General features: G+C 40.5%; 3 protein-coding genes, 1 long non-coding RNA gene and 2 other non-coding genes across 9 annotated transcripts; 5 read left to right on the top strand and 1 right to left on the bottom strand.

Moving 5' to 3' along the window:
* Positions 1 to 728: 728 nt before the first annotated feature.
* On the top strand, positions 729 to 4,677 carry rpl3 (ribosomal protein L3). Its single transcript, XM_085155778.1, has 9 exons — positions 729 to 830; positions 1,361 to 1,553; positions 2,290 to 2,458; positions 2,814 to 2,949; positions 3,153 to 3,339; positions 3,426 to 3,688; positions 3,770 to 3,865; positions 3,997 to 4,116; positions 4,540 to 4,677. Exons 1-9 carry the CDS (start codon positions 828 to 830, stop codon positions 4,582 to 4,584), a joined length of 1,212 nt encoding a protein of 403 aa, XP_085011904.1. The 5' UTR covers positions 729 to 827; the 3' UTR covers positions 4,585 to 4,677.
* On the top strand, positions 2,990 to 3,081 carry LOC146519591 (small nucleolar RNA U83B). The gene has a single exon (XR_014873949.1). It is a non-coding gene; the product is annotated as a small nucleolar RNA U83B (small nucleolar RNA).
* Positions 4,338 to 4,470, top strand: LOC146519592 (small nucleolar RNA SNORA54). The gene has a single exon (XR_014873954.1). It is a non-coding gene; the product is annotated as a small nucleolar RNA SNORA54 (small nucleolar RNA).
* Positions 4,678 to 17,760: 13,083 nt separating the features above from the next.
* Positions 17,761 to 105,317, bottom strand: cacng2a (calcium channel, voltage-dependent, gamma subunit 2a). The gene is made up of 4 exons (XM_085155783.1): positions 102,160 to 105,317; positions 53,554 to 53,637; positions 28,541 to 28,681; positions 17,761 to 22,217 (listed from the first exon to the last, which is right to left on the bottom strand). The coding sequence occupies exons 1-4, from the start codon at positions 102,383 to 102,385 to the stop codon at positions 21,682 to 21,684; spliced, it is 987 nt and encodes a 328-aa protein (XP_085011909.1). The 5' UTR covers positions 102,386 to 105,317; the 3' UTR covers positions 17,761 to 21,681.
* Positions 105,318 to 119,556: 14,239 nt separating this feature from the next.
* Positions 119,557 to 130,767, top strand: apol (apolipoprotein L). 4 transcript variants are annotated; one of them, XM_085157444.1, is made up of 5 exons: positions 119,557 to 119,654; positions 125,430 to 125,496; positions 127,200 to 127,790; positions 127,883 to 128,002; positions 128,995 to 130,767. In XM_085157444.1, exons 2-5 carry the CDS (start codon positions 125,483 to 125,485, stop codon positions 129,980 to 129,982), a joined length of 1,713 nt encoding a protein of 570 aa, XP_085013570.1. In that variant the 5' UTR covers positions 119,557 to 119,654; positions 125,430 to 125,482; the 3' UTR covers positions 129,983 to 130,767. The 4 variants fall into 4 exon arrangements, with proteins under 4 accessions (XP_085013570.1, XP_085013568.1, XP_085013569.1 ...); XM_085157442.1 differs by lacking the exon at positions 119,557 to 119,654 and adding an exon at positions 123,490 to 123,917; XM_085157443.1 differs by lacking the exon at positions 119,557 to 119,654 and adding an exon at positions 124,574 to 125,243.
* A 3,515-nt stretch (positions 130,768 to 134,282) lies between these two features.
* On the top strand, positions 134,283 to 137,550 carry LOC146519595 (uncharacterized). The gene is made up of 2 exons (XR_014873772.1): positions 134,283 to 136,278; positions 136,595 to 137,550. It is a non-coding gene; the product is annotated as an uncharacterized LOC146519595 (long non-coding RNA).
* Positions 137,551 to 142,421: the final 4,871 nt, after the last annotated feature.

The raw sequence follows: 142,421 nt of genomic DNA on the forward strand, positions 1-142,421 counted from the left end.
ACATTTTATTAGTGCCACCATCTCCAAACCATCACAGCAGCTCTCACAACCATCTAGTAAACCTTCGCTTACACTTTTGTTTGACTGCTCCACCCACTCCAGCAATGGTAAACTTCATCTCCATTCCTCAGGCATTCCTCAGGCACCTCCGTCTGTCTTCTTTCTCTCATTTTCTTCATTTATCAGCTCGTCCGAAATACTCTTTCCATCTTTTCAAGACACTCCTCACTTTTTAGTGCGTTTCCATCTCCTTAGCCTATCCTGCCGTGCAGCTTTCCCAACTTGATCTTTCCTGTCAGCCTTCCTGTTTTCTCTTAGCCAGTCAGTAGAAGTCCTTTTAATCTTCCTTAGTTTCCACCCTCACATCCAACTCGCTATAAGCCTTTTCCTCTGCCGCCTCTCTCTATTTGTATGCAAATAGCCTCCCAGTAGTTCTGTTTACTTTCTGCATTTTACTATCCGCCTTAGAATATTTTCTTGAACTTCCTCATTAAACCACAAATTTTACCTCACCACATTAGCAGCAAACATATGGACTAAATGCTTATTTCTACTTGTATAAATATTAATAAGTCCTAATGCTGGTAAATAGCAGAATAATGACCAGTATAACATAAAAGATTGTTCATACTGTGTATGAGCGTAACGCAAAATTTGTGAAAGCAAACAGCGGCCTCTAGTGGTTTATTTATTTACTACAGATACTCGTTACCAACCAGGGGTGGAGCTTCTTGGAGGATTTTCACGCTGACTCTCGCGATATTTGCTCTGCTATATACAGGCAGTTTGCCCGTCACCGGGCCTCTTTCAATCGGATCGGAGACGAGATGGTGAGCAATCCTCTTCTGCTGCTTGTACTCTGAGCATCAATCCATTTTCTATCTGATGCATCCCATCTATTTGACACGTATAAGAAACGCAGTTTGATTTTAGTGTATATTTTATGACAGTCTTGTGTAGATTTCACTATTATTTTCATCCCAAATATAGGATTTCGGTATGCGTGTTGAGCGACTCTGGGGCCAAAATGGCTGCTTTAATTAGGCCGCTCTCCACGTTTTAAAGTATTTATTTTGCCTATTATAGCCTCAGTCTCCAGTAACTTATTTTATTACAGTTTTGGATAAAATGGATTGTCTTAAAGCTAGGGTTCCTATTGTGTGGATTCGGTTTTGACAGCCGCACGCTGCGAAGTGCTAAAAGCGGTTAGCTAAGCTAGCATGTTGAATCTAGCGTGGTAAATGAGAGTCCACGCTGGTTTAGGTGGAAAATTTACCTTACAGTTGCTAGGAACCGTGTGTATAACGGACATTTATTGGATACACAAGATAATTTTTTTTTTCTTCTTCACTCTTGGCAGTCCCACCGTAAGTTTTCGGCTCCGCGACACGGATCCCTGGGCTTTCTGCCCCGCAAGAGGAGCCGTCGTCACCGCGGTAAGGTCAAGAGCTTCCCCAAGGATGACCCCAGCAAGCCCGTTCACCTGACTGCCTTCCTGGGCTACAAAGCCGGCATGACTCACATCGTCCGGGAGGTGGACAGACCTGGCTCAAGTAAGTGCAACTGGACTGTAAATTTAATACAGCAAAACCCTCAAATTTAAAAAGAAGTCATAGTTGGTGATCGGACCTTTTTCACAGCAGCAACTTTAGCTTCTGTCTGCAAGAGAAGCAAGTGTAATAAATGCATGACGATGCATCTTAACTTCATCATTGTTGCTGATGGTGGTAAAGTTAATGAAAGCTACCAATCGCCTCCTTTTTCAGTGTTCAAGTTTTGGAATTATTTCCTGAAAGTTTGACAGCCAGAGAAAAAATAAGTGACTGCCATTAATGGTAGAGTAAGCACTATTTGGCAGGTTCTGTTGAAATGTCACTGTAATAATACTTTTAACAAAGAAAATGCAGTTAATGATAGTAATGGCGTAGATGGTCATTTATATCTATGGGGAAGTGAGTATTTAATACATTTCTAGGGGAACTTGCAATATACAGATTACTTTCAAACTAAAAACCTGAGTAAGTTTATTCGACCATCATTCTCATTTTAGTTTTATTTTTTATTTTTTTGTAAAACGAGCCTAGTCTGCAGTGAAAAAGGTCTAGGGTTAGTTATGGTGTTCTGCCTGTGATGAGTCCCTCGACGGGCGGACAGAATGGGTCTATAGCCCCTTGCTGAATGTCGAGCACTGAGCGCAGTTTCTACCATGAGTAAACAAATCTAATGAGTTGAAGAAGTTACTGGTTATATCAATTATTAGTCAAAATTAATCGACGCTTTCTCTTACAGAGGTGAACAAGAAGGAAGTGGTTGAGGCAGTGACCATTGTGGAGACTCCTCCCATGATCGTGGTTGGTGTCGTGGGTTATGTCAACACACCCCGTGGTCTGCGCTCCTTCAAGACAGTCTTCGCTGAGCACATGAGTGATGAGTGCAAGCGTCGCTTCTACAAGAACTGGTGAGTCTTGGGGACAAAATGAAACTCATCCCGTTGCAATGAAAGTGCTTGAAGCAGATGTTAGTTGCTGGTGGAAATGTTAGGAACTGCATTTTCACTGAGCGAGTCTAACATCACGGTGGCCCTCTGTGGCAGCTCCGCTCAGGTGCCCCGTGCCCTGATGAGCTCCGGGCTCCTCTGGCCAGTGGAAAGTGCTTCTTAGAAACTGCGCCATGAGCTGAAATCCTCACTAGCTGATACAGCCCTTCTGTCCACACGGAGGGAGGGCATGCAGCTATGCACTGCGTTCTTCCGCTGCCCCTCATGGGGGTTATGAAGGACCTGTGCCAACCTATGTGTTGCTTCATGCTCTCAGGTACAAGTCCAAGAAGAAGGCTTTCACTAAATACTGCAAGAAATGGCAGGATGAGGAGGGCAAGAAGCAGCTGGAGAAAGACTTTGCTGCCATGAAGAAATACTGCCAGGTCATCCGTGTCATTTGCCACACACAGGTTGGTTTGTTCCCTCGATTTTCTGTTGATTTTCTTGAATGTCTGTCAGTGAAGAGACCACGGAACTCGCGTCAGGCATGGCGCCCGAAACTTATGAGGATATCTTCCATGCTGCCTTCCTTCTGAGACTACATAGCTAAAATTATGCAGTGCTCAAAAGCACACCGATATTTTCTGTCCTAACCAGGCTTTGTTCTTTGCAGATGCGTATGCTGCCCCTGAGGCAGAAGAAAGCTCATCTCATGGAGGTGCAGGTGAACGGAGGTACCATCTCTGATAAGGTGGACTGGGCCCGTGAGAAGCTGGAGCAGGCTGTGGTTGTCAACAGTGTTTTCACCCAGGACGAGATGATCGACATCATTGGTGTCACTAAGGGTCACGGATACAAGGGTAAGAAACTTGAGCCTCTTTCACAGCATCAGCTGCTGGTTGAACCTGAATTTATCGTGACGCTGACCGAATGTCTCGACTCTTAGGTGTCACCAGCCGTTGGCACACAAAGAAGCTGCCTCGCAAAACCCATCGTGGTCTACGTAAGGTGGCCTGTATCGGTGCCTGGCATCCTGCCCGTGTGGCCTTCTCCGTGGCCCGTGCTGGTCAGAAGGGTTACCACCACCGCACAGAGATCAACAAGAAGGTCTACAAGATTGGTCAGGGCTACCACCAGAAGGACGGAAAGGTGGTGAAGAACAACGCCTCCACGGAGTACGATCTGTCCAACAAGAGCATCAACCCCATGGTAGGATCTTTGACACATCTGTACTTTCTGTGTCAGCACTCCAGCCTGGAAGCTGTGATTGACCTTGTGTTTTAATTACAGGGTGGATTTGTCCATTACGGAGAAGTGAGGAATGACTTTGTCATGTTGAAGGGCTGCGTTGTGGGGACCAAGAAGAGGGTGCTGACTCTGCGCAAGGTGAGACTAAAGTGAAGCAATTAGTTGTGGTAATTGACCAGTTTCATACTGGGATGATTTTTCTTTTCTTAGACAAAGTTAGGTAAGCAACCTCCGGGATATAAAGACTCTATTCTTCTCTCTCCCTCCAGTCTCTGCTGGTGCAGACAAGCCGTCGTGCCCTGGAGAAGATCGACCTCAAGTTTATCGACACCACCTCCAAGTTCGGTCATGGTCGCTTCCAGACCGTGGAGGAAAAGAAAGTTTTCATGGTAAGACTTTGTTCTAAAATGGCTAGTTTCAGACGGGTTAAGCAGACGACAGGCCCAGGATAAGACGTGTGAGGATGATTTTGATCTGAGTCATGCAAAGCTACTCTAGAATTAATGAATAAAGTGGTGAAGCTGGAAATGAGTCCAATAAGTTCCCCTTTAAAGACTGTGACTCCTGAAAGTAAAAGCTTCGTAACACGGCAGTTCGTTTTTGAGTTGTCCTGCACTGTCCGTAACCTGGTTCAGTCTTCAGTATGAACTCTGGGTTCCATTCCAGTGCCACAGTGAGCTCCAGTGAGGCAGGGGAGCAGTGCCTCTCTGTGCTGGCTCCCTGTTCACTCTCTGGGAACACGTCTGCTTCGAGCCAACAGGAAGACCATTAAGTATTGTCACATGATTGATGGTTCTGTCTCTCTTCCACAGGGACCCCTCAAGAAAGACCGCATTGCCAAGGAAGAGACTGCTTAAAGTCCCGGACTACAAACAATGTCTCTGCTACTCTGACTGTCACCATCTTCACTGTTCTGCAGAGTTGTTCAATAAAAACAAAAGATCAAATAACAGCCTTGTCTTTTTTTAATTAACATACATTAAGCTACAAAAAGAGCTTGTATTACAAGTAGGAACTCTTTATTCAACTATGTTGCTACCTTGATGTCAACAGGTGCTGAAATTCTATTTCGAGGCCTGAAATTTGCACTTTATCAGCTGCCATGTTTGCAGCCAGACCTGGTCATTTTGGACATGAAGGAAGAGCTGACAGGGTTCAGCTAACAGGTGTTCTGTCAAAGGCTTAAGGTAAACTAAACAGGCTAAATCTCTCAGCAAGTCTCAAATAATTAAAATTCAAATGATGGTTGAGATGTGCAGGTGAATGAAGTTGGCCATGCACATTTACTAACTGGTCACTTCGAGTCTACTTGTACTGAGTTGTGCTTGCGTTTTCTATCAGAAGTGCTTTAAAATAATTGGAACAAAGAACTGAGATGGTCCTGATAAGATATCACTTACTGCAGATCCAGGATGCAAATCTCATGTTGCACCACCTCCCATTGGATTGAGATGTGACTGGAGGCCATAACAGTGCAGTGAACTCGTTTTCAGGTCCAAGAAATAATTTCTTGGAACACATACACTGATCTAAAAGCAGGCTGTGATGTTCAGTTGCTACTAAGGGCTGAAAATGCACCCAACATCATTCCACCACCAGCAGCCTGAACTGCTTATACGAGGTGTATGAGATGTCTTCTTTGAGTGCTGACATCAAAGTATATTCACCCAGATATGTTCTGGTTTTCAGACCATTCTCTGTAAACCCTGGAGATGGTTGTGCAAGAAAATCCCAGAAGATTTGCAGTTTCTAAATCAGAGCAGGAAGTCTGGCACCAACAACTGTGCCACATTCAAAGACATTTAAATCACCTTTCTTCCCCACACTTGATTTGAACTTGAGCAGGTGATCTTGACCATGTGTTTATGTCTAAATGCACCAAGTTACTACCATGTGATTGGTCAATAAAATACATTAATTAATTGCATTAATGAGCAGTTGAACCTAATAAAGTGGCCAGTGAGTGAAGGATTAAAGCAGCCCGACACAGTGATGAACAGGAAAAAGAACACTGGCATCCCCACTAATAATGTCGTGTACAAATATTCACCAAACTCAGTAGTTTGGTGGGTACAGAGAGAGTACTGCAAGGCCAACGCAGACATTAGCGTAGCCCTGGTTCCATCACTGCACAAGCTGATCACAAAAAAAAGCAGTGAGGAAAAAAAGATGTTATGATACTTATTTTATTCAACAAGATAATCTGATAATATGATTTTTGTGACACATAAATGCAATGGCAAGAAGAAAAATGATAAACTATGGTTAGAAATAAACTACACAATGATCGCTGACTTCAAGGTCACCGTCTCCATGGTGTGATGACGCTGAATGTCCCTGAAAACTTTTTTAGTGTCATTGTCTTGTTATGAAACTCCTTCTCTGGCACAGCTTTGGAATAGCTTCACAATTCACAGGTGAAGTATTTACTTCCACACCTCGTGTTGTGGAACAAAACGTGAACATTTCTAAAGCTTGTGTTAGGAATAGACCTTATTCAAAGCAAAGCAAACAAAAAAAACCTCTTAACTTCAAGGTGAAGAAGCCTGAAAGTGCAAAAAATCTCATAAAGCAGAATGAAAATGAACAGAGTATACATGATTACACTGCAGGGAATGAGTGAATACACATACAGTGAGTTACGTACAGTTTAATGTGCCCACTGAGCTTCTTAAGTGCGTCCCGTCTCTGCAGCTGAAAAGGTCGGCGTCAGCTGTGATGAGAGCAGCCACCTATGCAGAACTGATGGATGGAAAGACAGAGTTTCGCTAACATGGCATGTTTTAACAGGCTATATGTGTCCTTGAGCTGTAATGCTTGCATTCAGCTGACATCAGAACTTGAGCAGTCGCTGTACGGTAATTAAGCCCCAGCATCATCCAGTCCGACTCATCACTGCCAAAAAACGGAAAAAACCTCTTCAGCAGGTAATGAGGAAGACCCTGAGAGGGTTCTACAGGCCAATTAGACGTAAAACGCCTCTCTGAGACATCCCTGCATAATATTAAGCACTTTTAGCAAAAATGTGGATCTACTGTGAAGACTTTCAAGGTCCCTCCCACGTCCTATTAACCTGAACGCCCAAAGAGTTGACGTACAATCGTTCTGTGTTCAGCCGCATTTCAAGAATTCGACATTTTCTCTACCAAAGCAGTTCCACATCCTCCAAAGGACACTTGTGATGAAGTGTTTCTGATGTAGATGTAGAAGCAGCAGGAGGAGGAAGCCTGGTGAAGCCCCGTGTCACTGTGGCCAGAGGACAATCATGGAGATGGGCCCGCTCTTACATAATCACCTCCAGGGGCTCTGACCTCTGCCCTGCTGCAGCACAAGCAGAGCTGCAGATCAAAGCAGTGGCGGAGCTCGGCTTTACGTAACCCCGCCCCCCCCCCACAGCCTCCCCGTTAAATGTGACGCTGAAAGGGCCAGAATTATAATGCCGTTAATTGCTCCCTGTATCCCATTCAGATGAGTCCAGGTGTCCCAGCAGGCACTAACTTTATGACCCCGTGCATCTGCTCAAACAGCATCTCTGTGCACTTTTCATAACGCCCTCCCTGCACCATTTCACTCTATTAGTCCAGTCCTACATCATCGCAAACGAGCTCTCTTTAGAGCTGAGGATGAAGAAAGCAGGTAGGAAAGGATTTAGAAAGCAGACCCTCCTACAGACGAACAACACACCAGACTGAAAGAAATAAACATATTTGTCGTACTTGCAGTTGTTTGTGGTCAGGTCGCATTATGGACGTTGCTTTTGTGCCGTGTTTGTTAGTTTGTGCTTGTTCTTCTTCTCTCTTACTTTATGTCTCAGTTGTCTTGCAAAGTTTTATGGTTATGATTAGGTCCTTTGCAAAAAAAGGTATATTTTCCTTATAATTTGGGATCAGTTTTTGGTTACTTTGCACCACTTTCTCATTTTGTTTCCACGTTCTGTCATATTGTTATTCTGTTTCACTTTTTACTTGCTGTTGGAATCAGTTGGCCTCTGTTTTGCATCTCTGTGGTGATTTTTTTTTGCCTATTTGTTATAACTGTTTGTGTTTTGTGGTAATTTTTGTATCTCTTCTTAGTCATTTTGCATCAAGCTGGGTTTATTTTCTATCTGTGCGGTCTTTGATTGCTTTGTATCCTTTAATGGTAATTATACATCTGTGCCTGTTTGTGTCTCAGTAATTTTATGCTATTTCATTGTCATTTTATTGCCTATGTGGACACTCTGTATCAATGTTTTAGCAATTGTGTGTATTTTGTGTCTTTTACATTAATTCTGCATACATTATTATCATAAAAAATCTGGTTATTTTGTATCAATTTCTGTTTCTTTTTCCTCTGTTTGTTGTTTTTGCTTTTTTGTTGTTGTTGTTGTTGTTGGTTTTTTGTATCTGTATAATCATCTTTTTGTGCTTATGTTTGTTTGTTGTGGCTGTTTTTGTTGATTATCTTCCCATAAAAAGTTATTACCTTCTGGTTTAGTCTTCCATCACCTGAAACGAGCTTGCATCAGAGCTGGGGATGAATGAAGCCAGTGCTGTTTGTGGCTCTTTTATGTGAGTCTTTGTGTGTATGCATGTGTGCGTGAGCTACCATGCAGTGGAACCTCCAGTCCAGTCTTGTGGTAGCAGCTGTTCTTAGTGGGACAGCAGCCAGGTAACCAGGGTGCACGCTGGGACAGCGGAGAGGAGGGCCAAGCATTTGATTTATGTGAGTGTGTGAGAGTGTGCGCAGTTGCTTGCACATATAAGTAGGTGTGTGCAACTGTGTGTTGTTGTGCCTGCTGGCATCATCAACGTCCGGCTGGCAGAGAGTCAGAGGCAGGCCGTCCTGCAGCGTCGGGGAAATGGCTGGGTGGCGCCGTGGCGTGGCGTCTGACAGGAGGACAGACTGTCGGAGGGGACGACCACACACTCAGGACCATTATTACACACGGAGGAGGCCACAGGCAACAACTGGTCCAACAGTGACTCTCACACTGCTTTACCCCTCTAAGACCCCTTTTTCAACAGATACATGATCAACAGTTTTTTGTATTTATTAATCTCGTGAAAGCCTTTAAAAACTGTTACGTTCGTCCTTTTCTTACTCTCAGCTCCTACACAAATATTTTTTGCCAACTTTGGAAAATCTTAAACATCTTAATCAGGGCTTTCTGCATTTGTTTTGCTGTATCTGCATACAGATGAAAGGTAGAAGGGCTCTTCAAGGAAAAGGCGATGCGTCTCACTTCAGTGATCAGGATTTTGTAATGTGTGAAAGCTAACCTGATGGACGCCATGTAGATTGTTTCATCAGTAATGATCAAATCTAAATAAAGCCATGAAGCACTTTTACAAAACAAATTCTCTCTACCAAACTCTACTTTTGACTATTAATGTTTAAACTTCTAAAGAATTATCACCAAAATGACCAAACATTTAAAATTTCCAGTTTTTGCTTTTATACTTTTATGTTTTTTATCTCTCCATTATAAAGTTATGGAGAGCCTTTTCCAATGTTTTTTAACCTCCAATCAAAAATACAACACAAATAAAAAGAGTATTTTGTAGCAGCGTGTTCCTTGGCTGTGTAGCTTTCACAGGGCCTAAGGATGTGTTTTTGTGGCTCCTCTCCTGGCTAAATTTCCAACATGAAGGTTAGAAAATGTATTTGGCATGTGACAAACAGCAGTAATGTCACAGTGTGTGGAGATAAAGGGTGAGGACCAAGCTGTCGGTTGCAGGAGGACATCCTGAACTCCAAAGCCCAGATATACTGTATATTCACTAAGAACCCTAAACCCCAACTCCTAGTTATTTCTGACACAGAATCAGTCAGGACCTCATCTTTTCCATTTCTTGTGTGGTAAAACTTACATTAAAATGCACATGCATGGATGTAGCACAGATGTGATAAAGCAGTTATTTCAATTTTGACACAGTATCGATAAATCATTCTGCATTATCGTCAGCAGTGTTGGTCAAGTTACTTGAAAAAAGTAATCAGTAACTAATTACTGATTACTTCCCCAAAAAAGCAATCCCGTTACTTTACTGATTACTTATTTTCAAAAGTAATTAATTACTTAGTTACCTTTTAAAAACACAATTTACAACCTGAATAGGTGATAAAGTGATAGATCTTTCAGCCCAATTCTACTTTTTCTGCATCATCCATCATACAAAATGTAATCAAATGGAAAAGTCTCTTTTTAAAACTTGTTTTATTAGTTTTAATCTTTTAACTTCATGCATCAAGCAAAAATTTAATTATATGCAACATTCACTGACTGGAAGAATTTTTTGTGTGTGTTTACACTCACTCTTTCAAATAGATGCAAGTGAAACACAGCAGGAAATAAATAACATCAAAGACTAGCGGTCCTGTTGCTCTATTTTCACCTGTAAAGCAGGAGTGGGGTAGGCGGAGGTTTACCCTGGTGCAGGTGTGCCGCAGCTGTCAGCGGAAGAATCCGCGAGTTTCTCTGTGAGTTTCCCATTACGTCATAGCGCACTCCGCGCTTGCTTGGAAGTTTAGGGTTTTTTTTCGCTGTAAAAAGAAGTTTTCTTCCCACGCACAATGGACACTAATGTTTTTGTCACTTTTTATGGAATCAAACTCAAAGTAAGGTCAGTACTTCCACGCTTTAAACGCTGCACGCTCATACTCTCTCCCGCACTAGATATATTATCCACTGTTGATCTGCACACAGCTGTTGTCATGAATGTAGCACTTGTTTACGTCACTGTCATGAGACGTTCTCGGAAAAAAATCACAGTTTTAGTAACGCAGTGTTCCTACGGGAAAGTAACGGTATTTACGTTTTTGCAATAGTGATCCCTTACTTTACTCGTTACTTGAAAAAAGTAATCGGATTACTAACACGTTACTGCCCATCAGTATGCGATTATCCTGATGCTCTCAATCACATTTTACACTTCATTGTGTTATGAACATCTGAACCATCACACAGCAACAGGCAGGACATGAGTCACACTACAAAATTCATCTGCCATCAGAAACCAAAAAAGAAAAACAGTTAAGAAATGGATCACATCATTATGCACAAATGTCCGCAGTTCATTTGTGCTCGTTGTTTTTTTTTTATACTCAAAAGGTCCTCATGAGTCACATATGTGGGACGGCCTCTCCAGAAAGTGGAGCAACTTGTTATTCATTCATAACCAAAGACCCAGTTCCTCAAAAGCATAAGAAGGTAATGGTTGACACAACAAACAGGCAAAACTTTCAAATTATTTATTTCACAGTCTGGTAGAATTTCCATTTTTCCCAGTGCGTTCCAAACCTTGCAGTCTCAAGTTTCAGGGAGAAGGTCAGTTACTCCATTTCACAGATTAACTAGTAATTAACTAGTATTAACTAGAGTGTTTTTGTGTATCTGAAGCCTTCTTAGTTGAAGGCTATAAGTGGCTGTCTTGTTGTTGTTTTTTTAAATTCAGTCAGTTCATGCTCCAAATAAATAAGACTAAAATCAAAATAAACCTGTAACTGATTATTGATCATCTTCAGTACCCCATCCAACCAGCTAGAAGAAACCACAGGACAATCCCAATGAAATCAAAGACATCCCCACACATTGTTTATCAGTGACAATGTTCAGTTACTTTATTATTTGAGTTATGAAAAACCTTAAAGTATTTTTTTTTCAGTATCATTCCCTCCTTGATGTGGCCGATTGTATCTTAGCATCTTTCTCCTACCTTAACATACAATGTGGAGGGACCTCTAATTTGTAAGGTTATAGGATATTAGACAATATGTCTTTACTTTTCCAGTATTTATTCCTCCAGTCAGTTGAACTGGTATGCAGATGTCAGACAAGTGTGCTGCTACAGTGTTACAGTTTAACTGTGAGCTTCGTCACAGCTGTTGGGACTTTTATTTTACTGTTATGAAGTTTATTTTACAGTATTTTTGGGGGGTCCTTCAGCCTAAATTCAAAGTGCGGAAAAAAGGCATAAACAAGCAGAGAGCATTTTCTCTTCTTCCTCCGAGGCATCAAATGATGTAGACATTTTTGGCTTTTTTGACGCTTAAAACTCTTCAACCATATCGCGTTCAGCGTTGATTAGGACCATAAGGCCTCACAGACAAGTCAGTGGTCTTCTTTTGTCTGTGTCTCTGTAGAGGACAATGAATCTGAGTGCTTCTCTGGGGCCTGCCAGACTGCAGCTCCTGCACCCCTGCACTGTGGCATCAGTATTCCAGGCCCGTTCATGGACACGGCGTTCCCTGAGCTGATGGAGCAGGCAGCAGCTCTGCACTCCTTCTCCCATTGTACCACCAGAGGGCAGAGCACAACACTGCATTTTCTTCACGCGTCCCAGAGCACTTTGTGTGCTGTAGCCTACTTAGTTTCTTCCTCTTTATACCCCCCTCTTTAAAAAAAAAAAAGTCCTCTATTCAAAGTTGGATCTAAAAGCGTTAGATGGTTAGTGAGACAGCAGTGACACAGCCTAGACTGCTCTTTGGTCCATATGATGAAGCTTCTTGCTGCTTGTACGTATCAGCAGTGGGGGTGATGTGAATGTGTCATTTCAGACTATGTTTGCTCCACTGATTTTTTTTTCTTTTCAGCTGGTTGCTTAAAGCTCTCCATTGCTATTCAACTCTACATGACCCAAAAATAACCCGAGGTGAGCGCTGTCAGCAACTCCTCCATGGTCAGCACAACAAACAACACACACATGTACCCGCGCACATGCTTGCTCGTGCAGATCCACTGTTTGCATGAAATGGGAAAAAAATACAAACATTCCCATGCATGGATATCTGCACACACATTTAATTCTCAGAGAGTAAATGTGGGACTTCTACTGTGAGCTTCTCAGCAGTATAACGTTGGCGGCATCTTGGGAGGAACAGCTCCAGTGGGAGCTTGTTCCTCAGGTCCAGAATATTGTCCAGTAAAGTCACACAAAGGTCACCAGTGGGTTTGATGGTTAGGTAACCTTGCAACTTGCCAGAGACATAGAGCCAAGCTCTGGCAAAAAGACAAAACCAGTGTGTTCGATGTTAATATTGCCAACCCAGTCAGGGTGAGGCCTCTTCACCTCCTCCGGAGTCCCTCCCTCCACGTCTTTGATCGTGCAGCTCTGCAGAGACACTTTGATCGCCACAGCAGGAACAAAAGAAAGAGAGGGAGGGGAGAAGAGGAAGCTTAGGGGAAAATGAAGGAGAGCAGAGGGTTAAATGCAGGGGAGCCTGGTGAAATCTGAGGACCTTTCACTGACTTTCAGGATTATTTATTTGCTTTCGTAGACTCAGACTGTACTCTCTGTCTTAATTGTTAAAGCATGGACAAACTTTAGTGATGATTTAGTGCATCTGCAGGGTGAAGCTGTCATTAGTTTTGGTGCTAGAGCGCTCAATACAGGCCCTCTGCTATACAAAGAAAACAAAACTGAGTACTCATCTAGTTACTCTCTGTATGAAACTGAAGAAAAGAGGAGGATGTTTTAACAAATATGTAAACATTGAAAGTCTTCCCAATTGTTCTACTTTACAGTTGTCATTCAGCAAGTGGAAAACTGCACTTCCTCTAATAGTCAACTGTTGTCCAGGGGCCAGAACAGGCGACACTGAGGGAAATTTAAAACTGCTGGCTAAGGGTAAACATAAATTCCATAAAATTATAATTCACGTTGGCAGTAATGACAGCCAGTTACGTCAGTTGTAGGAAACTAAAATTAATACTGAGTCGTTGTGTAACTTTACCAAAACAATGTCAGACTCTTTTCTCTGGTTCCCTCCCCAGTTGTACCAGCAGTGACTTGTTTAGCTTGTTAATCAACTAAAGACCCAGACAGAGTTTTAATTCATTTGAAAGCCCAATGCTTAGCTTTGACCACCCTAGCCAGAAAACTCTCCCCCCCCCCCAAAAAAAGTTTTATTTGTTGTTGTTCTATTGTCCACCTGGGTGTTACTCAGAGCTTCTTCCTGAATCTCAGGATTGTTTTTTTAAAATAAAATAATTATTGTGGGTGACTTTAACATCCGTGTAGATGCTAAAAACGACAGCCTCAACACGGGATTTAATTTATTATTAGACTCAAGTGGCTTCTTTCAAGATGTAAAAGAACCCGCCCACCACTTTAATCACACTCTACAGCTTGTTCTGACCAATAGCATAGAAACTGAACATTTAACAGTATTTGCTGAAAACCCTTTTTTGTCTGATCATTTCCTAATAAAATTTAAATTTACAATAATGGATTACACAGCATTGAAATGGATTTCTTCACAGTAGATGTCTTTCTGAAAGTGATGTAACTAAGTTTAACAATATAATTCACCCGCTGTTATCATCTTCACCACCAACACAGAGCAGAACTGCTACTCCTACAGATGTGAATATCTTGTTAAGATCTTTACTTCTTCACTGCGTACAACTTTAGATACTGTAGCATTCGATACTAATAACACATTTTATTGCAGCATTTAGAGTATGCGGTAGGTATTAAAGGTATTGCGCTGCAGTGGTTTGAATCATATCTTTGTAACAGACTCCAGTTTGTTCATGTAAATGGAGAGTCCTCTTCAAACACAAAGGTTAATTATGGAGTTCCACAGGGTTCAGTGCTAGGACCAATTCTGTTTACATTATACATGCTTCCCTTAGGCACTATAATTAGAAGGCATAGCTTACATTTCCACTGCTATGCAGATGACACCCAGCTCTATCTATCAATGGAGCCAGATAACACACACCAATTAGTTAAACTGCAGGAATGCTTTAAAGACATAAAGACCTGAATGACATCTAATGTTCTGCTTCTAAATTCAGATAAAACTGAAGTTATTGTACTAAAAAAAAATCTTAGAAATGCAGGGTCTAGCCAGATGTTTCCTCTTTACACTGGCCTCTAGTAACACTGTGAGGAATCTTGAAGTCATTTTTGATCAGGATATGTCCTCCAATGCGTATTTATTAAATATGTAGAACTACACAATATGTCCAAAACAACCTTCAGTTAATCCAAAATGCTGCAGCAAGAGTACTTACAGGGACTAGAAATAGAGAGCAGATTTCTCCTATATTGATTTCTTTTCGTTGGGCCTGTAAAATCCAGAATTGAGCCTGGTTCTACTGGAGGTTTCTTCCTGTTAAAAGTGAGTTTTTCCTTTCCACTGTCACCAAAGCACTGGCACATAGGGAGTCATATGATTGTTGGGATTTTCTTTGTATCATTGTATGGTCTTAACCTTACAATATACAGCGCCTTGAGGCAACTGTTGTTGAGATTATGGCGCTATATGAATAAAATTGCCTCTGTGGGCCCACAGCGTGTAGCTGTAGGTGAACTGTGGAGCTATGTGGATGAGGCAAAGTTATGTTTATCCTACATGGACTCTGGGAATTCTTGCTTCTATATGGGTTTTCTATGGGCAAGGGCACTGTTGTCCATGTTAACATGATAGCATCACACAGCTGCTACAGATCCGTGAGCTACAGAGGATGTGAATCTCCTGTTGCACCACATCCTGACGGTGCTCAGTTGGACTGAGATCTGGTGAATGTGGACTTTTCCACTTGGCGTAGTCTTCTGCTGCTTCAAGACCGTTTTATGCATTCAGAAATGCTCTTCTGCATACTTTAGTTGTAACGAGTGGTTATTTGAGTTCCTGTCAGCTTAAAGCAGTTGGACCATTTTTCTCTGACAAAACTCCTCCGGCGTGTCTACTAACCATGCCATGAACATCATCCTGTTATCTTTCTCACTTGTGATTGATTATTATTTGCTTTAACAAGTAGCTGAAGAAGTTTACCTAATAACGTGGCCAATGAGTGTTAACAGTCTTTGGTTTCCAACCGCAATTTATGTATTAGAACTAGCAGGGACTGCCAGCATTTGTGTAAAATAAGACTGAAACCAAGAGCGAAGCCTGAGGACATCTTTCCTTTATAACAATGATTTAAAGGGTGACAACTTAAACTCTCTCCAAATTAGAAATAAGGGCTGAACTTGTCCTTGCCCTTCCAATCTGCCATGCCACAGTTGATGTATTGTTTCACGGACATTTATGGCCCTGTGTCTGCCTACTGTCTGGCAGGTCCAAATCACTGCATAGCGTGACAAGCCAAGACACTGATTTGGAAAAAGTTATGAGAGAGAAGTCAGAGAAGACAGCACGACAAAATGAAGATGATATACTCGGGCAAAGCTGAGAGGGGAAAGTAAAAAAAAGACTTATTCATTCCTAAAACATATTAAAAATGTGACATTCAGACAGCTGCACCGAGGCCAGGTGCTGCTTTGTGAGGAAGCTGTACCTCCTCCCCAGGACGCGCACGCGTGCACACACACACACACACACACACACACACACACACACACACACACACACACACACACACACACACACACACACACACACACACACACACACACACACACACTTACTTTCTCTTTAATGTAATCCAGGCTTGTAAAATGGCTTCTGCTTATGAATTCTGAATAAAGGAGGCTATACATAAAGAAGCCCTATTCATTTAGACTGCTACGTTGACATATTTCCCCCTCAAATTTATGGGGAGCAGCTCGTGTCCATGAACTCAGATAATGGCTTATTAGGATCTCAGCACATTTTTAAAGAGAAACTTTTCTCTGCCCTCTTATTTGATGAATCTGAAAGTGTCCAGAGCTTAGAGGATATCTAAGAGCATAATTTCACAGAGAAGTCAGCGAATCCTTTGATTTATATTTATTTCAGTGGTTTGACTTGTCTCTGCACAAGAAAACACATGCTGAAGAACAATCTGCCTTTTGTCTCACAAATAGATTTGCTTTGTACACCTGCTTCAACAGCGTACAGTTAGCACTTCACACGCTTATACACACTTGCAGCAGTGTTTTAGGCTCTGAAAGCAATGCTTTTAGGCTGGTGGTGTAGAAAGGTTTTGGATGTTCTTTTTGCAGGCAAACCTCCGGTAGAACTGTGTTATTGCAAACCCGTGTTTCTTTCTTGGGGATGCCTCAATGCAGAAAGATGCTGCTGCTGTTTGCGTCGAACATGCTGGCTTCTCTGTGGCTTTTTAGAAAGAAAGGAACAAATGTGCTCACTACTGTATAAAAAAGCTGTGTTTGTAAAGCACAAGAGATAAAACTCCCAGACAGCCTGTTTTGTAAATTTATGGTTCGAGCTACTTTTTGTTAAACAGAGATATTGCCATGCTTTAAACGCGGTAAAGTCAGACATTTGATGGCCGATGGTGATATTTTTTGGATTGCGGCTCCCGGTGGTCGATTACAGCGTGTTATCACAATTTTACAACAGCAGGCTGAGGCCCTGATTTTAGCAGAGCACACAAGGTTTTATGTCTGACAGCTCAGCTTTTATTTTTATGGGTGTATGAAGGCTGATGCCAATATTTTTTAGAAGGAAGATGCCAAATAGCAAATATTTTGTATAGATATTCAGTGTCTGAAAAATAGCCCTCTATCAAACTCCTGGCATTTCATTATTCCATATACTATATAAGGTTAACACCAAAATGGTTCTGTAAAGAAAAGATGGAAAAAATGTCTGTATACCGAGTTAAAACATTTATTTCTGTCCAATGTTGCAATATTTATTTATTTATTTTTTACCAAAATCTTGTATTGATGCTAGATTTTCAATATTCTCATTGGACTTACGGTCTACACTCTGTGGTGGCCAATCCTTGTGTGAAAAATGATGCCCCATGCTCCCTGAACCACACGGTCTCAATTTGAGCCTGATGAATCCTGGCATTGCCATCTTAGAATACGCCTGTGCCGTCAGGGAAGAAAAAAAATCGATTGATGGAAAAGCCTGGTCATTCAGTATATCTAGGTGGTCAGGTGACCTAATTTTCTGGCCACATAACGCTGCTGAAGCGAGACCTGATCAGCTGAAGAAACCTGAGATTAGCGTATGGTAGAAAGGAGTCATGATTGAGAAGTGTTAAATATCCTGTTGCCATCCTAAGCACATTAATCACTCCAGAAATTATCCAGTTACCTATTTAATCCGAGTGACTTTTGTCGTAAGCAGTGTGTGCTTAAAGAGGACTGAATTTCGTCACCAGTGTATCTGATGGCTAACAGTAAACAGAAACAGTTTATAGTTTGTTCAGTGTACCTTCCAACATGCAGAAAAATATAATCTTTCTCTGACAGCTCAAGCTTCAGACCACAAGTTTGACAGGATTTCTGATCCTGGACCTGTTTGTGTCTTTGGCTATAGGCAGATGTGAGATCTTGTAAATGCTGATTGGTTTAAAAAATGGATTTCAACCCTTTACTACAAAGGCCTTCTTTTTACAGCCTTGCGTGTTGAAAAGGCGTAGCCTACATTAGAGAGGAACCTTTTTCCCCATAATTTCACAATATTTTTCACATTTCACCTAATCTTGTTTTGTAATTATAGCATCTGCATCTATTGTAGTTTTCCTCTTTCCTTGTGAAATACTGGATTACCCAAACTCTTAAATAAGTAAACCTTCAAATAAAAAAAAATATGAGAAAATAACTATGTGGATGTTACTCACCTCTGCGCTTGTCCTCCCCTATTTGACATTTTTCTTGGAAGCATTTTACTACAGAGACTTCAGTCCACCACAGTAATAAATAATAATAATAAATCTGATACATTCCAGTTTCTTCCAATAAATCAGGACTCTTCAAAAGTCCCTAAAAGTTAGTCAGAGTTAGAGTTCACCAGGGTTCTGCACAAGGACTGATTCCTCTTTTGTTATATATATTAAAGTTTTAGCTGATATTATTGAAAAAACAAACAAACAAAAGAAAACAAAAACCACTGCATACATTAAATGTGCACTTGTAGTACTCTACGAAGCCAGACAACACAAATAAATTAGTTAAACTATTCTAAATACTGACAAAACTGAAATTATTATATGCTGTCCTAAAAATCTCTGAATCACAACGTCTAATCAGTATTAGACCTTGGGCTCCAATAACACAGTGAGCAACCACAGAGTGATTATATGCCTCTTTTCTTAAATATTGGCTTCCTGTAAATCCAGATCCAAGATCTTTCTCCCCAAAAAGACTGCAGACTTGAAGTTCGTAGAGTCAAAGGAGCTTGCAAAGAAAAGCGCCTGGACTTCTTTAAGTTGCTTGAAGACATTTCACCTCTCATCCGAGAAGCTTCTTCAGTTCTAAGGTCAAATGGTGGGGAGTCCCAGATTTAAACCTAGTGGGAGTATCCCCCCACAGAGGGACAAAAGGACCCCCTGACAAGACTCAGCTGTCCATCTGCATCTAAAGGATAAAGGTCATTCTTTCGAGGATGCCAATGTTCACATTTTGGACCGAGAGGACAGATGGTTTGAAAGAGGAGTGAAAGAAGCATCTATGTCCACTGTGAGCGACCATCTTTGAACAGAGGCGGTGGTTTACGACACCAACTGTCTGCCATCTATAATCCAGTTTTGAGTTCCCTCCCCAGACGCCTTAATGCCCACTCACATCCTGGACCATCTGACCTCAGGAAATCACATAATAAGGTGGGAACAGGTTTAGCAATGAACTCACCCGAAACTCTGGCTGATTGGGACCCACACCCAGTTTCACACCTTGGCTCAGGCGATTAGAGGATCATCAGGGGGTCCTTTTGTCCCTCTGTGGGGGGATACTCCCACTAGGTTTAAATCTGGGACTCCCCACCATTTGACCTTAGAACTGAAGAAGCTTCTCAGATGAGAGGTGAAACGTCTTCAAGCAACTTGAAGAAGTCCAGACGCTTTTATTTGCAAGCTCCTTTGACTACGATGACCGGATGACTGAGAACCTTCACAGATGTAGTTCGTAGAGTTTCTAGTGGGAGGCGGGGCCTTTAGTTACCAGGCTCCTGCCATGGTGCACCAGCTAGAACAGCGGTAGGTCATCTACTTTTAAGATTATGCTTAGAACCCTGAATCAGCCTTTAGTTATGCTGCTATAGGCTCGAGCTGCTGGGGAGACTTCGCATGATGCACTCAGCATTTCTTCTCTGCTTCCCATTTATTCACGTGCCATTACATCATGTCTTTAACTTTTGTTAATCACATGGCATGTCACACATCTCGGCTTCTGCTTCTGCAGGTGGTCACTTCCTGTTAAAAGTGAGTTCTTACTCCTCACAGTTGCCAAGCTCTGCTTGTTGGGAATTGTTATTGTTTTCTCTGTAATATCATGGGGTCTAGCTCATGTTATCAAGCACTTTGAGACATGTGTTTTCCTGAACTTATCTATTTTAGATGAAAGGTTAAAAAGTCACATTCACAATGAAGTCAAAACATTATAAATGCTAAAAACCACAGCTCTGTTTGACAAATACTTTCCTTTCAAGCCTGATTCTGTTTGTATTTCTTTTCTTCTCTAATAAGGACCAACATTTCAGATATCAAAATGTGACAGACAGACAAGTGCGACAAACAAGAAGGTGTTGTAGAGACACGCAGTGAAACGTGATGATTTGTTCCCCCTAGGGTTCGTATTTTATTCATCAGGACTTGATGCATCCAAGTATAGGATCATTCGGTTTTGGCACCTTTAAAGATTTCATTTTCAATTTGAACAACACATTAAAAATCAAACGAAACAAAGAAATGACTAAGGCTGTGTGAGTTTTAAAAATAAAATACATACATACATACATATATTTATATATTTATAAAGAAATCGACCAAACCATTTAAAAAAGCAGTTTTGTTCCATGTAGATTGTTTGGTTCGTCTCACAAAAGCAGTAATGAACTAAATAAATAAATAAAAAACATAAGAAAAATACACATGAAAACATTAATACTTTAGCGCCTTGGCTTTTTCCCCCCCCTTTATAATTATTAACCTTTAAAACTTAAGTTTCTCAAGAGCAGATTTGCTGTAATTTTATAGCATGCATTTAATTTCTGAAATTGTGAGTCACTTAGCTTCTCTTGTACTATTTCATATTTAACTTGTTTTTATTTTTGTGTTTGGCGTCCTCTTCTTTTCCTTGCCCTCTGCTCCTTCCTTTCTTATTTAGCAGAAGTCGTGTTTGGAGTCTTCGCTTTGTGTGACCTTTAACCCCCTTTTGTTGGCTCTTTCTGTTAAAGGGTTTCGACTCCCGCGTTACGACCCCCCCCATATAAAAAAAGAAAGTGAACAGGGACCGAGAAAAAGACGAGAAGGTTCTATTAAAAGATATTATTCTACTGTCTGCGTCTGCCTGTGGTGGCTGCTGTACTGCTGCTACCTGAAGGACCATCTCTTGTTCTCGACCTTCGAATGAAAGGATACTAAAAGAGTCTTTTCTCATATTACCAACAGCACTTGGTTTAGTTAACTCGATTTTTTTGTGTATGTGTGTGTGTTTTTTCTCTTTTTTTGCTTCGGTAAAGTCTGTATCTCTTGATTATTAACGTAATAATTTATTTATAAAAGTAATACATATATATATGTATATATAGTACCTTTGTTAGAGATTACAGATTGGGGTAATTCTTACTGAATCCCAAGCTGTAACAATTCACAGTTTTAATGCAAAAAAAAAAAAAAGAACAAATCAGTCAGTAAATAAAAGAGGTGGCAGGCTGGCTGAGGGGGGAGCTTGACCTGTTGCTCCAACCAAACTTGTGGGGCAATACTGTCAAACCAAAGGGCAATGAAATGATGAAACCAATTCTTTGTCTCATAAATGCCCACCCCTCCCACCCTCCCTGTCAGCGCACCAAACCTCACAAACAACCCCTGCTCAAAAATACCTGACAGAGCTCACTTCCTTGGGACATCCTGTCCCACTCTCAGTCCTCTGCCATTCAATCCAGGAACACAGCAGACTTGTTGAAACTCTCTCAACAATGGTAATGGAAAAGTCATGCAGCTGAACAAAAAGAACAAATGTCTATAAACATGGAAATCCATCTTCTCCTGGGGCGTTCTCCACCCACAGGGGTTTCCGTGTCTCCTGGTCTCCGCCGTGCTGGCCTGGCCTGTGTCGACTCTCTCATACAGGCGTGGTGCGGCGGTTCGCTGTGTTGGTGTGGCTCGAGTCTTTCAAGTCCTTCTGGATGCAGTTGTGGACTTGCAGGAAGTTGTGGTCCCTCTCCGAGTTGTAGGTGGCGGTCGGTGTGCCGGAGGATTTGAGGGTGTCCCGGGGAAGCGTGTACATGGAGATCTCCGTGGATGGCAGCGCGCTGAAGCCCTTGAGGCCCACCGGCGAGGCGTCGCGAGAATGTGACGGGTCTGTGGAGCGGGAGGAGGAGCGCGAGCGGCGTCTGTAGCGGTAGCGGTAGCTGGGGATCCGTGTTATGGCCGAGCCTTGGAGGTAGTCGGCCGCGCGCGCCCCTATTCGCAGCTGTCGATGGCGGTCGATGAACATGTGCACGGCCAAGACGCCCACCATCTCAGCCATGATGAAGGAGAGGGCACCGAAGTAGAAAGACCAGCCGTAAGAGTAGCTGTTCTTCTTCGAGTCACTTTTTGAAGGGTCTCCTGCGTTGGCTGATATGTACACAATGATCCCGATGATGTTGCTCAGGCCTGATGTGTTGGGAGATGTAAGATGGGCACAAAATAAGGGAAGAATTGTCGATTTATTGGGAGAAAAAGATAGAGGAAAAAAGACAAAGAGAAAACAAGACACAAAGTATCAGTCAAGATGAACTCAAGCCTTTAATCCTGGTAACTTACCATTCAGGCTCACACCAAATATGTTTAGAGTGCTGATTCAGGCACTGTACACAGTCTGCTAATCCTGTCCAACTCCTCATCCAACACGGCTGATGTTACAGTCTTAATCTTTGCCCTTTCTGTGGCAAAAAAGGACATTTATGTCTTGTCTAGATTGAAATAAAGCATATATTCTGTGTCTGAACATATATCCAAATATATGATCTCTTTATATATATTTACGTCTCCATCTATATATCTTACTTTGCCTTTTTAGTTTAGTCACACACACAGAAATGTTTGACATGGTATTTCTGGGAAGATGGATTGTAGGGAAAGTGTGTCAGGGACACCATATTTTTAGAGATGAGTCCCAACGGGTGGTTTTTAGCCTAGCAACAGGACCAAGAGAAATGAAAGGAAGGGAAGAGAAGAAGTGACTTGTAGCTGCAGTGAAAGACGTGACCAGCAGCCCGAGAGTTTTCAGCATGGCCTTTTGATGGTGTAGAACATTAAGTTTTAAAAAAGTACTTTATAGCAAATACTGAGAGGAAAAACACCAACATCGTGTCTGTGCAGTAAAAATTAGGGTGCATCTGAGATTTTGTTACCTTTACACAGAGCCAAGCAAGCAGCTTCCCTCATTTACACTCTATGGGAACATATTCAGTTGATCTCATTTTAAAGTACACTGTAAACCCAAAGAATTTAGCAGAACTTGTTGATGAACTTAAATGTTTCAGTTTATCAGAACTCTACTATTTTGTGTACATTTCACATTTACCCTTTTCACTAAAATAAAAGTAAAATGTTTAATAATTACATTGAAAAATATTTAGTAACTAGGACTTAAAGTTTTCATTCATATCTACCATGAGAATAAGTTGACATTGCCTAAAAGGAATGAGTGAAACACAGTCACATTTGTTGTTCACTTTTGTGATCTTTTTTAATTACACAAAACTCAAAGATCTGGACACTGAAAACTCAAAAACATGTCACACAAACTGTACAAAAACCAATTGTGTACTTCTAAATTTAAAAGCACATTTCTTCAGTTCAACAGTATTTTCTTGGCCTCCACTGATGACACACTGCACTGTTATTCAAAAATATCAAATGCTAAAGACGTGTATTTTTCAAATAGCAGATGTGACTAATTACACTGTAAACTGATGAAATGCTACATTTTTAAATGCTTATGTACAACCGTCCTGGTTCTGTTATTTTACAACCTGCTTTGTTAACATTCATATTCAAAATAATGACCGTCAGAAATGTCTTGTAGTTCAGTTATTGCAACAAAAATAATAAAATAAAACAACAAAAACAATACTGTGCTCTGAGACTTTTGAGGCTCTAAGTTGGGGAACAGTTTACCAGATTACAGATTACTCTCAAGGAATACAGTGTTGTTCAGTTCCTTGGTAATAGTTGTAGTAGTAGGTGTAGTGCACAGATCACTCCAAACATGACCAAGAAGTTCATCAGCAGTTCTTGGGAGACCTCCACAAAGTCACTCTAAAGGACTTTCACAGTCTGGTAATGAAGTGGGTTTTTGTCAAAGATTACTATAACGAGGGCCACTGCATCATCTCAGATATGGCTCATTTGATTCGTCCTGAATGAATCAGAGAATGTGATCACAAACTAATTCTCTAATTCACAGGACTATTGTATGACAGATCACCTCTCCAGTTAATCATCATAATCATCTTAATCAGAAAAGTGGTTTATACTTGTTGTCTGTGAAGGTTCTCAGTCATCCAGGTCATCGTAGTCAAAGGAGCTTGCAAAGAAAAGCGTCTGGACTTCTTTAAGTTACTTGAAGACGTTTCGCCTCTCATCCGAGAAGCTTCTTCAGTTCTAAGGTCAAATGGTGGAGAGTCCCAGATTTAAACCTAGTGGGAGAAGCCATCTATGTCCACTGTGAGCGACCATCTTTGAACAGAGGCGGTGGTTTACGACACCAACTCTCTGCCATCTATAATCTAGTTTTGAGTTCCCTCCCCAGACGCCTTAACGCCCAATCACACCCTGGGCCATCTGACCTCAGGAATTCGCATAATAAGGTGGGGCCAGGTTTCACAATGAGCTCACCCGAAACTCTGGCTGATTGGGACCCACACCCAGTTTCACACCTTGGCTCAGGCGATTAGAGGATCATCAGGGGGTCCTTTTGTCCCTCTTTGGGGGGATACTCCCACTAGGTTTAAATCTGGGACTCCCCACCATTTGACCTTAGAACTGAAGAAGCTTCTCGAATGAGAGGTGAAACGTCTTCAAGCAACTTGAAGACGTTTATACTTGTTGTGATGCAGAAGATTCTGCAAATCATTATATTACTTTAAGTCTTTAAGCACCATTCAGCATCCTTTGTTGTGTCGGAGTTATGTTCAAAAGCCATGTATTATTTTAGCTACAACTCTGCATTTTGTAGTTGTTTTGAGAACAAACTACACGTGGGTAGGTAAAAGCAGATGATCTGTGTTCTAGACCGTAATCTGTTCTGAGTCCACTGAACCCTAGTGACAAATAAAGAGGAAAAGCTGAGATGGTCTGGGTACGTGCAGAGGAAGAATATTGGATATAGTGGACAGATGATGTTGAAGGTTGAGCTGTAAGGCTGGAGAAAAGAAAGAGGAAAGCAAAAAATTAAAACAAAGTGAATTCAAGAATAGAATTCAAAGTCTCAGTTTGAGGTTCATTTCAAATCTCTTTTCATTATTAACATTTTACATTTCAGCCAAAACTTTTGCTGTCTTACCTGTATTAGGATCCTTCTATTTGAAAAAAGTAATTGATTGAATAAGACGGCTGTTAGGTTTGGCGTAGAACGTGTTGGGCATGCTCTGTTTGAACCCCTTTGAAGGTTGGTGCTTTGAGTACACCTACATCGGAAAAAAAGTGCAAAACAGCAAAACTACTTAGTCGGTTCCACATTGAATTAAAGTTATGACCTTTGCTATGGTGAGAACAAGAACCTATGCCTCTCATCAAATTGAGTGAAGTAGGTATCACATTTGGATTCTGGTAATATTAGATGTTGTTGAAAGACACTGAAACGAGAATTCTGACTTTCAAAAGGCTGAAGTAACATACCCCTCCCAAAAAGTTTAGCCATCTCTCTACATCAGGAGTGTCCAACTCCAGGCCTCAAGGGCCGGTGTCCTGCAGGTTTTAGATATCACCCTGTGTCAACACACCTGAATCACATAACTAGTTCATTACCAGGCCTCTGGAGAACTTCAAGACATGTTGAGGAGCTCATTTAGCCATTTAAATCAGCTGGACACGTCTAAAACCTGCAGGACACCGGCCCTTGAGGCCTGGAGTTGGACACCCCTGCTCTACATGGTCATATCACGAAAGGTTAACTTCTCTTTGCTTTTACCAGCTTATGTCACTTTTTCTCCAGTTCTGAAATCTTCATTAATTCCATCCCATTAAGTTTGAAAGACTTCATCATAATGTTTATATAGGACAGAGAGCATTGCATCAAAAAAAGGACAAAGACACATTGTCTATAGTAAAAATGTAGCAGTCCGTCTCAGCTACCACGGTGAACTCATCTTATTAGCTGTTAGCTTATTAACTGTTAGCTAACGGTGTCACTGAATGAGAATTGCTTTGCTGACATTTCACTAAAATGGGTTGGAAAAAAGTGCAATCTAAAGAAAAGTAGAATACTTACTGTGATACAAACATTGGTGGTTCAATGAGTCTTCAGTCCCACCCACTCACATTTTAAAATCAAACTACTGCAGACACATGGGCGGACCTCCATATTTGACAGGAAATTACAGCATTAGTGGAGTCTTTATTAGTACAAAACAAACCTAGAGAAAAAGGTCAGATGACTGTTTTTCAAGCTTGCAGTTGATGCAGATTTTTATAATGGCCTAATAACTGAACTGCACTAAATGAATAATTTTTAAGTCCAATTGTTTTTTAAATGTTTAAAATGTTTATGAAAAGAAATAAAAGCGACAAAAAAGGGCAAAAAACAAAACAAAACCCCAAACAAAAACAGTTTGTTAAATTTGTGGATAGTGTTAGTGAAAGAACCTGTGAGCAACTAATAAAAGACAAGGACACTTTAATTCTCGGTCCCTGTTCACTCATTGTCTTTTCCCAGAATCTAAATGAGCCCAGCTGCTATAGCAGACTAAGGACTAAGATCTTTTATATTTGGGGTTCAAACTGACACCAGGAATCAAAACCTTCCAAAGATGTCTGCCATATAATTAAAATAAATTAGTAAAAGTAGCAAGCACTTAATAGCCAAAATAGTCGAAGTTGATCCAAAACAATAAATTCTGAACTAAATCAAATGTAAGAAATTTTCAGATGAACATAAGCTATTTGAGTTAGTAGGACTGTTTTTTAAAAAATAAGTTGACATTTTCTTAATTTATTGAATTACTTTGAACATTTGGTTTACAGTGTAGATGTAGTCTAACCTCCAGCTTCCAACAGTTTAAGGTTTGTCCCTTCTTTAAGCAGATAATCGTAACAGATTATGAATAATACCTGCCTGTTTCAACTGTTATGTGGCATTTAAGGCAAAGTGACCATCAGTTTGCAAAAGCAAACACAATATGTTTGATTGATTTCTTGTATTGTATCAAAATAGTGAATTTGTTGCTCAGTAAAAGCAATTTTACGCGCGTTGTACTTGTCTGCTTTGTAATTTGAGCACATATGCTTGTACCCAAACTAAATGTACATTTCATCTACATGTCAGTGCATTCTGATGTTATTTATTTGCTTTGGGGTGAAAAGATGCCATGTTTTTCATGAAACAGATGAATGATGAATTCAAAAATGGGGTTATTACGGAGCCCCGCAGGGGACATGGGAGAAAAAAAAATTAAGACGGACTTTTGTGAGATCTCGCAAAACTTTTGCGAGATCTCGCAAAAGTTGAATTCCAACAATGGTGGCAGCTACTTAGTTGTAATATTACTCTTTCTGGGTCACAAAATACACTTTTAAGATATTTTGAGGCGTGAATGTAGTTGTGTAAACGTCAGATACCTGCTCGGTTTACAAGACATCACATATTTGCAAAAGTGCTCCGACGTTTTCGGAGATCTGACACCCACTAGCTCGAAGCTAACGGGAGGTCGAGACCTACTACAGCCGGGAGGAACACCGCTTTCCCGGCACATCGTGCCTCGACCTCCTGGTCGGCTTCGAGCTGGCGGCCTCCGAAGAATGCGGCTAAAACTTTTGCGAGATCTCGCAAAACTTTTGCGAGATCCCGAGTTTGTTTTGCGAGATCTCGCAAAAGTTGAATTCCAACAATGGCGGCAGCTACTTAGTTGTAATATTACTCTTTCTGGGTCACAAAATACACTTTTAAGATATTTTGAGGCGTGAATGTAGTTGTGTAAACGTCAGATACCTGCTCGGTTTACAAGACATCACATATTTGCAAAAGTGCTCCGATGTTTTCGGAGATCTGACACCCACTAGCTCGAAGCTAACAGGAGGTCGAGACCTACTACAGCTGGGAGGAACACCGCTTTCCCGGCACATCGTGCCTCAACCTCCCGGTCGGCTTCGAGCTGGCGGCCTCCGAAGAATGCGGCTAAAACTTTTGCGAGATCCCGAGTTTGTTTTGCGAGATCTCGCAAAACTTTTGCGAGATCCCGAGTTTGTTTTGCAGATTTTGCAAAACTTTTGCGAGATCCCGAGTTTGTTTTGCGAGATCTCGCAAAACATTTGCGAGATCCCGAGTTTGTTTTGTGAGATCTCGCAAAAGTCCGTCTTAATTTTTTTTCTCCCATGTCCCCCGCGGGGCTCCGTAGGTTATAAATACAGAGGGTTGACTGATACATTGGGCTGATACTGCCATATCAAACACAGTACTTAAATATATGTTGTCCAGTAAATGCCGGTGCGAATACTTTATGACAGAACATAACATAGAAAAAGAGCAGTGCATTAGTTAGCACTATTGCCTCAAAGAAACCCCTGGGTTCTTATGTACCACCTTTCTGTGTTTGCATTGGTTTCTCCAAGTTCACTAAACATACATATCAAAGGCATGCATGTTAAGTTAACTGATTCTAAATTGGCCTGCTTGACTGTGAGTGTGAATGATTGTCTGCAGCCAGTTCAAAATTAGTGCAGATGGTTTGACAAATTCTCGAGCTTTTGTTTCATTTTGCGGGTGTTTGACTGACCTGCAGACACAAAGAAGATCCCTGCGCTGAGGATGATGTTGTGGCGTGACTTGTAGAACTCACTGGCAGCTATACACAGGCCTCCCATGAAGAGCAGGATGACGCTGAGGATGGGGAAGATGCTGGAGGCTCGCACCGCACCTGGAAATCAGTGGAAGACGGGAGAGGGAAAAAATTGGGGAGAGGGAGGCCAATGGAGAATGGGATGTGATTTGGTGTACACACAGAGGGGAGGACAGCCAAAAGGGCAAAAAAGAAAGTGGGGGAAATGGCAGGGATGAGCATAAATCAGAAGGAGCGACAAACAAAGACAGAAAAGCATATTAAGATCCATTTCAGCATCTGGTCCTTGTTTGTGAGCACATCCTAATCAACACCCCAGCAGGCCTGTGAAAGACTCCATCAACACTGTCTATTGAGTGTGTATCCCCACAGTGAGCCTGTTACCCAACCTTATGTAATCACACTGCTTGACTCTACCTCTCTCTTCCTTTGCACACTTCTCCACACACCACAGAGCAAACCGGTTGCTTCATGTGAAAGGCGGTCCACAAAAGCGCTACGAGACTCTGGCATGTATATGAGCCAGGCCGCAGTGCAGAGGGATACAGCCTCTGTCTTTGAAACAAAACAGTGTCCTTGCAGCTAATTATCATGAGGAAAAAAAATGGAAACGGGATAAGATGTTACTTTTGAGGTCAAACCAGGGTCATAAAAGAGCTGCACTGCACCCTGGGGCGTCAGGTAAAATTAGAGTTTGAGAAGCACACAGTTTCTCTCTAACAGTCACCTCCTGCCATACTTTTGCCTCTCACACTTCAATTTCCCCCATCCCTCCCCCTCTCGCCTGTTTAACATGCACACTTAGACTTTCATCAGGGTGGTTAAATTTTCACCACTTCACCTCATCTCCCCACGTTGCTGCCGCCTCAGCACTTTTCTCAGCTTCTCCCCAAAGTGCTGACACGGGGCTGGGTGGCTCTGTGTGGAGCTTGGCCGCTTGCACCTCCATGGGGACCAGCTGGAAGTCCCAGGGGCCCTTCTGCCTGCCTACCCGCCGCCATTCATCACTTCCCTCCTCACTTGATCTCTATCCTGGATCCGTTTTTCTCCTTCCTGCTGAGCACCGTGAGGCTTCTTGCTGATTGCTGGCTCAGTGGGAAAGCTACCTTGTGCCCTCAGGTGGGCTGGTTGGCATCAGCTAACAGCTGCAATGCCAGTGGTGGCCACAGCTGGCAGGGCGTTCACCCTCCACTGGGCTCTCACTGGTAACTACAGCAAGATAGGTGACTGCTGAGGCTCTGCAAAGAGTGTGCGATGGATGCGGTCATAATAAAAAATGAATAACAATTAGAAAAGAGTTGGCTGCTTGATTTCTTAATCTCACTCAAGACTATCTTCATCAATTAACCCCAAGCAGCAAACTCTACAGCTGATAAATGAAGGCAGCATCAATGTGTCAAAAACTGCAGCTCTGGCATTCAAAAAGGATGTACCTTTGTTTTGATGAAGGCAATTCCAGTACATTATTTGTATGTCACTTTGCACTAATTAGCAGGTATCTGTGTCTGTGCATTGCAACCATACACCCTATGGGTGCAGCAAGCTTTCTACTCTTGGCTGATAAGTTATCCCTTCACCCTCTTATCCCAATATAATTATATCAAACTCTGAAAGGAAAAAGAGATGCGAGTGTCTAAAACTAATAGGTGATAATATAATAGCTATGTCTATCTTTGTGATAATACCCTATAGGGTGTTTTCTGCCATTCAGACCTGAAAACATTGATAAATTCAGTCATGAATTCTTCTAAAGTTTATAGGCAAAGATGACAAAACCCACAAAGTTTTGATATGACACTTGTGACAAAACTGAAATACAGTAAGTCTGTTGGTACTCCAGAGTAAAGCCTAAAAAAACAAAGTAAAAAGGCATGTATTTAAAAACATATATCTCATATCATCCGCAATAATACAGAGCTCCAGTTTGAATAGCTCTTATAGTAGCTCAACAACTTGGAAATTCACTAAGGGCAAACAGAAGTTCTTGTCAAATTGTAACCATGCTGTGATTAGTCTCTTAGTAATTTAATTGGCTGAATAAACTGATATAGGCCATAACTGCTCAGACTGAAAAGTGAAGGCCAGTGAGGAAGTGCCTTAAATCTGCATTATTTCTAATAGCCAGCAGAGGGCGACTCCTGTGAGTGCAGAAAAAACGTCTGTTTGAAATCTAAGGGGAAAAACAATCACTGGTTAACTTAATCTATGACTTTAGCAGACAATTTCCTGATAAGGTTACAGTTTCAACTGTTAGTCTCAAGTTATAGTCAACACAACATAATGTTGATTTTGTGAATAATGGGCCCAACTAAGGCCAAAAAGTATGATAAAGTTTAAAGATGGAACAACTATTGACAAGTTGCTGGATTAAAACAGTACACTGTCTCTTAGTTTCTCAGTCATATCCACCCTTTTTCATTTCAAAACACCAAGGTGGTAATGGCAAAGCTAAGCTTGGTTACATCAGCCAAAAATCAAGAATTGAGGTCTTGTTTACCATAAAGCTGAGATATGGACAAACACAAGAAAGATAACAAGGTGCTGATAGTCTGTTGAGACCATGACAAAGGGTTTTGGTCTAATTCCCTCCTGTATCTCTAAACCAACTGAAACTCACGCTGAGCTCAGTGCATGGTTGGCAGCAGCAGTGCCGGAGTGGGCTACACTGCATAACTATTCAAGCAGTGGTGCAGAAAGTGAAGTGAGCACACAGAGGTTTGGATAGGACATGCATCCTTTCTCTGACATCGGCAACTAAGATTTTCAGCATATAAGGTGTGGAAAGGGTGTAGCCAGGTAACGAGGACCTAACCACAAACTAACAACAAGTAATGATTGCGTGACAATTAGGTAACATGAAAAATCATCAGCAACAAAATTTAAGGATACGTCTTCATCAGGTTTTCACATGAAAAGGCTGTTAAAGTGGCAAAAAGCAGGTAGGGAGCAGGTGAGAAAATAATAAAAATACTTACATTGTAGATCCACATCCTACTGACAGCGCACAGGAGGAGGCACATTGTTCACAGGTTTCATAGACTGAACATTCAGCTTTGGTGTGAAAGGTACCATTGTATGAAAATAGCACCTATTTGGATAACAGCCTATGACTGTATTTTTGGATGTTATGTAAAGTGGTGTAACGGACAGCAGTGTCATCCAACACTGCTGGTCCAGAGCAGATATTTCAACATCTAGTGACCACACTGACCTGAAATTCAGTATGGTGATTTGTGCTCCCCCAGAGGATGAATGCTAATGATTTTTGGTGACCCCATGACCTTTCTGTTCCGTGCATTACGAGGCCAAAACAAAAACAATCCCTAGAGGATTCACACTTTCATGCATTATTTGATATTTTAAATTTTAATGAGTATATGACATTTGGTGGGTTTGTTAATAGATCCAAACAAATATATAGAATTAATTATAATGATCCCAGAGCTGACAAACAATTATTATTATTTTTTTTTATCTCCAACACTGCCAACAGCCTGAAAAAAATTAAATAACGTACGATGTTCATTCTGTTCTGCGCTGTACATGGATGAGACGACAGTTATCAAATAAATTACAATAAAAAAAACTGCTGCTTTTACATTTTACACAGAAAAATCTGTTCAAAAAATGCAGACTGGATTTGTTTAAATAATGTTTGTCTGAATGGCCATCTGGGACAATGAATGCAAGGCCCACACTGTCACACAAATGCTCTTTACTTTAGGATTTATGGATTCACTTGTATATTTTTAAATGATGTAAGAATGCTCTGCCATACTTTTTATTTAGGATGTTACTATTTAACCCTTTAAGACCTACCATAGAACCAAGTCCGCCAGAGCTTACTTTATATTTTTACATGTTGTAGTGCCATTTTCGGGAGCATTTCAAGTTGCTATACATCAATACAACTGTTATAGCCCATATTTTAATAATATGTATGCAATAAATCCATAGTAACTACATTAATTGCAAAAAAGTGCAATAAACTACAAAAAAATTGAAAATCGGTTTTGTTTTGTTTTTACATATATTTCTACTTCGACAAATTTAAGAGGTTTATTCCTCAAAACTTTAAATACAAAAAAGTTGCAAAAAATAGTTTACAACAACAGGAAATTTATTTTGAGTGTCTTCATAGTTTTATTTTTGAGATACAGCAATTTTTATATGCTGCAGGAAAAACGAAAAACAATCCTATGATGCAAATTTGCAAAGAAAACAGCATGTGCATCAAAATAAACTATTTTAAGCAGTGCGATTCGAGTTCCAAGCATCCCAGAAACTATTCAGAAAAGCATAAAGTCAAACATGACGTAACTTCCGGTTTCGGGCAGGAAATGGAGGACATGCGATTGTTCGCGCTGATGTCTGTTTCAATGTGGGAAGTGTTATGAACAGCTGATCGGATCGACAAAGCGTGTTTCTGCAATATTATGTTTTTGTTCCTGCAAGCGCTTTTTATGCAGTTTTTGCAAAGCTATATGTGGAAGGAAACCGTGACCTAGGACAAGCTGATGGCATAAGATTAAGTACAACTCCTCCGGTTTCATATGCAAAAAAAATTATTGCGCTAGCTTACGTGGTTCCGGTTCTACAGGGATTTAAAAATAATTAGCAAAACAGAGCGTGCCTGCTCCAACCGGCTTTAAAGGGTTAAACAACTTGTAATGTACTTAAAAAAAGAAATCATGAGATACTGCATGGAAACAAAAAACTGTTTGACTTTATTTTTTACCTTTTATATTGTAAAAACAATGCTGATAAATTCAATTACAAAAAATAAAAAATCCGATATATTCCATCCATCTATTTCCTGCTGCTCCAGATTTGTCAGGAAGCAGTCTAAGCAAACACAGAGACTTCTGAGGGGACACCGAGGTGTTCCTAAGACAGCTGAGAGATATAATCACTCCAGCATCTCCTGATTCTACCCTCTGGTCTCCTTCCAGAGGCAAACACGCAAAACATAAAATCAGACCCTTAAATTTTAGTTAAAAATTCAAGTTATCTAGCCTACCAAAGACAAGCAAATGATTCTAAAACTAAACATCCCGCCATTAAAGTTACTTTCCATTTGTGGTGTCACATGGGTGCCAGAAATTACAGGAAGAACTCTTTTGGGCATTGAAATCAGAACAATTAAGTGGAAAAATCTATGAGGTGGTATTTGTTCAAATTTCTCTGCTATGAGCAACATGGATCGAAACGATTTAATATGTGAAACCTTAGTGCTTGATCTATAAAGGACCTAGAGAGCATTCATGTTTCTGACATTTCCTTTCAATTCAACCTAGCTGATCAAAACAAAAGACCTGGAGCACCTGGTTTTGGATAATAGGATGAAAATGAGTGAGCTGAAGAGAGTCACGGATCAGTAGCACCTTTATGAAACTGTTTCTGACCTGACATTGTAATGTCTCTGCTCCCTGTCCCACCCACATCCATCATGCCATCATTCAACATCACGATGTACTTATCGTTATATTTAACCTTGCCCGGCCACTGAGCTCCAATCTGTATGATGAAGAAGACTTTAATGCCGTTATTCGCCACCTTCCATTATTCTTTCATGTGTCTGTCTCTGTCTGCTGCACAGTCATCTCGCCATCTTTGTCACACAGCAAACGTCCCACATCTCATTTTTTCTTTGTCTCCCCCCCCCCCCATTTCTCTCTCTCTCTCTCACTTAATTTGCACTCAGTCAAAGCACAAGGCAGTTTGAGAGATAAAGTGTCATCTCGCCCTCCCCCCTCTCTCCCGCTTGTCTCCTTGCTCATCCACAGGGGATTGTGGGGTTTTGAGTAACCAGTGAGGGGGGATGATTAAATATTAAGTTGTCCTGAGAGTTGACCCCGCTCCTGTGTCCCGCTCTAAACGCACCACTCTTCCTAAATGCCTCCCCCTCACTCTCTGCCTCCCTCACCACCTCTCCCGTTAACCCCAAAAGTATTGACCCGGCCATTCACAGCACATTACCTGCGTGAGGGCACGGGGGCTCTTTTTCATCCATCAGCTTCATTTGCAGGGACAAAAGAGGGACAGAGGGCCAACCAAATTTATTGATTGTTGACAGTGGGGCTGTTTAACGGTGCGGGATCTCAAGGTGACACCAAAGTTGAGGAAACCTCAGAGAGGCTCAGTTGCAGACAAACTTAGAGAGGAAAAGGGAGCCGATTTTGACTTTATTTCACTAACCAGCTGATACGCACATTGGTTAGCAACAAAATGTAACTGAGAATTTTGTCCATCTTAGTCCAGAACAACAGCCGACGGCTTTGATTCCTAAAGCTGCTGCTAAGCCTTTACAGATTGTATTTATTAATTTAAATGTCCATCAGTATTTGAATCTAAATGTGAAATTTAATTGCTACAAAATTAACAACTGAATAAATAAACAATTAGTGTTGACAAGCTTATTATGAACATGAAAATTCAAGTCTGATTGGGTACTCAAGCTGTGAAATTCAAGACATGAAACCCAGAAAGGAATGACTGGGATGTTATAAACAAGCATTCAGCCCCGAAGGCAATTGGTTAGATATCTAATATTAGATGTGCTTTTATTAATCCAAAAATAAATGCTTATAAACATGTTATTTTATATATAGTAATGAAGCAACACCTTATGAACCCTTACACAAGCAAACTAATCCTTTCAGTGTATAGTCAACAGCACAATAAGCATTAGCAAATGTAAGCAGACCCTTTATAAGCCTTTAATATTTGAGCCCTTCTTGTCTCTACAGAACGAGTGCCTCAGGTATGAGAGCTTCTGTGAAATCCTGAAAGCAATGAAAGCGATGCTGTGCAGTTCCAAGACGAGAAGCTCCAACTCATTTGCATGGCTTCGAAGGTCAGCTGGCCTGCAGTGCCACTCCGGTCCTCTGCATCCCCTGTGCTAACATCCATGTTTAGCAGTGCACTGAAAAGTGCAGCGACCTTCAGAGTGACCTCCCAGCATGCAGTGAGCCTTCACTGGGATCAGGCTGCGCCAACATGCCCCTGGGTTTGGCTGACCACGCGCTATCTCAGAAAGAAAGGCTGAAGTCCCTGCAGATTTTTCATGCCAGGATGCACTCTGTTCTCCCGTGTAATACTGAGTGTGTCAGTGCTCACTTATCGTTTGTATGAAGCTCACATAGCTGTGTCTCCGAGCAGCTTGTTGCCTGCAGTGAGGGCAGAGGATGGGAATTGTTGGATGAAGACTGGGCAAATAACTATGCCCCCAGGCAGCGAGGCTGCATGTCTGAGAGGCCACCTATTTAAAACCAGTCCTTTCTCAAAACTACATTCTCAGGATTTCACATCTTCACTTTCCATCTTTATAGGATCAGCTGAGCCCCCGTCAGAGTTTTGGATCCTGCCTGGAGGGATGCTTAAGCAGAGAAGCATCCCCGGGGAATGCAGGCAGAGAGACTGACAGGCTGACAGGTACACGGGGAATAGTCACTGCTGTGGATGGGTGAGTGGTGAAAGGACAGGTCTATGATACGCCACCTCTTTGTCCTTCTAATGCATGCTGTCTCTGATATACATACATGATTTCTTACTGATTAGAAATTTGGATCTGCACAAACTGTTTTTTAAATAAATTTTAGTGGATTATTTAAACATGGCTTTAAAAAGTTCCAGATAATGAAAGCCAGCCATCCATCTATAGGCAAGAGGTGGGATACACCCAGGAAAGGTCATCACTCCGTCGCAGGGCTGACACACATCCATCCTTAATTAACAAATGAACCCATAAACAGTTAAACAAAATTTTAGTTAAATAAATCTCACCAGTTTGAAAACTACTACCTTCAAGGCATGGCCTCAAATGACAGTTCAATTCAGCTAAAGCAGTGGTCCCCAACCCCCGGGCCTCGGACCGGTACCGGTCCGTGAGTCGTTTGGTACCGGGCCGCGAGAGTTGAGGCTCAGGTGTGAAATGTATCGTTTTCAGGGTTTTTATCGGTTTTCAGCGTGATTTTGTTATCGTTTTTATCATTAACTCGTTTTTCCTGTGTCTTTTCACGTGTGTTATGAATAAATCTTCTTTTTTTCTGTACTGGTACTAGTTTTATTTTGTTGTATTTATCCGCGACACCTTAAAGGCTGAGGGCAGCACGGTGGCACGGTGGTTAGCACTGTTGCCGCACAGCAAGAAGGTCCTGAGTTCAATTCCAACATCAGGCCGGGGTCTTTCTGTGTGGAGTTTGCATGTTCTCCCCGTGTTTGCGTGGGTTCTCTCCGGGTACTCCGGCTTCCTCCCACCGTCCAAAGACATGCAGCTTGTGGGGATAGGTTAATTGGATAATCCAAAATGCCATTAGGTGTGAATGTGAGTGCGAATGGTTGTCTGTCCCTGTGTGTTGGCCCTGCGACAGACTGGCGACCTGTCCAGGGTGTACCCCGCCTCTCGCCCTATGACAGCTGGGATAGGCTCCAGCGCCCCCCGCGACCCTGAAAAGGATAAGCGAATGGCTGGTTGGTGAAAATATTGTCGGGCATAAACCGGTCCGTGGCGCAAAAAAGGTTGGGGACCGTTGAGTTAGAGGATGAAATGAGGAACTGCACCAAGGCCAAGATAAATGACGATTATTTTAAACTGTGAGTTATGCAAAGTTTACCTACTAGTGTTTAATCAGTTCTCTTTAAAAGTATTTCAGATTGTTTTCTTATTCGTGGTCCACCTTTAGTCTTGTGGCTGATTTCACAGAACTTGAAATGCGGAACATGGTTAAAGGAAGAAACTCATCAGGATCACTTTTTTTACAAGTGTATGACGGGTCATCGGATTTTTTTGGTTTACAGCTTTGTCACTGTGGAAGAATATGTAAAGGTGCTGGATGACTGAGCGTGCATCAGGACAAGTAAAGGTACTGTTACAACGATGTAAAAATAAACAAACCAAAAGAAAGCAAATTAGGAACAAAAACATTATTTAGACAGTTGAATTGTGCATGCATTCCCCCTTGTCAGTGATTGCACTGCAAATACTGATGCACTGTAATACTGTAAGTAGTCTAGGTCAGCACATTCAAACTGACTTTAGTTCATGGGCAGCAAGTTTTAGTGGACAAGACCAGTGAAACTGTTGTACTGTAAGCTATGTACAACAAACAAAGAAACAAGCTTTGTTTTCCATCATAAGGAAGTATAGCTGCATGGAGAAAATGTTCAGATTTAATGAACAAATCTGACTGTCTATATTCAGTCAATCTGCTATTATTACCCCCCCCCCCCCCAGAAAAAAAACCCCCAACAAAAAACAAAAACAAAAGAAAGCTGTTGTCAATCAAATAAATGTGTCTGAATAGCAGGCACTGCATGTCTGTGACAGCAAGATGGCTGTAAAAATGACACATCAGGCTCAGATGAAAAGATAGAACTTGGATCATGACATCATCACAAGTCATGATCCATAAACTACAAGTGCTTTTCTGGATGAAATTACTGTTAAAAAAGTCTTGATGCACACTTAATCATCCAGGTAAGGAAATCCTGAAAAGTTGATTCTGTTGATCAGGGCTTAATTATGTTCTTCTCTTCTGCACACCTGCCACATTAAAGCCAGCGGTGTGCCAGTTCTGGTTTGCAGGCTGTGCATTTGACAATCCTGACCTTGGTGAATGAAGTTTAACTCTTTTACAGAAACCAAGAAAGGTTCATACAAAGGTCTGCTAGCTTTATATGACTGTTTGTGCACATTTAGTGATGCTTATGATCTACACAAGTGCTATACCTTCACAGCAAATAGAAAAGGTCTGATTGATAATTATTATCAAGCAAAGTGGCTTAATTCTGACAGACAGCTGCTAAGAGAGGAGGGTAAAATGAGTGGCAAATCACTGCCAATCTCAACAATCCCATCCAAATGACAGCTTTAACCTCTGTGCTAATATGTAATGACGGCAGTGACCTTCGCGGTGCATTTTGTTTCTGAAGCCCTGACTTCAGAGCACATGAAAGGATACTCTCTGGAGTCCTGTGATTAGCACCGAGGTCACAGTTTTGATTTAGGTTGAGGTCACCGTCACAGAGAGCGGAGCATCTCGACTGTTTTATGTCGTGACATGAGTTTAGGAACTTTTCTGGTGATGAATGCTTCTTGAGTTTGATTTCCAGAAACGTCAGGATGGTAAACCTGTTTTTGATACATTTGGAAAGCTCTGTATGGCACCAGCACAGTACTTTACACTACCTCTCTGTTATACATCCATTTCTTATCTACATTTGATGATGCAGATGCCAGTTTAAAGTATAAATTGTTCTGTAAAGACCAATAAAAGACCAATAAAATTAAAAGTCACTGCTTTTCTCAAACTTTAATTGATTTCTTCTCATACTGCTTGGTGTCTGTTTGCCTTGTGATGATTGGCACTTTTCTATTTACCAACAATATGACTGTTTTTTTCCTTCTTCTTCTGTCAGGAGCTGAAATGAGAAATGCCGCATAAGTTTACTTTCCCCAGATGGACTAAATCCCACCTACTGTGATTTTATTGAGCCGGAACACTGTATATCGCTGCTATTTGGTTTCTCTTATGACAACAGAAAAGTAGGCTAGCAAAGAGAGTATCATTACAGTGTAGTGATAATATATTATTTTTTAAGGCTTGAGTAACACTGTGTGCAGTTTTTTCTTTCTCTGTGCAGACATCCTGGCTTCAGCATGATGGGAATTATGGAAGCGAGTTAGCCCCGCCCATCCCTGCCATCCTGCTATCATGCGTGCCAACCTGCTCGCAGAGACCCAGGGTGAGAGCGGATACTGTGTGTACTGTATTGATTGGCACGGCTGCAGCTCGGGCTGGTGTCCGAGCTCTAGCACTCTTCTGCACTGGCTGACAAACAACTTAATGAGACTCAACACCCATGCACACCCATGGCTGGGCTTCACCAGCAGCTGGTCCTGCTCATGTCACAGTGCTTCCACACTTGCAACCTTTGTCCAAAAGAAAAAAACCCAAAACTACTACCACTGAGGCCTCACAAAGCAAACTGAGAATATAGAGTTCTAGTCAGATTCCTATAAAACTGCAGTATATGTGTACTTTTTTGTTTTGTTTTGTTTTTACCAAAACTTCTTATTCTTAAGAATTCTCCTATTCTAGTAAAATGAGACGTGTTATATTTAAAATTTCAGTGCTCAAGCCAAGGCTTCATCATGGAACTTTATAACCTAGTGGGTGATGTCCCATGTGGCTACATTCTGTCTTACTGTCTACAGATTACATAAAAATGTTCTGGGGAAAGAATGCAACATATTTTAAAATATATTGAAATCTTTTTTGTTTTTTGACAACACACAAAAGACACGTAATCAGGGCCCATTTAATCTTAAAGTCCTCATAGTAACATATCATCCCTATAGAGCACTTCGCTCTCAGACTGCGGGCTTACTTGTGGTTCCTGGGATATTTGGAAGTTGAGTGGGAGGGAGAGCTTCAGCCGCCTCTTCTGTCACTTCTGTGACACTGTCTCTACTTTTAAGATTAGGCTTAAAGCTTTTCTTTTTGATAAAGCACATAGTTAGTGATGCTTTTGTCCTGTCTTCCTCTCCTCACCTCCAACCAGTCGCAGCAGATGGCCCCGCCCCTCCCTGAGCCCAGATCTGCTGGAGGTTTCTTCCTGTTAAGAGGAAGTTTTTCCTTCCCCCTGTCGCCAAGTGTTTGCTCATAGGGGATTATCTAAAGTAAGTCTTTTCTCTGTAATAATTGTAGGGTCTTTACCTTAAAATGTAAAATACCTCCAGGCAACTATAGTTGTGATTCGGTGCTATATAAATAAATTTGAATAAAACTGATAAAAAGATAAAATTAAACAAATCTTAAAAGTTGCTCTATAATTCCTGAGCAACTTGACTACCTGACATGTTGAGGGATGTCTGTAAAATGCTATTGAGTGCTCTGTATGTTCTGAAATGAAGCTAAATGGTGATAAATTAGGCTAAACTAAAAGTACAAATGACTAAACTGCACTTTTTCATTATTTTTATCTCAGTAAAAACTCACATGGGAACATAAACTGTATCTTTTGCCTCAGCTTTTATATATTTTATATATATAACATAACATATATAAATGACTGTAGAGGAGCAAGCCTTCTCTGGTATTAACATCAGGACAAACACTGTACACCAGGAACTTCATGGCATGGGTTTCTATAGCTGAGCAGTTTCTGTACATTTAGATGATCCAGTAGTTTTGTTCATATGCTGTATTGCATTGTATAACATATTCACGTGTCTAAACATGCACACTGTCCTTTTTACAAATGCATCTCCCTGCACCTTCCATCCCTCCCCTCTGTCTTCCCCCCTCTCTCTTTCATTGACAGGGCTGAGAGGAAATTAGCATTGACTCTTAATCAGCCTCCCCCAGCCCTAAATGTGCTGATGTGCAGGATGGGGTCATGCTAATCAGGTGCCTCAGCTCCCAGGCACATTGACTTAATACTACAAACGCTTATTAATCCCCCTCCGCATCTCCCCCCTCCTCTTCCTCAATACCGAGCCCTTGCACCGTCCTCGTCCTGGCCGTGAGGCTCCCCCCCTCCTCATCTACCTCGTTATACAGTGTAAAACGACGTGCGCACAGACAACAGAAATTAGCTTTGGTGGCTAAATATAAAATTTGAGAGAGTGCTTGTACAGCTTTCATCCTGTTTCTGAAAGCTTATCCGTCTTGACAACACGCGTCGCAGGCAGAATGCAATTCAACTTGAAATGACTGAAAAATGGATGCAGGTTCTACTCACTGGCAATTGTAAAGTGGCACAAGAACATTAGAGTTATTCACAATTGATGCTGAAGACCCCTCTTATTTATGTATTGTTCATTTTTCTTTATGTATGTTTTTTATTTAAGTCACTTTAAGCAAAACAACAAAAAATAAACCACTTGTGACTGCATATTAGCAAACATTGGAAGTGAATGACGTCAAAAGGACCATGAAAATACCCAAAGTCTCACAGGACAGTTAGGATACACCCTGAATAGGTTACCAGCCACCAGCAATAACATTTCACATATGGTCTACTTAGAATCACCAATTAACCTATCATGCATGTCTTCGGACTGTGGGAGCAAGCGGGAATGCAGAGAGAACCCACGGAAGCACATGGAGAACATGCAATTCTAAACAGAAAGACCCCAGCTGGCCGACAGATTTCAAGCAAAAGCCACAGCTTGTGTTAGCAGACCCCCCCCCCCCACAACACAGCTAAGCTACAGTTAGTCACATCATTTGAGGATCTTCCACACTTTTAATCTGTTTCAAGTCACAGCTGAAGGATGGTAACGCAAAGATGGACCATAGATAACTGCAATAATTCAGACTGTCAGACAGCTTTAATGAAGTGCTGTGAGACGGTAGAAAGAGGGCCGAGTCCACAACAACAGGAGGCAGCAGACTGTCACATAGGTTACTGGGACTTGAGTCCCATGTGAAACAAATAGCAATGAGAAAGTAGGTTTGAATGATTCAGAGTTTCACATAATCCTTATTTACCTTAAATGGGACTTGATGCTGTTTGTCAGGTCATTCACTCACTGACACGAGCTGTTTTTGCTTTTCCCTTTTAGAGGCCATACAATTTTTAAGTCAGCCTAATCAGAGTCAACTCAATCTGAGATCACCAAGAATATCCTCTCCCATCATACATCATACAGAGCAGAGTAGAAAAAAACTCTCTGAAACCTGAACTTTCTTTTTCATGCTGACCTCAGTACTTGAAATGTTTAACATGGTTTGCATGCACATCCATATATGACAAAAAATACGAAAAAGCATAACATGACTACTTTAATGACAACATTATCCATGCCTTACCACTTTTTGGTACAAAGCTTTTTGTCACAAAATTGGGCCCTGAAGGCATCATTTTTTAAGTGAAGCCCTAATGTGCATGTTATGTGCACAATGGCAGCGGCCCCCACTCTTTTTAGCGCCATGGACCGGTTTATGTCCGACAATATTTTCACGGACCGGCCTTACGGTGTTGCGGATAAATACAACAAAATAAAACCAGTACCGGTACCAAAAAATTGTTTTATTTTTATTCATAACACACGAGAAAAGACCCAGGGACACCGAGTTAATGATAAAAACGATAAAAAACTATAAAACCCCTGAAAACCATGAATTTCACACCTGAGCCTCAACTCTCGGTCCGTGGCCCGGGGGTTAGGGACCGCTGCACTATTGCCTCTAAAATAGCAAAAACTGTTATGAAAAACATTTTTTAATTGCCAAAAAAAAATGGTTTCCCAACCATTTTGCAACATAAGTAAGTAGTGTTGAATTTCCCAAGTTTATATTTTGATGTAAACTCAGGAAATTAATCATGTTTTTGCTCTTTTGACTTATTTTTCAAAGTTTCTATAGAGTTTTGTACATATAAAATTTGGCTAATTTGATTGATAGTTTCTTAAAAAACCTCCTTATCAAGCCTTTTAAAAACATCAGTTTCTTGTATTTTTGTTTTGTGATAGTTGAGATTATCTGTGATGGTGACCTTGGCACACATTTAAAAAAGAAAGCTCTGAACAGGTTTACAGCACATACTAGTATGATAGGGATGCAAAATCTTTTCATGGATACGCTCACGTTTTGTTTTTGAAACACTGATTTGAACCACCAGATGACAAAGATCTGAATACAATCCCGTGATCGTCTCACATTCATCCTGCTGTCATTAAAGCCAAGCAGTTCTCCCACCGAGCACTGCACCGTCACATTAACATACCAACGCGTGCAGGCCGATCCGTGGTAAAAGAGAAATCAGTTCATGTGACAGGCCTGCTCTCACAGCTAAAGTTCCCTTCACAGAACACATTTCAATTACTGTAATTACCCTCCACTCCACTGCTGATGTCCCCACAGATCACACCTCAATGTGTGTGTGATGACGTCTGGCTCGCTGCCAGACCTTAGCATGACCAACAGCACACATGCGGGGAAGGAAACGCCCCGCTGAGCTGCCTCAAAACAGGTTTGAAAGTATACATATATCATGAGCAGTACAAAGCTTGTGTGCTTGCAGCTGCTTTATAAACCCAATATTTTAATCAACATTACAACATATTTTACTTTAAATAGATTTGATGAAAGTTTTCTTACACCATGCATCAAACTGGAATCAAGAACAACATACAGAAGCATGATGTGGCCAAAACTGTGCTAAGAATCTTTTCACATGGAGACAAAAATGGTCCCAAAGATCAAGATTTTATCAAAATGTCAAAGGTTAACTACACAGTGATGTCATAAAGCTTTGCAAAAACACATTTTAATACATTCAATTCAAAGCTATAACTCAAAAACAGAAGGGGACATTGTTACCATGTTTCCTGTGTGATCATATAAAAAAACAGAGATATATGAACCAAACTGTGCTGCTCCTCAGGTTTCCTTAATCCAAGTTGCTTAACTCATCTTTTTCTCAAAGTTTCTACACACAGAAGCTTTTTGTGCGATTACCACAGAAAATTGAATGATGAATAAATTTACTGACTTGTGTTGATCAGAGTGTTAGATACTGTCAGGGTGGAAAATCTATCAGAAGACTTCTAACGCAACCAGGAATGTCCACAATACCTGATTTAAATATGTTCGCTGGCACCTCTGGACTGTTTTCAGTGAGTATACTATTCATAGATCTCTCTGTAGAAATCCCTGATATCTTCTTACACTCGTGCTGAATCTCCTCCAGATAAAAACGAATCTTTCATCTTCATTTAATCTTTCAACCCAACACCTTAAGGCATTCACCATCCGTATGACGATCACTGACAGTCAAACTAAACAATAAATAAAGTGACATCATCCTCAATGGTTACTTTACATAGATGGCTGTCCAGTCCACACCTGCCCCGTTTCAAAAGTCTTGGTGTGGTCTTGGATAATACTCTTCTTCACTGCCAACATCACTAATGCCTCATGTTTAGCTTACTTTAGTCCAACAAGACTCCGCCCCTTACTTTCTCATACCCAAACATCATAGAATTCAAGTAAAAATATCCAATCCCTATATAGAGAAAAAATGTTTATTAAGATACTTATATTGCTCTCTTTTGCATTGAAAGAGCATGCAAGCAATTCTTTTGTACTTTTTGTATAATGGCAGTAAAGATTCTGATTCTTTAAAAAGATTCAAATTTGACAGAACCTCTCCTCATCCAGCGTCACTGGCTCCCCATTCTCCAGCACATCCAATACAAGAGTCTGCTCGTCCCTCTCAAAGCCCTCCATGACTCCATGACAGAGACAACAGGCTAAGGGCCACATAAGAACCTCCTGCTAAACGCAAGTCAAATTGAGTTGAATAAAATCCATCCATCCATCCATCCATTCGCTTCCGCTTATCCTTTTCAGGGTCGCGGGGGGCGCTGGAGCCTATCCCAGCTGTCATAGGGCGAGAGGCAGGGTACACCTTGGACAGGTCGCCAGTCTGTCGCAGGGCCAACACACAGGGACAGACAACCATTCGCACTCACATTCTTACCTTGTGACATTTTGGATTATCCAATTAACCTATCCCCACAAGCTGCATGTCTTTGGACAGTGGGAGGAAGCCAGAGTACCCGGAGGGAACCCACACAAACACGGGGAGAACATGCAAACTCCACACAGAAAGACCCCGGCCTGATGTTGGAATTGAACTCAGGACCTTCTTGCTGTGCGGCAACAGTGCTAAACACCGTGCCACCGTGCTGCCTTGAATAAAATCATTCTAATTATTATCTAAACTACAGAAAAACTAAATGCTTTCAACACAAATTACCTTTTACTTAGAAGCTCATTTCCACAAATTTATCTCATACGGAATTCATGTATTGAACCAGTTTCTTCTTTAGTACCCAGAGGTATTTTTTTCTCGTTTGATTGCATATGGATCAGCTTTCTCTCTGTCTTGCATCACTGCATGAAACATTTTCACTTTGGTTATGTGCTGCACAAAAAGCCCACAAACTGTCAAAACTGACTCTTTTACCGCTCAATGTTTGAAGATAAAAAGAAGGCGCGTATATAATTTTCTACCAAGCGATGGGAAATTTCAGCCTTTTACGACTCACAACTGATGAATAAATGTGTAACACTGATCTGAGAGGGTGCGGGTCTTTTCAAATGTCCCGGTGACAGTGGACCACTGTGGCTCGTCCCGCATACGCTAATCTCATTTTAATGTGAGGACGCACTCCCTCACCTCTGTGTTTTACAAGCTGAGCTTCCTCTATATTCTCCCTTAATAAGATATAAAGTTAGAGGGCTAACATTCACCCGGTCACCCAGGACAAAAATGATTGGCTATTAATTTATTGGCCTGTGTCTAAGCACTGTATGTTTTATGTATTAGGCAACGGATTCCTTATTTGTTGCCTTGGATACTGCAAAAAGTACAGGATGCTCAAGGTCAGTGCGACCAACTAGGAACCTGCTGAAGCAAACACTCAGGCTGGATACTAACTACCACCACCTATTAACATATTTTATACCCATTTGATAGCTCGTTGGGTCCCGTCCCTCCCCTATCTATCTCTACACACACACATACACAGACACTATCAAAACTCATACTAGAGACTCACTGCACTGCTCTGCAAGCTGGTGTGATTGCTACCCCCTGCCTATGCCCTACAAGCCCCTGTGTGTCCTCCCCCAGACCCATTGATTTTATCGGGCGACACCAAAGCCAGTTCAGGCCAGCGTCCAGTCTGCCGCAAGGCCTTAGGGTGACATAGGCCATGAGAAGCCTGACCTTCTGTCATCAATGTCAGCGAATACTTCCAGATCAACGCATGCAAGCAGCAGACTCAAGGCTGGATCTGGACAAACAAAAAATCTGTGATTAAAGTCTCCTCTTAAATGGAAAACATTGCATGTGATATTGTTTTTCATTGACTTCACATGCTGAAACTACTCGACTGTGGGCCACTGTAAATAAATAGTGGGCGCTCACAGCTGTGCCCTCATTGTACACTTATCAGACTACATTAACACAGAAAAAAACAATTGAATTGAATGTAGGGTTGATCTTTGAAGAAACAATACAAGAAAAAAAAACAGAAATACAAATGGTATTATTGTGCTTATGTAAACCTACAATAACTGATTTTTGTAAAATGGTATAAACACAACACTGATTCATAAACTCGTTTTTAAAATGTCTTCTAAGTTAACTGCTGTCATATTTATAACAACCTCATAAACAAATAAACTCAGTCTGACTCTAAGGATCATTTATACTATAAAGACATTGATTTTAGTCACTTTTAATTATTGATATTCTAAAATATGTAAATTAACATGATGAGTAAATTAACATGAGCTAAAAACATGCCAGTATTAACATTTGCATTTAGTCTGCTTTAAAATGATTTTACAATGCTTAATGATTTGCATGTTTTCAATGATTTATAGGTTAATAGATCCAAATAGCTATGACTAAATTACAATCAAAGTACTAACATGGATATGTAACTAGTTAACTAAGTAAGCTAATACTGAAATTCAAAGATATGCATGCAAATAATCTTCCAACCACCTTAAATTTATATTATAAGTAAATAAGTACAATTAAAGACATTTTAAAATTATTAAATGCTTATTGCTTTCTTTAAAAAGTCCTACTTTTACCTGAAATTTGGTCAACTTGTAGATAAGAAGCATGAGGAACAAAAGACCTCAACATCATTGAAGCAGTGTGATATCATATCAGCAGAAAACTCACTAAAAGGCAGCCAACATCCAAGTTTTTTTAATACTCTTCAAGAAGTCTGGAGAACATTTTTTGAAGACTACTTAAAAAAATTACAAGACAGCTTGCCTGAGCGGGATCAGACTGTGTCCTTCAAGCATGTTGTATGAACTCTGCTTTTTGCTTATATGTTATATTTGACTCCATAAATCGCTTCACCTATTGTGGGATGGCTCAAGACTTTTGCACAGCACTGTATATTTATCTGTTCAAATTTTAAACATCACTTGGTTTTGTGATGATTAAATCGAGGTGAGTAAAACATTCCCAAAACTGCTACTGCAGAAAATAACAAAGGTTTGGATCATATAATCAACAGTTTGACTAATTCAAAAGTTGAAGAGAGCTCGAGACACCGGCAACCATAGTCAATTGTCTTCCAGGGGCCAGAGCAGGCGACATTGAAGGAAATTTAAAACTGCTGGCTAAGGGTAAACGTAAAAAACAGTAAAACAGATACAGTAAAAAAAAAATCTACCAGAAATATCGAAGCACAGGCCGAGGGGGCGGAGTGGCAGCAATTTTTCACACCAGCCTATTAATTAATGAAAGACTAAGACAGACTTTTAATTCATTTGAAAGCCTGATGCTTAGCCTCGTCCACCCCAGCTGTAAAACTCAGAAACCAGTCTTACTTGTTATCATCTATCGTCCACCTGGGCCTTACACAGAGTTTCTGTCTGATTTCTCAGACTTTTTATCTGATTTAGTTCTGAGCTCAGATAAAATAAATATTGTGGGTGATTTTAACATCCATGTTGATGCTAAAAATGACAGCCTCAACATGGCATTTAATCTGTTATTAGACTCAATTGGTTTCTCTCAAAATGTAAAAGAACCCACCCACCACTTTAATCACACTCTAGATCTTGTTTTAACATATGGCATAGAAACTGAACATTTAACAGTGTTTCCTGAAAACCCTCTCCTGTCTGATCATTTCCTGATAACATTTACATTCACAATAATTGATTACACAGCAGTGGAGAGTAGACTTTATCACAGTAGATGTCTTTCTGAAAGCGCTGTAACTAAGTTTAAGAATATAATCCACCCACTGTTATCATCTTCAAAGACCTGTACCAACATAGAGCAGAGCAGCTATCTGAACGCTACCCCAACAGAGGTCGATTATCTTGTTAATAATTTCACCTCCTCACTACGTACGACTCTGGATACTGTAGCTCCTGTGAAAACTAAGGTCTCAAATCAGAAGTACCTGACTCCGTGGTATAATTCTCAAACACGTAGCCTAAAGCAGATGACTCGTAACTGCATGTAAATGGAGAGTCCTCTTCACACACTGAGGTTAATTATGGAGTTCCACAGGGTTCAGTGCTAGGACCAATTCTGTTTACACTATACATGCTTCCCTTAGGCAGCATCATTAGAAGACATAGCATACATTTTCACTGCTATGCAGATGACACCCAGCTCTATCTGTCCATGAAGCCAGATAACACACACCAATTAGTTAAACTGCAGGAATGTCTTAAAGACATAAAGACCTGGATGGCCGCTAACTTTCTGCTTCTTAATTCAGATCAAACTGAGGTTATTGTACTCGGCGCTGAAAAGCTTAGAAATATGGTATCTAACCAGATTCTTACTCTGGATGGCATTACCTTGGCTTCCAGTAACACTGTGAGGAACCTTGGAGTCATTTTTGACCAGGATATGTCCTTCAACGCACATATCAAGCAAATATGTAAGACTGCGTTCTTCCATTTGCGCAACATCTCTAAAGTTAGAAATATCCTGTCTCAGAGTGACGCTGAAAAACTAGTTCATGCATTTATTACTTCCAGGCTGGACTACTGCAATTCATTATTATCAGGATGTCCAAAAAACTCACTGAAAAGCCTTCAGTTAATCCAAAATGCTGCAGCAAGAGTCCTGACAGGGACTAGAAAGAGAGCAGATTTCTCCTGTTTTGGCTTCCCTTCATTGGCTTCCTGTTAAATCCAGAATTTAATTCAAAATCCTGCTCCTCACATACAAGGTCTTAAATAATCAGGCCCCATCTTATCTTAATGACCTTGTAGTACCATATCACCCAATTAGAATACTTCGCTCTCGCTCTGCAGGCCTACTTGTTGTTCCTAGAGTATTTAAAAGTAGAATGGGAGGGAGAGCCTTCAGTTTTCAGGCCCCTCTTCTGTGGAACCAGCTTCCAGTTTGGATTCGGGAGACAGACATTATCTCTACTTTTAAGATTAGGCTTAAAACTTTCCTTTTTGCTAAAGCATATAGTTAGGGCTGGACCAGGTGACCCTGAATCCTCCCTTACTTATGCTGCAATAGACGTAGGCTGCTGGGGATTCCCATGATGCATTGAGTTTTTCCTTTCCTGTCACCTTTCTCACTCACTATGTATTAACAGACCTCTCTGTATTGAATCATATCTGTTATTAACCTCTGTCTCTCTTCCACAGCATGTCTTTTATCCTGTCTTCCTTCTCTCACCCCAACCAATCACAGCAGATGGCCCCGCCCCTCCCTGAGCCTGGTTCTGCTGGAGGTTTCTTCCTGTTAAAAGGGAGTTTTTCCTTCCCACTGTCGCCAAAGTGGTTGCTCACAGGGGGTCATATGATTGTTGGGTTTTTCTCTGTAATAATTGTAGGGTCTTTACCTTAAAATGTAAAATACCTCCAGGCAACTATTGTTGTGATTCAGTGCTATATAAATAAATCTGAATTAAACTGATAAAAAGATAAAATTAAACACATCTTAAAAGTTGCTCTATAATTCCTGAGCAACTTGACTACCTGACATGTTGAGGGATGTTGAAGCGCCTTGAGGCGACTTTTGTTGTGATTTGGCGCTATATAAATAAAATTGAATTGAATTGAATAAATACTGCTAAAAATAATATCAAGAGACTAAAATGCCTGCCTGTGACTAACAGTTAATTTCCTGCTCCAGCGTGGATTCACGGGCATCCACATCTCCTCCCCGCACATGATTTTTCCCTCTCATTGCTACACGTTGTTCAGTTTTAGTATTAGCAGATTGCATAACTAGGCGTTTTCTTCCTCTGTTTCTTCTCTCTCAGCTGCTTAGCACCCAGTAGAGCAGCGGATGATGGGAGCTCCAACACGGCATGATCTAAAAACCCAGTGGCGCTTTAGTGTGCCTCAGCTGGCTTATATAACCCCGTGTGGATGCGCAAACTGCCTTGCTATTGGGAGAGCTGGACTCACGGAGCAGACACACACGCGCACACAAACATGCGCACAGAGAACCTACTGACATGTGGCGTGCTCGTATGTATTTGTACATGCGTGGATGTCGGCATGAGGACAGCAGTGCATGTGCGGTGGAGCGGGGGTGTATGTTGAGCACAGTAAAGTCAGATTTGTCTGTTTTATGCTCGGCAGCCACATCACCGAATTTCTCACTCCCTCCTCCTCACTATGCTGTCTGATGACATCACCAGTGTGTCCCCTTGATTTTGGACGCCGTGCTCGCCGGTGATGTCACTTCCGTCGGGCCTTCACCTGAAGTGACATCATTCCTGTTGCATAACTATCCCCTCTCTCCCTCAGCTGTGAGAGCAAAGGCAGCTTTTCTCCATCTTTGGCCACCCAGAGGCACCGTGAAACTCCTCATTATGGAAATGCCAGGTGTGTCCGTGAAAGGGAAAAGCGCCGATGTATAAAAGCATCACTGGGGTTTCACATGAAAGACACGCATACTGCATCCCACATGACCTTATCGTGCATACGGGATAAAAAACAAACAAACATGCAATGCTGCAAATCATTGTGACTGAGATGACATGAGGCACTGTGCAACTCCTGACATGTAAAACTATGAGTGTGAGGTGTGAGGGTGAAGAGATGCAGAGAGAGTGAGAGAGACAACGACCGAGAGAGGCCTGACCTATATAAGAAGGAGGCTGAAATATTTATGGATGTGAGTGTCCTAATTGGCAAGCTACTGGGAGCAATGCGGCCTTCTCCTCCAGTCACAGCCTGGGAAGAGGTTAACGTGCGCGTGCACAGAGCATCAGTGGTCTGAGGGCCAGACCGCTGCTTCTACCCCATGACTGTCATCCTCAGCCTGAGAGATGCCTTGTTATGAGTGTGATCTGCTTTTGCCAGGGCTATGGCATTGTTAGAATCATTACCAGAGCTGTTATCGTAACCGCGGTGCACACGGGCGGGAACAACCGCTCAGAGCGCTGAGTCAAACGCAGCCTAATTGGCCGGGCTTAATCTCCAGCACTGGCACACACCGTTCGGCTGTCTGTCAGGCCTCGATTACAATCCCTGCAGACGAAGACGAGAGGATGGACACTTTCTGACTTACAGTTTCAAATCACTGCAGGCTGCAGGGGGAATGAGGTCAACCAGGGCTCGGGACATTGGCATTTTTATGAAGTATGACAGAGCGTTAAAGCCGGCACCTATGTTTAATTGTGATGAGTGTTAATGAAACGTAAAAATTCAAGATGTCAGTACTTACAGAAAAATATAGTTATATGACCAAGTCATCTACACATCTATTTGTAGCAAACTTTAGAGAGTAGAGTTCAAATATTTTTTTAACTCGGATGAAGCTCACACCCACCTTCTGTATCAAGCTATTAGGCCTCATTTATTAGTAGTGCATATACGCAAATCTGCATGTAAATCAGTGATTTATCAATATTTCTGTACCTGAATTTGTTTGCAGAAATGCGTTAGAAGTTCAAACCATATGTACGAAAAGATGACAAAGGCCTGGCTTTCTTTGGAAATTTAAAAACAAATCTTGAATACTATAAAAATGAATACTACTACTCCTTCTACTACTATTACTATTCAGAATGTTTATTTGTATTGCCATTTGTTCTTTATTAAGAGTTTTCCACAACACTATGAGACACAAAAATATCAGGAATGCAATGAAATTAAAAAACAAAAATGTAAAGATTTGTAAAGAAAACAAAAAAGTAAGAGGGAAGGTCCTACACCTTTCCTTTTACTTTAACCTTTATATTTAAACATAATTCAGTCTTACTTACTTAAAATTATGTTGCCTTTAGTTAAAAAATGACAAATCATTTCTGGATATTATGACTTAAAGTCTCATTTTCGGTCAAATTATCACATACTTTTTGCCCTCAATCTGTCTTATGCTTCTTCTAGTAGTCTGTTAGTGTTTTCTCGTATCAACATTGATGCCAAAATTATGATTTTTTTCTTGAATCGCCGTGAGTGTCTCAGGGGGAATGACATTCAGAACCAAGGGGATGCAGTGGGGCACTTTTGCACACGGAGAAGTTTGAGTAGTGCGAATATTTCCTGCTGTGCAATGAAGAACTGTACCTCCGTATCTACAGTTCATGAGTGACAACTGCACCACACACTTCAGCAGAACAGAAACATGTACAGTCACTATCAGCTATCAGCAGGCCTGGAGCAGTCACAAAGTTACAAGAGTCCATATAAACTTTTCAGTGTGGATATGAGGACTCCAGCCAATGCGTTTCCAAAATCAGTATTACACTCCAAAAAAGTTTCTCTATGAAAGCTGTGTTAACAGATTGCATTACAAAAAGAAGGCAGCTCATAAAAATTTCTTCCCTGTCCTTCCAAAAAAACAAACCAAATTAAATCCACTCAAAGAAAAAAGGATTTAAAGCTTAAGTGTGCTCATAAAAGTATTAACAATTAGTTACTGATTATTATACAGTGTTTCAAAAGAGGGGAAAAATCTCTAAATTGAATTTCTTATCTTTTAAGCAAATACAAAGATTAATGGGACTATTGACCTAGTGATAGTAACAACACCTGTTGTGATTTTTAGGATTAGCAGGCAAATGAGTTCGACAAGCATCTCTGTCTTGCTTGCACAAAGAAAAAGAGAGCAGAAATCAATGGGCTGTGTTTACAGGGTACACAGCCGACTGTAACACTGCACGTTATGTTACACACAGCCAAGCAGTAAAAACAGACGAGCTGCTTGGCAGGGCTCCGCCTGGCCAGCCTCACGCTAAAGGCAGGAAGAGACGGTGCTGACACACGGGCCAAGAGCAGCGACTGGCACCGTGCTCCAGTCTGAGCAAAAAGTGGAAAAGATTTCAAAAAGAAATTTTAGAAGGAGAAGCAAAATTCCTGAAGTGATTTTTTTTTCTCGTGTGGTCACTTCAAAGACAAACAGAAAAAAGTCCCAATTTTTCTGTATGTGAAAGTAAAGACTGAATATATACTCACGTAAGAAGTACTCAGATGGGTCTGCTTCATAATCTGTTTCCTCGGGAAAGTGGTCTATCTGTTTACACATGCCCTTGAAGTTTCCTGTTGAGTGAAAACAGAAAGAGGGTTCAGGAGAGCTCTAAATGAAACACTGCAAAAATCTACAACTGGAGCCAGTTTGATATCAGACAGACACGTCGACCTTTTACACTCCATATCATCAACAGACTATGCATCCTCAGTTCCATAGAGGAGGGAATTTGACTTTCCTCAACCAGTTACTACTGGTGTACCAGACTGAATCTAACACGTGGGCCGTGCCAAAATTACTTGTCTTGTTGTGTTGTATAAGTGAAGTAGATAAAGGTAAAAAACGTTTTGCATGTTCATGTTTTTGTTCTTCAGCTTTTCTCAGTCTGACTTTTAAAAAATATCATTTTCACAGCTCCACAACTTGGAGGACAGGTTAAAAGGTCCTGACCAAGTCATGGTTGGTTTTTTTGGTCTTTACTGTAAGTTAACTGAATATTTTAGGTTTCAAACAGTACATGTACCTCAAGGTGCTTTATACTGTAAGGTAAAGATCCTACAGTAATAAAGAGAAAACCCAACAATCAGACAACCCCCAGTGAACAAGCACTTGGTGACAGTGGGAAGGAAAAACTCCCTTTTAACAGGAAGGAAGCCTCCGGTAGATCCAGGCTTGGGAAGGGGCTGTTATCTGTTGCAACTGGATGGGGTTGAGGGGAGCAACACAGGACAAAAGTCCCACTGTGGAAAAGAGCCAGAGTTTAATACTAACTATTAATTAAACACAAACTGGTTTCTGATCATGCACAACACTTTTGTTCTTTTAATGGTCAACACAGACAGTGTCATAACAGCTCATATGAGTGGACTGATCTCTTTAGAAAGCGCACCTGAGCATCAGGCCTCTCTGGCAGCAGTTGGCAGCTTGTAAACAAGAGCTGTGCAGCTGGTGCGACCTGGAGCTGCTCCAACTGCCGTGCAGAGAGAACCTCATCTCTTTTTGGCTGACACCTCGCCGCTCAGGTATGCTGTCCATCCAGGAAACAGCATCCCTCTCCTCTCCCCTCCCTCCAGCGCTTCCCTGCCTGTCTGCTCCGTGCACAGATCTGGCATTGATGAGGTCACTCAGGGTGACGTGGCGGGGGAGGCGCCCATAAGGCATCCATTATGGTCACCTGCTGCTGCAGCGAGGAGGCAGATGCATGGCCGTTTGATTGGACCAGATTAGTGTTTCATTAACTTCTTCATCTCCTTTCCCTCCAGTGTCCCTCTAATTAGGGGAACAGGTGTTGGTTACCATGGTGCTGAGGAGGTCTTGGCAGCGAGGCATGATGGGCACAGCGGGATGCGGTTATTGCTCCGTGAATGGCCCACATACAGCGGTGGGAAGGGGACCCCCTGGTGACGACCACTCAGATATTAAAGAGAGCGTCACCTGACAAAACAAGCCATCAAAGCGCCCTCGATCGACTCTCTCATCATGACCTGTGGGTTAGCGCCAGCTGTTGTCTGGTACGAGTATTGAATGGAGAAATGTTCATCTGATTGCCTCACTGTCACTTATAAAGTTTGCCTACAGATGTAGCACAAATACTACCATAATTCAGTAAAAATAAAAACGGGCTAATTTTGTAATGAATGAACATGTGCAGGTACTAACAAAGCCATTAAACTACTGGAAAACATGAGAAATAGATGAGCTGATGCAATTTAAAAAGCACAGGTCAGACCTGAATGGTAAAAAACACGTGATATATGCGAGAATCACCAGTTCACACAGATGTTTTCTTTAAGGAAGTCTGGGTACCAGTGTTCAAAATAAAACTCAATAAGAACATTAATACTGCTTTTAAATTGTGTCATATTTAGTCACTCTGCCACGTTTCTGTCATTTCAGCCAAACCTGAAACTATTTTGCACTGTTCCCCCTAAAGAATTTTTATATATAAGCTTTTATATATCAGGTTTTCTCTAAAGCATTATAAAATCATTTAATTTAAATATCTATAAATATAATTTTTATAAATATATATGGAAAATTTGCAGTCAGCCATTTGGCACGCGCCATATTCACCTTCAGATTCCCCTTCAGAGTTCTGAAAGAGGTCTGATTACTAAGAAAAGAAGAGGCTATAAAAAGTTGCTAAAGAATGAGGTGAACTCAAACATTCATGTAGTCCTAATATTTAGTCCTTCTTTGACTAAGAAGTTACAATATAGATACAACTGTAGTGAGGTGAAGAGAGTCTGTAACTGAAACTGAAACTCATTTGATCTTTGTGACATGGTTCCCTGTTAATCAGAAGATCACTAACTGGTCATAAAGGGATTTACATAGTGAACAACAATGCTCAGGTCAAAGTGTGCCAACAAAATATCCCGTATACCATTACATCACCACCAGCACCAGCATCCTGACCCACTGATGCACGGAAGGATGACTTTATGCTGTTTACGCCAAATTCAAAGTACAAATTGAGAGTCGTCTGTCCATTCCTGTTCTCAGCTCTAAACTTTCATTTTTCTATTCTAGGATCTGCAGGATTTCTGAATATGGTCACCTATGTGCATCTATGTGCAAGAGGGGGGAAGACGAAAAGAGAGAAAAGCAGGCAGAAAGACAATTAATGGGAAGGAGGAGGAGAGATAAATATAGAAAGGGCAGGTAACAGAGAGGTTTTGAAGGACAGCGAGGGAAGACGGAGCAGGAGGTGGAATACATCAAGTCTGAGTGTCAGTGTAATTGCTGAGCCATGAATAGGGTCTCCAGAGTTTAACGGTCCTCCACAGTTTTGCACTTGATGCTCTGATATATGATGTGAAGCTCCTCTTTGGATGGCGGACCAAATTCCCAGTCAGCTGCTGGGTGATTTCTTTTCACTAAAGATAACTGAAGCTGAAGGAAAATAATCCACCAAAGCTTCTGTAGCTTCTGTAGCGAGCATGCTAGTTTCAGTAGTGAGTTGGTGACTACTGCAGGTGTAACCCCACCACCTTCTGCAACTACTACCCCCAGTCAGTACCTCTTCAACATACCTGCTTAAATAAGCTTTAAATAAGTTGCATTTCTAGGAGAAGAGAGGCGAGGGGGGGGACACACACTTGTGCCTCCTCTCAGAGCATATTTCACTGAAAGATGACTTGTGTTTACATACGACTACATTACACACTCCCAGTGGAGCTGTCTGAGCAAACTAGCAGCAGCAGCAGCAACCCACAGAGCACCATGTGTGTGTCTTAACAGCGTTATCAAGTGGGTGTAAGATTTGGTTTGCAGCTGGCTGGCCTATCCACAGTTGTGTGATTTGTAATACCAGCTGTGGAGAGTGGCCTATTGGGGGAACCACTTCAATTAGCGTGCTGAAAGATTTATGTGACACTTAACCGCTCCAAACGGTCCTTTTCTTGTAAGACATGTAAACTCAGCAGGCTGGTAAATGTTTTATAATGGCATTTTCATTTCAGAGGCCTCCCCACGTGAGTGTGAATGCAGGGGCACAACACGGAGCGATCCGTTTGGCCATTAGGAGCTTTGGCAGGGGGACTGCTGGTGAATGGGAAGGTATTACTGAAGACTCAGGTGTTCAGTGGGTCAAAACACTTATCACTTTGAAGAGAAACACCTGTGTGCACTGAGCAGCTCTTGTACTTTCAGCACAGTATGCCGAGTAACCGAAGAGCTCTGTGTTTAAAACCACAAGGCGGCTGGAAATTAATTTTTTTCCACCATGAGCCAGGACGAAAAACATTTTTTTAAAAGATCCTAAATTCTTTAACAATGCAATGAAGTTAAATGGTGTTTCCTGCACAATTCATGTTGGTGTTATTTGAAAAATTACAAAATAGAGTATTCTTAATTGAAACGTCACACATATTGCTTCAACAGTTCTTCTACACAGAGAGAGAAAAATACAGTAAATTGCAGGTGATCTTGAAATAACTTCAGAAATACCTTGGCAATATTTTTCAGACAAAGCTTGTGTTTAGATTAATTGGTGCACAAACTGCAGTGTGTTGATTACAATTTAGCACATCCTGAACGTAGTCAGTGCACCGCACTGCTAGCAGCTTTAAGAGGCATCCTCTCAAGAAGAGACCGCAGTGATTTAGTATTCAAAAACAAAAAAATGTCGGGGAAATTCAGCCACTTTTTTTTTTACAACAGGTAAAAAAAAAGTGAAGTGAAGTGGGTGGTACTGAGTTAAACCTTTAGCAATTTTCAAGTCAGCAACTGAAGCAACTACCAACAGGAGAATCTCTGAGTGTTCAACCATCAGCTAAGATGTTCAGCGTTACAACAAAACTGGTGAAATAGATGTTTTCTTTGCAAATATGCAAAGATGCTCATGTCTAGCAGGTACGATGCTTCACCCTAAACTGAACTCCAACATGCTCTCCTTTCCAACTTTGCACTTTCACTGTGCCTTTATGTTGATGTAGATTCTCAATCCTACAGTTTATGGTTGGTTGAAGTGCTCAACTCAAAGCAACTGGACTTCATTTGGTTCTTGAAGATATTTCACCTGTTGTCTGAGAATCCCAGTATTTACCTTGGAGTGGGTTGTCAGCTATTAACTATCAAGACCCAAAAGAAGTCCAGCTGCCTTTGAGCCAAGGACTTTAGAAAATTTCAGTATGGCTCGAGTCTAAACTTCATGAAGTCAAAATAAGTGGAAAAAAATAGCAATAACGCGTTACTTAATAATATTGATATAATTATAACATTTATAATAATATTTTTCATTGAATAAGATGAAAAGGATTTATTCCCCAATCAAAAAAGCTTCCTTCTATAGAAGCCTATGTGTGAGGGGCAGGGCATGCTGCAGGCTTATATGCTGCAGCACCACGAATCAAACACACACTAGCAGACGAAACCACAAGAATGTACAGTTACAAGTTTTTAGCATGTATCTTGAATATCATGTGCATACCAGTGTGTATGAAATTTATTGTGCTTTATTTAGCTTGTTAGAGTATAAAGATCTAGCTATTAGCTCTGTAAAGTACAGCAGAAAGTATGTAGGATTTTGAAATGATACCCTTTTTTAAAACCAACAATTAACAAGTCATCCATGAATTGTTGTTCTGAGTTAAATGACGAGCCGTTTAGTATTTTTTCATCCTGGACCAAAATGACTCTACTTATGGTTCAACAAGGTGAGCAGTCTGATTTTAGCCATATTAACAGCTCAAAATCAGGCCTCAAGCAATGCTAAAAACAAGCTAAAATTAAAATGGGAACTGATCTTTCGCTGTAAAACACGCTGGAGGTTTAATGTGTGTTGTCCGGTGCATGTCAGTGTGTTTAACAAGGAGTAAAATTAGAGGAATTTTAATATAAAAACCAATTTCTCTGCAGAGAAGCATTATAACATGAAGGATGAACAGATAAAATGAAAAACAAAATCCTCAAAGGACTTCAGATAACTTAACAGAATAGATGAAAAATGAAACTTTCTGACACTTCTGAATATTGAAATAACCACAGCCTGCTCAGCCGGACTGAAAAGCAGCAAGTGACCATGATTTATTGAGCTGCCGCCATAAAACGATAGAGCAGGTTTATCTGTGATCTCTTGCTGGGAGTGAGCCATCACCAGTCCCTCCACGGACCCTTAGCTGTGGTTGAGGAAAGTCTTTGAGTGTTGTCCAGAGAGGGTGTTATCCTGACTAAGTCAATCAGCCCAGACACCACTGACCGCCGTTCCCTCCTATACTGGGAATGAGCTATGGGCTAACCCCATGTCCTCTGTGTCCCCTCCCGTCCCCTGCAGCCATAAAGCACCTCATTACCACAGAGCTTGGAGTGGCAGAAACACTCAGGAGTGAAGTACAGTGTGTGTGTGTGGCAATGAGAGGGGGTAGGAAGGTGAACGTACAGATTTACAGTTGTCCACAGCAGCAAGGCTCAGGGTCTAGTCCTGAGGGGCCGGAGCTTATCCAGCCGGCATCAGGCTCATTTTCACGGCCCTTACACAGCACATACACATAACACCGAGGAGGAGCTCTTGTTGGTCTGGTGATGTTGCCATGTTGCTCTTTATTCAAGCTTTCCCCAGGGTGATGTTCACATTTAGGTGCAGGATATTGGACCAGCTCCAGCTGAGCTCAACCCAATGTGGATCTGTTCCAAAGTTTAGGTGTTGACTGGTTAAAAAAGGTCCGTGACGAAGCTGAGAAAGTTTTCTAATGCGACTGATAGCACAAGCATGGGCCCTGGCCTCTGGTTATTACAGGAACAGGAAACACTAACTCCTATTTTTTCTCTCTTGCCATCATTCTCGCAGGCAGATTTCTGGCCTGCTGCTGAGAAATTTCTTCAAGTTTTAAGGCAGCTTTGAGTCATTTCTTCCTCCTCGACTGTGAGCTAATCTCCATTTTGCTGCATATAGTATGATCGAAGTCACTGCACAAAGCCTGACAGAACACACACGGAGGGATTTTAGCGTACTTTCCTTCTTTTTCCAAGTGATTAAACCAACATATCACACAACAGTATCATCAGCAGTAGGTGAGATCCTCAAATGCAGATGAAATAACAGTAACAAGGAACATGACCACGTATGATTCATCTATCTGGTTTTATATCCAGCGCAGAAGAGCATCAATATTCCTGCTGGAGCTTTCCAGTTATTTGACTCATGAAGATCAGTTTACTTGTGTGTCTTTGGAGAAGTTTCATCTGAGAGAGCGACTCAAGGGGGATCACTTATCATTGGTCTAAATAAAGAGGGTTGAGTTGGACTTTCATACCTCAGTGAGAAGTGGGGAAGAAATGAGTGAAAACTGTTTTAAATTTTGGTTTACTGAGTTGAATCAAACTAATTTGTGCTGACAATTATCTTCATTGAGTAGCTGATTAATTTATCTGATATAAAAGAACAAAAAGCTCAGTTAAACTTTCTACACACCCAAGATGACTCCACCCTATCCCTCTTTTTAGCTGTTTACATAAATCGGGATGTTTATGAGATCGAGTCTACCCTGCCTACAGTGGGTGAGGGACAGGGGACACACTGGACAGGTGATCAGTTAGGTCTATTACAGAGATGCAGACATCCATTTGCAATCATATCGGCCAATTTAGAGTAACACGTTAACCTAACGAGTCCCCCAACACTATTTTGCTAGAGTAGTTCTTTAAATACAAATTCATCTCATCTATCAAGCTGACTGAAAAGCCTCCCTATCGCTGTGTTATTCAAATTTCCTAAAGTACTGCCTAACTTCAAACTAAGCTCATTTAAAATAAAGTGTTCCTAATAACAAAAGAGCATAGATGATATATGAAAGATCGGTTGTGTGGTCAAGTGAATCTTATGCAGAAGTGCCTACAACCTGCGTTCTTTCTAATGGCCAGCAGGAGGAAACTGCTCTGGCTGCAAACAGCTGTTTATGATCCAATCTGTGGAAAAATGGCCTTGCTTCTCTTTTGATCTATATGAGCTCCTGCTGAGATTATGGTCTTAATAGGTTGTTGCAAGTATGCTTCAATACACCATGATGCTAGTTTTTAAAATCTGGTTCCTTTAAAGAGTGAAACAGGGGATAAAGCAAGTTATGATTTATAGTCTGTTTTAACTTGAGATGGACAAGTTCTACTGTAAAAACCCTCACTCATCACTTATATCCGTTTTTCAAATTAAAAGTGGCCAAAATGCTTGAGATAGGGCGTTACTAACTGTTGATGTAATTGGACCTCTGCTTGCTGCCATAATGCACTGAAAACTATAACACTGCACATTGAAAAAAGTGCAATAAGCCAGTTGCTGAATTTGTATATAAGGAACTCGCTATCTTGTAATTGTTATATATTGTTTAAGGAACCAAGGCTTATCAGTTTATCAGACTGAATTATGTTGAAATGAAACTGAGTAGTCATGTTTTATCTCCAGAAGCTCCGCCCCCCCAGAGCGGACTTTGCAGGAAAAAATGGCTGCTCCGTCCACCATGTTTTGTCTTGCTTTGGAAAGTTAACAGCAGTCTAGAGTTCTTCACTTCGAAGGTAAATAAAATTTAAAGCTAAAATAATGTATATATGGACCTTTACTGAGGTAACACTTTTTACTGGTATGTGGGCTGGTTATTGAGGAACATGAAAAGCAAGCATAAGGCTCCAGTTAGCTAATGTTGATCGATATCTAATGATGTGATGATCAAATGAGTAATAATCAAATGTAACGTGGGTTAAGATTAAACCTAAATAAACAGACCGTCACAAACTTTCATCAGTGTCTGCAGTAAGTGGTGGTACCAGCAGTATCTTAACAATTACACAGAACTGGACAAATCTTTCCTGGATGGCAGAGGAGAGAGACGTCCGGGTCACGCCTGCCCACACATGAAACCCTCTAACAGTGATCAAGCATGATAACTGCTGCCACATTGCTGCAAACTGAGACAAAGGTCTGATGAGACACAAACACGTAGGAGGTGCATGATGGGAAGGGGAGGGTGGGGGGTTGGGGGGCTGCAGGGGGGGTCAGGAGGACTTGACTGAGTAGGAGGTGCAGTTTAAAGAGAAAGAGTTAGAGACAGGGAGATTCAAGCCCACTTCTGATTTGCCAGTGGGTGGCATTCTCGAAAACTTTCCAGGCAGCCACTGAGTGCGTCAGCATCCAGAAACCCCTCCTTCCCCTCCTCCATATCCTCCTCCTCCCACCTCCATCCTCAGTCCCTACAGCAGCCGTTGCCATGTGGACATCAGAACCATTCGCTGCGGTTGCCATGGATATAGCTATCTGGGATCACATGGTTGGAGCCGGTGAGGTGTCTTTAACCCCTGGACACAAAGCGGCTTCAGTGACACAGCATGCAGTATTAGTCAGCAGCTGTTATAGTACCAGCACAGCAGCTTGTAAGCTAGCGCTGACTCCACACAGAGGCCTGCAAAGGCAGTCAGGTATGCTTGTGTCCTTTCGGGTCAAACATATAAACTTACTGTTGGATTACACCACGGATGGAAAGAGATATATTGCTTATATGGGTCATTTAACTTCACAAATGAACACAAATGGTCTCCTCTGGTCTGCAGTTACACTATTGCAGCATTCCCATTTGGATGCATGCACAGGTATGAGCAAATAAATCCCATGTGGATGAAAAGGTAATGGGTTCATGCATGTTACACATTGACATCATCTCCCTCCTAATGAACAGCCATCCTAGCAGCAATGACAGGATCCCTAATCGTCTTATTCATCATCATAATCACACCTTATTCATCCTTATAATCACTATATTCATCTTGGTAATGACCCTGCTAAGGCTGGGAGGCTCATGTGCACCATCGCTCCCAATACGAACACACACACACAATACTGGGTCTTTTTCCATGTCAGCACTGGAGCAGAACTGTTGCTAACACTTAAAGACGCAGTTAAATGACAGTTTATGCACTTTTGTAACATATTTGAAATATGCAGATAAAGTATCACTGCAGTGAGGATCAGCCATCAAGAGATTTCATGTGATAGCTGCAAAACGGGGCCTGGCTTCAGATCTGGATACAGTGAAGGCTTTTTTGCCTCCACCCACACCACCCTCACCTGTGTTGGTGAATCAAGGAGGCAGAGGAAGAGGCTCAAATGGCACTTAAATCACACACATTCAATTTTAGAAGTGCAAAATTGGTATTTTGTAAGCTGGCATCTAAACACAGCTCCAACCAATCACAGTACAAATAATTAATGTTTTTACAGAATGCCATTAATATCAATTCCTATATAGTCACTAATTCCTCATTCAGTTTGTCTTTCATCGTTCTTTTTATAAACTGTAATCATAGTTTCTGATCTTTTCTTTCCAAATTGTAAGTGAAACCGAGCTGCTAATGCCAACTGATTTTGGGGGGGAATGTAATAATTAATTTGTGTAACTAAAAGTTAAAAACATTGCACATGTACACACAAACTCCCGAGGCTAAGAGAAAACACACTAAATGAATCTGTGAAATTTGCTGATCTTATCTAGTTACATACATAAGGATCAATTTTTTTGTCGTTACCCACAAACTGTACAAAAAAAAGCCTTGGTTGTCGTCACAACTATTTGGTTTTTGCACCACATTTCTAAAGGCTTGAACTTGACCACCTGGGTTTTTGTTGGAGCCTGAAGTTCTAAAGCATAGGTGTCAAACTCTGGCCCGCTGGCCAAATTTGGCCCGCAGCCTAATTACATTTGGCCCGCGAAGCCATACCAAATTATTATTAGAGCTGGCCTACTGGTATTATACAGCTAATATATATTGTTTAGTATTAAGCTTTGCTTGTTCCATATTCAGTTTTTCAGCAAAACTTGTTTGAATCCATAAGAAGAGATTCATTCTTAAATCTGGAGGAATAAATATATTTCAATAAATATTAATGTTAGCCCGCGACCTTGTTCCAGTTTTGAATTTTGGCCCACTGTGTATTTGAGTTTGACACCCCTGTTCTAAAAGGTCATTTGGATGTAAAGGTGGCATGGTATATTATCAGTAAAGCTAGTTAACAAAGTGCATTCACAGGTTGCAAAATCACAGAATCCTGTTGCACTAACAAATTACACAAATAGCACTAGAATTTTAATCAAAAAATCAAAGAAGAGCAGACTTCTTGGACAACCTGGTAGTTCGATTAATTTCAGAGCAAACCAATGCTTCAACATGGAGGAGAGGTCCAGTTCAGCTCAGTCACACAAGCCTAGTGACCAGTTGCAACCATCTAGCAAAAACAGGTTGTGAGGTAAAAATTACAATTCTGTGATGGGCTGGAAAGGGTTGCTGACGTAGCGGTGAAATCAGCTGATAAAGTTTGACCCAGAGAGAGGTCAGTGACACCCTAGTAACCACCAGTTGTTGGGAAAGTGGTTGCTGGAGTCATCTAGGTAAAATTAGTTGCAAATGCATATAGTGTTGCACTGAAAACCTCATTTTGATTGATGTGATTCTAGCAAGCTGCTGCAGTAACCTGTAGTTTGTTTTGGAGGACGGCAATTTGTCAGCATCGACAGTGGCAATCATCTAGTGATTAAAACAACCACTTTGGTTCCTGCACCTTGGTGACCAGTTTGACCTGGTTACAGTTAGCAACTGTTTGCCAGCCACTTGGGGAATAAACATTTTTCCCCTGTTGCCAGAGGTTGCCATGGAGTTCCTGACTAGTCTCTAGACCTGTGTGACTGAGACCTAAACAAGTCTAGTAAAAAACAGTAACTATAATGGACATCTGTGCCCATATTGGACATGTCCATAATAGTGCACACCTGTAAGCAGATGATTAGAAAGAGACCATTATCTTATAGTCTCTGAATGCAAAGGTGCTCTAGTAGACGTTACAAATGAACAATATGGAGTTGAAAATGACTCTTTAAGACATTTGTCATGGACATTTGGAGTCTTAGCTGTGAAAAGTTAACCAGAAAGCAAAAGGAATACAATATTAGCAGCCTAGCAAATAAAGATGCATCTTGCAGGCTGAGAGGTTGGCAGGTATGTAACGCAGCAGCTGTAGCTGCAGGTGATGTGGGAGGCAGACTAATGGAGGCAGCAAGGTGCCGTCAGGTTTCGGCTCGTTGGAGGATGACTGACAGATGTTAGACAGTCATTTGACCTCCCACAGCTCGGCTCGAGCGCTTGCCCAACAAAGGCGTTCTTCTCCGTCCTGAGTGGCTGAGTTGTCTACTGCTTTTGATCTGAAACACCACATCTGCGTCTGTCTGTGAGCCGCTGCAGCACTGTGTGTCTGTTTACTCCCGAGTTGATGTGTTGATGGAAAAGAAATAGGGAGGAGATCACCTGTGATACACTACCAAAGGAACTGCGAACCCTCAGGGAGGCCAGACCCTCTCAGTCATACTTGTTTCTTCTCACTGCTTTCTTGACTCCTCTCTTCAAGCCGTCCTTATTTATAGTCTTCTACTTTTATATTCTGCTTGCTGCCCTATTGCACAAGAAGAGCTCAATATGTAGCCACTGTCACAGGTTCTGTTTAGTTTTTATCATCTCAACCATCTTCAGGAGTAAATTTATTAACTTTCAATACTGCTCAAAATTTGAAATGAATGCGTCTTATGTTAACCCTTTATCACCCAGATATTATACAGGCTATTGTAGGCCATGGTAAATCTAGAAAGAGCGGATTTTACCACGTGCACGGAGAGCAAGAGTTGTCTGTGTTCAGACAACAGTACCTTGTGAATTCTTTGTACTACTGTGATACACCAAATATGCCCTAAATGCTCATTGTCTCTTCTTTCTGAAACCATTTGAATTTTGTTTCTAACACAAATGGTGATGGGGTTACAGCCATTTAAAGAGAGCTTGTAAAATGGGCCAGTTGCCAGTTTGATGGTAAAAAAAAAAGAAGCTGTTTTATGCAACAGGAAAGCGTGCAGTTGCCTTTGCAAGTGTCACCACCCTCTGCTTTTTATAGAAATTATATTGGGAGATGATATTGGGAGATTACATGGAAGACAGGTGATTCTTTCATAAAGCATGTAGTCTGTGTGGAGGTCGAGGTGGTGAATGGATCAACAAAACATTGGTGTTTAGTGGAAAGTGTTGCTTGTTTTCCACGTCCAACCTACACAGCGTTTTGTTTTGTTATGTTTTCTCTTTTTTCACTTAAAAATATTTTTTGCAAAAGGAAAATTGACAAGAGCAAAGACGTTCACATCCTCTAATTAAATGCGCTCTCTCATTCTGCTCTCTCAGTATGAATGTAGACAAACAGCAGATCTGACCACTCACAACAGACACCACTATCTGTCCTTGTGATATATATATATATATATATATATATCACATTTCATAGTTTAGAATTGATTTCACAAAAATTAATGTGACGCGAACTCGGGCCAGTAAGGAGCTGTGAAATGAGTGGGAGGATCATTTTCAGGCACGGTGTAGATTAATCGTATCTAATCTAGAAGTTCTCATATTTTCCAGCACTGGAATCACAGATAAATGGTAGCTGCAACAACAGGAAGGGACATTTGATCAGAAAACATGCCATTTATATTTGACAACTCATTCACTCATTATTTGGCTTTGTAAACTGCACAGTATTTTATTAGATTAGAATATTATTAGTCTGGCAGAACAGCAGGAGCATAATAGATAACAGTTGGAGTATGACATTACAAATAATAAAGAGCAAATACCTTGCATGAAAAATCAAAGTGCTAGTTTTATCCCTCTATATAAGATGACATCATTAGATTATTAATATTGAACCATCGCTGTGCAGTATTACTGTTGAAGCTGCTGGAGGTGCTGCTGATTTGAAGTGGATTTCTATAAAGGAACACCAGAAAAATCTGACGGTTTGTTAGACATTTTGGATAGTTTTCAGAGGTCAAACATAGTTGCTGGTTTAGTGAAATGAACATGATATCAAAAAGTCTAAAACTTAATCAGGGCAGCTGTGGCTCAGGAGGTAGAATGGGTCATTTACCAGCCAGAAAGTCAGTGGATTGATTCTGTGACTGCTCCTTTCTGTACGTCAAAGTATCTGTGGCCAAGATACTGTTGTCTGTCCCTCAAGTAAACTATGTGGCCATTACACTATAGTACTACACAGCAATCTGGGAACTGATTGGCTCTTGTTTAAGAAGCTGAGGCCAATGATTAAGGTGCTTCTGGCAGGCATATAAATTAAGACAGGCTTAGAAAAAGCTAAAAGCTGTCAGTCAGCAGCTTTGAGCTCATATTTTGATGAATTTCTGCTAAATGCAATTCTTTATTTGCTTTCAATGTGGACTGTTTGGCTTCCTGCTGTATTATAAGTGAAGACAAGATGAGCACCATCACCCTCATGTTCAGAGGAAGTGGGAAGGATTTCTCCTGCCTGTGGTCCATCTGTGCATCACAGCCGAGACGTGTGGAAACACCAGGACCTGTTAGGTCAGGGAGGGCAGGAACCGCCGTGAAGGAGAGAACAAGCTTTCACAGATCCAGGAACAGGAGTACCAGTGAGTCACTGGAGCTGCAGCCGAGTGCGTCACAGCCTTCTGGTCAGACGGGGTGAAAGCTGTCCAGTTCTTAGAAGAGTCCCTCAGCAGCACCCACAGGGAGAGGCATTCCCAGAACACAGGCCAAGTAAACACTTCACACAAATAACAACAATTGGAAAAGCAACACCTCACCTACGCCAGTCACAATCATATAACGATCTCCATAGGGGGTAAAACGGGTTCGAATCTTTTCGGTCCTCCTTAGAAACTTAAAGCATAAAGCATGCTTTAAAAAGCTGTTTTACATGTGCTCAGCAGTACAGTAGTTTTGTCGCTGACCAGTAAAATCACTTATTTTAGTGTTTATTTGAATGAAAAAACACATTTAAGCACAGCATGCACACAAGCACAGGTGATACAACAATATCCCTGCAATGAGGTGGATGCAGTTTTGCTGCAGGTGGAAAGTGTGAGGCAACCGGGAAACAGAAAAAAAAAGGCAAATTTATATAGAGTGGTAAGCAGGATAATTTGTTCCTCAGCAGCAACACTGACAAACAGCATTTAACATCAGTCTGGCAAACTTGGTGTAAAATCATGAGAATTCAGCGTCAGAATGAAAATTAGGATGCTTAGAAGTAACTTACACTGACTCATAAATGGGGTGATGTCAACCCAAATCACTCATTATGCAGGGAAAACGGAGAGTCAATCACAACAACCAGTCCTAATGGCTTGGTGTTTGCTCTGTACTTGTTGTTGTGTATGAGTATTTCACTTCTGGTGTTATGACATCACAGCATCACATCAGCCAATCGAATGCACAACTCACCCTTCAGCTTCCCGAGTACGATGAGAACATGTAAACATAAACATGCTCATGGATGAGGTTTTCTCAAAAGACAAAAATGATCTGCAGTTAAAGCAGACTCATTAACACAGAGAATTAAGATTTCAGGTGAAGTTATTTCCAACAGGACGATTATAAAGGATATTTGTTCCTGCAGTCTGAAATTTGAAAAGGGTGAAGGAGTTACAGGCACACAAAACTGCTGACAAAGAGGCTGACATTTGCCAGTTTTCTGCAAACATTTTTAGTTTTCACACTGTTTGATTAGCCATTGACTGCATTTACCTTAAACCTGCCTTCTATCTAATGGCCAGCAGGGGGCGACTCATTTTGTTGCAAAAGAAGCATCTAGTCATAGAAATGTATGAAAATATTACACAACTTCTCACTAGATCCATGACCTCAGAAAACACTTTCCTTATCAGTTAATGGTCTCAATGACTAGTTTCAGATTTTACTGAATACAACATGATATTTCTTTACTAAATCGTGGTCCAATTTGCAGTAAAATACACGATAAAGCAGGACATGCTGCAGAGCAAGCTGCTTTTCAAAGACCAAGATGGGAATGACCGAAGTGCTCAAGACAGAGGCTAAATTTACCTGTGTGTGTGCTTAAGTATCAGAAATGATTATTAGATAAAATGTAGCATTTTACAGTCATAATAAAACTTAAAAAGTGACATTTTCATAGCTAACCAGGGCTGATGACTCCACACCATCTAAAATTGATGGAAATTGATGGAAGCAGTGCACGTTTATTCACAGAACTTGGTTTTAAAACAGCTTAGTCTTAATAACAGCTGCATGGATGCTTCCTCCATTTTTATACTCTGGAACAGGGATCAGTTTACCACAGTGTCACTAGTCATTGTCTCATGTTTCTGTTTCTAACAGCTCTTCTGAAGGCGCCAGAACTCATCCAGTACAACACCTCATCAGATAGTGACGGTCATCGTTACTTAAATATGGGGAATAAAGCGTGACTAAAGTCTTCTAATTCTATGAAATCTGTCCTGCAAACTCCATTTGTGAGAAAGACTTTGGTGGAAGAACTAAATTATGGACAGAAGACAAAAGACATGCCCCTGTTTTCAGTGCAGGTGCTGTGTAAATGGGCAGAATACTCTAATAGCTGATGGCCAACATGAAAAAAAAGGAAAGAGAAAAGAATTAGAAACTGGGCAGGTACAGGATACACGCCATGCTGCTACAGGACATAAAACATCTTCTCTGCATGAATGAGATGCCTCCTGCCTGCCGCACAGTGCCGCACTCCAACAAACCGACTCTTAATCCCTTAGACCTGAATTAATGGAGTGGCATGAATTTAAAAGCTTTGTCCGGCAGTCCAGGGCAACAACAATCTAAAAAAAACCCACTATTTACTGTGCAACACACATCCTAGAACTGCATGAGTCATTTTTAATTAAACAACCAAGGCTTGCCCTGCAAATGTGTGACTGATGGGTCAATGCAAAAATTAATTATTATTGTTTTTTAAATAATTTTTTCAGGGCTTTTCATGAATTTATTAGCTATGCCAGAGCCAAGGGATTGGCTAGGGATTATCACCCACACATAACAGTTGCTTATTATTTAATGGGCTTCATCACTGATTGAAAAAAATAACAAAATGAAAAAAAAAAGAAGAATTGTGTTAGTTCTTATAAAAACTGTGACAGCACCCCTGACTGTGGCCAGTAAAATGAGCGGCAACAAATGGAGAAGAGGCAGACCAATTAATACATTATTTACATTGCTAAATATTAATCACCCATAATTTCAGCTATTTCTCCAGAAAAAAAAACCCTCCCTGGTCTCCTTTGCTATTGTTTTTTTTTGTCAGGAAAGACAAAGTTAGAGATGGTTTGGACATATGCAGAGGAGAGATAGTGGCTACACTGGACAAAGGGCATTGAATATGGAGCTGCCAAGCAGGGCATGCAGGGCATTGGTGTGACAGAAGAGGCCGTTTGAGATCAGGGGAGATGGAGGTAGCTGAGCCCCAGTGGGAGCAGATGAAACAAGTAATGTGTTGAATAATGCAGATTTTTGCTATTAGAGCACAGCAACTGATCTTGGGCTTTTTTTTTTTAACACTACATAAATGAATTGATAAATCAATGAAAACAATTGTAGTTCCAGCCTTAGATACAGACTACTCAGTTTCTCAAAATTGTGTAATCAATTCTTCTGTCTGGTCTGTTAATTGCCAGAAAATGCTCCTAAAGCCCAAGACTAAATACTCAAATTTGCTCCAAAAAAACTCCAAGTCTTCTATCTATGAACTTAGAAGACAAAGAAAACGGCAGAAACACTCACACTGGGTCATCAGAAGTGCTCATTATTTAGCATTGTTCTTGAGAACAAGTCCCTTAATCCATTGACTTATTGAACTGATTTGTCCACAACCTTCGAGTGTACTATGTGAAATTTGGACCAACTAATGCAGCCACCTGAGTATCAGCATTCTAATGTAGCTTTTAAGTCCATATCAAGGCACTTTAAGGTATCTAAATTAAATTTATCCTGGATTCTTTTCAATGAAATTTAATTTAAAACCATCTGATGCTCAAATTTTCTGCTAAAAAATGACTAATTAAATCTGAGCAGCACAAACTCCACACTAGATCGAATAAATACAGTTTACACACACCTCAGCTCAGAAGAACTTTTAGAAAGTTGCTGTAAGTGTATTTCGAGTTCAGGCCCACATCATTTCTGAAGCAACCCTTCATCCTCCTCACAAACAAGTAGCGATCGATATCTTCTCTTGTCCATTTTTAACTCGTGCGTCTTTGCTTTTATCGCTTTAGGTCGGCTGAAACTAATCAGATCAACTTGTCGAACTTTTTGTTGCGCAGAAACGAGGGCGACGTAACGCTCTTTGTGTGTGTTGAGCTCTAATCTCTCTGTGTTCGTGGTGAAGCTCGCGACTGTGCTTTTGCATCTGAGCGGGAGAACAAAGCGTCCTTTAAACTTTCTCACCTCGGGTTTATATCCACAGCCTGGAAAACATCACACTCAATTCCGCTCAGTTTAATAAACTGGCAGCAGCGCTGAGGTATCTGCGCCGCGGATTGTTCACCTCTCTGCGCTTGTGATGATGAAGTAGTTGCTGATGCTCTTTTGGCTGTGATGAAATCCTAAATGATCTGACCTCCGCTGCTGGCCTTTTTCTATGATTTACATCACATCCCCTGCAAGTGAGCTCACGGTATCAGCGCAAAATGTGCACAGTGAGCACAGCAGGACAGTCTGTGGTCGTTATAAATTCCCTCTTAAAACAGCTGCCCATTGATCTTATGAACGTGCCGCACTCTTATTTAAATCAACTGGACTCCTGACCACCATTAATAACGGCAGGAACACTTGCGGACAAATCTGCAGGGTGGGAGTGTGGTTATTTTTACTGCCGACTGTAAAAGATCACAAATCAAAGGCAGTCGATGCAGCTGTTTCTCTGGATTATAACCATCGCTGTATGAGCAGCGAGACAGGAAAAATGAAACAGGCCTGCTACTATTATTACCAAAGACCAAAACATTTTGTGGTTAATCTTATTAAAATATCTTAAATTGGAAAAACAAAGATCTGTGCATTTCATCATGATTTGTGCTTTTCAGAATTTATTTGAGAATTTATTTGTTTGGAGGAATCGGCCTCAACTAATGGCTATTTTACTAACTGATTAATGCGCTGATTGTTTTCTTAATTAAGAGATTGATCGTTTGCTCAGTTAAATAGAAACTGATGCCTCCAAATCAATGCAGCTGCTGAATTTATGATCCTATAAGAGTAGACAATCCTTAAAATTACCCAAACAATTATATAAAAGAGATGACTAATCAATTACTCGAGTAACTAAGCCCCTGCACTAAAGTATGGTACTCAAAAAGGTAGCATGAGTTTTACTTTCTGTCTCAGCAGATGGTTAAATATAGGAACAGAGATTAAAATTCTATTTTATGTGAATTTAATATATTACCTGATCATCCACAACCGAAGAAAATAAAACACAACTGTATTATAGTATCATAAAAATCTACTTTTTCAGCTACAATCCAGTTCTGTGTCAATTAAGGTTATTTTATTTTAATACTGTAAACGTGTAAACATTATTCTGCAGATTAATGGAGACCTTCTGTCTGTGTGTCCTTGGGCAAGACACTGAACCATCAACCCATTCACCCAGAGAAGTCACTTTGAATAAGGTGTCAATTAAAAAGTAATGTAAATGTAAATGTAAATAAAGAGAAAGAAAGTCAGTAATGCTCCCAGGGCATGCTGGGTAATAGGATCAAAGAGCACGGCCCTGTTACAGGGTGCACATAGCGCACAACAGCAGGATAAATAAGTGCATGGACTGCATGAATGACATGCAAGTATAGAGAGATAAAGTCGCTAAAGACTTTATGAGTGAAATACAGCACCTTGAGTCGACTGTTGTTGTGATCTGGTGAATGAAAGTTGCCAGAAATTAAGCCAAAATCAATAACTCCTAGTTACAGTAGCTGGCTGCAGTCAGCCAAAAACGTCCCCCTCATTCTGCTACCATATGGGGTGGAGGTTAGGGTGGGGAGTCATTATAATTGATAGCTAATGAGCTAATCACTTTTTATGTAGAAAATGATTAGGTATTTTGGCCTAGCAGGAAGTAGGACCGCAGTACTATGTGTCTAAACCCTGTAACTAATGCAGAAACTGCGGTTTCGAATTATGTCACCAGCACAAGAAGCAATCACCCAGTTTCACATCATTCACCCAGTCACCCACCCATCTATCCATCAATTCTCTCAAGTGCCTATCTGACCAGCGTGTGAGGCTGGGTGCACTCTGGAGAGGTTGTCAGTTCACCACAGGGCTAACGGATAAACAGAAACATGTGTGGGAAGAAACTGGAACTCAAGCACAGTGCTCACTGCCCACTGTCAGTGTATGGTAAATAAAATATAAACTATTTACAACACCACAAACAAAGTAAAAAACCAGCATTGTTAAAGTTCCCGGAATAAAAAAGTTACAAGACTGTCACGAGGGTGGAGAGGCTCTGCCAGATCACTGACAGTGCTAACTAATGTTAAAGGCACATAAAATTCAACATCTATTAATGTGTTAAAATGCTAAACTTTGTTTTTAAGTAATCACAAATGTCTGTGGAAAGGTTTATAGCAGTCCATTCAGTGGAAATAATTTAAAAGCAGCACCAGCGTGTATGATTCCATCCAGTTAGTATTTTGTACTGTTTGTGTGATCTGTGCTGAAATGATCGGGACTACAGGCCTGTGGTCCAGGCTGACTCACGCTTGTGTTTGCAGGGCACTGGGGGTCCTGATCGCCATCCCAGCTTGTTAAATGCTCTTCAGAGCTGCTCTTAGCAACACACGCACACACACACACACGCATGCACAAACACACAATCTCTGCCCAAAAAAATGTTGTGTATCCAGCCACCTGCCCACTCACCATCTCACACAGGCATAAAAATCAGTTATGAAAGAAAATACACTTCCTGTTAAAGTTCTGACTTGTAACTCGTCCCACACTGACGCTCGGTCAGGAACCCCCTCACTGTGTTATGTTTTAACACGGTGCCGTTGTGTAAGTGAAAGACACCATTTTATCATCGATTTCTAATGTTAGGAACGGTAAAAATCGCACACCCTCCAAACGGGAAAGTTCTGTCTGGTATCACTTTTCTTTTTTTCCATTTTTTTCTAATTGTTTGGTTAGGCTTAGGTGTTAAGATGTTAAACTGCATGATTCGATTTGGGCATAAAATGAAGTGGTTAGGTTCGGAGGGGAAAGTGTGATTTGGATTCACAACATAAAAAACATGCTAAACGGCTATTTGTCTGTTTCTGTGCCTCTAATCCAATGTGTCTGACTAAGCAGTCACTATGTAATGAGTTGGGAAACTCGTAGTTACATTGTCTCATTACATATTATAATAAATTGAGTTACTGGGATCTGCATATCTATCTACAAAATAATAATGTCTTTAGCACACAGACACACGTCTTCTGTCTTATCTTTAACGGATACCGTATCTTTTTGCCTTTTTTATGAACATATATAAAGTACTGTAAATTAAAAATAAATATATAGGCTTTTTAATTAGAAAATGAGATGGCAATACAGCACAAGTTGTGTTTGGTGCCTCGTAAAGTGTAGCAAAGTCATAAGAAGGTGTAGCAAGGTAGTCTGAGAGGTGAAACTCAGGGCAGAGCAAGTCAATTTTAAGACTGCTGCAAAATTCAAGCCTATCAACCTTTTTCACTTTTAACCTCACTTATCTGGAGCTTGGTGGTTGGACGATAAGACAATGATGTTCAGAGGCTTTCAAAAGAAATACTGTGAAAGCAGTTCACTGTACCAGCAGACCAGAAATGGATTTGTGGTCACTGGATGCGATTTTCAGCTGCATCCCTGAACTGTAAACATAATGTGGAGCGAAAATATATTCAGAACTCCACCAACAGTGTATTGGAAGATACAGCAAGATAACCATTTTCACATATTTGACTCGAGATGCATTTCGTATTTATATCCTTATGATATAATAGTTCAAAATGACCTTACAAATAAATGTCCAAAAATGTTTCATGATGGCTGCCGAGTTGAAAGACTTGCCGCCAGAAGGACACAACATCTAGAGCTAAACCAGGACTACACGTCACTGATGGTTTGTGCCGTTTCTGTGGATGACGACAAAGTTGAATAATATAGCTCTCGAGCTGTTTAAAAGCATAAAAATTAACATACAATAGCAAGCAAAGCTCAAAGCCAGCCACTCTGCTGCAGCACTGATGCGTGTTGGAAAGTGTGACTGTTCTGCAGCCTGTCCGAGCATCAGTCCTGAATAATAGAGCCCGAATGATATTCCCTGAAAGGGGGAGTGAGACATACTTTTTACAGTTGGCTACATTTACAGTGATTATGACTCACTCTATGTTAATATGTCAGTCTTTATTTGCAGTAAAAACAGGATGTTTTGGATTCCATCGCTGGCTAATAACACACGGGCCGATAAGTCATCGTCATCTGGAAAAGGCTCAGTTATACCACATCCTCCAAAAGAGGTCGAGTTGCTCTCTGCCAACTGTTTGTGATGTGCATAGATAAGTCCACACAGTGCGATCAGCGTCTTATGCAAGATTTTTAAGGATCAAGAATGAACTTGGAGTCCTTTTATGGGTTTAGAGGTGGCGGAAGTAAACAGAGATATTAGTCACAACACAGTCAGAACACAGTTGGGGAGGATTTCAGTGCCTGGAAGAAATCTGCAGCAATGGAAAAGATTTCTTACTGTTGAGAAATATCATGAAATCTACCTTGTGTTCTGCTACATCAATCAGGAGCAGCTTCCCTGCACCAGTATGATGGCTGTGTTGACAAATGATCAGTTACTAAACATTTTAAATAGTACAAATTTTACACAAATTACAGCCTTCCTTTGTGTTCATCTGGCTTCCTCTACCACATTTTTGTACGTTATGCTCATACTGAGGTGCCTGTGCTCTCTTTGCTTTTGCCTGGTGCCTGACACCACCCTGATTCCACCCAGCATATGATATTAATCTTAACACCCTCGCTCTCCTTTCTTTCTCACAATGCCCTCATCTCCCTTTCTGTTTCCTCTCTTCTTAAAAGCATCTAGTGAAAAATCACTCCCACCACTACCACCACTGTGAGCGTGTGCGAGCGAGAGGCTTTTCCTCAGGCAAACAAAGTACTTGTCGTTTTGAATGCGGCGAGAACTGGCAGATCGGGAACATAGTTCCTCTTTAAGACAAGCTTCAGGTTGAGTTGTGGAAATTTTCAGACCACTTTTGTATACTTAAAATATTGTGGACTCCTTTCTTCTTTTAGTGTCTGAAACCTCTATCAAGTGATGCTTCTTACCTTGCCCTCTGCAAAATTACCAGCAGCATACCCGTGAGACCAATCCATGACTTATGAACTGAGCAGTTTAACACTATTGTACAGCGTAGAGGATGCTGACACAAAAGTGCCCTTATACAGCTGCCCATGTGACTATTTTAGGTAATTATTTGTCAGATACCATTAGCTATTGAAACCCTTTAGCTAGTTATTTTAGCTATTTAGAGAGCAGGGCTATGCTGTGCATAGTACAAAGCCCAGCCACAAGGTGGTTTCCCTTGAGGTCCAAGGTGGGGCCACCATAACCCTATTTTGGGCAGGGTGAACTGGTCCCTTGGTTTTCTTTCTTTTGTCGACGGTCCCCCAGACAAGCTGGAGGAGCTGACTGGGCAGCAAGAGGTTTTGGCTTCTCTGCTTAGGCTGCTGTCTAGGGATGGGTATCGTTTAGGTTTTATCTGATACCGGTGCCAAACCGGTACTTTTGAAACGGTGCCGGTGCTTAAACGGTGCTCAAACCGGTGCTTAAAGAATGGAGAACACAAAATTGGTCCAAAAACCTCTCATGTTCAGCTGTTTTTTTTGTAAAAAGATAACAATGTTAGCCTTTTCTGCAGCTATAGGGCATATATGGTATCACTCTTGGCTGGAAGCAGTGCTTAATCAATGGAAAAAACAAAAACTTTGTCCAAAAACCTCTCATGTTTAACTGTTTCCCACTTTTTATTTGGTCATTTTAGCCTTTTTGGCCAGGGTGAAGGGAGTATCTGCCATCAAACAAGAAGACAGCCGCATGTAGCTATGATGGTGTTTGCTAGTTCACCTTACATGCATTAATGTAATAACGTGGTTAGCCTACTCAACGTAAATTATACACGAACAACATTAAGCTACTCACGCAGAGAAGAACGGCTGCTGCTGCATCATCATCCTCATCATTTCTGCTACACTGGCAGGGCTAGGGGCCAGGACTCTACTCTTCAGCTTTTTGGGGGATGTTGCTAACTCTTCGTCCGATAACAGGCACCACACCTGCAGTAGATGCGCTCGGTGTGAGGTCTCGCAGCAAGCTATCAAATACGGCGCATTTTTCGGCTTTTAAAAAAAACGCTATGCGTCGCCAGGTGTTTCATCGGATTTCAGGTGTTACCTCCTTTCCACAGTATCACCTTAAAGCACTTGTTGCAGGCTGCTGAGTTTGCATCTTTTGCTGTGAAGTACAGCAAGACTTTTGACCGCTTCGCCTTGGGCATTTTTAACCTGTAGCTCTGCTCTAAAAGAACGTACGTACCTGGACCCGCCTACTATCCCCGGAAACGTAAAATGATTGGCTAGAATTCAAAGTGTATCACATCTCAGGAAAAAAAAGCACCGAAATAAAGCACCGAAATGTGCGCTGCTTTTCGGTCTGGTTACTACCGTTTATATCAGAACCGGTGCCATCATGGCACCGGATACCGGTACCCATCCCTACTGCTGTCCCTTTAACCCGACATGGATAAGTGGCAGAAAATGGATGGATTTATAACCTTAGGCTAAATTTAAACAGTTTACCAATTTCTTTTGTCAAGCTATATGGCGTGTGTGTGTGTTTGTGCCAATTATGTGTATTTTTTCCATTCAAATCCTAAATTTATTATAAAAAATTGCAACTTTCCATTTTTCCAGTAACATCCTGAACATGCATACCATGCATTACAGTAATGCCACCCATTGGTATATATTCTACTGGTGGGGGGTACTAGTGCTAACCTTTAAATAAGACAATAAGCGCTGATTAGGTGCATGAAATGTAGATTTCAGTCTCTTGAGAGAAAATGATTTAAAAAGAGTTTTCAGTGAATTTAAATAATTCGATCAGCTTCTCCTTGCTCTTGAATAGTGCAGACCTCAGCAACACCTGTGCAGTTTAGCAGATAAGGTTATTGCGGAAAGATAACACAGTCTTCGCAGAGATACAAATGCACAGAGAGGCATAAAAGGCAAACTCATTTCCAGTAAAGGTGATGTGGGGAAATGCAGTTAGATGCAAGCAGTGATGAATATGACAGCAGGAGTTCGGACAGCTCGAGGGAGTGAGTAATGGTGGTTTACTGTAAACACAATATCTCATGCCAACATAAAAAAAAAATCTTTTATGCTATTGGATGTCTCTCAAGTGGAAGCGTTACTCAGTTTACAAATTCCCATGATTCATATGGCTTTGGACATGCTGATCAATATTTGTGATCGTGAACCTCTCTCACTCTCTCAGCCTCAGAGTCTGATGTCATCAAAGCTGGAGATGCTCTATCGACGGCAAACGGCACACTGACTTTGTGGATCTTTCCAAAGGATATAAGCTTTTCCAGTGAAGCCAAGCTCCATTTTAAAAGCAGAGATAACAGTTAGGAATCAGAAAATGCATGCTCACACTGTCAAAGTCACCTTTCCCATCTCTGCCAATTACAGTAAGTTCTCTGAGGTGCAATTCTGTAGCTCAGCCCGACATCACACATCAGCAGGAGAGACAAATTCCAGCACTGCGAGACAGCTGCTTTATGCTCGGCATCGCAAATTGAATTGTCTGAGGAAGTACAATATATCAGAACACTAAAATGCAGAGTTGTTCACTTTTATGAAGTCTCAACCCTCATTTTAAAATATATCAAGTGCTGTGTCGTAAATGGAAGTGCTTTAGAAAAACAAAAATGAAAAGTGACTTCTGAGCACCCACCAGGCACCGTGCAAGATGGTTTCTTATTTTTACATGTTCTCAAAGACCCAAAATGATCCCAACTGCCTTTCATCTGCGTTGTACAGAGGACTACAAACCTGTTCTCCATACTAGGGACAAGTGATTGCCTGCACAACTTAAAAATGTCAATGCCTAAGTGCAAAAAAATGTGCAGTTCCCTAAATGGCCTCCTGGCAGGCTCCATGGAAAAGATAATCTCCACCACAGACTTCGTAACAGATGACACCTACTGGTTGGTGTATATCAGGGGTGTCGAACTCCAGATTTTAGGTGTTTTAGATCTCACCCTGGGTCAACACACCTGAATCAAATGATTAGTTCATTACCAGGCCTCTGGAGAACTTCAAGACATGTTGAGGAGGTAATTTAGCCATTTAAATCAGCTGTGTTGGATTAAGGACACATCTAAAGCCTGCAGAACACCGGCCCTCGAGGCTTGGAGTTCGACACCTGTGGTGTATATGATATCCCAGTGCTGGTCCCACATCATTATAACCATATTGGTCCAGGATCAACATGGCAACTGACCAGTGACATTGTTGTGATGTCATAGTGTGTGTTTATAAGAATTTCAAGTGTTTTCTTTATTAATCTGCGCAACATAATTAAATATATTATCAAGTTAGGTTTGCTGTTAGCCTAAATTAGGTTACTCATGTTGTGCATTTTTAATAGCATTAGCTAAGCTGACGTAACTAACTGAGTACCCGGACAACCTGATTGGTCAGATGCAATGCTGATGTTATGATGCTGTAGGGAAAACACCAACACAGGGATATCAGATTGTGCCCCACTGGTTAGTGAAGTCCAGACATGAAGTGTGAGGGAGTGGATCTAACTGCGAAACCAAGGGAGACTCTGGTTAATGAATCACTAGTCATTAACCAACGAGCCAACCCTTAATAACTCTTCTTTGTGGCTCTAATAATGAGCATACTTTGCAAAATTAATTTCATGTGCTTTTCAAAATGATCTATATTGGATTAACTTTATGGGCTACTGAGCCTATACAGTGTTTACAAATGTCACAGTGTGAGGAAGCCAAGAGTAATTTACAACCAGATATACTGCCCCCTGGTGGCCATTAAAAAGAACGCAGACTTAGTTAAAACTGCATTAAAAAGCTTTTTACAGACAGGTATGATAAAACCTTTCTACCTAGCATCTACCGACTTACTTAACTGACTTTTATAAATTTTCTTTGTATCTGAGATAACTGTTGGATAAATGCAACTGTGACGCCCACAAGTGTATGGTCCCAATTGTAATTTTTTGTAAAACATTTATTGATGTAAAAGACCTGATTTTATGGTGGTATTGCACTTTCATTTAGAGTTATGGAGAATGTAATTGCATGGCATTGCTGCAAGGGGGAGATAGCACTGAGTGCGATAGGCCGTTGCAACGCTTCTGTGCCTCAGACGAGGAAGAGTCTGGAGACCGAACACAACTCATGTCTCCTGTATCTGCTTTTCTGTTTAAAAAAAAAGCAGTTTAAAAACAGACCTCATCGAAGGCCTGTAACACAACCATTACAACAGAACAAAAAAGACATCATAATTACAGACACTTTATGAATTTAACACCAAAACACTACCACCAACGATCAAAGCACCACAAAGAACAAGCAACACAAATCTCATATCACCTGGATGTGTTTAGCAGTGTCATACTAGAAGGTGTAAATGAGAAGCCTGCAAAGGCGGGACCCTGTACTTTAATCCTGATTGTGGTGACTCAGTATTATACATCACTGAGGAATGGTTACATCACTCGAGTCAAGGAAAGCTGTGTCACACTGTGTTGTCGTTGACCCACAATCTTATTGCATATGCTTAAATCATAGTGAGTTTGTTCTCAGTAACTATAACACAACAGAGTTAAATAAAAAGTTAAAATAATCTCCACAAAAAAAGCTACTTTGAACTGCTCCCTCATTCACCAAGGGTTACTGCAGCGGGTACCTCCACATGTCCGATTGCGGCAATACCCTGAAGGTAATTGTGTCACTGGGATTGAATCAGGGATCTTTCACTTGTTGTTGACTGTAAGGGGGATGATTTTTTATAACTCACTTTTATAATTGTAACTAAGATTAAGTAAGGTAAGGTTTAAAGTTGTGGACGTAGCTACTTTGACAGGCAACACGATGAGCAGAACAGCCGTGTGCTAAGCCTCACTGTTTGAACTGGATCTCTTGATCATATCTGTGTCGTAAATGCCATTTGGATCATTTAAATTTGACAAGTAATCTGGCTCACTGTGAAGACTCATGACCCATTCTTTCTGTGGCAATGTGAGTGATACACCTGAATTCAAAGGTGTGTCCCAGACAAATGCCCCCCAGAAATTCAGTTCAGATCAATTCAGTTCAACTAACTTTTATTTTTTAAATTTATTTATTTACAGGCGCTTTATATATATGGTAAAGATCCTATAATAATACAGAGAAAAGATCAACAATCAGACGGCCGCCTATGAGGAAACACTTGGCGACAGAGGGAAGGAAAAACTCCCTTTTAACAGGAAGAAACCTCTGGCAGAACCAGGCACAGGGAGGGGCGGGGCCATCTGCAGCAATGTCTTTCTTGCACCTGCCACAGAGTTTTAGCTCTCTTTGTTTAGTTGTATGTGTGCGTGGGTGTATGCGTGTGTGTGGGGTCCCAAATTCCCCAAACTCTTAAAATCTTGAGAAAGCACTCGTTATACCTTTCTGTAGTTCTCTAAACACCCCTCTCTAGTGTCCTCTGCCCCTCCACCCCACCCTCTACACCCCCGAACTGCCTCCTCCTTTGGTCGGCCCAAGGCAGAATGATTAATTTGTGGCTACTGATTTCTCTTCCTGAACTGAAAGTATGTGTGGGGGGAGGGGAGGGTGAGGTAGTGTGTGAGGGGGGAAAGGGGTGAGGTTGTGGGAGAGAGGGAGAGGAGTGTGTGGAGAGGGGTTGGCTGGGTGGGGGGGGGACACATCCAGTATTCAGTGTAATGCTTCTCTGCAGTTCTTTTTCCCCTCTAATCTTTAATGTAGGAAAAAAGAAGCCAATGGTTGCAGTCTGGATGCGTCAAACCACCTCCCTTCAGTCCCCCCCCCCCCCCCAAACCTCACCTCCCCCCTCCACCCCTCTCTCTCGGTGGAGATTGGCAATTCACTGAGTGTCCACATGTCATCTCTTGCCCTGCTGCAGCGGCGAGCAGCGCGGCATGCTGGGAGGAGGAACGGAGGGGAAAAAAGGAGGGAGGCAAGATGGCTAGATGGATGGAGGCATGCATTCATCCAATTCCCTGTTCCATTACATCTATGTAAATGCTACTACCTACAGTGTGTGTGTGTGCTTACAGCCCATCTCCATCCTTTACCCACCCCCTCACCTCCACCCCCTCCATCTTCCCCCTCCCCTCCCCTGATATAAGACAAACATCGTCTTGTGCACCGTTTTCACCGCCACCAATTCTTCACTGCCTCTTTTCATTTCTCTTCCCATCTTTCCTCTGTATCTTTTCTTTTTTTTTTCTTCAGTTAAATCTGCACACAGCTGCTAAGGAAATTTAATATTGTGGCCTCTGAGAAGCAATGGAAGGTAGTCGGGTTAGAGAAGATGACAGGCTGTCTGATCGGCACTTAATTCTGTTGGGTAATCGGTTTAATTAAGCCTGTATGTGGTTAGCGTTTGCACTGACGAGCCTGTCTCTCTGTGTACTACAAGCACATTTCTGACAAACGACGTTGGGAGAGGAGTATGACCTACATTTGCTAGCTGACAATCACACACATAGCATGTCTGACTCTACATAGTAAATGAGAGAAATGGAATTTGTAGAACAATCAGCAAATGTCGTGTTTGTCAAATGACCTTTCAAGGGCACATACTCAGCAGCAGCAACGGGCGATGAAATTAAAGTAGATGGAAAGGTGCACAAAAAAAATCCTCTAGATGAAGAATGCAGCTTTGACAACGTAGAAACCAAAATGTAAGTGCAAGACGATGCCAAATGATCCCTTTACAGGAGTGTTTATGGTTGAAATCTACTGAATGGACGCCCTAAAAAGTCCACGAGAACCAATTGATGAATAGTTGGCATTTTAAATTCAGTAAAATTAGGAATCTGACCTTTCTAAAGACTAAAACAGAAACAACTGTAATGTGACACAAAAAGACATGGAAGATGGATGTGTGTCCAAGTCACATGGCTGCAGTCATGTTTTGTGCCGGTGTTGCCTTAAGGGGAAGATGTTGTCTTCTGTGAGCAAAGTTTGCATTTTTACTCAGCAAATGGAGCGTTCGATGAGAAGATCAATATCACTCTGTAAATATGAGGCTGGAGAGCGCAGCCAGTTAGCTTAGCTTAGCACAAAACTGGAAGCAGTATCACAATATCTACTTAAAAGTAAGTCTGCATCGCATTATTCAACCCCCATACAGTCACCGGCCCATGACATTAAGTACACCTGTTCAGCTGCCCATTAATGAAAATATCTAATCAACCAATGAAATGGCAGTAACTCAATCTATTTAAGAGTGTAGATAAGGTCAATGTGACCTTGTGAGGTTCATACTAAGTATCAGAATGAGGAAGAAAGGTGATTTAAGTGACTAAACATGGAAATGGACTGGTCTGACAGGAGGATAGGCCAAACAAGAAGGCAACAGCAACTCAAACAACCACTCGTACCAAGGTAAGCAGAAGGACATCTCGAAACATACAAGTCCAAAGGCCGTACCGGGTGCCACTCCTCTCAACTAAGAACAGGAGACTGAGGCTACAATTCAATATGGCATACAACAAAACGTTATGCTCTGTCTTAAAAAGTGTCGGATCACATAGTTTTATGCTTTCAAATGGTGGACAATTTCATTCAGAATGAGGCCTTCAAAGAACAACAGTATAGTTTTAAGAGGTTAATCTGAATAAAATACTAAAAATAACAGACAGTGGGAGTTATATGAAGGAATGCGTTTTGCCTGTAGTGGCTCATTTGTGTACCAAATGAGATAAAAATCTGAATCATAAGAATTTTGATAAATGATCTGCTATGTCCTGCTTAAAACCAAAAAGCTGAAGATTGTGAAGCTACACTTTTGAGGGCCATGCTTATACCTGAAATTAAATAAAAAAATACAGAGTAAGACTGTTCATGTCTTATTCCTGGTGACCACACACCTACAACATGTAAAAGTATTTCAGTGGCTGTGTACATTTCTGTAGCCTACAGTCTTAATTTCACTGAAATATGCACGCTACCAATGATGGCAAAGACGATTTGATTTCGTTCAATGATCAGTTCATTCATTTGGGTTGAAAAGAGGAGCCTTTTAGGTTCTTACTTTCATTTTATTTCCAGATGTGTGGTTTTCAATACTAAGGCATTGTGAGATGACTTCGCAGGCCAAGCTGCCCCGCAGCGAGCGGTATGAAGAGCACTGTGGGTAAATAATAGATTCATTTTCACAACTTGTTCATGCCGTCATCCTAAAGACCGGCACAGCGTCGGCCCTGGCTGTGATGATGTAATGGCGTGACACACACAATAAAAAGGCTGGTTACAGAAGCACAACTGTAAGACACAGTGTCACTCATAAAGAAGGGAGCAAAACATGCATGTGCAGTCAGACTCTACATGACAACTGCAGTTATTTCCAGGTGAAAGTCTGATTTTGTGTGGATGTGTGTGTGACTTTTCACACTCTGGGCTGCCTGTATGCATGCTGCTATGATCATGAGAGACTCCCTGTCCTGGAAAGTGATCTGACACAGCAAAGAGAAGCCACGCTGCTCCTCATTAAATATTCATTCTGTTTCTTACTGCTCTGAGGGAAACAGAGACATGAAGGTGATCGCTCACATACATGCCTACACGCACACACGTTAACACGCACACATGTACGAGCATAGGCCAGAAGAGAGGGGGGAGGAAAAAATAAGCGTGCTCCACTGGAAATTACATCATCATCTTCAGTGGACTTAGCAACACCTTATCCTTGCCCACATCAGGATGTAGCGATGATAACAGCAGCAGCTTCATTTTTGACAAATTCCCTGACTCGCTCTGATCTGCAGATTAGTGAGGCATGGTCTTTTTTATCCCAGCAAAAATCAGCAGCATCGTCAGCAGTTCAGCTGAGGCTTTGTGGAAGCGTTGGAGTCACAGTACATACCGCCACAGACATGAATAATCATGTGTCAGCCTTTCCCAGACACCAGGTTTACATCATTTCACGTGGGAAGCATATTAAATCATCATCCTTCAGGTTAAGGACCCAAGTCACTCCGTCAAGCTGCTCCGGCTCGACATGCGATTGGTAGAACCAACAGCATCTAAATTAATGAGAGTCAGGTCACGTTCAGCATCGGCCCAAAATGCACCAAAACGAAACCAAGGATGTCGAACGTGCCCTGCTCCCAGTTTAAACTTGAAGCGTAACTTCTCCTTCGTGTTTTGGACTGAAGTGGTTTTCCGCAGCCTCAATTGACAGACAGAGTCTCATTACAAATGTTTGTTTTCCCAACAGCACCATTTGCTGTGACAGTGGGGTCTGCCAGCCCTGTCGACTGCAGTAAATACTCACTCTGGAGTGCAGTAAACATGGCCATCTGAGCAGTGTCACACTGACAGGCAGCTCTGATGTCCTCTAAGGCAGGCGGGCAGCCTCGGGGGGCTTCGCTCCAACATGGCCACCAAAGGGCACGACGGACCCAAACCTACTGTGTAAGAGTGGCTGCTTAAGAGAAGGGTTTTTTTCATCCTAAAAAAGTGAAAATCGGTTAAAAATGAATAAAATAACTTTATATTTTTTGGGGGAAAAATAAAGCGAGTGTAAAGCGAACAGAAAACTGTTTTCTTTAAATGTTTTACAGCTACAGAAGAGAGAACTTTCTACATTTTTTTGACACAAAGGGCAAAATGCATGGAATATTTAGTATGTGTGCTTTATTTCTCTGACTGAGAGCAGAGGTGTTATTGAACAGGTTAACATGAAAACCCTGCAATCCCATTATAATCATTTTTAAAACTCACGTGGAATAATAACGACCCCGTTTATTCTTATTGAGGTCTTAGTGTGTGCAGTAGCAACCTGATTTCAGAGGGGTGCAAATGCTACCGTGTAAACTCTTCAACTGTTCTTGTTCATGCCCACTGTATTAATGTGAAAAGAAAACAATGGCTGTTTTCAAGCTGCAGAAAGATTGTGTTTAAAACAATCACTGAACAAACACTGAAGAGATGCGCCAGAGGTCAGCTAGTTACTGAAGAAGATGAAAGCAGGACATAGTTTTAGTCACAATGTTCCAGTTACCATTTCAAAATTCTTCTAAATTTTGAAATGGCAATGCCCTCCCTGGGGGGCAAGTGACCTTCCTTGGTCTCTTGTGTTCTGAGGGCCTCTGGATGTCTGGAGTTTTGATCTCCTCCATACCTGCTTCATGCCCTGGAGGACGGGGCTGGGGATCCCCACACCCTCTAGCAGATCATTACATGAAGGAACCTTTTAAAAACAAGCGCGTCCATGCTCACAGATGTACACACGGGTGCTCACACACACAAACTACACCCTTTTTGGCTCCTACCTCAAAGCACACTGTGCGCTGTCGATCTTACGTGCTGCACAATAATGTTTAATATTTAGAATTTACTGTTATATTCCCATAGATCTTCGTGATGTTGTTTATTATATTGCTCTTTTTTTTCTTCTGCTTGTTTTCTCTTTTTTCTTTCTCAACAGGTGATCCAGGTGATTGATAGATGTATTTTTTGTCTGCTTATTTTGTTGTTTTTTGTTTTTTGCCCTTTATCCCCGTCCCTCTTCCCCGCTGTTTTTCTTTCCTTCTTTCCTTCTCCCCTTTCTTTTCCCCAGTCAAGTCTGTCCCGTATTTAGCAAGTGAAAATAAAATAAAATAAACAATAAAAGTTGAATCAAATAGACCATTATGGCAAGGCTGGGATGGTCCATTTGGTAAAGTACATCCGTTGGTCATCTTTCTCTGCCTTTAGACAATAATTCTGATGGCAAAAGAGCCAAACGGGACAGGCAAAAAAAAAAAAAAAAAATTAGTTTCAGCTGTCTCGTCAATCTGCTGTGTCCACTTTTCTTGATTAACTGTGTATTTAAGGCCTCAGTTTGACTCAGTATCTTACTGTGTCATACTGTTAGCTAGATTTATTGTTTTCTGTAACAACCTCAACCTTCTCCAATCAGAACATATCACTTTAAGTTTTTTTTGTGGTCGTTATTGTTTCCTAAGTGTTGTCAGTCACAGAACAAAGAAAACCATTATTTAGATACATCAAAAACTTTTTGGTCCATTTTACTTTTCTCTAAGATACAGCGTTAGGGTTATAAGGTTATAGGATTGTTTGATAACTGAAGTGACCTAAAAAATGCGGCCAGGGGTGAGAACGAGCAACCGGTTACTGCGTCTGTCCTGCACTATAAAAAACAAAAGAGAAATCAATCACATTGGGTCAACTGTCTGTCTGAAATTACAACTCTGTCTGGTCTCTTTGCATTGTTGCACAGAAAACAAATCAATCACAGTCAAATGCCAAAGACATGTGATATCTAAATACACTATAAAGCCTTGTATATACACTTTGAATACTATGCTGGGCCACTTGGACTGGATCATCTTTGCCCTCTCTCGCTGTGTAACCTTATGAAACTGCATCATGTTGTCTTTTTACTTCCTCCTTGCCCTCTTTGTTTGCCCTGTGTTCGCTCCTCCATCTGTCATGCACTGCCCTGCTGGCGTTACCTCCGTACGTCCTCCTCTGACCCAGACCTCCCATCACCTCAGTCCAAGACTTCTGTGATAGTCGCAGAGGTGTCAGCAGCTCTCCCACTGGGTGTTAAGAGGGCTTTGCAGAGGTGGGAACATCTCTGTCTGCTTTCTTTAGCGCTGCTTTGTTTCTTTGTATACCACGATTCCTTTGATTCCTTTTAACCACAGCGTCCTAGCAGCTACTTTTCCAGGAGAACCAGTAGAAACTTTATACTGCAGTGATACGAGAAAGCGTAACATTTACAGGGATCTAGTTATAGTTTCTTATTAGTAAAAAAAATCCTGTTCACCCGCGTCTTCTTCCCGGTGTGTGTACAGTCTGTGAGTTCTCCTGCTGTCTCATCATCCTCCTGTTGGGGAGGCATCCCTTGTTTTCTCCTACTGGCTCCCTACATTTGTTTTGTTCTTTTGGATTTTGTTAGTTTATCGGCTTTTCCTCCCACACTGTGAAGCACTTTCTGTTAATCCATAAGTTCCAGACTAAAGCTCCTTTATTTATCCACCTGCCTGTCTGTCTCAGCTTTGTCTGTCTTTGGGTCTTTTGTGAACATGACTACTAATTGTAACATCTTCTAAATGAATAACTTTTTAAATCTGGGGGTCAAAGTGATACCTATTCAGAAGTATCTTAAACCTGCATTCTTCTAATTGCCAGATCATACAGAATATCCCTGTTCAAGCAATTTATGACCTCTTTAAGTATTTTTAATTGTTTTTGGTCTCAATCGCTTGTTTAAAATCTTTGGGTGATTTCTTCAAAAATTAGTCTACATTAATTTTTTTTTGCCAAATTATGAAAAAAAGATTTTAAGGGTCCATATTTAACTCTTTTTAGCCAGTACAAAACTCACAGTAAATTAGGAGTCAGCAAATCTTCAGCTGTGAGCATCACAGACACTTTTGGAATTTATATTTGGTATTTCTATGTCAAAGATGATGAAAATGATAAAAATTTATATGTCTAGCTATTTACATAGACATATAAAGATATACAGATGTAAAGCTGTACAGTTAAAAAAGTTAAATGAACTAAAAACTACTAAACTGAATGTTAATATTCTCATAAAGGCTGACGTACATGTAAAGAAGTTGCCAAACCTTTACGAGAACTTCTTTGAACATGAGCTCTTACAGTGCATTTGTGGGTAAAACAGAATGCTTACCTCATGCTGCATATCCATTACACAATTACATTACACAGTCATGGCCACTATTGTTATTGTTATCACATTACTATCAATATCAGCAGGCTGTACTAAACTGAGCTGGGGTAAAACCTCCAAACAGACCAACTGTGCTTCATACCTTCAACCAACTCGGAGATGATGCAGTGTGTTTGGGCTGTGTTCTGACACAAAGCAAATACGCTGTAATAGATTGCAAATGAACTGCACCACGGACACCACCAATTAATCAAAAGGAAGATTGCTTTCTCTGTGCTATTGCAGGAAAAAAGAGTGAATTGTGCCTCCTTTAAATGAATGGATTGTATCTGCAGTTAATTATCAGTTACTACAGGGTCTCTTTGGGATGCTTCCACAGCTTAAGGATATGGCCGGGGAGGTGGAACAGAGAGCAGCTCTACTGCGATGGAGTCAGAGATAGACCTGCTGGTAATTACACTTCCAATGTAAGAGGATCAATTCTACGTAATCAGAGTGCAATCCTACTGAAAATCGAGTGGTTATTCAAGCCACTTTAACATGCAAACTTTACATTTTCGAGGGGATAACATGTCTTTAATAAACAGCAGCTGAGATCAAATAAACGATGATGGCTGAGAAGTCTGACTGTGCTGGTGCTCGATATCCAAACACTGCAGAGTGTTGCTGTTTGGAAGGAAAATTTAAAAAAAATATTTTTACTCATGTTATCCTGTCTTCAAAATCTCTGCAATCCACAGAAATTCAGTTTATGACACCAAAACACAACAAAGCATTAAATGTTGGATTTTTGGCATAATGTCTCGTAAAATATCCAAAACATACCCAAATGGACACATGAAAACCCAATGATTAGTTGAAGCAAATAGATTCAACTCTAAAAAGCTGCAGCAAATGAAAACACAAATATTTTTTTACAGACTGAAAACATTTTGATATCTTTTGTGTACATCTGTAGTTGGAGCCAAATGGCAGGTAGTTTAGCTTAGCAAAAAAACAATGAAAAAAAATAATGAAAATGTTGCGCTTTGCAAACACTCAGTCAGACATACCTTTTTCTTTTACCTTGCAGCTCTTGTGCAGAAACAAAATAAAGCTATGATGCATTCAGAGTCATTTTGCTGACTTGAACATGTCCAGTTTCCCAATGTTTACCATCTTTATGCTAAGCTAAGCTAGCTGACAAATGGCAACAGTGTCATATTTACCATACTGACTCATGCTTTCACATCACAGCGTGTCAAATACTGCTGTTTGTTTAGAAAAGTGTGATACGCACAAGTTATCCTAATTCACTGGACACGGCAATGCTGAACATCACCGACGGTCATGTTGCTCGAAAAACCAACAAAGCCTGCTTATATTTTAATCACTTGTTTGTTTACCAGGATGTATTCTTTGGGAGCAGCCGTACTCGTGCATGTTAAAAAATGATGTTTAGTGGTACCCGGTGAGTTTAAAAGTCAGGGGGTCCCAAAGAAGCATCCATACATGACGAGGTGGAAGCAACACCCTGTCTGTTTCCCTGCTGCCGCAGCTGATGGATCACAGCTCTCACACCAAGCTCACCTTTAGTGTTTCTCTGTGATTCTGTGAACGTCTGACAAAACATTAGTATTTGATGCTGTTGGAGACTAAAAGCAAGCTCCACTCACATGAGCGTGGCATCAGTTTTCTAATCTCACACTGAAATAAATTCCCAGAATTTAAAGTTTTTACTCAGAGTTTGAAACACTACCTGATTGTTTTTAAATGTTCACAGAGATATTTCAAGCCACATTATTATTACTCATCCGCCTTCATCATTGTCATCGTCATTGGGAAGCTTAAAGGATTATAATCAGCAGTTCTTTATGCATCTCTGCATAAAGTGCTTTTAATCTGAGAGCATATCAATGCAATGTTGTGGTAACAGCACAATTCTTATACCAGCAGATGTTGATCAGAATCTTTATTAAAAATATAGATTTGAGGTGGCTTTTGTTGCGAATCCATATGCCCTACCAATTGTCATGGAAATATGTGGAGTTAGGAGCAGACGGCCAGCAGTCCCTGTATCTCGTGCTCTGCTGAGTTGTGGTGCCACACAGTTTGCTTACACAAAGATTGGCCCTGGGTATGTTTCATATCGATTTGTTCTCTGGTCATGTAGGATAAAGATAGACCCCACCCAACAGGAACAACTGCAGCTAAAAAATATCACGTGGCAACCACACACAGAAACACACATGCAGCTCTTCTGGCTGTGAGGACGAGGAGGTGTTGGGGGTCAGAGCAGTTAATAACTGATGTTTCTCCTCCTCAAAGCATGTCCCATCATTAATGCTTTGTAGTTGACTTTTTTCCTAATTTATAGCTAAAGCGCATATCTGGAGTACGGGTGGATGGGTGGGTGGGGGGCATCTCCATGCAAAGAGGGTGACAGCATTTATGGGAGAGTGCTACCGAAGTTTACAACCCCTCGCTCATCGATCAAAGCCATCCAAGGCATTAATCATACACTAAACCAATTACCGTGCCATCACACTCCTCTGGCTGTCCATCTAATCTCAGAGACTTCATCAGGACAGCCGAATGCTGCTTCACAAAGAGCCATCACTATTAATGTACAAGGAGGGAATCATAATGATGTCTGCTGTGTGCTTTAAACCTCCGCGGTTCTCTCGAGATTGCTATAATTCAGGATAAATGTTTTTCTCATTACGAGGGATCTGTCTGAGAATGAGAGGGGATACGTAATGATCGACATGGCTAATAATAAGACTGATGATGGATGTGTTTGGTTCTATCATTGTTCAGCACTAATGCTTTTTCAAACTTTGATTTACTGGGAAGGAAATGTATTTTTTAAGCTAGCTTTTTAAAATTAAGGCGTCTAAAATGTAGCTTTAAACATCAGTCTAACCACATTTTGTTCATTCTTAGAAATTGCTTAACTTACTTTTAACCCATTACTTATTTATTCAATACATTTGTTTCCAATTTGTTTTGTATTTCAGGAAATTAATATTTATAACATATGAGTTATTTACTGTTTCTAGCATGTAAAATTCAGTTTTTTCTATTTTACGATTGTAGCACAACAGAAATATGTCACAATACTGTATTACATACAGTTTATATGATAGCAGATTATACATAAGACTAAGTTGGCTTGCGTATTTTCAGCAGTGTAAATGCAATAAAACTTCCCTACAAGTGTTAAGCTATCGAAATGCTTTGTGTGTGGTTATGTTTATGGGTTTTCTTCTCTTGGTTAACAAAACATGGACAGATGCAGTGTTCACCTCCATGAAGAAGGAGAACTTGTGAGTGAGTGGAGTCAGTGCAGAAAGAGTTCAGGCAGTAGGGTGAGGCGGGGACAGCGTTTACCAAACTTAGTCTCTGTCTGCTGCCAAAGTATAATTGGCTGCTCGTGTTAGCGTTATTTATTTACAGCTTTCCTTCGTTGGTCCAGGACAGTGATTGAAACTGATTTGCCACACTCTGTCATATTTTGAAAATTCAGTCACTACTAAGGGAGTAGTCCACGCCTTTGCTGTGTTGTGTTTCCCTGCTGGGTGTCTCGCTGACCACAGTCGATTGTGGCAGCCTTCAATCATTGAGCCCCCTCTCCACACAGTCAGTCAGCTGAACTTGAAATCCATCATCTCAGACTACAGCTGTGGATTGAAGTGTTTATTCTGCTCTGGAGTTTCATGCTAGACGGTTGCTCTAACCAGAACCTGCAGCAGGTACAGAACTGGTTCTGGTGCTATACCAAAGACTTACTGGAAAGGTAAGTGACAGGTAAGTGATTACACAGCTCCTTTACATAACTGTGACAAAGTACTTGACGGCTAAAATACCACCTTAAATATTCATTATTAATACCCGCAAATCAGGAATTCGTTTTTATTATAAATGTGGAAATATATCCAATCAAAACCAAACAAAAGTCTTACAAGTGTACAAGGGTTCATTCGCTGGAGAACAATTTCTTAGCAGTAATAGGCAGCGTCTTTAATTCTCATCAGTCTGGTCTCGGTGCAGTGACCTCCGTGGTGCAAAGATGTAAAGGACCGCTGCTAGCAACAAGACTCTGTTCCAAATGTTGTTTGGAAGAAAACTTCTCTGGATGCTACTTTGTGTTTATTTGGATCTCATTTTGGGCCTATTTTCTGTAAAGTTGTTGCGCTGTTATGAGTTTTTGACCCCGGGAGTAAAGCAAACTTAAAAATGTTGGTCCCAGAAGTAAGGACAAACCAAGCAGACTTAAAGCAATCTGAAACAAAAGATAAAGACATCGGGTTTGATATAAACTGAAGACAGACTATATTTGTCTAATGATCTCAACCAGACAAGTAATCAATAAACTCTACACTGATATCTGAGTCTGTTGGTTGTAGCCGTGAGAATTATAAACGACAGCCTTAACGGCATCACAGCCAAAGGCCAGAGTTCTGCACTGTTCTTAGACTGTCTGCAGCCCGGGCTTAATCTGATAATGTCTGGTCTGTAATTTGGCCTTAGTGGGCAATAAAGAGGGCAAGGTGAAGACCAATAAAATAGTCATGTTCGTCAGTGACTGTGTGCTGTCTCAGCGGAGCTCCGGTGAGGGCAAAATGAAGCCCATCCATCGCCGGCTGCACAGCATTGACAGTGCAGTGCAATAGAGCTCAGTCACTTTACACAGTGTGTTATCAGATGAAGGGGGGAGGCAGCCCGGAGCAGCGATACTGTCGGAGGAGAGGGTGCTCAGTTTTTACTCCAACAAGTGGCCGCATTCGCTTCCATCTACGCTGCCCTCGACTTGTAACTGTAATCCGGCCCATGCAGCTGTACATACAGGGGATCGGTGTCATAATACAGTGTAATGCCACTTTAGGGCCGGAGCATTAGCCTGGGTGGGCATGCTCCAGCTGGGTAATCCTTATCTGATTGGACTATGAGACTAATCCTGCTCTTTTCTGCCACTCTGCACTGCTATCTTCTTTTATCTCATCCTGCCTCTCTGTTATGCACTGAGCACAAACATCACTATTCAAACATGCACAATATGCACAGAAATGACTCCCACATGTGTTTTCAGATGCACCAATGTGCAGTACACAGATACTCCCACATGCAAATACATAAAATCATGAGGCAGGAAGGGTGAACTGTGATCTGGGGTGATGGACAGGAGCTGTGTAAGTCTCCTATAGTAAGTCACCTCTTAACATAACAACAAAAAGACACACCCGCATGTTGCCTTTGACTCTTTAGAGCCCTTATGAAGAAAACCTGAGTAGCAGCACAAAATTCAAGCATGCTGGGTAGTACATATGTAGCACCTTAGCAATATGAGTACACACCAGCGCATACACATCTGGCAGCACAGATATTTAAGGGCCAATTTTACACCTGGAGATGATAGAACAATAAACTCTGTGATCAGAGGATGCCCTTCTCTACCATTTCAGCCACAGCCAACTCAATATGCACCCATTTGAATAATCAGCCACTGGATACATTTTAATATCCACTGACGGAGATCAGTTTGTTGATGCCTCGACTATAAGCGGCTGTAAAAATGTCACCTCCCTGATTTGATAACTCTGCATACCTTTATGGCTAACCTGGCTTTACAGATGTTGCTCTGGTGCTTTTCTGCAGACAGATGTGATAATTTTTGGATTGACTGTTAGTAGCTAACATGTTAGCAAAGTGTGTGTTAAATTGAAGTTCAATTGAAGCCTAGCCAGCAGCTATACTCTAGAGCTGCCTGTGTCAGTGAATTTAAAGAATTTGCCCCCACACAGCCGCCATGAAGAACAACATAACAAAAAAAATGCCCTGTTTTTGTACACATGCATATCTCTGCTATAAAGTTGGACATTTTAACACGGTCCTTAGGGATGACTCACTTTCGGAGCCAGCCTAAACAGCAGTTTTTTTGCACCTCTGCGATGGCTTTCATCCCCAGAGGATGCTACTTGATCTCAACAGATGCTGGGTGAATTGGCACAAAAACGCTTTTGTGAAACATATTTATGTTTCCCTGATAATATAGGTTCAACATAGGCTGTGCCAGAATGATGAACAGGTTGATATTTTACCTGCTAAAAATATTAATGTCGCGAGCATGTACAGACTCACAAACAACATGGGTTCAAAGTCTTGTTTAAAAATGCTACAAATATTCTAAATATATTTTCTTTACCTGCAACATTATGCAACAAGAATGAACCTGATCTCTTTTGAATTTGGACTGTGATTCAGACAAAACAGGAAATTTAAGGGCACCAACTGGGACTTTAGAATATAAAGGGTATTTCTTTGAAATTTCATAAATTATAGGTCAAATGATTAGATGAAAAAGCATCCATCCATCAATCCATCCATCAATCCATCCATCCATCCACCCATCCCACCATTCTCTTCTGCTTATCCAGTTTAAGGGTTGCAGGGTGAAGAAGCGAACATTAAGTGAAAAAACTTTCACAGCTTAGTTAGTTATTGTATTTTAGCTTTTGTGGTTTGGACACAGCTAGAAAGACTTAGATTAGTCTCACTGCTTTAGGTCCAGGCACAAAAGAAAAATGTGGCCCTCTTTCATCATGAAGTCCACTATTTCTCTCCAACGTCTCTTCCTAAACTGTGTCCTCATCCTGAAGCCACAGTAGAGCCTGAGGGTGGCGCTGTAATGAAGACGAATGCCTCAGATTACGAGCGACGTGCACGAGGAGGGGGGAGCAGAGGCGGCTTTTTTACAGACGTCCCAGATAGGACGGAGGAGCGGCGGCCTCCAGGGACCAATTCATCCGCATCACACATGTTTACTCTGCACCGTTCATGCTTCACCAGCTGAATCTCTCTCTGCACCCACACTGTGTGCAACCACATCTGTGTGTGTGTGTGGTTGGACACAGTCACTGGACTTTTAATGCTGGTTTAAGGCTGGACCAAAAAGAACTAAAGTAGTGTCTGGATAAAATCAAACAACTAAAAAGAAAATTAAGCCACTGTTCAGTGTGCACTGATTAAAGACCCAGGTTCACCTAAACTAATAAAAAATTTGACAAGAGGATCAAAAAACTGAAGGAAGACGGACACAGAATAAATAAAAATCTAAACCTTTTCAAGGAAACTTCTAAAATTGTGCCACGTTAATGTGTTTTCATATAAGTGATCAAGAGCTATATTAAGAAATAGTACTTAGTGTTTTTCAGATTAGTATTTTCACACTAATACTGAAAGTTTTCTAGACTTGCAGTGCATAAAAGAATCTGATGTTTCTCGCAAAACAAAGCCATCAGCGGCACTTTTTAGTCCTAGAAACCTCCTAAAGCATGATGTTGGTCCTGTTTCTAGAGTTGCTTTATCCTAAAAGCATGAAAGCAGTTGATTTATTGAATAGGAAAGCTGGAAAAAGTGACGGTTTGCTTAAAAAAAAAGAGTTAGATGGTAAAACAACTGATCAATTATTACTCTTCATTGCAGCTTGTGTTATCCATGCGATGACATAACTGGTAACTGTGCTGTAATGTGCTGGCTGATTATGACATTGTTCCAGTTAAAACAATCTCCTCAGGGGGTCCAACAGAAATCATCTGATGTCCCTGGAACCAATCACATCTCAGGAATGTGACAGCAAGTGATCCATCCCCAGGGGGCTTTGAACAGAGTGATGCATTCCGTTTGAACTTTAGTCATATCCATGAGGAATTTTGCAGTTGACAATAAGAGTCCTATATCTGAGGCATAAAGTTTTGTATTATGTGCATGTTCTTGCAAAAGCACAGAAACACACAAAATTCTTCTACCTGCAGACATGTTTGAGAAATTGTTGGCCACATGATGAAAAACTCAGCCTGCATATTGATAAATGCACCTGCATGATTTGACTAAATTTGCCTTACTTATTGATTACCAATCTATTTATTTACTCAAATGATATTAGGTCCAAGATATAAAGCATTAACTATGACGATAAACCATGATCACATCACGTTGCTGATATGATGAGATCATTTGTAAGTGAGGCTGACATAAATGCTCGTGAGCAGTAGTGAAATAGAGCCTGCAGATGTGGTTTTGAGGCTTTGCCCTCAGCCTCTTGAACTTTATGTTGTTCAGAGTCAGTTTGAAGGTGAATCCAAATTCATAAAAGAAAGGTTTTATTCAAGCAGTAAGTAAAGCCACACAGTCAAAGTTAAGTACAAAAAACAGAATCCAAAGGTGAGCAATTCCAAGCGGAAGTACAGACCCATTGGTGGGAACAGTGATAAGGAGCAAAGAAACTGAAGGGACAAAACCAAAGAGGACAACAGACAGGATCAGAAACAGGAGGAGAACAAGACACAGGTGGATGTAATCAGCACGATCAGACAGGCAAGAAGTTAAAACCAAAACAAAACTTCCAAGAAAAGAAAAGTAGTACAGGAAGCCAAAAATACTGAAGCAAAATACACACGACTAAACACAGAAACAAGAAAACTCACACTTAACAAAGATGCAACTAAGGGAGGGAGGTACAGCTGAAAACTAGAGGCATGAGCCTAAACAGAAACCAGTGCTCAGATAATGCTGCACAAACTCAAACTCAGTGATGAATACACCAAAAGAGGAATCCTGAACTAAAGCAACACAAAAGTCAAAGCTTTAAACCAACAACACAAAACCTTCACGATACATGTAGCCTAAAAAGTAACAGTTTTATAGAAATGTTTATAGATTTATATATACATTTATTTTATAGATATTGTAAAACTATTGGCAAACTACTAAACTATTAGCAATAACCACTTTACGTCACTCTTAGCTCAATGCGTCCCAAGTTGCTACTGCAAAAGCTCTGGATGCAAATTATGCGGTGTCATAACAAACGGAAAAATTAGTTCCCCCAGAAATAAAAAAAAAAAATCATTTTAAATGTTGTTGCACAACTTGCTGTTGTTTTTAAGAAAGATTTAGTGATGGAAAATCACATATGGTATCCTGTTATAACTGTTATCCATGTGATTTCCACATTTCTTTAAATGCCCCTGAACCCACCAAAGTCTGAACAACGTCTTCCCGTCATCAGTGCAAGATGGCAGCTTCCATTTCTGCCTCATTTTGGTGTCACTTTTGCTCACTGAGAGAAAGTTGTGACATTTTTTTAAATTTTCATATAAAGCCGATTTGTCGAAACAACAGTTCAAATCAATTTCTGAGAAAGAAAAGCAGCAAATCCTAAAATGTGCAACAAACAGCATTGACTGATCAGTTATTTCAGCTTTAGAAAAGAAAAGTGAACATCTGTTAAATCAATACGAGATATTCTGTGTTTTACCCAGCGCAAACCTCCAAAGCACACTTGCACGGTTTTATACTGAGGGAAAGTAAATGATCAGTTTTCTGTAGATCCACAGGAGAAAGATTTTTCTGTTTCTCTGACAAGCAGTGAGCGGAGCAGAGGTCGAGGTGCACCCAGTGTGGGTATTCCCATTTTGCTTTTTCACAGGTTCTCTTCTTCTGTAGCTGTTATACAAACACAAACGGTCGCCTACCTGCGTACACTCAGTAAGCAGAATGTGTGGGATACCGAGCTGCCAAACACACAGTCTGCATTCACTGCTGCGAGGAGGATTGAGCGACCACTTCAACTATTTGCAGCCTCAGCCGCTGCCTGATCACCAGCTCACTTTAGAGGAACCGGGGAACCGTGAATACTATCCGTCTTGGCACTTTGATTTAATAGAGCAGAGCTACAAATTGAAACCTAATTAACATCTGAAATGTAAACTTGATATCTCTCCTCCTGACACTCTATGTGCTGAAACAAGGCAGGGTTTGGTGCTTATCGCTGCCTCTCTCCAGCTGCATCCGCTCTATATTTTCCTATTTTTCAATTTCCCCCTCACAATTTTTGGTATAAAATTGCTCAAACTACCTATAATTAAATGTACTCGCTTTTTAAGACCCAATTTCCTGAGCAGGAAGTCATTTGAATTAGAATTTAAATGAATCTGACCCCGCTGAGTAAATGCAGTGGCCCCATTTTTCCACTCCCCTGCCTCTTCTGGGCCGGGGATCATTCATGAATCACAAATGACAAATCTGGGTTTATTTCCTGCCATTTTGATCCTGGATTCAAAGGAAGAAGCACATTGTGCTAATGCAAAAGGAACACACACACACATGCGCGCACAGCGAGTCTAAGTGTGATGTTTTTTGCTCTCATCTTGACTCCGTGCTGTTCTGTTTGCCAATTAAATAATGGCCTGGCAGGGATAAAAGCCAGTCACTGTCACAATTACACTCCAGCTGTAACTCTGATCCTATGTCGACTAATATAATCATTGTATCAGTGTTTAGTGTTATTCCTCTTATTTATCAGGTGAAGGCCAGCTGAGCTCTTTTGCCTCACATCTCGAGCTGTGTTGGTGAGACTGCAGCTTTCTGATCCCAGCACCTGAGCAGCTTCTCGGGAACAGCTGAGGTGTCAATGCTGTGATCGAAAGAAGGGCTGTGCACCAAATAAAGGTGCTTTTAAGGGTAAATGTATTGAATCTCATTAACAGGAAGAGCAGCATGACTTGAATACCATTACACTCCTTGTTCTTTACTTTACTTTTCATTTTCAGAGTGAAATATTTCAGTTGTTGCATATCGGGCATATCTATTTTTTTTATTTTTTTTAGCAGACCTGCAATTAATGATTATTTTTGTGCTCCAGGTTATTTAGAGTTTTGCCTTGAAATTGCTAAAAAAGCATAAAACACCTGTTAATTTGCTTTTCAAAAAAAACAAACTGTCAGAACCCAAAGATATTCAGACTTTAATAGTTATGACAAAAAAGCAGCAAATCATCAGACTCAACAAGGAAACGTTCAGTATGTTCAACTGACTGGCATCCATGTGACACTAAAATAATCACGGAAACTAAAATTCAGTGCCAAATCACAACAACGATGGCCTCAAGGCACTTTACAATAGTTTTAAACCAGGAAACGTTCAGCCATATTTAATTTAAATGTTTTGTTCGGATATTCATTCACCCCAACCTCCTCCCTACAGGGACTCTGAGGCATTATAGCAGCGTCCCCTGACTTCCTAATTTGTTCCTGTCATAATTACTAAAAATGAAAGAAATGTCAATTTTACACAACTAGGGAGAATTTTTAAACATGACAAATCTTTGAAAATCTTTTGAAAGCAAAAGCACATTGTTTCACACATCATTCAAATGTCATTTTTGTGTCTAAACATTTGAAGTGGCAACATATTTGTTTTTTCTTTGAATATATTATCAGTCTTTAACTGGATGTTGACAAAAAGATTCTTATTTTCACATCCAGCTCCAAATCACTTGGATCCGAGTTTGTATCCAGCTAATAAATTTCCAATTTCCACTCTTGTTTTCTGGTCTGTTTTTGGTCTCCTCCACCTTCGCCCTCTGTTTAGTCTCTTACAACCTGCTGTTTCATAGTGAGCAGAAATCAAAGAGGGAGGTGCACTGCCTCCACAGTTAAATAATGACCTTAAACTCTCCTTAAAGCTCTGTAAGCCAAGGAAAGCTGTAGATTTGGTCAATAATTCATCCCTACTCCACAAGCAACCTCTTTCACACTGCCATTTTATCATAGTTATTTTAAAGATATTAATTATAGCGGCTTTAAATGTTTCTTCTTCTTAAACTTTGAACAGAGGGTGCTGCTTATCACAGGGGGCAGAAGAGCATGAAGTCAGCCACTGAGGCCTTTCAGGGGCTCACAGCTAAGACGATGAACAGATTTGTAACGCTCTGTGCCCTCACAAGGTTACAGCACCTCACTCCAAGTCAGCACTGACCGCCTCCACCGGGGCATGACAGGAAACACGCCGCCGCCGTCTGACAGGGCAGACACTCGAGGTCGTCTGAAAACCTGCACTCAGGACGTGAGGCAGTTTGACATCTCAGAAAGTACCGGGCACAGGGAGGTCGAAGGTTATATGACAGGCAGCTCTGCCATCATCAGGGTTGTCAGGCAGGTCAGGCCTGCTGACAGATGTGACTGCATCTCGACTTTTGGGTCCTCACACTCTGTCCAACGTGCTGCCCCGGTGTCACATCCTCTTTAAAGGTACAGATCTCCTGCAGCTTCCTTTAATTAGGGTTAGACCAGCTTATTGGCATGCCAATATATCAGGGTGATATATGATGATGGTTCATCTCCACCTACTGCCTGTGAATGTGTTGTTAATTTATTATTTAAACTCTAAAGCCGGACTGAATAAACAATTCCAGACTGGTGTGGGTGACTTTTATGCAACCGGAAACCTGATTCAGCCTGCCTGCAGGAGCTAAACACCAAAATTAACTGTTGAAGTGCAGCAATTCAGTTTCGTGATTTTTATATAAGTGTTTTTGGAAGGGCTTATTTTACACCAGGTAAAAGTTACAACAGTTTCTTCCAAAGCTCAAAACTGCTGAGATTTAATGAGTTACATTAGTTTTAGACAGAATTTATGTGGAAAGCCTACTTTTTGGGATCCAAGCTAACTTTTCTTGACCTTGTGATCCATTGCAAGATGCAGATGCCATTTCTACCGATATAAATTTTGGTTTGTTCATGAAAAAGATGAAAACTGAAACGGTCCACAAATTCAGACAAACTCATTCTAATCTGAATTGTTCTCATCTATTAGCTGCACATCCGTGTAGTCCTTTGGGTTTACCTCACAGAAACCTGTTTCACCCGGCTGGAAAATGGACTTGTCATTTCGGCTAAAAGTGAAATTTCTCTGTTTCTTTTTCAACAAAACATAACTAATACCTGAAAAGTGCTAAAAAGTTCATTTCAAACAGATTTAGAACATGAAACCTAAATGATGGTGTCAGATCTTTCCAGCTCGTTGATTTGTTTGGTATAAGGTAGAAATCTCCTTCCCCATGAATGCAGAACACATATAAGCTCATAAGCAGCAGCCAGGTCACATGTTGCATTTTTACTTTCCTTCTATCAGATTGTATCATTTGAGGCACCAAGAAGGTCAGTGATGTATTCAGTATCCTAAGAGATCTTTTGGCTTTTCACACACATTTAAACACCCTTTGCAGTCAAACTCTGCAGTGGATCTCATTTACATTGAGTAGCATAGAAAAAGAGAGAGAATAGGTTCACCTCCCACAGTACACTTGTGTCGTGGCAGTGCTGAGGCCTCTTGGGCGGGCGGCTTCAAACGCACGCAAATGAACACGTTGGGAAAGTTTATGTTGCACTACAGCACCACAGAAGAACCGACTTTCCTCTTACCTTCCAAGCAACACGTCCTCCACAGGCCCGAGTGGGTCATCACCTCCTCGTTCTTCTTGCTGGTCTCGTTCTCGTTCATGGACTTGCTCCTGCAGACGCCGCGGGAGTACAGCCAGTAGTCCGTGCCGACCGCGATGGTCATGAGGCTGAAGGCCGCGAAGGCGCCCACCGTGGTCAGCAGCATCTGGACTCCGCGGTCGAACAGACCCATGTTTCCGCATTCCATGAAAGGGGGACCCCCTTTCCTCTTGATGTATAGGAAGTAAATATTTGAAAATTTGCGGGACCAAATCAAACCGAAAAAACGGGATATACTCGAGCGGAAGGAGAGGGAAGAAGGAGGCGGAGGATGCGGTAGGAACCTTATGGTTGCGTTTGGGTGAGGACCAAAACAAGAGAAAAAACTAACTATGGCAGAGAGAAGGGGGAGAGAGGAAGAGGCGGTGAAGTCTCTCCTCTCTGTTTGTTTTAACTTTCACACCCAAAAAGATGTGTGGAAAAATTAGGTATGCAGAGGATGACAGCACCTCAGCAGGCCCGGAGCTGCAGATGGAGCCCAGCACTGGAGCCACTTGCAGCAAGAAAACAAAAGCTACAGATGTGATTATTAACACAGATCTATGACTGGTTAATTAAAGCCTAGGGTAACTAAGAGGAGCCTAAAAAGAAAAGCAAGGCTTATTCTGTACAGGCCGGTCAAAAAACAACCTGTTCGTTGACTTGTAGAGATCACAGCTATAAGCACTGAGCTGAATTTACACGAGCTCAAATGGAGCAAAGAGACGGCTGGGTGGGTGGGGGGTGGGGGGGCGCGGTGTTGGAGTAATGGCAGGTTTGAAGTACAACAGTTCAATACGTCTGTTACAACAAGTTGCTTTAGTCAAAGGCTATAACATTACGTTTACTAGTAAGAATTCAGAAATAGAGCTATTCTAAAGACTATTGTTGTTATTAATAGTATTATTCTAGTGGCTTTTATTAGTAAAAATAAACTGGGGAAGGAAACGAAGGACAAAATCTAAATCTATCATATTAGTGGTGACAGCGAAGAGTAAACAAACGGACCGATTCGAGTCCTGTCGAGAGGAAATAAAAGCGATTCCCTGCGTGTTTTATAACAGCCTGTTGTGAGGTTAAAAGCAAATCTGTCTTCTCACAAATCAACCCGGTGGAATGAGGAAATCAAGGCTCAACGACTAAATTAATTCATTAGCCGGCGCAAAGAAACACACACGCTCAAAACCAGATCGAAACCTACGTAAACCTAACAAAAATAGTAATAAATTAGTTTAAAAAAAATAAATTAACCGCTTAGATTTTCCTTTTTCCTAAAATTTTGATCCCCAGTTTCCATATGTAGCCCTATAGCTCTGGGAAGGTTTCCGCCGAAAATGGGGGTCTGCGGTCAGAGGAGGTTCGGTGGTCGACGATCCGGAGAGAGCGGGGAGCATCCAGCAAGGCAAGCCGACCATCACTCGACATGGAGCCGGCAGGAGGAGGATGAGGAGTCGGTGTGGGCGCCGCCGCAACCCACGGTGCTTCTTCGGCGGATGGAGGAGGATGGTGCTGCTGCTGCGTGGATATCCAAATTCACCGTGGCAGTATCACACCCAGGACGGTCCCGTTTGTATAGCCCTTGCGCCATGTAATAACAAGAAAAAACAAATTCTGATGAAGGCTGCGATCCCCCTGCTCTCGCCTCCTCCTCCTCCTCTTCTTCTTCTTCTGCTGCTTCTGCCGCTGCTCTCTCTCCTGCGCTCTCGGGTGCAGGTTCGGCCGCTTTTGCAGGAAGGGGGTGAAAAAATGATATTACACAATCAGGAGAGCGACTCGCACAGATCCACGGACAGCGCTGGTGTTGTCACGATGTCAATGTGAGCAGCACTATACATTCAACAAATCCACTCCAGCCGTTTCCCCCCTCTTTTTCCTCGGACGCTGAGTGATGTCAGTGTAAAGAAGCCGCTCTTGAATCGGAGGGTCACTTTCCTCCTCCTTCCGCTCTGGCGACGCTTTAAAGGCCCACAGTGTCGGCGTGTGTGCGCGCGCTCAGCGCTGCAGCAATGGAGGCCAGTTGCTGGAAAGATATTAAAGATTTTTTAATTCCGTTTCTGTGAGTGGTGGAGGGGACGGAATGAGGGGGTGTTGCGATGGTGGACTCTCTCTCCCCCCTCGCTTTCTCTCTCTTCTTGAATGGTGGGTTGCATTTGTGCACACATGCTGAAATTTACGCATTTAATGGCTTTATTGTGATGATTATCGCCCGATCCAATCATTGCAGCTCTCGTACTCTTCTGTGAAGTAGCCACACTAAATGTCACTTTTCTCGCGTTTTTGTTGTTCTGTGTTTTGTTTTTTGTCACTAAAAACCTCGATTTTTCAGCTACAGCGCACAGCGTTACAGGCAGACATCCCCGCTCCGCGATTTTTCTTTAATGAGGCTTAGTAGCGAGAGTGAATGAGGCTTGGCTGACATTGAGCGTTTGAATATATGAACCCAGTCATTCAATTATTATTTTATTATTATTTATTTTTTATAATGACTGGCTCCTGTGTAAGTAATGTCCGGCAGTAGCGCAGCGATGTTGTGTGAGTTGTGAGAGAGGCTGTGGTGCTGAAAGAACAGCTCCCTGAAGCGCTGCTGTCCCTTCGTGGAGTTTGTCGCCCCCTGGTGTTCAAATGTGTGTATTACAATTGATAAAACCTGTGTAACCCAAAGACATCGAACCTCTGAGGTCCCATGACATTATTTTCTCAGTTAATTAGAGGTGCTCACCTTATTTTCAAAATAACACACTATAAATTAAAGCTCTAAGTTGTTACTTAAATTAGTATACAAGAATCATCATACGTAACTTTAACCTTACTTCATCTTCAAGCTACCAGGTGGATTTATTTATTTAGATTTTCCTTTTTCCTAAAATTTTGATCCCCAGTTTCCATATGTAACCCTATAGCTCTGGGAAGGTTTCCACCGAAAATGAATATTATTTACATGTGACAATATTTCCTACCATGAATTTGTCTTTTTACTTTTCCTATAAAATCATATAGTATTCTAATGCCCATGTTTCATGTGTCTCGTTGCCCTTGTATTTTCTCTTCAAACCTTTCAAACTTGAATAAAATGCATTTATTTGATCACTTAGTTAATGAGAACATGCTATTTGAAAAAAGGAAAAGAGTTATATGTGATAACACTGTACTTTTTCACATTACTGAAGCAACAGACAGTAATAAAAATGTGCTTTTGTGATTTACAGCTAGTAAGTTAACTGAGTGTATACTGTCATGAAATAACAAAAAATTTAAAAAGTGAATAAAAATATAAGTCATGTTGAGGTATTATTTCAGTATTTTTGTTTTATGTCATTTTATATCTTGGCCTCTATATTGTTTTCAAGTTTTGCACAATTACTGACCACTTCAGTCACTGACAGAGATTATCAGTACAGCTATAATGACTTGTGATTATGAAATTAATTAGCTATATAAAATTCTTTAAGCAGGCCACAGAGTTCTGTCAGTATGTTCCTGAAACACATCGTTTAAGACAGTTGATTTTGAGATTGCTAATTTAAGGTCATTTTAGGTCTTTAGGTGGACATAGGGGGAAAAGGCCTTAAAACAATGCTAAACTGGGGAATTTTTTGTTTATTCTTTATGTTTTTATTATTGTTCTTGTTAATACATCTTTGTCTGTCTCTCATTTTCACCTAGAGCCAGCTTAAAATCAACAAGACCTCAGGAAGGTTTGAATCTGCTTTAAGTGACAGGGCTAAACCCAGCACCAATTCGCTGCACATATACAGTACAGAAATAATGGGATTTGTATCAATGTATCAAATGTATAAATGTGAAAATCCAACAGACAAAAAAAAATTCAAAGAAAAAAAAAGTTTAGCATAGGCTGTCTTCTGTTGTCCCCCCTTAAAAATATAGAAGAAACTGCAGAAAGGTTACTTTTAATTACACACATGTATCTTTTGGCTTTTGAAAAGCCACACACACAATATTCAAGGAAGAATGTATTTGTAGGTACAGACTCTACATCCGTTACTCAAAAAATAAATAGTTAATTATAAAAAGTTGTCATCAAATATACAAATAAAGACAAGATTCTTGGGAATTTCCCCATTGCATTATTTGCAATAATGATATTTTAAAAACTTTGATATAGGATTCCCCAAGAACGTATCTTTGAAAAAATACAAAGACAGCCTCTGAAATAGCAAAGCCCTGACTTTATATATTGTAAAAAAAATTCACGCCCTTCAAAGTACTCACTGTGCTATCTAATCTGCTGACCCATGGGTGCTTCTTTACCCAGACATTCAATCTAATCAGATTTAATTACTGAGGATGGAAACAAACGTTCAAAGTCTGACCGCCCTTAAGACAGCCTCTGTTTTTTTAAATCTTATTTTACCCCAGAGTGCAATTTCCCGAAGGCCGTCCTGGACCCAAAGCTCCAGGGATGCTCTAACAAGCTCCCGATTAGGGCTGGATTTGCAGCTTGCTGAGTTACTGTCAGATTGGCATAAAGAGTGCACATGGGACCAGTGCGAGTGAGGTTCTGAAGGCCTAAATTTGTGAGCCCTCCTCGCCTGCCAAGGATAATTGCTTAATGAAAGTGAACAGCGACCCAAATCCTGGCAGAGAGGGCAAATGAGAGCTCGAGGTCTGTTTGCAGGGAAAAGTGCTGCAGAGATCCTTGAGAGTTTACTGCCCTGCAGAATGAACACCCGTTTCACTAAGTAGCTGACAATGGTGCAACGTAACTGCATATGGTTCCTCCACCGTTTTTCACTGGAAGGTCTCGGCACCTGTTAGTTTAGGCAAACACAAACAAGCACCTTTTAAAAGGTTCAGATTGAAGAACATTTAATGTTGCATTTAACAGTTACAATGCAAAATGATGCAGTACTGCCATGCTTTATTTCTGTACAATCACATTTAATAGAGCTGGAGTCAGGACTTTATAACTATAGCCAAACCAGGCCACAAAAATGTATTTTTAACAGATTTTTCCCTCTAATGTAATTAATTATTCTAAGTAATGTGATTAGTTATGTAATTAGTTGTTTTCTTCTTTTATATATCAGCTGTATTTTTAAGAGTTACTGTACATGATTAGGAGTTCATTTTATTCGTATTCATCTCTAGGCATATGTGTGTGTATATACCTTTAAGTCCTAGGGTATTTAAAAATAACAGAGTAATAAATTGTTGGTATTTCAAGACATTTTTTCCTGGAAATTAATTCTCAAAGACTTTTGTATTTTCTCTATTTTCACAAGAGTAGATGTCCCAGCAGATTCGCTCCAAAATTTGACTCACAGAAAGTGCAAACAACCCAAAAGGTACCTCATGTCTGTGAAGGTTCTCAGTCATCCAGGTCATTGCAGTCTGAGGAGCTTTGAAATAAAAGTGTCTGGAATTCTTTATGTTTCCTTGAAGACGTTTCACTTCTCATCCAAGAAGCTTCTTCAGTTCTACGAGCAACTGGTGGAAAGTCCCAGATTTTAAGCCCTGTGGGAGTTTTCCCTGGAGGGTCTTGGAACCCCTGTTGATCCACTACCCAATCACACGAGCCAAGGCGTGAAAATGGGTGTAGGTCACAATCAGCCAAGGTTTCGGGTGAACCCAGCTTCCAGTTTGGATTCGGGAGACAGACACTATCTCTACTTTTAAGATTAGGCTTAAAACTTTCCTTTTTGCTAAAGCATATAGTTAGGGCTGGACCAGGTGACCCTGAATCCTCCCTTAGTTATGCTGCAATAGATGTAGGCTGCCGGGGGATTCCCATGATGCATTGAGTTTTTCCTTTCCAGTCACCCTTCTCGCTCACTATGTATTAACAGACCTCTCTGTATTGAATCATATCTGTTATTAACCTCTGTCTCTCTTCCACAGCATGTCTTTTATCCTGTCTTCCTTCTCTCACCCCAACCGGTCGCAGCAGATGGCCGCCCCTCCCTGAGCCTGGTTCTGCCGGAGGTTTCTTCCTGTTAAAAGGGAGTTTTTCCTTCCCACTGTTGCCAAAGTGCTTGCTCATAGGGGGTCATATGATTGTTGGGTTTTTCTCTGTATCTATGAAGCGCCTTGAGGCGACTTTTGTTGTGATTTGGCGCTATATAAATAAAATTGAATTGAATTGAATTGAATTGAACCCATTGTGAAACCTAGCCCCACCCTATCATGTGATTTACTGAGATCAAATGACCCAAGATGTGAGTGGGTGTAAAGGCACCTGGGAATGAATCTCATCTATAATCCAGTCTGGGAAGGGATCTCAAAATTGGATTATAGATGCCATCTATAACAGAGCAAATCAGCACAAACACCTCATACTGTGAAGCACGGTGGTGGTGCAGTCATTGAGTTGACCACGAATTCCTCTGTATACCAAAGTATTCTAGAGTAAAATGTGAGGCCATCTGTCCAATAGGTGAGCTTCGCTGGGGTCATCAACAGGACAACGATCGCAAGCACAACAGCATATTTGCAACAGGAGGACTGAAAAGGAAAAGAATCTGTTCTTCATTGGCTCAGTCAAGACATCAACTAGATTTAAATGCTGTGATAGGACCTTAAGAGAGGTGTGCATGCATGAATACACACAAACCTCAATGAACAGAAAAGATTAAAAACATTAAAAAGAAAAGAAGGTCAAAATCGCTCCCCAACGATGTGAGACACTGATAAAGTCATACAGAAAACAATTATTTGAAGTTTATCGAGCTGATAAAGGCGGTTGTACAAACTACTGAATCATGGGGTGCATTTAGTTTTTCACAGGACTGCAAAATCCAGTAAATTATTTCTTCGTTTTTCCACTGACTCTACTTTGTAGTCATTATGCAGATTATTTTCTCACACATGTTCAACATGGAGCTTCTTGGTGGATCAGAAATGCTGAACTTTCTTTAAAAAAACATTTATTTATTGGTTTTAACTGGTGCACCGTGAACATTTAAAAATAAATTAAATTAAATTAAATTAAATTAAATTAAATTAAAATTAAAATTAAAATTAAAATTAAAATTAAAATTAAAATTAAAATTAAATTAAATTAAATTAAATTAAATTAAATTAAATTAAATTAAATTAAAACCACAACAACAACAGAAACAACATAGTAATAGAAACAAAAACAAAGCAAACCATAACAGAAGGGAAGGACAGATATACAAATCAAGTTAGAGTTTCAGGCTGTTAAGCCCACAGTGTGCACGCTGCAGTTCTCCAGAAAGTTGTAGAATTTTGACCATATAGCCCAAAACTTGTCCAGTTTATTTCTTAATGTATAAGTTATTTTCTCCATAGATAGTATAGATGTCAGTCCATTAAGCCATTGAGATAGTCCACATATTTTTTGATTTTTCCAACACATAGCAATACAGCGCTTGGCTTCCAAAAGTCCAGTCGTTAACAGAGCTCTATTGTTTGCAGCAGGTACAAAATTATTCAGGTATATATCTAAAATACATATTTTAGGATGAAGTGGAATCACATCACCAATAATTTGACTCAACAGATTTATTACCTTTTCCTTCAAGATTTTCACATGTGGACACTCCCATATACAGTGAAATAAAGTGCCCCTGTCCACTCCACACTTAATACAGGTGTCTGGGACGTTTGAATTAAAATAATGCATTTTTGACGGAGTAAGATATTGTCTTGTTAACCATTTATATTGAAGTAGTTGAGATTGCACATTAATTGTCTGACTCTGGGCCAACGAGCATGATTTATACCACTCATCATCAGATATATCCATTTGCAAATCATTCCTCCAAGCCTCTAAAATAGACTGTGTTGATTCTTTGGAATTTTCCATAAATAATTTGTACAATGCAGAAACTTGGCCTCTCCCATTTAGATGCTTTATAACTGTGTTCTCTAGAGAGGAGTAGGTGGGGATTTCTAAGCTGTGTGGTTAAGATAAAATTTCTTAATTGAAGAAATTTAAAAAAAAATGTTTAACAGGAATAGAAAAAGTATTTCTAAGTTGTTCAAAAGACATAAGAGTATTACTCCTAAATGTATCAGACACTTTTCTTATACCTTGATCAAACCAAAATTTAAAACCTGCATCCGCCCTACCAGGAAGAAAGTTGTTATTTCCAAATATCGGAGTAAACCTAGACAGTTGTATCATTTCTCCCAAGTAGTTATGTATTTCAAACCAGATCATTATAGTGTTTTTAAAAGGGGTTCTTAGTTTGTTTATTTAGTGTCTTCCTGTCGGCTGAGTAAAGATATAAGTTAGGGGGGATTTTGACTTCTGTAGACTCCATAGAAACCCACATTGGAGTTTGCTCATTAACAAAATAAAACATTGCCGCTCTGATTTGAGCAGCCCAGATGTCGTGGTCTGCGGTGGGTGGCTGGAATTTCCATAAGGCTCCTGAACTTACCTGGGATCCGCCCCTGGGCAGGGCCAACTCCTCCAGCTCCTGCACACCTGGAGCCTATTGCAGGCAATCACGCCAGAGGGATTTAAACCACACGTTGATGTTCATTCACTGCCAGTTTGTCATCAACACATGTTGGTAACAGGCCCTTATACTTCAAGTTCTTGCTGTGATTTATCTTGTTAACAAGACTCTCTTGTGCTGCAGTTGTTGTATTCACCTTGGCTCACGCTCCACCTCTGGACTCAGGATACCAAGCACTCATTTTGAAAATCTCTCTGTGCCTCACCTGCCTGCCCTCCTGCCATTACACTCCATCTGAAGCCCCGGATCTCAGGTCAGCCTTTCCACGCCACTCAGCCTCCCCTGGATTCTCATCACCCCCCTCTCAACACACCATGTCCCCTACTGGAAGTAAGAATTGCTACTCTTACAACTTGCCACTTCAGAGCTGCCTCCACTACCTCCCTAACTCCACTATCTTCTCTCTTCAGTGTGACTGTTCCCTGCTCAGCTCCACTCTGCATCTCAGGTCCCGTTCCCTCACCCTAGCCACGTTTCCCAGGCCACGCCACATCAAACTCCACGTCTTATTGTTTGTTTTTTTTTGTCCTTGCTACGTTTTTTGCACTTAAGCCTAATAAATAATTGTCACATCATCTGCTGTTTCTGCACCTGAGTCCTGTTCAGTACAGGCCACTCGGCCCCGTGACACCAGAAGTACCACTTTAGATTTGGGAGTTGTTAAACCCCCTCTTTCATAAGGAAGGTATAATAATGAGATTTTGAGTCTTGGTCTTCTGTTATTCCAAATAAAGTTCAATTCAATTCAATTTTATTTATATAGCACCAAATCACAACAAAAGTTGCCTCAAGGCGCTCCATAGATACAGAGAAAAACCCAACAATCATATGACCCCCTATTAAGCAAGCACTTTGGCGACAGTGGGAAGGAAAAACTCCCTTTTAACAGGAAGAAACCTCCGGCAGAACCAGGCTCAGTAAGGGGCAGCCATCTGCTGCGACCGATTGGTGTGAGATAACAGAGACTTAGAGGAGAGAGACCTAATATTTAATAATCCACATTTCACTGTTTTACTCTTTAGTTCAGATGTGGATTCTGTATTGTTCTTGCTTTGTGATTGTTTATGTTTAAGTTGTTTACTGCTGGCTTTTAGCTTGTTTTGTCTGTCTGGGAGCTGACATAGTCTCTATGGATAAGAGGGGTTTATTTTTCGGCGGGGTAGCATCAGGAGAGAAGCTCCAGAGAGGCATGTTCCATGTTAAAAGCTAAAATGTAACCAAAGAGATTATGCTAAACAAACAAAACCTTTCAATTGTCCAACCCTATCTGTCCCCTCAACGGGTTGTATGTTTTCAATGTATCCTAATTATTTTGTCATAAAAATAAATCAAACAAATAACTTAAGCTGTGTGACAGCACCCTGCGTTTACACCGGGCTGTGAGCTGCCCTAAATCTACTTCCTTCACAAAGACAAAGCAAACTGTGTTTCACCTCTACCCTAGAAATAAATCTATGTAATATCTTGACAGGGGATTTCTAAAGATCACCCCGTAGTTCTTCAGCTGATACACCTGAGTTAGAAAACACTAACACTGCAATCCTTTCACTCGCCAGGGGCAGTCATGGAACGCAAGACTTGCGTCTCATCACTGTCTGCGTGCTTAATTTATACAAGCTTGTGTCTGTTGTGTGTGTACAAAGATAACAGAGTTATTCTCACAACCCAGAGCTGAGGTTCCCCTTTTCTATCTGTATGTTCTAGAAGAGAGGAAGCTGCTAGTTGGTAAATAAGTTTATCATCACAAAAGTTATTAGGTGAAAAGTCACGTAGACATTTGCTCAGTGATCCTAAAAGAATACATTTCATGTAGCTGATCACATATACACGATTTCGTTTGACATATCTGTATGTGTAAGCCTAAATTATAACCTCTTATTCTAAAAATCAAAAAGAAATCAAACATTTTCTACTCCTAAAATCTTCGCTAGTTTTCCCCAAAGCATATCTTTTCTTCAAAGTGTCCCGCAGTTTCCCTTTAAGTTTGGTATACAGCTTCTTATGAACACCGGCATTTTATCTTCTACACAGGATTTAGTTCATTTTAATCCTTTAACTTAAACCTGAAAATAACAATTTCTGCCTCAGTTTTACAATATCTAAATTATCAAAAAAAAAAAAAACAAACGTCAGAAAATGATCCTGAAACCCATTTCAAATTAAACCTTAAATCCCCCTTTTGTGACACATCTTATGTGTCACAAACTCAAAATGCTTCACCCGATCTTAGGAAATTAAAAGAAAAGGTTAGTCATATCATTTCTCCAAACACCTCAGCAATCCTCCTCTCAGATATATCTGCTCCGGCCCTGCAAACCTGTGTTTAAGGAATGAAATCAATTTAATCATCATGTCTAATCTTTTCAAACTCCTGGCTCCATCAACAGCCTGCATCCTTGGAACTTCCTAGAAACAAAACCTGTATGTTAACCTCAACTTCACATTTCATACTCAGTTTTCTCACTTATGATCCAATCTGTGTTATAAAAAAAAGAAAACTTAAAACAGAACAGTTATCAGTCATGTGTTTCTTCAGTTCATGGTAACATGAGTTATATCAAAAATGTTTTCCCTTTAGCATTCGGCATTATCCCAACAATATAATGTAATACCATAATCTAACCCCAGTCAATAAAACAGAAATTTTCTCAAAGCAAACATCAGCAACCCAAAATCAGCATCCCCAGAGTTAAGTCTTCCACTTCTCCTGCTCATGGCAAAAGCAAAACAAAGCAAAGCAAAGTATCCCCTTTCTCTTTCTGGCATGGTAAATTGTTTGTCCACATTTATTCATCCCAATCTTAGTCCGGTCACACCCATTCACTCACACTCATTCACACCAGGTATTGCTGATAGTGGAGACTCCCGCGCAAATAATCAGATTCTCCCCTCTCAGCAACATGAGCTCATTCATTTGTTTTACTTTTTTCTAGGAAAAAAGTTCTTTATGCTTTTGGACTGGATTGGCTCGCGGCAATCCTTTTAGACAGGGACTCCCAATCTGATCAGGTCCCCACAGGTAGCCTTCTCCTCCGCCCATTGTAATCTGGAAAAGGTCACCTTATGTTTGTTCTCCTGGAAATTTTACAGCGCTGTCAATTTCATCTTGCAGGCCTGCTTAAAACAAAAATGAGAAAAAAGAGAGCTGATTATTAGCTCATCAAAGCACAAAACAAAATCACCTGACAGGTTTTCTCTAAGTGCACTGTTACAAAAATAATGGGCCCCTCTTAGACATGTCCATGTTCAATAAAACTCCCTTTATTAAAATAAGAAAACAACACAAACCTAACCGACAGAAGCAACCCATCACTACAACAACAACCTCAAAAATCTTACACACAGAACATTTTCCTTATTAATCTATCCATATGTTGTTGGGATTAGAACTTCAGGGTCACCAAAGTTTTGCCCTACTTTGGCTTAACTAATACTTACATAGTCTGAAATCAGACTTAAATCACTCCATCTGTTCATTTTCCCCACATCATATTTCAGTGGCCTCAGGTTCTTCAGCATCCTGAGACTCTGAGGTCAACTGACCTAATTTCACCTGCTCAATACACAGAAAATCTTGTTAAAAACCACACAACTTGCACACCATCATCACTGAATTCTAAGTTTCTTTTCTAAAAACTACTACACACTAAGCGATTTGGACAAGATGATAAACAGACTCATATGCTCAACATGCTGACTAATTGTTAGGTTTTGTATTGTTGATTGTCATTTATGCTTAGAAATATCTACTTATATATGCTTAGAGGTGTATAATTAATTGTGTAGTGATAGGATGTGTGATCTTTAGCAGGCTGCAAAGGCTTGGTGTGCATTCCAGAGTGTTCTGGAATCCACACCTACATCCTGGGAGCATGGGAAGAGGTCGTACCTTGTTTTATTGTTTTATGGTAGGATAAACGTGGCTATATCTGTTTTAGGCTAAGTGCTAGACTTTCCAGACCAGTAGGTTTAGGGAAGTCATTTATGGGGTCACACTCTGACCACACACACACACACACACACAGGCAAGGTACTCTTTGTTTGTATGTAGACGTCGTATGTTAATGAACCTATGCATATTCATGTAACCTCAATAAAAGAGCAGTGTTACGGGGGAGCGGACGAGAGCAACTGGGGCCAAGCGAAGGAACGGCGTTTGTCCGGTTCTCTCCCGTGCACGAGAAACATGAAGAACTTTGCCTACTTCGTGTCTTGCTTTGCTGTGTAATTATATTGTCTTCAACGTTCCAGCGAATAGGTTCAAGCTACAAACCTATCATTAATTGGTCCTTCGATGCCGGATCCCTGGAATCGACATTCACCGAGGGGAGAAGAGACACACTGAAAGACTGACGTCAGCCAGGAAGTTCCTGTGGATTAACTGTCTGTCTTTCCTCCTCGATGAATGACGATCGGCGGGATCCGAGGCTGATATTACACGCTAAGCAACACCAAATAAGTTCCTAGAGCCCGACTCTATAACCGTGTGGTTGTGCAGTCTCCGCCACTTTGTGAGGCGTTGAGAAGTTCGCTACTTTGTGGAGCGATAACTGAGTTCCTCGCTGCTTTGTGGAGCGAGAAGTGAGTTCTCCGCCGCTTTGTGGGGCGTTGAGAAGTTCCGCGGGGTCCAGACTGTGCTGGACAATAGGCCTATTTTGTGTTGTTGTTGTGTTTGAGTGTGTTTGTGTGAGTGGGTGCGGAGCAGAACACGTGGTCTGTGACATAGGCTCTTGTTGTTATCATGGGTTCCTAAGCAACCAAGAGTGCGTCAGAGGGTGACAGACGTTTATGTTGGACTTCGCTCCTGGCAGCGCAAAGTATCTAGTATTAGTAGTATTTTTTTTTTTAAAGAGAGCGACGGCTCCTTAGCTGCGCGGGTACACGCGAGCACGGTCGCGCGGGTTTCACGCGAACCTGAGCCGTGCGGTTAATCGCAGGCTTATAAACAAAAGAGAGCGACGCCTATGCCGTGCGCGTTCACGCAGGCTGGGGAAAGTTAAAGGCCTATTTGTGTTGTTTGTATACGTCTGTGTCAGTTGTTAAAAGTAATCTGCATTAATCTTAGGGTTGCTCAAATTCGGTACAATGACATATGAGATGAAGTGATATAGGTAAATATTTTAACTAATTACGCGTATAGAGGCACTTGACCTGTCTGAAAAACTGTCATCCTAATATGAGCCATTGTTGAGATATAGAGCACACCTATGAAAACAACTAATATGCTGAACCCTGTATGAAGCATCTAAAACTACATGATGGAGAAGCTGAATTGAATGTGAAAGTGCAAGTCTTTGCCACTGTGGGGAAAAGCACGCAACCACTGTGTGAGGTTGCGTTGCGGTCTCTTCTGAGCTGATGAGCAAGCTACACATTATCAGATCGAGAGCTGTCTGAGAACTCATCAAAGAGAGGAAAGCAGAACTATGATAACTATGATAACTGGAGTGTGCAGCGTTTCCGTGAGTTCAGTTTCTTCTTTCAGATGCGCAGCAGTTTTCCTGACTCATGTGTGTAGCGTGTTCATAGCGTCAGCATCATGTTTTTGTTTATTTGTTTGGTTGGGTTGAAAAATAATTAAATAAACTTGTGATCATATTTATGGATCACCATGGCACATGCCATTGGCCAAATGATTTATTTACGCAGATGAAAAAAGTGAGTGTGAATGTGTCTGACGTCACAGTGTTTTTGTGCGCTGTGTAAAAGTAATTGCCTCTGATTGTGAGAGCGGTGATTCTGCAGGTCACCAGCTAAAAAAAAAGAGTACAAAAGAGACAAAATTTACATTGTAGATGAAAAATAATCATAGGAAAAAGGTTTTGTGTTGATCAGCCAAGAACAACTACAATCTCATTTTCTGCTTTTAAGAAAGGACTGTTCACAAAAACAGAGAGAGATATGTGTGTTGATTAAGCAGTGATGATAATAATGAAAATGTCTTAGTTTGTCACTTTCAGATGAAAAGCAGACCTGAATCAATTTTCCACATGCAGCGGTCGGAAGAAAGTTATAGTTTAACATCATTGGAAACGTTCAGGCCAAGTTTTTGGCTAACTTATTTACAGCTCCATGTGTCTCTCAAACTCACAAGCGAGCTCTCACTCCTCCCTGAAGACAAGGAATGCAGCTCCAAAGAGCAATAACATGGCAGATAAAGAGACAGCAGCAGAGTCCTGAGCAAAGACTCCCGAGCAAAGACTCCCAGCAAGCAGCAGCAGTGTGGACAAACAGCATCAGAGAAGAAGAGCAAACCCATCATCCTGCCTGATTGGATGAATGGCACTGTGTTTCCAACAAGCTGCAAATTCACTGTGCATGTGAAAAGAAATTTTGAGGAGAACTGAGGAGACTGTTGGAGTTTGACATTTGAAGATGAAGAACTTTGCCTACTTCGTGTCTTGCTTTGCTGTGTAATTATATTGTCTTCAACATTCCAGCGAATAGGTTCAAGCTACAAACCTATCACTAATCTTCATGAGCTCTCTTGTATTCTAAGTTTAATGCATTTTCTATTTGTGTGTGTGGTTGTGTATATGTTTCTTTTTGTGGTGTTTCAGACTCCTTCACAATTTTCCACTTAAACAGTCAGTTTTCTCTTTCCCAAATTTGCTAACCCAAATTTTGATTCCCCTCCTTAAATAACAGCATTCCTTGTCCTCAGCCAGAAGTTAGGGCCCACTTGTCAGGTTTATGGAGACATGGCGCTGTGAATAGTTCAACCAGAAAGAGAGGGAGTGTTTTCTCTCTTTGGCTCATCACTGGTCATTGTTAATGACATTTCCCCCTCCACCTCAGCCCAGCGGCTTTACCCTTGAAGTCCCGTCTTCCTCACTTCATCTCACCAGTGAGTCTGAGCTCACAGGGACTGAGGCCGAGTAATCGTGACTGTGCCTGCCTTAGGTTGTCCCAGGGTTTCGAGGTGGGATCTTACCCGTCATGGGCTATCCAGCCTTCCATACTCGCCTGATACAGGGGCCAAGTGGGCAGGGGTGCTATGAGGGGAGGGGACACACTCTGGCTCTGGAAATTAAAGGAGTGTAAGCTGCTTTCTTCATTGCATGTGTATATTAAACTATCTCACTTCTGATTCTTTCCAACAATAATTTCACATGTAACAATTTGTGTACGTGTGTTTTCTATTCATGAATGCAATTGTCAGTTATTTTCTCTTCTTTATTTTACTTTTTTTTTTTATCTGTTTGTTTGTGACGTGGTGGACGTCTCTAAACCATCATGAGTTCAGGCTTCAATTTCAACCCAATTCTGTTAATCCATCCTTTTCCCGCTGTTCTCATGTTTTCAGGTTGAGGAGAGTCCCTGGTATTGACACACTAAAACATACAATTAATATCATTTTCATTTCTTTTCTTAAAACATTCAGTCTCTAATTCCTCTGTTTTCATGTTGCAACGTCTCACACCAGCTCACAAGCTATAATCAGACTTCCCGTTTGACACACACACTCTGCAGTTTGTCTACACAAACACTTCTCTCTCAGACTTCCTCTGTTCACACACTCTCCTATGAGTTATTATTACTTATTTATTATTTTGTACAAATCACACAGAATCATTCAAATCGAGTACTCACAACATTCACACACTTAGAATCACTCAAAATACATTTTCCTACGAGTATTTTATCAAACCTGCTTTTTAGGCTCAGAAAGAGGAAGTAGACAACACCCAGTTGAGAAATAAACCCATATGGGACAATTCTCCCCATCTTAGACAAAATGTGACCTTAAATGTCCGTTTCTAAGTCATGTTCTTCTCTACACACAACTCTTGGCCTCCAGGGCATAAAATTTTGAACATAATCTTTTACTTTACCAGAGCTAGACCTAATCTAAATCCTGTCTCATTCACTGCTGAAGTTCTAGTTCAATGAACACATGTGTCGCAGTTTAAAATTAAAAGAAGTAACGCACACCCAAGAACTGTGTGTGGGTGTTAATGTCTGTGTCCCTTCAAACGAAGAAAAGGTGAACATATATGGTGAGTTTTCCTCAATTTACACAAAATATGACATTAAATATTCTTTTCTAATTCCTGTTCTTCTTTAAACACAATGAATGACCTCCAGGTCATAACCTTTGGACTTATAACTCTGATATAAGTCCGCACAGCGCACCAAGCACAGAGAAAATTCAACCTCAGTGCTCCTCAAAATTCAGAAACTGTTTCTGTCATTTATCTGCCCAAGAACTTCATCACATGGACCTCGCCGGGTCCAGTAATCTTCAGCACATGTATATCACTGCAGCCAGTGATGATTTAAAAACAGTTTCTTGTCTCAGTTTACCCAGCATTCACTTATCGGATGGACCGCCGATCCATCCATATCAACACAATTGTGTGTCCACATGTACACAACTTATTCTTCACTTGTATCACAGCACATCTAGTAATATCTTCAGAATTACTTCAAATTGGTAAACATTGATTTTTCTTTAAAATCACAGCTGACTCGATTCTCTGAAATCCTGAGTCAGTTAAACACCTTGCTCAACTCAAGGTGTCCTTTTCTAGGACTCCCTCGTCCAAGCTCACTCTTTTCACCCCGGCATCTCCACCGGAATGTTACGAGATCTTCCACTCTTACTTGGTGAAAGAAGGTAACTTCGTAAGGTCTCTCCATGGTCTCACAGTTGCAAACAACCTGCGCATTCAGAAGATCCCCTTCCCACTGTAATTCAATTCTCATAGAACCAAAAGTAAGCATATTATTTCCCTAGTCAAAAGTGAAACCGTTCCTCACACAGTAATTCTTAATCCAACCTTAAAATGAAACCAACAGCCTTCGTGTTTTGAAACTAAAAAGAGGAAGGAACAGCGCCCAATTTTAAATGTGCATGTTGTTACTCAACAACACACACACAGACACACCCCCAGGGCAATTCTTCCTGGATCATTTATCAACATTCAAGCCAACACAGTCCGCATTGGTTATTCTTCTGGACCTCAGCGGATCCACCAAATTTATGTAAGTATATCAACCATTCACCGATTTATTTCTTTTCCTCAGACCACGCCAGATCTGTTAATATCAACAACGCTGCAAACTCAGAATTGTAGGGGAGACCGGGGATAGTTGTAACATTTTTGACATTTCTGTCTGTAAATTAGAGCTCTTTTAAGGTAGTGGATTCAAAATGTAATGCAAAGTATTTACATGTCTCTGCTTTTAAATAGTGCAGCTATTTTCTCTGCAGAACAATTACCCATTGCATGATATGGTCTCAAACACAAAGAGTGAAATGTTACAATTAACCCCATAGTCTGGGTTAGTTGTAACATATCCTGGGGTAAAATGTAACACAATGAAATAAGGGTACTGACAAAACATTAACATGTAATCTTTGTTTATTCAACACATGAATGCACTTAGAGCCATTTATGTAGCTGTGTGTGTGTGTGACAGAATGCAGAAATCTAGCTTTTGAACATATGTCAACCCCCCAAAAAAGACAAATTATGGAATTTTCTGCAACTGAATATTTCATTAATTTTGGTTGGAGTTTGGCCTCATTGGCTCAGTGGGCATTATAACCCACAACTCTTGCACCAATTTTGAACATAACAATGAAGCTGAAAAAATGTAGTTGTTCACCAGCACCACCGCTTTTTATCATGGCTTACCTTGGTGTGGTTTGCAAAGTGCTTCAGAAAGATGAGGAAATCTGTTTCTTGCATCCATCCTGATTTATTTCCACTACCACTACTTCCTACTGGTCCATCTCTGACACAGTGGTCTGCATAATGTATGTGTGGGAACACAAACAGTGGAGGAATTGTGTTGCCAATGGCATTAACCACATATACAAAAGCGACCAGTGAACCTCTCTCTGCTGATGTCATTGCCCCAACTTGCTTAATATAAGTTAAAGTAATAGTGTGGTAAGTTGTAACATCTGCATTATTGTTACAACTAACCCAGACTGTTGCTGTTACAACTGACCCGGACTCCTATAGCCATGAACTAGCTAACATTACAGCCAACGGCTAAAACATTAGCACTAAAGACCTACACAGAATATATCCCCATAGACATACAAATAACATAATTTAAGTTTGATGAGTTTAACTGCAAAGCAGATAATACTATTAGAAATTGAAATAAAGTAGAAAAACTGTTATGTTTCATGTTAAATTGTCTGTGTTTGACAAAATGTGCTGATTTTTCACATGTGATAGCAGAACTGAATTGGGCATGCACAGGATGAGTCACATCATTTGAAACTTAGCCCTGATTGGAGAAATTGGAAGTGTTACAACTGACCCACGTTACAACTATCCCCGGTCTCCCCTACAGCTGATTCTTCCCTTCAGACCACGCCGGATCTGTTACTTCAGCACAATAAACACTGATTTTCCTTCAAAATCAGTTTACCAAGAGCCACAAAACCATTTCTGACTCGATTTTCTGAAATTCTGTCACTTAAACATCCTGACAGCACCAGGTGTTTTCTGTCGGACTTCCTCGTCCGAAATTACTCTTTTTACTCAGAGTCTCAGAAAGGGGAAGTGGCCGCACCCAAATGTTAACTATGCACTTTCTCAACCCGAAAAAGAGACAGAAATCGTACATCACAGTTAATCGTACATCTTGTACATCTTTAATAGCTATAAGCAGACATAGAACTTCTCTTTTCTATAACATCTTCCATACAAGGTAATAAACTTCAAGCCCTCAGGACCTCTGGGGCTAATTATAGACTCTGGTCATCTGTTGCCAAGTAGAGTAAAATATAGTAAGACACCAAATGAGTTAAAGCCTCAGGCCTGACACATTCCTAGATTATATGTGTTATATGTATTGTAAGCATGCATTGCAATTATCCTTCTATGTTCTAGTTTCCCTCAGCATGTATCACCTGGACAGTCACGCCAGTGAAGCTTAAGACCCTTAATGAACTGAACATCAACTCGAAATAAGCACAAATATGCAATGTGTATGAAATACTTCTAACCGTACTTGTAATAAAAGTTAACATAATGGACATCTTCAATAAACAACTTTAATGCAATATCAATACTGTGAGAAATATTATTAGATGGAATAATGCTGTAAAGAATGTTATCAATGCAGTTATAATGATGCAGATTATATGGCAGCAATAAAATAATTTCTATATCTCCACACCTACTAGTATAAAAAACAATTTTCTCCTCCTTACATAAAGCAACACTTTGGTGGACTTGCTCTCTGCCTAAAATCATGACCGTCTTGAAAAATCTACTTCAGGTTCATGTGGGGGATATATCCCAGCTGTAAGAGTGTGAGATGCAGTGCACACCCTGCAGTTGATGCTAGTGGGTCACTAGTTTATTGCTGTGCACTCTCCCTCTAGCATCTGCAGGAAAAAAAAATCTCAGTGGGTCCGGAAAGTGATTTTAAAAAGATTTTAACAACAATCGGAAACACGTAACAAAGAAGGAAAGTTGGATCAGGTGGCTCTGACCTGTCCCAGAAGTTATGCTGCCTCAGGCTGCTGATGTCCTTCCCATGATGCACTAAGCATTTCATCTACACCTCCCATATGTTTTACTACTTCATGTTATTAACTTTCTCCCCCAGAGTGGGAACGTTCCTCTTCTTTTTCCTCTCACCCACACCCCTGGTCCCTGATTATGATGGAGGTTTCTTCCTGTTAAAGGGGAGTTCTTCTTTTCCACTGTTACCAAGCCCTGCTCAGTGGGGGGGTCATCAGATTGTTGCGGTTTTCTCTCTATTTGTAGGGTATTTATCTTACAATATAAATTGCCTTGAGGCAGCTATTGTTGTAAATTGGTGCTATTATACAGAAAACCAAATTGAAACTGAATTTCTTGTAGCACACGTGAGTACCATGCTTTGGCACCAACAGTTGCAAGGTTTACACATGCATCCTGGGATGAATTTTGGTGCTTCTTGGAGACGTTGTTTTGTACTGAAAAATTGTTCTTTTTCTGACATTTCTTTAGTTTTAGTTGAAAATTGTAATTATTCCTTTCCTAGTAATAGAACGACTTATTTAAAATAATTGGACTATTTGAAAAATTTATCTTACAGACCCAGAAACAGCCATGACCTTCTGTCTAAATGTCTTAAAGAACTATTTTAGGACATGTGAAAAACTGGCAAAAAATCTTGAAACCTTGAATCTATTTTTTTAAGGATTTGAAAAAGTGATAAAAACATCTGTTCATCAGTAAAAACAGATAAGGGTTCTCTAAAGCTCAAATATTTGCTTGTCCAACTAATGTTGACATTATTTATTTTTCTTCAATTTCCATTGGATTTATGTAGCCACATGCTTTGTAATATAACACCAATAAGGAAAATCTGACTTTAGATGAAAAAAGGCGAATCTGCAGCTCCTCTGATTTTAAGAGGGATGTATATTATCAATTTCAGCACATTCTTTAGCTGCTGTTCACTCTCATTACCTTCATAGTGTTTTCAGCTGTAGCGGTAAGCTGTAATTAGAAAGAAATAAGAAAATAAAATCTGCTCAGTGATAAATAAATAAATAAATAAATAAATAAATAAATAAATAAATAAATAAATAAATAAATAACAAACAGAATTAGGAAGTCTTTGGTAAATAGTGGAGCAAAAATCAACCCTTATGTATTTTATACTGGGCCTTGTCACATTCTCTTGGTCTGAAACAAGTTGTTGTTGCGCCTCTCCCTTTACAGACTTCCTTCTGTTTGAACAGTAGAAAGTGGGTAAAGCAGCTGGGTGGAGCTTCTTTGCTTCTGTGTGCCTGAGATAAACATATTCCCTTACAGTTAATATTCTACAGAGCCAAGAGTGGAAACACTGAAACTCTGGAGTGTTTAGAGCTGTCTACAGCTGAGGCTCACATGGCTGTATACACAGCTTCAAATGAAATTTCGACCATGTTTGAATTCAAATATTCACCATTGTATGCATTTTTATATTTTAGAATATACTGACAAGCACAATAGTTTCACCATAGAGGTTTTATATTGTGGTGTTCACAACACAGTGACAAGGAGAAAGCACAACAGCTAACTTCTTCTGCGTCAGCTGCTTATGAATTGGCCCTTTGATTCTCTGGATTCACATGGTTATCAGCTGCTATGAGTGGAGTCATTGTGTTGATTCAGTCTGAGAGTGCGACCTTTGTGAGCGTCGAGCAGTGCAGGGCTGTTTTTATTGTCGCAGCAAAGCAGACATGATGATGAACAGGCAGAGGAAGCTGCTGAATTTGCCCAGGAGCACAAGCACACACAGGTACAGACTGAATATACGTGTGCTGAGAGAGTTCAGGGGCATCTTCTCGGGCGTGTTTTCTTTGGTTTCATCTTTCTACATCTATTCTTTCTTTGTTTTGTCTCTTTGTTCCTTCTGTTCTTAGCTGCTTTTGTGTCTTTCTCCTTTCAGGAGGTTTGTATCTCTCCCTGTGATCTGTGGGTTTTGTATGTCTTTGTGCTCATTTCACATTAACATTTTGGATGCTTTATCTCTTTCTAGGAAATTTTGGTAGGCCTTCGGTTTGGTATGCCTTTTCAGTTATCTAACTATAAATAATAATGATTATGCTAACCAGTACTGGACATGGAGATGGACAGGAGCATGCCCAGAGGGGGGCGTAAAATATGATTGGTTCCTACTTATGCCCTGCTCAAGGAATGCTTTTGGACTAGAGTACTGCTAAATGTGCAGTATCCAGTGCCCACTAGATGACAGCATAGATCATTTAGTTAGGTTATTTTACTGAACTACAGATTTAACGTACTTCAGTATTCTGCATCTACTTCTCTAAAATTTGGATGCAAATGTTATACTTTATACCCCATAAAATTTAATTTAAAGCTGTAGCTAGTAATTTATAATTTGCACATTTGAAAGTAAAAAACTCTAATAATTAATTATGATGTATATAAGTAGTATTTACATTAATGAATCCAATATTAAGGAGGATTATGGCTTTTACTCACCCGCTTCTTTCACCACTTTGCAAAACAGTGTTGTTCACATGTATCATAACACAATTTGTGGGAGTGTAAAGGGCCGCATATGAGCTCAGAAATCATGACCAGTGTTTGACATACCGGTTTCGTTCTCTTGATATTAAATAGTGTTATTCTTCACCCCACCCCGGAAAAAAACCCGCAGGATGTGGTAGGATGGGTTAGTTTCGATTATGCATGTACATCCGTCTCCCCCGTACTTTGAGGTGATGTGTTCGAGTTCATTTGGAAGGGAAACGTGGATTAAAAAAAAAAAAAAAAGAAAAGAAAAAAAACATCGGATAAATACTTGGCTGAGAATCGGGACAGTTTCAGGACAACACGGTGTACATTAAACACTGTATCATAAAATTCTTTACCATTTAAGGGGGAACATGTTTGTTGTGTTTTCATTAAGAAGTCAAAAGTCCTTTCAGTCACCACTTTTATTTTCCGATAACACTTGAAGGCAGCATCAGGAAACCAGTTAATCAAGACGAGCAAGTTGTTGTTGTTGCCTGAACGTCAAATATGGCTACTAAACTTTTTCACCCTCCTTAACAAACAAAAGTCAGCTGACTGTCGATCTAAGGTGTTACACAAACAGGTGTGGCTCACAATGTGGAGAAATGAAAACGAAACTTAACATTTGTGACCGGGCAGTTTAATTACCGAGTGGGTATGTAGTTATTTCAGCAGGTCCACTCGAGGCGTGGTATTGGGAGCTTGTTAATTTCTACAACAGCTGGATTGCGGGCTTCAGATCCATCCTGTTCTTGTTTCCTTTGCGCAGATAAAGGTGAGACCTCTGCGAGGACCTGAACACAACACACAGAGAAGAAGAAGATGTCTGAGGCAAGGTAAGGCGGCTCATGGTGCACGGAAAACTTTTAGAGTGCATGTACTGAAATACATATATGTACTGATTAAGTGACAGACTAGAACAAAACACGGAAAAAACGTTTTTAACGACACACCCAGCGACTTTTGTAAGAATCGTTGGAGGAACAGGCCCACTTTACTTCTACGTATCTACTCTTTCACTTTAATAAGCTTCAGTTCCGGTTACATCCAAGTTTTCATGTTAGATTTAATTTTAAAAACTTGTGATGGGACTGCTGGTTTTTACACTAAAACGTGTCTCTTTGTTAGCAGTTAGACTTTTAGCCTTTTCATATTTTAATCTTTTTAAACCTAAAAAATGAACAAATATGCAATGTCCACTCCCCAAAAAACATATCTTTGCTTTTTTCTTTCTTTCAATCACAATGACTCCTTACATAAACGTTTGGAGGGGCTATAGAAAAACTTTATACAGAGATGTATTAAAGGACAAAGTCTGTGGTTAAGTCATAAACACTGCAACTGTAACAGACATGATACATGAGCACTGTTGCATTAATATTAACAATCTGATCATGAGTGTGCTACTAATTAATATCCCAGGTGTTTTTCTACTAACCATTGAGGCCTGAACAAAATACCTCTAGAGCAAAATGACTTAGTCACATTAATGTTACCTGCTTATGCATGTCTGAAGTCGGGCTTTATAATAAGTAATAAAAGTCCCATCAGGACAGGAATTGGGTGACTAATATTCAAGTTTAAATACATTTGAAACGGATGAAGCACAATATACACAGTACACAGCCAAAGAAGAAGAGCTATATCTTCTGTTGGTGTACAGCAACAGCACCATTTTATTAAAACCTGTCCTAATAACTCAATTTACTGACCCATAGCCTTTTGTAATTTGGCGCCATCTAGTGGTTATATTATAAAAAACAGCTAGTAAAATACAAAATAGGGACTTTCAGGCCTTTGTTGGTACAAAACCAGTTTGTGTATCTGAGCTAACAAAAGTCCACAACCGGGAGACTCTTTGTTAATCAAACAATGACAAACCTTTGCTGAGGTTTAGTTGCATGTTATTTAAATCTCTGTAATATTAGTGCATCTTTAGAATAAAAACAAGAACTAGAACAATAGAGACAATATAACAAACCCCAACTGTGTAATAGTATACCTACTAAAAATGGTTCAAAAAGCTTTCAAGTACTTAAATTACAAAACAAACATAGAAATGTTTAAAGGGTACATTAATACCAAATCTGTCATGTCTGTCCCGTCAGTTGTTACAGACGGGACAGACATGACTGAGGGATAGGAAAGGGAGAAAGAAAGATGAAGGAAAAGAAAAACAGAAGGGAAGAGGGATAGTGCGAAAGGGAACTTAAAAAGAGAAAGACAATCCTGTGAGATGTTAGCCCAAGATTAAACAAAGATTCTTCCACAAATTGAATTTTTGGTACAAAATCTCTAATATTAGCTATTGTGGACCAAGTGCCTACCCACTTAGCACTACTAGCAAAATAAAATCTGAAGTATTTTTTGGTTTGTGTTGGACTCTGTGCTGTGCTGTACATTTTAAATAAAAGTGTTTAAACTATTAAAGTTGTTCTGTAGTGCACTTTTTACTGAGCTCTGCGACCGAGCTGTCATGTACAAGTTTTGTTTGAATTCCCCTAGAAACCTCACAAACAGATGATGCTTTGTGTTACAGAAAGGAGCTACAGGAGGCCTTGTGCCGCTACACCACAGACACCCTCACCTACATCCACACAGTGAGAGCATTCTGTGAGATGTTCTCTAAATGGATGCTCTGGAGAGACACCGAGGTAGAAATGATGAGCGATATCAAAGATAGACTTGAAGCACTTGACCTAAACATCAACCATGTTACTAAGTCAGAGGAAAAAGGTAAAGCCTTTGTGGAGTATATGAAGAGCAAGGTGACTGTGAATGTAGACAGCAAGCGTGCAGAGCTGGAGAATGAGCTGGTCGAAGTAATGAAGGACACTGCAAGTGGCCTGGAGAGTCTCAGCAGCTTCCTGGATGCAGTGGAGAAGCTGGCAGTGACCTCGCTGCATGTGTTCACGGAGAACCAGGTGTTACACCTTCCAGAAGGGATCAGTCCTGAGTATGTTCAGGCTGTCATCTTGGCTGCACGAGGAATCTGTCCTCTGCTGCTGGAGTTTAAAAGAGACGACAACGCCTTCTTCCTTCCCAAACTCCAGAATATGGAAGTGCTGGCATATCAGCTGGACAGATACATACAGATCTCCAAGACAATCTGTGAGAAGTTGGACAAAAGGTAAACAAATAAATAATATACAAAATATTAAGGATTTTTTCACATTAAGTATCATCTATTGTATAAAATAAGTTGACCTGCGTTCTTCACAGCTGCTTCAGTGACTTTGGTCTGAAGATGGCTGTAGAAACTGTGGTTGATCTTGATGTGGATTTGTCTGAGGATGACATACAGAGAATGCTTGATCACGTAAATCAGCTTGATGAGATCAGGTAAGTTTTTCTGTTCCAAAATATGTGTCAGCACAGAGCTTGTTTTGTTTGTTTGTTTTTCATCTCAGGGGTCAGATACTGCTGGTGTCCTACAGGCCTGCATAAGATGTCCTTTGATGTTGGTGCTGTGCCGTAGACATTGCCGCTGCAGTGAGACCAGTTTCACTCATAGTGCATCAGGGGTCTTGAACTCCAGGCCTCGAGGGCCGGTGTCCTGCAGGTTTTAGATCTCACTTTGGGCCAACACACCTGAATCAAATGATTAGTTCATTAGCAGGCCTCCGGAGAACTTCAAGACAAGTTGAGGAGATAATTTTGCCATTTAAATCAGCTGTGTTGGATCAAGGACACATCTAAAACCTGCAAGACCCTGCCCCTCGAGGCTTGGAGTTCGAGACCCCTGATAAACATGCTTGCCTGGACACTACACTATACAAAAAAACAATGTAGCTTCTGAATCTGAAAAGTGAAGCCAGTGTAGATGTTTCTTAACCTCCTAGGACCTGGCGTCCACATATGTGGAGATCACATTTTGGGTTGTCTAGACCAAAATACAAAATTTTGCTCCACAAGGTCCTAATATCCACTTACGAGGACATTATACTGCCACTGCTCTATCAAAATTTAAAACGAATGTCCTCATATGTGGATCTCATTTCTCTCAGAAACAAAAATCAGGTAAAAAAAAAAATCAGGTAATTCTTTGTTTTTACATTCATCAGGTCCCAATCAGCCCAAATAGCAAAGAGAAATTAAAAATGCATGACTTGAAAGAGTTTGGGTCGTAGGAGGTTAAACCTTTAGTCTTGTTCATGGGCTGCACGGAGGACTTTTATCCCTGCAACCAAAAAAATGTTTTGCAGGACACATGACATGTTTTTGTTGGTCATGTAGCCTTAAAAGCTAAACCTAAATATTGTTAATATTGCAATAACATGCTGACATTTTAAAATGTGTCACCCCACTAATTCTTTTTAAATTTCTTCTCTCAGGATGAACGAGCAGTTCCGAATGGTGTTCTTGTTCCAGGAGGAACCGTGCCATGGGTTCATTAGTGAGTTTGACAAGCGACAGCCCACCATGCTGCAGTTTCTAAAGGAGCTGGAGGAGACAGCTGTTCAGTTAGACAAAATGAATATGGGGGCAAAGATTTCCAGTGTGGCAGGCAGCTCCGTGGGGGCAGTTGGAGGTGTGCTGTCCATTGTTGGTTTGGCATTAATTCCTTTCACAGCAGGAGTTTCTCTAGCTTTGACAATGACTGGAGTCGGGCTGGGAATCACCAGTGGAGTCAACAGCGTTGTGACCACTGCAACAGAGGTTGGAGTAAATGCTACACAACGAAAGAAAGCCTCTGAAGTCTTCAAGAACTTTATGGAGGATGTACAGAGTCTCCAGAGTTGTCTGGAGGAGGTTACCAGTCAAACCATCGCCAAACTGGACGCACTTGACATAAATATGGTTGTGGGAGTTGGCAAGATTGCAGCTAACGCTGGTACTATTGGAAAGGGTATTGATGCACTTGTTGATGCCGCTTCTACTGTTAAGGTGTTACAAACTGAAGAGCTGCTCATGAGTGCTGGGAAAGTTGTGGCTCAAGAAGGACAAGCGTTACGTAATGCACCCAGGGTTGCTTCAGATATCCCAGATATTGGTCAGGCAGCAGCCAAAGGGACCCTTGCACTCTCCAAGTCAGCAAGAGCAGGTCTCATTGCAGTTAATGCTCTCTTCCTCGGCATGGATATTTTCTTCATCTGTAAAGACAGCATCAGTCTGGCTAAAGGCAGCGAGACTGAAGTCTCACAATTCATCAGAGCCAGAGCTGCACTTTGGCGTTCAGAGATCGACTCATGGCAGAAGATGCATGACTCTCTGAATGAAGGTTTGCCAACATCAGAAAAAAAGAAGGCTGTCCTGGAGACTCCAATTTATCTGGAGATGGAGGTGAAGAAAGCAGAAAGGGTAGAACCATCTGCTGAATGATTAAAAAAACTGCAATGAAACAGTCGTAAATTACTGATCACTGAAGTGCTCGACTCGTGCTAACTGAAAAATGATCAGATCATAGAGCTGTTTTATGTGGAAAATGTTTGAAAGCAATCCTCAGACTGTAGGTCTTTTCAGTAACAGCACGCAGCGAGGCATCCTCATGCTGTAATTACATTAATTGCCAATAAGTCAACTGAAAAAAATGTATATTCTAGAGTTGTGATTACTGCAATATAAAGTATCAGAGAAAATATCTGTCAATTCAAAATTTGAATAATATATGTGATTTGTACATAATTCTGCTGAACATTTTATTTGCACAGTCAAATATAAAACCGTATTAATAACATTATTTAATCAAGTATGCAATAAAATAAAAGATAATTACTTCCAGATATAGACTTTTTTTCTGTAATATAGTTCTTTTATTACACAGTAATTACACAAAGTTCTGGTGCATAGATTTTAGAACAGATGAAATATTCTTGTACCAGTCTGACCAGTCTGCTGTGTGTGTACTGCACTGGTAATTTAACAGCAGCAGCACTAATCACATGTAATGATCATAATGTAAATGTAGTCTGTTTCTTTTTGTATAAATACTTGTATCCTTAAAACTTTATATATCAACAGAGGGAAAATTTAACTTATCCAATGAAATGTGTTAATATCCAGAATTGTTTTTTGTGAATATAATTAAAAAGCTATGCCTGTGGTTGATGATAGGCAGCAGATACGAGATGAAAACTGTAAAACAAAATAAAAAAATAGATGTTGTAGTTTTTCTTGTTTAAGAATCAATATTTTACATAAAAATAGAATTTAAATTGTTGTCAGAACATTTAGTCAGACTCTCTGGTAATGTGATAAACATGGATACCTTTTCCAGTGGCCTCTTACACATTTGCAAGCTTCACTTATAAAACATGTGACAGCTGTAATTACAGTTTCAAAGGTAACTATATGATGATGATGATGAAATCTTCCAGATGAAGCAAAACAAAATTCCCACAACTGTGATGCTCTTAATTTTATTGCTACAGTATTTAACAAGGTCATTGTTGGTATATGTGCATATTGTCCTTAAAGTAAAACAAACAGACAAATAAATGTACAAGTAAAACCTACTTTTAGTCAGTAATTTGATGTGACAGTTGAAAATGTAAATTCCAACAACCCAAAACTCAGCAGTAATTGTTCTTGCTGAGCGTGGTGCTGAGATAAAAGTACAAGGAAAAACAGAGTGAACAGAAAGTGAGTCAAAGAAAAAGAAATACAAAGACAGAGGAGGTTATCCGAAGCAGATGTGGTTGTGGTGGGTGAAGAAACTGCTGCAAGATGCTGAAGCAACAATTTCAAGTAATGCAAGTATTGCAATATGTAACAACAACAAATGTTTCTCAGTTGAAAGCAAAGATTTCTTTTAAGATTTGAAATAAATCCATAAACTAATATGTTTGCATGTATGCACTAGTGATGTTGGTCGTGAACGAAATGGCTCTTAGAGCCGGCTCTTTGACGTGAACGACGCGAGCCGGCTCCTTATCGCAAGACGCGTTTTTTTTTTTTTCTTTCTCTCACCCTCTCTCTCGCACTTTTTTCCCGCTTCACTCCGCATGCGAGCCTTGTGCTTTGCACTGGGCAGAGGGGGGAGGGGCGGTAGTTACACTCGCAGTAGCACAGGAACAGAGTGGGAGGGAGAGACAGAAAGAAAGCCAGGGACAACAACGTCACATTAGAAAGGTATAGTAATCATCCACAACTATTTTCAGTTGAGGATGATAAAGGATTCAGAAAGTGTATTCATGCAGGCCCATATGACAGAGAATGTGCATCTTCTTTTTGTTTTCATATTTTAATTTATATTTAATTGTGTTGTGGTTTGCAGTGTTTTGTGTTGTTTCATTTTAAATTTGTTTAAAATTAAAAAGCTGAAAATTTAAATAGTTAAAAGTTGAACTGTGACTAGTTGTTTTTTGTATTATATGATTTATTTATTAAATTTTCTGTGGAGTGAATAAATAAAAGTATATTTACGGTGGCCGCTAGAGACAAAGCAGCACATACAAACTTCAAAACACGTACGAACTCTTTAGCACGTAAAAACTCCAAATGTTTCACTTTGCATCACCTCACTAAGACCATGTGAAAATGAAAACGAATCATCTTAGGTTGACTTAAAAAGCCTTTCTTTCCCACAAAACAGGAAAACTGCACCAAACATCACATATTTCAAGCACCCATGTGAACCCTGTTTACAGATAAATACAGATTCAATGAAACTGCACATTAATCCCATAAATATGAAGCTCTGACCTTCTACGTGACTGAAGGTTGATCAGTGACTAAATCAGTGGATCCTAACAGTGAGTCCGGAACACACTTCCTAGTTGCCCTGCACAGTACCTCAGGACTCCAAGGTGCAATTTACTATTGCAATAAACTATTATTTATTTATCCACACTTAACAACTCTTGCACTTAATCTATAATAAAATGATGACAAAAAATATAATGAAATATATTTGAAATAAAAATTTAATACAATCAGTTTCTTAATGTATGTTCTTTAAAACACGGTGTGTGTTTATTAAATGTCATAATTATAATAATCCATAATTATGTGGATATGCATATTACATATATACACACAGAAGCAGACAGGATAAGACTAGTGTCATATCTGAGACAGTAACCAGGGCCGGACTGTTTCTGAAACCTCCATCATTTTCATTGTGCAACAACACGGCAGCAGAGGACAGTTTGATTTTGTTATGGGAATAAATCACTACTGGAAATCACAGGACTCAGATCAACACACAATCTGCTCAACAATCTGTGCCACAGTAAATCTCATGCAGTGCTACTTTTAAAACTCTCACATATTTGGACAATCTGTAATCTTCTACCACAAAAACATACAATTGTTCATTGAAGTAAACACACAGAACAGTAGTGGATATTTTAAAAATGTGTTTATTTATTTTGATTTGCTGCTAACTGCAAGGATTTTATTTGTAGTTTTTGTAGTAGGAAGCACTGCAAAAACTACAAATAAAAAAGTGCAGTTAACAACTGCAGTGCTCTCCACTATGTAAAACCCTCACCTGAATTTTTAGGTTTTTCAGTTCAAGCCAATCAAATGAAACCCAAAAATTCAACCCCAACAATCAAATGATCCCCTATGAGCAAGCACTCTGGCAACGGTGGAGAGAAAAAACTCCCTTTTAACAGGAAGAAACCTCTGGCAGAACCAGGCTCAGGGAGGGGCAGTCTTCTGCCGTGACTGGTTGGGGGTGTGAGGGGCAAAATAAAATCAAACATAAAGGAGAGCACAGCATATTTTAGAAGGGCGCCGGCCTTGAGGCAGACCGAAGAAACGGTGGATGGACAAAATCAAGGAAGATGGAGAAACCTTTGCCGAAGAACAGACCCTGCACCAGCGGGAACAGCGCCAGGATGAAGGTGGACTGTGGATGGAAAACATTATTACTGTTTTTAAGGGGTTTCTGGTCCACATCCACAATTACAGTAGGGCTGTAATTGTGGATGTGGACCAGAAGCCACAATTGTAGCAATCCCCGCTCTGTGGGGTCATGATTATTATCATGACCCCACAGAGCGGGACATTCACTTTAGCCGAAAAGCCTTGCGATGGCCCAGCAAGCTGCAGGAACAACAATGGCCACTGTGGCAAGACCTAAACCTATTTTAAGTAGGCGTTTGGCACCATGACACCACGAACCATGGGTCTCAGCCTTCTCAGGTTCAGGAGCATTGCTATTTATTATACACTGTGCTTCTTCCGCTAGGCGCTGATGATTTTCCACAGTTTTCCTGAGTTCTGCGTTTTCATTGCTATTTATTATACACCGTGCTTCTTCCACTAGGCGCTGATGATTTTCCACAGTTTTCCTGAGTTCTGCGTTTTCATTTTTATTTATTATACGCCGTGCTTCTTCCACTAGTCGCTGATGATTTTCCACAGTTTTCCTGAGTTCTGCGTTTTCATTGCTATTTATTATACACTGTGCTTCTTCCACTAGGCGCTGATGATTTTCCACAGATTTCCTGAGTTCTGCGTTTTCTTTTATAATATTTTCGTACCCTCTTCTGAGTTCTGCGTTTTGTTCCCCGAGTTCTGCGGTTTTTCTTTTTAGATTTTCGTACCTTGTTGTGAGTTCTGTGTTTTCTCCCCACATTTCTTCTATCTCTTCCCCGTGAGCTCTCCCACTTTCTTCATACTCTTCTCTGATTTGATTTTTCTCCCTTCTAACGTCAGACAGCTCAGCAGATATCCTACAGCAGAACTCCGTATGTAGCTGTACTAATTTATTAAGCTGAGACGCTCTCATACTAGTAGCCTGAAGCCGCTGCTTGAGTGATCCCGATCCACTATCGCTTCCAGAAGGTAAGATATTTAATGATTCCTGTGACATTTTTTTTAAAGGTTTAAAGAACGGTGTCACGGGTTAAATACGTATTAGCTTTGTCTAAAACAACGATCTGTTTCTGAAAATGCTCCAATGTGAACTGTTAAAGGAGCTCCCTATTTAAGGACTAGCAGAGAACGTGACGTCGACCGTGACGTCAGAATGGTCCTTTGTGAAGATCAAAGGATCAAAGAGCGAGGGGGCGTTCCAAGATGGCCGAGTAAGTACACGCTTACTGCCGAGCTTAGCAAATGTAACGCTATAATACTGTAGGAACACTGTGTCAACTCAGACCTCAGAAGCTTTTTCGGTATTTAAGCCAGAAAATGACCGATTTTGATCAATAAAGCGACAAAATGTCACAGCGTGACAATAAAAGACCCTCGGCTAGCTCCAACAACGAAGCACTGCTAAAGGCTAATGCTAGCCAAACAGCCGGGTCGGTAAACCCACTGCTTGACTACTGTCATGACTACACGGCTTTTTCACTACCTCTCCCAATAACTGTGGACGTAATGTCCCGTCTCACCCAGCCAGTCTCCGGCGCCAAAGAAAGCCCTGCATTCAAAGGTAGATAGCGTGGATATTGTTGAAACTCTGTCAAAGCTAATAAACGAAAGAATGGATGACCTGGATCAGAAAAACTGGACTTTGCATGTGAAGAGATAAAAGATGTCAAATGCAGAGTGGGCACTTTGGAGCAGAAAATCTCCAAAGAGGAAGAGCGTATGACCAGCAAAGAATCACAGATCACGAGTGATACTCCAGACGGTGAAACCTCAGGCTGTTTGGTGTCAAAGAAGAGCAACAGGATGATACATGGAGAGTTGCTGTTGAGATTTGTCAGGCCTGTTGCCTGAATGTAAAAATCAACTTTCTGACACCGTACATCGGGTCGGCTCCAAACGCCCAAACAACATCAGTCCCAGACCTATTATCATCCAGTTCATCTCCCGCAGAACCAGAGAGCCTGTGGAAAGCAGCCAAGACATCTCCATTCTTAAAGGAGAACCGGGACCTGAAGTTTGCTGAGGACCTTTCCTGAGAAGAGAGGGAGCGCCGCAGCAAGATGTGGCCTATTATTGAGAAGGCTCGCAGAGAAAATAAAAAGGCCTATTACGTCGGATGCCGGGGTTTTGTTAATGGGACGGAAGTTTTCCCGTCTTCAGAATGAGAGGTGAATACGGGGGAGCTAAGGAATAGAAAAGTCCCTACAATGTTGCACAGTTTCTTGGACTTGGTTGAATGTTTTTCATTGATCCTTCTGATGTTTTGGATCATTAAGTCTATGCTTCATTTATATTTCGAGGACACTTTAAGTTTCAGCACCTGAGTTGTACCTTAAAAAATATTTCTTGTATTTATGCCGAGTTATTTTCATCCCTGCAATGCTTGGTCCCTTAGTGAGGTTTATTTTTTTGTTAAGCACACAATATTGGTTCCTTAAATTTCTAGCGGTTTATTTTTTGTTTTCTTAATTATCATTTTCTATTGTTTCCCTTAATGCCAGGGGGTTGAGACAGATCTGTAAACGTAAAGCCTTATTTTGTTTGGTAAGAAATATAAAAGTGATTATTGTTTTTTCCAAGAAAGCCATTCTGTATCTGCTGATGTGAACTTCTGGAAGTCTCAGTGGGGTAACGATGTTTGGTATTCGCACGCCACAGAGAGGTCAGCTGGGGTCACAACACTCAAAGGTAGCTTTGGAGGTATTGTTCTACATTTCAGATTGTGACTCTTTGGGTCATTATATTTGTCTGGTAGTAGAATACAATCACTCCATTTTCATAATTGTCAATTTATATGGCTATAATACCAAACCTGAAAATGACTAATTAATTGACTCTTTAGATCATAGGTGTCAAACCCTGGCCCGCGGGCCAGATTTGGCCCGCAGCCTAATTACATTTGGCCCGCGAAGCCATACCAAATTACTATTAGAGCTGGCCTACTGGTATTACACAGCTAATATATATTGTTTAGTATTAAGCTTTGCTTGTTCCATATTCAGTTTTTCAGCAAAACGTGTTTGAGTCCATAAGAAAAGATTCATTCTCATATCTGGAGGAATAAATATATTTCAATAAATATTAATGTTAGCCCACGACTTTGTTCCAGTTTTGAATTTTGGCCCACTGTGTATTTGAGTTTGTCACCCCTGCTTTAGATACAAGGATTCGTTTTTGGCTCTCTAAATATCCCAGTTTGAATTTAATAATTAGAGGAGATTTTAATGTTTCACTAAATGACACTATAGATCGATGGCCCCCAGCACAACATTTTAGAAAAAAATTGAGATTGGAAACATTTATGGATAAATTTAATGTAACACATATTTGGAGAGACAAATTTCCTGATGATATATCATTTACCTGCAGTAACCATTCTGGTTCAAGGAAATCGCGTATTGATTTCTGGTTAATATCAAGTAGTCTATCAAAGGACAGTGTCACGGTCAATATCCTTGCAACTCCACTTACGGGCCATAGAGCAATATATATATATTAACCTGCAACTCTTTCCAACTATTGTAATTAATAGATCCTCATATTGGAAATTAAATAGTTCGCTTTTGAGCCATACAATTGTGAAATCTGAAATCACACGACTGTTAAAACATTTTATACACAAGGCTAATATTGAGAATTCCTATGGCATAAACTGGGAAATTTGAGACGAGTAAAATGTTAAGACAGTATGGGGCAAAAATAGCTAAGTCAAGGGCAGCAGAAGAAGAAAATCTAATTGTTCAAATTTCCGCAATATATCAACTCCCACCAGACGAGGTCTCGGAGGAGGATAGATTACATCTTAGGTCCTTTCAATCTAAACTGGATGAGCTTTACCGCCAGAAAGCTGAAGGAGCTTTTGTTCGTTCAAGAAAAAGATGGATAGAGGAGGGAGAGCAGAATTTTGCTTATTTTTTTCCGCATAGAAAAAAGTAGATCTAAAGCCAATACTATTCATAAATTGAATATAAATGGTACGGTCAGTGATGATGCAAAAATTATCTCTCAATTTTGTTGTAATTTCTACTCAAAGTTGTATGAATCCAATTATAACGCAAAGGTCGCTACCCAATTTATTGACTCTGTAAATAATGTTGAAATGATTAAAAGTGCTGATAGGCTTTTTTGTGACAGTCCAATTACTGAAAAAGAGATCTTGACATCTATTGAATTTCTTAAAAACAACAAATCTCCAGGCACAGATGGGCTGGTGGCTGAATTCTATAAATCATTTTCTTCTCATCTTGCATCCTTTTTGTTGTAGGTTTATAATGAAAGTATTGAAAGGGGCACTCTTCCCCCCAGCCTTACTCAAGGACTTATTACTTTAATTCCCAAACCTAAGAAGGACCTACTTTTTATAGACAACTGGAGACCAATAAGCCTCCTATATAATGATTATAAAATATTAGCTCTATTGCTAGCTAGAAGAATGAAATATATTTTGGATGATATTGTAGATTAGACACAGTCTGGATTTATGACAAACATACACATCTCCAATAATATTAGACTCGTCTTGGATATTCTGGACTACTCAGCATTAATATCTGATCACTCATTTATCCTTCTCCTGGACTTCTATAAAGCCTTTGACTCAATTGAGCATGAATTTATATTTCTTACACTTCAGAAATTTGGTTTTGGTGATATCTTCTGCTAAGATATCAAAACTCTGTATTCCAATGCTAATAGTTCTATTAGAATGAAAAATGGCACCACTTCTCGTTTTAGTCTTAATCGAGGGGTACGCCAGGGTTGCCCAATTAGCCCTTATCTTTTTTTTACTTTGCACCCAAATTCTTGCCTCTCATATTTCGAATAGCACTGTGAAAGGTATAAATATAGCAGACAGAGATTGTCATCAGTCAATTGGCAGATGATACCACAATTTTTCTTAAAAATGCCAGCCAAGTGCCAATTGCTTTACATGTAATAGAGAATTTCTCAAAAGGGTCTGGATTGGTGCTAAACTTAAATAAATGTCAATTATTACCTGTCAAAGAGTGTAATGTTCAGAGTATTTGTAATATAACAGTTAAAAATGAAGCAACATATTTAGGTCTGATTATCTGCAAAGATCCAAAAGACAGAATTTCACTGCATTTTCCCCCAATTATTAAAAAAATCTCAAACCAATTTAAATCAATGGTTGCAGAGAGATTTAAGTTTTTTGCTGTAGCACTGCAGCAAAATGTCTTGCTTAAAATATATAGCAGTGTGTCTGCAGTGTTGAGACTGGAACAAGGTAAATGTAGGTTAGGAAGGCAAGACAGTTTTCTGAGCCATAGGAGACTGATCAGTATAGCATTATTATTTTTATGACTTCAAGCAGTTCAGCCACCTCCACTGGTTTAGGCTGCTGATCGTTGATGTTTTCTGTTTGTAAAAAGGTAAAAGATGCCAATAAACTTTATTTAAATATAATTTTTAATCACTAGTGAATAGTTTTTGTATATTGACTATCCATGTTATTCTTATCCAATCTGGGGGTTCTTGAGGCCAACTCAGCTACCTTAAGGTGAGAGAGGGGTACACCCTGGTTGCCAGCCTATCACATGATAACACAGAGAGACGGACAACCATTCATACTTACAATCTCACCTACAGCCAATTTAGACTCACCAGTTACCCGGTGCCTATCTTCAGACTGTTGGAGTAAGAGGACCCAGACTGGAAAAAAACAAAGTTAAAAAACACTTTTTTTTTTGTACAATAATCTCACAAACAGCTGATTTACAAGTCTTCCAAGAATCAGTTGACGAGCCTACAACTCACTTCTGCTATTCTTATTTTACAGTAAAGAGAAGTGTGTGTTTTTCTGTCACACATTTTTAGACACTGCTGACTCCTGAGGGTCAAGACAGAAAACCAAACCTCAGCTGTTGTCAGGTCAGTCATCCCACTCATCTCTGAGGGAAGGAAGGCGTGATGAAACAGTTTAAAAGGTGTCGATGTTACAAAACTTTACTTGTGTTGAATCCAAAAGGAGGAAGCTTCTTGCGAGATCTGAAAAAATCTGAAAAAAATTAAGATTTCCTTGACCTACCCCAGATCTCAACAAAATAGATGAGTTCATTTATAAATATCCAGAATAATTATAAATATTATATAGATAAACACATACACAATCTTTGCACTTATAAAATTAATTTTGTATTTGAACACAATTCCCACCTGCTAAAAACAGTCTTTTTAACTCTAGTCACTGCTAAAACTATCAGCGGTAAAATCATCTGCTAATCTGTCTGCTAACCATTGATGGCAGGGGGATCAAACTCAAGGCCCAGGGACCAAAATCTGGCCAGCAATGACTCCAACCCGGCCCACAGGTTAGCTTTGAACAATATTCAAGCAGGGCACTCATTTTAAGCTTTTCACCGTGCTTTTATAAGATTTACAACTTTTCATACTGATAAGGGCCTCACCCATTCATACTACACCAAAGTAATTAAGTAACAGAAACCGTTAAATGACAGAAAGTTCCTGTTTCGCCCCGCTTACTATGGAAATTTCTGCTTTTTTGTGAATTAACAAAAGCATTGTTTTATTTTAAATTGTAATTTTCCACATTTATTTAAACCCAGAGTTTCAGTATTAATGCTCACGTGTTGACTTTTGCAAAACAAAACGTCTCAGTATGTTTCTTTTGAAAAATAACGACGTCTCTGAGGCGCGAATTGAGAGGAACGGCCGGTGTCACTCTGTGCATGCACAAACTAATGCAACAGGAGAATATCTGTCTGAATGTCTTATTTATCTTCATAACTGCTTAAATTATCAGAGTTAATCGGAGCTCCCGTTTTATGAAGGATTGCGCCACGTTTTTCCCACATACTGAGACGTTTTGTTTTGCAAAAGTCAACACGTGAGCATTAATACTGAAACTCTGGGTTTAAATAAATGTGGAAAATTACAATTTAAAATAAAACAATGCTTTTGTTAATTCACAAAAAAGCAGAAATTTCCATAGTAAGCGGGGCGAAACAGGAACTTTCTGTCATTTAACGGTTTCTGTTACTTAATTACTTTGGTGTAGTATGAATGGGTGAGGTCCTTATCAGTATGAAAAGTTGTCAATGGTTAGCAGACAGATTAGCAGATGATTTTACCGCTGATAGTTTTAGCAGTGACTAGAGTTAAAAAGACTGTTTTTAGCAAGTGGGAATTGTGTTCAAATACAAAATTAATTTTATAAGTGCAAAGATTGTGTGTGTGTTTATCTATATAATATTTATAATTATTCTGGATATTTATAAATGAACTCATCTATTTTGTTGAGATCTGGGGTAGGTCAAGGAAATCTTAATTTTTTTTCAGATTTTTTCAGATCTCGCAAGAAGCTTCCTCCTTTTGGATTCAACACAAGTAAAGTTTTGTAACATCGACACCTTTTAAACTGTTTCATCACGCCTTCCTTCCCTCAGAGATGAGTGGGATGACTGACCTGACAACAGCTGAGGTTTGGTTTTCTGTCTTGACCCTCAGGAGTCAGCAGTGTCTAAAAATGTGTGACAGAAAAACACACACTTCTCTTTACTGTAAAATAAGAATAGCAGAAGTGAGTTGTAGGCTCGTCAACTGATTCTTGGAAGACTTGTAAATCAGCTGTTTGTGAGATTATTGTACAAAAAAAAAAAAGAAGTGTTTTTTAACTTTGTTTTTTTCCAGTCTGGGTCCTCTTACTCCAACAGTCTGAAGATAGGCACCGGGTAACTGGCGAGTCTAAATTGGCTGTAGGTGAGATTGTAAGTATGAATGGTTGTCCGTCTCTCTGTGTTATCATGTGATAGGCTGGCAACCAGGGTGTACCCCTCTCTCACCTTAAGGTAGCTGAGTTGGCCTCAAGAACCCCCAGATTGGATAAGAATAACATGGATAGTCAATATACAAAAACTATTCACTAGTGATTAAAAATTATATTTAAATAAAGTTTATTGGCATCTTTTACCTTTTTACAAACAGAAAACATCAACGATCAGCAGCCTAAACCAGTGGAGGTGGCTGAACTGCTTGAAGTCATAAAAATAATAAAGCTATACTGATCAGTCTCCTATGGCTCAGAAAACTGTCTTGCCTTCCTAACCTACATTTACCTTGTTCCAGTCTCAACACTGCAGACACACTGCTATATATTTTAAGCAAGACATTTTGCTGCAGTGCTACAGCAAAAAACTTAAATCTCTCTGCAACCATTGATTTAAATTGGTTTGAGATTTTTTAATAATTGGGGGAAAATGTAGTGAAATTCTGTCTTTTGGATCTTTGCAGATAATCAGACCTAAATATGTTGCTTCATTTTTAACTGTTATATTACAAATACTCTGAACATTACACTCTTTGACAGGTAATAATTGACATTTATTTAAGTTTAGCACCAATCCAGACCCTTTTGAGAAATCTTCTATTACATGTAAAGCAATTGGCACTTGGCTGGCATTTTTAAGAAAAATTGTGGTATCATCTGCCAATTGACTGATGACAATCTCTGTCTGCTATATTTATACCTTTCACAGTGCTATTCGAAATATGAGAGGCAAGAATTTGGGTGCAAAGTAAAAAAAAGATAAGGGCTAATTGGGCAACCCTGGCGTACCCCTCGATTAAGACTAAAACGAGAAGTGGTGCCATTTTTCATTCTAATAGAACTATTAGCATTGGAATACAGAGTTTTGATATCTTAGCAGAAGATATCACCAAAACCAAATTTCTGAAGTGTAAGAAATATAAATTCATGCTCAATTGAGTCAAAGGCTTTATAGAAGTCCAGGAGAAGGATAAATGAGTGATCAGATATTAATGCTGAGTAGTCCAGAATATCCAAGACGAGTCTAATATTATTGGAGATGTGTATGTTTGTCATAAATCCAGACTGTGTCTAATCTGCAATATCATCCAAAATATATTTCATTCTTCTAGCTAGCAATAGAGCTAATATTTTATAATCATTATATAGGAGGCTTATTGGTCTCCAGTTGTCTATAAAAAGTAG

The sequence above is a fragment of the Neolamprologus multifasciatus genome, chromosome 4 (assembly GCF_963576455.1).
Source record: "Neolamprologus multifasciatus chromosome 4, fNeoMul1.2, whole genome shotgun sequence".
Taxonomy (NCBI): domain Eukaryota; kingdom Metazoa; phylum Chordata; class Actinopteri; order Cichliformes; family Cichlidae; genus Neolamprologus; species Neolamprologus multifasciatus.

Excerpts from the sequence above, each read along its gene's own strand:
- cacng2a (XM_085155783.1), bottom strand. The coding sequence starts at position 102,385 with ATGGAATGCGGAAACATGGGTCTGTTCGACCGCGGAGTCCAGATGCTG. Across the intron at positions 53,638-102,159 it reads GAGGACGTGTTGCTTGGAAG|GAAACTTCAAGGGCATGTGT; the intron begins GTAAGAGGAAAG and ends TTCACTCAACAG. Across the intron at positions 22,218-28,540 it reads GATCTTCTTTGTGTCTGCAG|GCCTGAGCAACATCATCGGG; the intron begins GTCAGTCAAACA and ends CCAACACATCAG.
- rpl3 (XM_085155778.1), top strand. Across the intron at positions 3,689-3,769 it reads ACAAGAGCATCAACCCCATG|GGTGGATTTGTCCATTACGG; the intron begins GTAGGATCTTTG and ends TTTTAATTACAG. Across the intron at positions 4,117-4,539 it reads AGGAAAAGAAAGTTTTCATG|GGACCCCTCAAGAAAGACCG; the intron begins GTAAGACTTTGT and ends TCTCTTCCACAG.
- apol (XM_085157444.1), top strand. Across the intron at positions 127,791-127,882 it reads TGTGAGAAGTTGGACAAAAG|CTGCTTCAGTGACTTTGGTC; the intron begins GTAAACAAATAA and ends CGTTCTTCACAG. Across the intron at positions 128,003-128,994 it reads AATCAGCTTGATGAGATCAG|GATGAACGAGCAGTTCCGAA; the intron begins GTAAGTTTTTCT and ends TTCTTCTCTCAG.